This window comes from Hyaena hyaena, unplaced genomic scaffold (genome assembly GCF_003009895.1).
Source record: "Hyaena hyaena isolate Hyena2069 unplaced genomic scaffold, ASM300989v1 scaffold_676, whole genome shotgun sequence".
NCBI lineage: Eukaryota > Metazoa > Chordata > Mammalia > Carnivora > Hyaenidae > Hyaena > Hyaena hyaena.
This window is the reverse complement of record NW_024081310.1, coordinates 836422-974020: the sequence shown is the minus strand read 5'-3', so window position 1 is coordinate 974020 and position 137599 is coordinate 836422. Positions and strand designations below refer to the sequence as shown.

General features: G+C 54.4%; 3 protein-coding genes and 1 long non-coding RNA gene across 10 annotated transcripts in view; 2 read left to right on the top strand and 2 right to left on the bottom strand.

Annotated features, from left to right (window-relative positions):
• CCDC197 (coiled-coil domain containing 197) overlaps nucleotides 1-9322 on the bottom strand; it is a 13037-nt gene extending 3715 nt beyond the window's left edge. The window contains 8 exon segments of the mRNA XM_039217289.1: nucleotides 652-719; nucleotides 1525-1640; nucleotides 3304-3422; nucleotides 3977-4058; nucleotides 4116-4308; nucleotides 5694-5724; nucleotides 5727-5773; nucleotides 9285-9322. Coding sequence (XP_039073220.1) covers nucleotides 652-719; nucleotides 1525-1640; nucleotides 3304-3422; nucleotides 3977-4058; nucleotides 4116-4308; nucleotides 5694-5724; nucleotides 5727-5773; nucleotides 9285-9322 — 694 coding nt within the window.
• An 8199-nt stretch (nucleotides 9323-17521) lies between these two features.
• Nucleotides 17522-23051, top strand: LOC120220223. 2 transcript variants are annotated; one of them, XR_005525498.1, is made up of 4 exons: nucleotides 17522-17590; nucleotides 20739-20799; nucleotides 22569-22650; nucleotides 22818-23051. It is a non-coding gene; the product is annotated as an uncharacterized LOC120220223 (long non-coding RNA). The 2 variants fall into 2 exon arrangements; XR_005525499.1 differs by lacking the exon at nucleotides 17522-17590 and adding an exon at nucleotides 17657-17760.
• A 3527-nt stretch (nucleotides 23052-26578) lies between these two features.
• Nucleotides 26579-70659, top strand: ASB2 (ankyrin repeat and SOCS box containing 2). 3 transcript variants are annotated; one of them, XM_039217273.1, is made up of 10 exons: nucleotides 26579-26635; nucleotides 40029-40307; nucleotides 47875-47964; nucleotides 51158-51324; nucleotides 52092-52247; nucleotides 54597-54842; nucleotides 57720-57891; nucleotides 66114-66678; nucleotides 67588-67741; nucleotides 70229-70659. In XM_039217273.1, exons 2-10 carry the CDS (start codon nucleotides 40102-40104, stop codon nucleotides 70363-70365), a joined length of 1893 nt encoding a protein of 630 aa, XP_039073204.1. In that variant the 5' UTR covers nucleotides 26579-26635; nucleotides 40029-40101; the 3' UTR covers nucleotides 70366-70659. The 3 variants fall into 3 exon arrangements, with proteins under 3 accessions (XP_039073204.1, XP_039073205.1, XP_039073206.1); XM_039217274.1 differs by lacking the exon at nucleotides 26579-26635 and adding an exon at nucleotides 39542-39588; XM_039217275.1 differs by lacking the exons at nucleotides 26579-26635; nucleotides 40029-40307; nucleotides 47875-47964 and adding an exon at nucleotides 49013-49244.
• A 4283-nt stretch (nucleotides 70660-74942) lies between these two features.
• On the bottom strand, nucleotides 74943-83434 carry FAM181A (family with sequence similarity 181 member A). 4 transcript variants are annotated; one of them, XM_039217285.1, is made up of 2 exons: nucleotides 83349-83434; nucleotides 74943-76313 (listed from the first exon to the last, which is right to left on the bottom strand). In XM_039217285.1, the coding sequence occupies exon 2, from the start codon at nucleotides 76224-76226 to the stop codon at nucleotides 75348-75350; it is 879 nt and encodes a 292-aa protein (XP_039073216.1). In that variant the 5' UTR covers nucleotides 76227-76313; nucleotides 83349-83434; the 3' UTR covers nucleotides 74943-75347. The 4 variants fall into 4 exon arrangements, with proteins under 4 accessions (XP_039073216.1, XP_039073214.1, XP_039073213.1 ...); XM_039217283.1 differs by having other exon boundaries at nucleotides 83330-83384; XM_039217282.1 differs by lacking the exon at nucleotides 83349-83434 and adding an exon at nucleotides 77008-77383.
• Between the last annotated feature and the right edge of the window lie 54165 nt (nucleotides 83435-137599).

Sequence of the window (137599 nt, the reverse complement as noted above, 5' to 3'; positions counted from 1 at the left end):
GGGGGAGGGGAGGAGGAGGGGAGGAGGGGGAGGAAGGGGAGGAGGAGAGGAGAGGGAGGAGGGGAGGATGGGAAGGAGGAGGAGGAAAGGGAGACGGAGGGGGGAGGGGGAGGAGGAAGGGGAGAAGGAGGGAGAGAAGGAAGGGGAGGAGAGGGAGGAAGGGGAGGAGGAGGAGGAGGTCCCGGTCCTCTCCCAGCACCCCCTCCACAGCTCACTCAGGCCAGAGAAGCCACCTTCTCATCCTGGTCTGTGCTCTCCTCCCAAAGGGCCTTGGGTGAGTCCCTCCCACCTCAGGCCCTAAGCACCCTCCCCTTCCAGGGGGGACACTGAACTAACTTCTAAGCTGGTCCTCCGGGCCGAGAGCCCCGTGGCCCACACCTGGAGCGGGGGCTGGGGAGGGGCGTGGGGGAAGCCGGAGCCCCTCCCTCCGTGCAGCACCGGAGTCCTGGACTTCAGGTCTTCGGGGCTGTGCTCGGCGGTGACAGCCTTGCTTCCCACCTTGAAGAGAAAGACCCAGAAGGGGCTCTATAAACAGTGGCCAAGCCCCTCCCCCTCGAAGCCCCTTGGCTGGAGGTCAGCGACCCCGGTAGATCCCAACCCTCGTGTCTTCCAAATTAGGATCCATGGGGCCTGAGAAGGCTCTGACCTCACCGACCACACTGTCCAGGTGGAATGTGGCCCAGGCCTCGGCCCTGGCGTCTTCCCAGCAGCCCAGGAGGCTGAAAGGGCACAGGCTCTGATTTTAGGGAGGACCCAGGGGCCAGAGGGTAACTAGTGCCCATCCCAAAGGCCAGTAAGGCAGAGCTCGAGAGCTTCAGCCCAGAAACCCTGGCCCCTGGTCACAGATTTTGTCCGCGGCTTGCTCTTTCTGAATAATCACTTTTCTCATGTGTGAAACAGATATGGGTTAGAATCAAGCAGCATTTAGGGGGCCCTGTCCCAGGGTGGGCCCTCTGCTGAGCACCACCTGTCTACTATCAGACAGTCGTAAGAATTACTGAAGATCGTGGGCGCCTGGGTGGCTCAGTCAGGTGAGCATCTGACTTCGGCTCAGGTCATGATCTCCCGGTTCACCGGTTTGAGCCCCACGTTGGGCTCTGTGCTGACAGCTCAGAGCCTGGGGCCTGCTTCGGATTCTGTGTCGCCCTCTCTCTGCCCCCTCCCCCAACTCTGTCTCTCTCTCAAAAAAAAAAAAAAAAAAGAATTACTGAAGATCGTGCATGATAACCAGTCACGTAGAGCCATCGTTCTACTATTAACTACAGCATTATAGAAGGACCGGTGAGCGCCCAGCAGACGCCAAGCGCTGGGACTGGCCTGGGGACCCCAGCTCTGGTCCTTCGTAGCTCGGTCCTTACCTATCTGTGCCCTCAGTTTTCCCATCTGTAAAGTAACCTCTGCCCCCTTTTAGAGAAGCCGGGGTGGTAAGCAAGGGTGTGTGGGTGAGGTAAGCAGGGGTGTGTGGTGGGGGGGGGTGAGGCTTATTGAGGAGACAGCAGTCCCCAGCCCTGCCCCCACCGCCACCTCACATTACAGCTGTCCGTGTCCTTCTGGTAGGTGACCTGGTGGTCCAACTGCCACCGCCCTTCCTGCTTGCGGTGACACCTCTTTCGCCGCTGACACAGCCGAATGGAGAGGCTCTGCGGTGGGAGGAGGGGGAAGTTCTGGGCGGTCTGGCTGTTCAGGGCACCAGGAAACGCCCAGAAGAGCAAGCCCGGGCTGACTGGGGTTTGAATGCTCACGTCCTCCCATGACCAGACCCAAGAGTCTGGGCCCTTCTTGGCTCAGGGGCTTCTAGGAGGGCACCGCGGAGCAAGGCGGGGAGGAGGGGGAGCCTTCCGAGGCCCAGCCTGCTCTGCACGCAGCATGCCGGCCACACCCCGCCCGCCCCGCCGCAAGGCCCCATGGGATGCGGGTTCGGACTTGGACCTACACAGGTGTCCTCACTTCTCTGGGTCTCAGTTTCGTCCTCCGGAAAGTGGGAAGAAAGCACAACTCGGTCTAAGAGGCAAAATTGAAGGTGGCATCGCAAAACTCAGCTTATGCTTAATTAATTAAAATAGATTAATTAAAGTAAATAACATTTTAATTCGGTTGTTTTTTAAAAATAAAGTTAAGCGGGGGCGGGGGGGCACCTGAGTGGCTCAGTCGGTTAAGCGTCCGACTTCGGCTCAGGTCACGATCTCACCGTTTGTGGGTTCAAGCCCCACGTCGGGCTCTGTGCTAACAGCTAGCTCAGAGCCTGGAGCCTGCTTCAGATTCTGTGTCTCCCTCTCTCTCTGACCCTCCCCTGCTCACGCTGTCTCTCTCTCTCTCATAAATAAGTAAAAACACTTAAAAAATTAAAAAATAATAATAAAAAAATAAAAATTAAGGGGCGCCTGGGTGGCCCAGTCGGTTAAGCATCTGACTTTGGATCAGGTCATGATCTCATAGTCTGGGAGTGTGAGCCCTGCTCATGCTTTGTCTCTCTCTCCTTCAAAAAAATAAGGAAGCATAGGGGTGCCTGGGCAGCTCAGTTGGTTAAGTATCGACTTGGGCTCAGGTCATGATCTTGTGGTCTGTGAGTTCCAGCTCTGCATGGAGCTCTGTGCTGACAGCTCAGAGCCTGGAGCCTGCTTTGGATTCTGTGTCTCCCTCTCTCTCTCTGCCCCACCCCTGCTTGCACTCTGTCTCTCTTGCTCTCAAAAATAAAACATTAAAAAATAAAAAAATAAAAACAAAATTAAAAATCAGTTTATAAAAAAAAATCCAGGTTCAAGGCTCAGTCAGTTAAGCATCCAACTTGGCTCAGGTCATGATCTCACAGTGTATGAGTTTGAGCCTTTCACTGAACAGTCTGGAGCCTGTTTCAGATTCTGTATTTCCCTCTCTCTCTGCCCCTCCCTTGCTCTCTCTCTCTCTCTCTCTCAATAATAAACGAACATTAAAAACATTTTTTTAATTTATTTTATTAAAAATTTTTTAAATTTTCATTTATTTTTGAGAGAGAGAGACAGAGACAGAGTGTGAGCAGAGGAGGGGCAGAGAGAGAGGGAGACACAGAATCGGAAGCAGGCTCCAGGCTCTGAGCTGTTGGCACAGAGCACGCCGCGGGGCTGGAACTCACGAACCGCAAGATCATGACCTGAACCTAGATCAGACACTCAACCAACTGACCCACCCAGGCACCCCTAAAATTTTTTTTAATCCATGATGAACAAAATATTAAAATTCTAAATAAAGATGGGATCCAACCTGGCACTTGAACGCTCATCCTCACTCACCTCCCCTTGTCTCAGCGCTAGGGATGAAAGCACTTACCTTCGGGGGTGCCGGGGTGAGACTTGAAACGAGGTACAGCAGGTACTGCCGGCTGCCTATAAAGGGTCCGCTTCTCCAGCGGCCAAGGTGCAAAATGGTGTAGGTTTTCAGTGCTGCCACTAGGGGGCGGAGACTCGCCGTAAACAGCAGGCAAATGGTCTTGCGCAAGAATCACCCCAAGCTCAGCCCTCCTCTCCTCTCCTCTCCTCTCCTGGTCTCCTTCCTTCCCCTCTGAGTCCCCAGGCCCCGGCTTCAGCCGCAAATTCATCTCGCCATGACTTTGCCTGGGGCAGTTTCTTCCGGAATGGCCAGCCCTCCCAGCAGCAGTTCGATGTATTATAAGATGCACCAGAAAGGAGACACAGGTGACTTCTTGGGGCACTAACTTTGGCCACGGTTTGTGTCTGGCACCTCAGGTCAACCTACTAGCCAGTTTGCGTCAGCATTTGACAGGTAAAGAAACTGAGGCTCAGAGAGGGAGCACACTAGCTCAGGGTCACGCAGCTAGTAGAAGCTGAACTGGAATCTGAACCCAGTCTGTTTGAATCTAGAATTCATGGCTTTTCTACCACCAAGAACACCTTTAGGCATAAGTGAAGCTTCAGGGGTGGCCCAGGGGGCAGGGCAGGGAGGGAAAGGGAGACAGAACAAGGCTCTGGAGAGGCAGCCTCACCCAGACCCTCCCAGCAGCTCGCTGCTGCTTCAAGACTTCCTTGGAGGTGTAGAGGGGACCCCTGTGTCCCCAGCTCCAAAGGCTAAAAGGCCAAGGGCCGGGCTGCAGAGAGCTCTTATGGGGGTAAGAGCCCTATGACGGTCCTGTAGAGAGACTCCAGACTCTGGTGGGCGACCTGGTTCACCTTGGCGAAGGCCTCCAGATGCTTCTGGGTGTCCTGGTTGATGGCGAGGAGTGTCCCATAGTGCTCCACCATGGTCTCCATGAGGGCCTCCTCTGGCTCTGATGCTAATGAGGCAGGTGGGACTTCTGCTGTGGCCCTGACATTCCAGCTGGAGCCCCAGAGCTGACAGGTGCCTGACAATCCACGCAGGGCTCACCCCCAGATGGCGGGACTGGTCCAGCCCCTGTCAGGCCTCGTCACCCACCTCCTGCCCCTTCAAGAGAAGCATCAACATTAGAAGGGCCCCCTAGCGGCCATGGACCCAGATTCTGGATTCTGGCTGCCCAGAGAGACAGGAGAGTGTCCCCAAGGAAAAAGTGCTGACTGGGGGAGCCCACAAGAAGGGGATAGGAAGTGTTGGTGTCCTGAATGACAGGGTCCCCAGCCTTGGTGGGAACTCATCCCGGGTGGGGGTGAGCGGGGTTGAATTGCTGAATTAGGAAGACTCCAAACTAGAGGCCGCTTTAGAAACAGCTCTGGGTGCCGGGTCTGGTCAAGCCCCGTGCTGACCCGGAGCCCTCGCCCGTCCTTGGCTTGGTGCTCAAAGCTCTTCGGTGCTACTCAACTTTCCAGTCCTGTCTCCCAGCAACTCCCAGCAGCCAGGCCCTGGTGCTCCGGCATACCAGAACTCACCATCCCCAAACCCAGCAGGTGGGGCTGTGGCTCCAGCCTATGTTTGTGCTGTTCCCTCTGCCTGCCATGCTGTTCCCCTTCATTGACCTCATTTGAGCCCAAGGAGAGGCCACCTCCTCCAAGAAGCCTTCCCTGACCTCCAGGGCAGAGTTTTTGGTGGGGGGCAGGGGATGGTCTCACAGCTCCACAGTTCTTAGTTCAGTGACTCTGAAGTCAGACCAGAATCTGAGACGGAGCCCCAATATTTCTTGGCTGGGCATTTGGGGCAAGTTCCTTAATGTCTCTGAGCCTGGGTAACAGTTCTCAGAAGCTCATGCAGGGAGGTCAAAAAGAGTTATTAAACAGCTTAGCACAGAGTAAATAGTTAATAGATGGTAATAATTATTTTTGTTATCGTAATGTTGAGATAATGACGATGATAAAAATACCTGTTTGTCCCCCTTCCCTTTCCTAACAAGCTCTGGCACTGACGGCAGTGGGCTCTGCTTCGAATCAGGATAAAATAGAACGCAAAGCTCATATCTGGTTTCTGTGTCATTTTAGTTGGTAATAGCAAAACAACAAACAAAGGCGAAGACACATGGAATAGTAGCGATAATAGCTAACATTTACTGAGTGTTAGCTGAATGCCGGGGCTTCTGAAGGCCATGCTCCAGGCTCACAAAGGGTGAGTTCATCCGTTCTGCATAACCCAGGCCCTCGAGAACCTGCCGCAGGCTTGCTCAGCCCCTGTGCCCTTTGGAACCCCTGTGGCATTGACCTTTGTGAGTCCTCCTGCTGGAGGTGAGTTCAAGGCTCACACCCACCGTGTCCTGGCCCCAAGGCTGAGAGGCAGCCACAGAGAGGAAGCCCCATACATACCCCTTAGGGATCATCTCAAGGACCTTAGTCAATCTTCAAAAAGCCTGTGTTTCTCCACCGCTTGCTTCAGCTTCCTCCGCCTGCAGGGACAGGTCAGTGATAGTAAGAGCCTGACACAAGAACACTGTTTGGAGGCTCCCAGGGGGTGACCAAGAGGTCCAGGCTCTCCCTGGATCTCCTGCTCAGACCTGCACTGGCGAGTCCCCCCCACCCCCATACCCCCATCAGCGGGCCGCTGACTTAAACCTCTGCACCCTGTTTCCTGATGAGCTGAGCCACACCAGTTCAAATTGCTGCTGCGGTCAGGCATGGGGGAGAGTGAAGTCGTCTGTCTGGTGGGGGGTGGGGGGGTCTACAGAGCCTCTCCTCTCCTAGACGTAGCCTGAGTCCCCCCCCCCCCACTAGTTGGCGACCTGGCCAGGAGCTTCACCTCTGTCCTGGGGCAGCCCGTCTGTAAAGACGGTAGTGAGAGCCCCTCCCTGGGACCGGAGAATCAGAGCCAGCCTGAGGGTCGGGGAGGGGAGGAGGGCTGGACGAAGCTCTCCAGGGTTGACCACGTCTGAGGTGGTTCTTGAGGATAAAAATGAGCCAGGAGACATAAGGTGGGAAGAGTATGCCTGGCAGAAGGAACAGCCAGGACGAAGGTTCAGAGGCAGGAAGTAGCATCCTCGGCCTGCGAGAACTATAGGCAGATCCTTAAAAGCAGAAGGTGAAGGTCAGCATAGGAGCGGTGTGGCTGTGGTGGGAGGAGCCAGAGTGTAGATGCCAGGCTCTCTGTTGCCTGTGACAGAAACTAAGAGTCTGCTCTGGGCAAAGAGGGCGTCAGTGGAAGGTGTGAGGGGGGCTGCAGCTTCAGCAGAAGAGTTAATACCCAGGCTCGGAGAGTCCAGGGGCCAAGGGCAGCCCTGGAGATCCAGGTGCAGGGGATCAGGGGGGATCCCCCCTAACGGACTCTCCCCTACCCCTTGCCATCAGCCCCCCTCCATCCCCAAGAATCAAGGTCCTTAGAGAGGGTGCCCAATTGACTGAGGCTGGTCATGTGCCCACCCCTTGGCTTGACTGACAGTCACATCGTAGGAGCTGCCCTGGGGGCTGGAAGTTTCCCAGGGCAAATCCTAGGTCTTTGGCCAGAGCCCTGGAAATGAATGCTTAGCAGGCGCTCAGTACCCAGAGGCTCAGGGCAGCCCAGGGAGTTTGGGCTCTATCCAGAAGACAACAGGCGGTTGGCGGGTCCCTGCAGAAGGAGTGGCATGGTCAGATGGGCGTTTGGGGTGTGCACTCGGGGCTCAGAGCAGCCGTGGGGCAGGGAGGCTGGCAGTTCCAGCGTCTCACATTTGTCAGGATGCTTCTAAGTGCTTTCCAGGCAGGCCTTAACGTCACGTGATGTGCCATGAGGTCAGAGCTGTTCTTTCACCATGGGGAAACTGAGGCACAGAGAGAAACTTGTGCAACACCTCACTGTTGGGAGTTGAGCTATTAATCTAGGAAGCTGGGGCTCCAGAAAGTCTGGGAGGTTGAATTGCTGGGACTTGGAAACTGACCCAGGGGGGGCCCCACAAGCTGGGACACAGGGTGGGGGAGACCCTGTTAGCACCTATGGGCATTGAAGCCTCCCCAGACCTCACCTTTCTCCAGGCTCAGAAACCCATGGATCCTATCTCCCTGTCCCTTGGGGTCCTGACCCACTTGACCCAATATGGCCACAGGCAGGGGGTTGTGGGGGCAGGGGGACAATTTGCTTCCCAGTGAGGATTATATTTTGGCCTCAAGGGTCCTGTACCCACACAAGTCTGGGAGACACACTGGGGCTGCTCTGGAAATATTTCTCCCTGTTGGGCCCTAAAGAGCGATTCTGCCATAATTATCAGGCATTGGCAACTGTTACAGATTTACCTCTGCCCGGAGCCTTGCCTGGAGTCTCACTTCTATGTCTCAAAAAGATCCTCAAATGTAGTGGACCTGTGATTCCATTTTGCAGAGGAGAAAACTGAGGCAAAGGAACTTGCCAAGGCACGTGGCTGATAGCCGTAGCAGGGTAGACGACTTAGTTTGTGGAGCCCAGTGCGACCTGAAAATGCTGGGCTCCTTACGTAAAAAATTAAGAATTTTGGACTCGGGTCATGATCTCGAGGTGTGTGAGCTCGAGCCCCATATGGGGCTCTGTGCTGTCAGCGCGGGGCCTGCTTCGGATCCTGTCTCCCTCTCTCTGCTGCTCCCCGGCTCACGTGCACTCTCTCTCACTTAATCAAAAATAAACATTAAAACAACTTTTTTAAATAAATAAATAAGAACTTCAAGGCAGCACTGGTAGAACACAAACCAAATATGGGCTCTTCTGAGCGCAGGCTCTGTGCATAGGTCCCCACTCAGGGATCTGGACTCACGACTAGAGATTCCAGAACCTGTTATTTAACTCTACCCCACTCCCTTCCACACTCCACCTACTCTCCCCCCTCTCCCCTCCGGCCCCCCCCCCAGCCTCTTCTGGGTTCTGGCTCTTCCTCTCCTCTTCCCCACCCCTACCCACACCCAGCAGGCTGCAGCCCCCAGCCTTCAGGGAGTAGGGGAAGAAGTGAGGAACTTTTGAGGAGGAAAGGAGCCCAAGTCCAAGAAAAGCTAGAGCTGCCAAGGGGGCACAGCTGGCGGCGAGGGGCCAGGTCCCAGGCCCCCTAGACCCCCTCCATCTCCTGGGCTGTGCGGGAGGAAAATCCAAGAGCAGGCTGTCTGTTCCAGACAGCTGCGAACCTTGGGGCCTGGGGGGTGCGTTTCAAGGGCAGAGACACAATTAAATGGCAATAGAATCTCACCCCCATTTAAGTCTTCATGAGGACTCCTGGGGCTTGAATTTGACCCCAGGGCTTGAATCTCCCAGAACAGCAAAAGGGACAGTTAGATCAGGGCTCCTGCGCAGATTTTCAACCCTGCCTGCCCTGTAGCCCCAAATGTCCCCAAGCCCGAGGGCCAGCCCTTCCCCAGCCACGGGTGGTGCTCAGGATCCAGAGTGAGGCTGTGGAGACACGCAGGGCTACCACCCGTGTGACCTCAGGGAAAGTCACAACCTCTCTGAGCCTCAGGTCTGAAGTGTAAGCTGGAGATAATAACAGAGATGAGGGGGCTTGGGGCAGCTGAGGACAAAGGGCAAGCTAGCACCCCACCCCCACCCCCAGGTGGGACGTGTGGGATATTCCTTCTCAAGGACAAAGGAAAGGCAAGGAAACAAAATGGGCAACGGAGAGAGAGCGCAGTCGTACAGGACGTGGGTCTCCATCAGTTTGCACATACCTTAGTCAATTACAAGAAAAAGACAATCTTATCAAATAGCCTTACCCCAGAAACCTGGTGACTCACCACATCACCCCTCCATCGTGATGTGGGGAACAAAGGCACGAAGGAAATGGCAGGTAAACCTGGCTTGACAAATAGCAAGGCCTCCAGTCTCTTGGGAGTCCCTGTTAGCATATCCAAGGCCCTCTGAGACCGCTCACCTGACTTTACCTCCCCACCTCCATAGTGTTTAAGGAGCCACTCTTCACAATCCCAGCGCAGCTCTTTCTGCCCACGGGTCCTGTCCCCGTGCTTTAATAAAATCACCTTTTTACACCAAAGACGTTGGCAAAGACCCCCACCATCACCCGAAAACCTAGAACTAAATGACATAATCCACACTGACATCATCTCATATATGTCAAAAAAATCCTGTGTGTGTGTGCACGTGTGTGTGTGTGCACGTGTGTGCGTGCACGCACGCGTAGGAGAGTCTCGGAGGATTTGAATGAAAGTTTTAGGCCTTACTTTAGGGGCAGAGAGCAGGAGAAACTTTTCTACAACCATAACTCTGAGAACAGCATGCAGTGCAGTGCCTGGCACATAGTAGGTGTTGTCAGACTTGGTTTTTGTTTTTAAAATTATTTATTTTGAGAGAGAGAGAGAGAGAAAGAAAGTGTGAGCAGGGGAGGGGCAGAGAGAGAGAGAGAATCCCAAGCAAGCGTCACACCGTCAGAGCAGAGCCCAATATGGGCTTGAACCCGTGAACCGTGAGATCATGACCTGAGCTGAAGTCTGACGCTTAACTGACTGAGGCACCCAGGTGCCCCGATCAGCCTTAGTTTTGATTCCTGTCGCTCCCTTTTCACTCCCTCCAGGTGACAATGGTCATGATCCCCTAGTACAGGACCCTTTCCTAAGAGCCTTGGTGCTGGGGCTGGCTGGCAAAGGTGGCTTCAGGGAAGGGGTGGAGTGTTGCGAAGCCTGGGAGCGGGTGTAGGGGGTGGGCGAGTGCAAGGAGGACAAGCATGGCAGCTAGGGACGTCATTAACTGTATTCTCTCCGTCCCCAGCAAGACTCCATAGAAACACTGCGATGTAAGGGACAGAATGGGTTTAGGGGCCCACAGACTTGGGCTCAAATCACGCCTCCATGTCCCAGGTGTGACTGGCCACGTCCTCTCCCTTGCTCTGAGCTTCAGCAACCATCATCCTGTCAGCAAGGCTTCCTGGTCCCGCCTCCAAAATCGCTGGAATCCATCCACCGGGACACCTTGCTCCAAACCCAACATAATTACCGCCCCCCACCCCCCACCCTGCCATCTCCACCCAGCAGAGGGCTCTCCTTCAAAAGCAAACCTAACCTCCCCCTCTCTCTGCCTAAAACTAGTGCTGATGCAGGTAAACCTTTAACCGCTGGTCGCCCAGGAGGCAGAGCCAGGATTTGTGGCGCTTGCCCGTTTCCACGGCGCATATGCTGTCCCATGGCTGATTCCCAGCCGCTAATGGCTTACCGACCTGCTTGCACAAGTCCTGAAGACTGAACAGGTGGCTCTTCACGAGTTGCTGTGAATTGGCTGTGGGACTCCACTGCTTTCAGATCCTCCCGTAGTTACAAATGAAATCCAAACCCTGGCTGATCAGATTCTAAATGGACCCCTGTGGCCATTCCTTCTACATTGGTCTTGTTCTTCCCCCCTGACCCACCCCAGGGCCTTTGCACCTACAGTTCCCTCTGCTCAGAGCATTGTTCTCCTAGCTCTTCATAATGCTTTCTCCTTTTTGCCTTTCAGGTCTAGCTCAGATGCCACTGTCTCAGAGTGACTTTCCCTGACTATGTCGACCAACCCAGACCCCGCTTACCTTTGGTCTCACCTCACTGTTGTTGAGCTCGATTTTGGTACTCTCATGATGCTGGATTGTCTCCCTGGAGTGTGATCTCCATGAGGGCCAGGGCTGGTACGAAACTGTCCCCGCTAGAGTCTCAGTGTCTAGGAGAATAGTGCTGGACACACAGCAGGTGCTCAGGAGATGTGCGGCGCAAGCGGAGCTTTGGGGAGACACAGCTACACCGCCCCGCTAGCCCTCTGCAGAACCATCAAGGAGTCGCTTAACGTCTTTCATCCTCAGTTTCCTCATCTGCAAATGGGGACAGCAGTGCCTATGCGATGCAGCTACCACAATCTAAAGACGATTAAGTGTAAGGCGCTCAGTACAGTGTCTGTTATTAGCAGAGCCTCAGAAAATGAGAATGGCTTCTCCACTTGCATATATTCAATGACAGGCAGCTCATTCCCTCCCAAGGTGGGCTTGTCCACCTCTGGACCATGCTGACTGCTAACGTCTGCCCTTCCTTATGCAGCGTGTAGGCATATCTCCTCTTGTGTTCTTCCTGTGGTCCCAGCTCAACTGCTGGCTCTCAGAGTCTCTTGCTATTTCCACCACTTTATTAACATTGGAGCCCAGATTGATTGAGCCTGTTTCAGCACAGCAGGAACACCAAAGGCAGATGTGATGTCTGGCCTTGACTTCACTGAACCACTCAGTTTCTTCCTCTGTAAGATGGGGTTAACGATAGTAGCTACCTTGTTAAATACTCAGGGGCACTAAATTAGCTGGTAAACACATAGACTTAGCCCCTGGCACATAGAACGTGCACCCACACCAGCCACTACTATTCCTAGTACTCTGCCTGGGGCCTGGCGTCTCCCAGATCCAGCCCTGCTACTTTCGGGTCCGCAGCCATTTCTAATGAAGGCCAGGCCCCCCTCTTGAATGCTCTCCGCACAAGCTGGGAAAAGGGCCAGCCTTTTTCGCCCTTTGCATGTAGCCGTCAGAGCTGACCTTCCCTGTGAACTTGGCACTTTCCAAAGTCCCCCGCCCAGGGCACTACCTGACCCTGGGCAGTCACTCCATTTGCTGAGCCTGGAGGTCAAAGCCCTAAGCCTCTGGGACATGAGCTGTCTTGTGGGGTGGGGGGGACTGAGTGTCCCAAGCTGGGGTAGCTTCTGCCAGCAACCTGGGTGGCCTGGACCCAGCCCTCTTTTTAGTATTGTTTTTTAAAGGGAGTCTTGGTAGTCATAAAAATGCTGGTGGGCTAACGAATGAGACCAAGCAGGGGCGGCAGCAAAGGAGGAGGAGGAGGGCCAGAACAGGGCATCCTGAGAGCAAGGGGGGAGGGGGCGGGGCTGGAGGGGGGACCAGATCTGCCCTGGCCCCACAGCCCCGTGCGGAGACTGTGATGATGATGGGCAGACCCTCCTGCGACGTTGCAGGTGTAACTGAAGCTCGGATCAGTGGCCCTGACACAAGGGAGACCCCTCGAGGGTCCGATCGAATCACAGGAGCCCTGGAAAGCTTCTCTGGCTGGTAGAGCAAGTGAGATCCCGATCCTGAGAGATTTGCCATGGGAGAGGGATTCAAGGTGAGGGAGGTTCTCACTGGCTGAGGTGGAGGGGTCATGGAGCAAAGACTCGGGGCCCATAAGAGCCCCTGGCTGAGAGGTCACGAGAAAATGAGGACCTCAGGCCTGCGGCTGCAAGGAACTGACTCCACCAGCAACCCGAACAAGTCTGGAAGCAGATTCTTCTCCAGAGGCTCCAGAGAAGAACTTGGGCCTTGATTTCAGCCGTAGGAGACTCAGAGAACCCAGACTTCTGAACTACGGAGTGTCCAGGCTGGGGCAGGAAACACCATAAGAGACAGGCTAAGAATTTGGGGCTAGATTGTGGGGGTATTAGGGAACTCCTAGGCATGAGGAGCAAGGTCAATGTGTGTTTCAATGCCATCATTTGACCTTGCAATTCTAAGTATCCTGAAGCCAGGAGAGTGTTTCCAGATGGAATCCCTAGGGCTTTCCAGGAGGGCTACCCTTGAACCCAGCTGGGCATGCTGGGGGGCACCAGTAGCTTCTGGACACACAGAGGCTGCTGTCTGAGCAGCATTTTCCCTGGAGGGGGCGCTGTGGGGCCAGGCAGCTGCCACCTGGGCTCTGAAAGACATTTCCGGGACTGCGTGTCCTGGTGTATCACCAAATGCAGCCTGCAATTCTCGGACAGTCTGTGCCTCTTGTCCTGGGTCCTGAGGCTGCCAACCCCACTGACCTGGGAACAGGGTGGCTGGGCCTTGGCCAAGGTCAGAGGGCCAGCTGGCCCTCTTTGAGGACGGATAGTGTGACTCAGTGTCTCTGGCCAGAGGATGGGGCTTGAACTCAGAGTGGGTGCCGTTTACCCACGTGCTCATTCAGACTCCTGCTGTCCTTGGTCAATTGCCGCCTCTCCCGCGGGTTTCACAGTTGACAAAATCTTTTTCTGCAGCAAGATTTCACAGAGGTGCAGGCACATGGGACCCCAAACTCAGAAAGGCTTAGTTTCTTGCTCTGCTATTGCTGCCCTTGACACTCTTGATGATCTCTGAACAAGGGGCTTGCGTTTCCATTTTGCACCGGATCCTGAAGCATACACAGGCATCCTGCTCTCTGCCCACGCCAGACAGTCAGCAGAGGGACAATGTGCACGCCCATTTTACAGGTGGACCCGCGGGCGCCTCCAGCATTGGGACCTGGCTGGAATGAACACCCTCCAGGAGCGGGCATAGGGTCTGGTGAGACGCTTCATGAATACTGTTGCAAAGGAACAGAACTTGCCCTCCCAGGATGGATTGGGAGTACTCTCTGCTTTGCAGACCCCCACCCACCTGTTTTCCGGAAGAATGGCCATGGCACGGAGCTGTAAGCGCCTGGGAGCCCCAGAAGGCTGGGCTGCCTGTGCTCTCAGCTGTATCCTCAGGGCCCAGGATGGTCAAGGCCACATGCGCACCCAGTGAGTGTCATTAAGTGAACAGAGAATGGACTGGGCTTAGAAGAAATGACATACTTGCCCAAAGTCTCAAGCCAGGAAGCGGCAGACATGGGCTCCAGATTGGGTCAGTGGACTCCGAGTCAGGTGCTCACCCCATAGCCACACAGCTGCCTCCAGGCTCTCTGACCTGGCTTCTGGGAGCCCTCGGACCAGGGCGCAGGTGATGGACATAAATGAAGGTTGGGAGCTGACCCCTGCCCTGTCCCTTGAAGGGGCCATTTGATAAGAAATTGAGTGTCCTTTGCATACTTGCTGCATGTAGCAGACACTGTGGGTGCCCCTCCCGGGCCCCCCACCCTGACGACCCGGTTCACGCCTTCAGGCTTCCGTCTGCTACCACCTGCCTCTCTCACTCAAGCATCCTTTGCCACATTAGAGGCCATATAAGTGCCAGAGAATTCTCAGCCTCCCAGGAGCAGCCCTCAATCACTGACTGATGTCCCCCTCCTGTGACAGGACGACGCTGAGGCTCTGGTCCCACACTGGCTTCTACAGTTCCCAGCTGGCTTCAGCTTCGGCTGCCCCCAGTGTGACTGGCCCGAAAACACGCCCTCTCTTAGTTGACTTCTCTCTTGTGTTTCACCTCCCTACCCCTCTGCCATGTTTTGTGGGTCCCTTCCTACAAACATGGTGTAAACTCAACTTCTTGCCTGCTCCCCAGGGGACTCAAACGAAGGCTCACAGCCTCGTTTCTTGGGAGCTACCTTCCCCTGGGGCCTCCTGGCAACCCCTCCTGGGTGTTGTCACTCATGTCATTTCCGGGGGCAAGAAAGGGTGGCCGGGGCTGCTGGCTGCCACAGAGCCTGTTTCTCCTTCTTCCTGGGAGCGGAGCCAGAAAGCATTTCCCAGCCTGTGTGAAGCCACAAGTGGCCAGAGGCCCAACCGCTAGCCAATATAACGTGAGGAGTATCCACCACCGCCAGGCCCAACTGATAGAATGTTCTGTGTGTCACCTCTCATGCTCTCTCTGCTTGCACCTCAGCGCACAACGACCATGGTGGCCTCCGAAGGCACGAACGATGGCGGAGCCCCCCACGGAGCCCCCTGGATCACCTCTGGGCAGAGGGCCATTTGCGCAAGAAGAATAGCAGCTGTGTGTGGGTTTTCAAGAGCGAGGAACACACTATTGTGTTTGAGCCATTGTATGTTTTGGGATTTGTTACGGCAGCAAATATTTACCAATTCAGAGGACAAGGGGCTGGGCCTCGGGAGGTGGGCAGACCTCAAATCAGTGCTGATTACTTGCTGTCTGAGTGCCAGGAGCAGTCCCCAATCTCCCCGCAGCCCATCCCGTAGGAATCACCGTCCCATGCTATGGATGAGGAAACTGAGGCCCAGAATCACATAGCTGGGTAGTGATTGCAAGGGCGTTCAATCGGCCTCCAAACCCAGTTTACAGTTCACAGAAGGACCCCAGATCTTCCTAATGCCCTCTCTCCCCAAATGTCCTTCTCCTGGTTGCCAGCCCCCTCAAGGCTCTGCTGTGACCTCAAAGTTGCTGCGAATTTGGCCACATTGCTGCCAACGGCCAGGACCTGCTCATGGGAGCAAAGGGCTGCAATGCCTCTGTCTGTCCTCCTGGGGGCACTTTAGGGGCTGAAGCCAGCAAGTGGGGAGATGTCTGGGTCACTGTCATCTTTAGGCTGTATTCTGGTCCCCAGGGGAGACTCCCACTGTCTCAACTTGAGAAAGAAGCAGCCCCTCGTTCCGTCTCTACGTGGCAGGGCATAAGGGTTCCAAGCCCACCTATCCAGGTGGGGGCAAGGTCAAGAGCACTGAGACAGAGGGAGGCACCCGGAGTCTAAGCTGACAGGTGCTGCAGCCTTGGAGGGTGGAGTGCCCGTCAGCGCCGTGCTGTAAAGCAGGGGAGAAGCTGGAGAAATAAATACCCTCCCCCTTTCTTTTTGTCCCGTCCGCCTGAGCTCCCAGTGGCTGCACCCAGTCAGGAGCCAGAGGGCAAGGACGCTTGGGCAACGCTCTGTCAGCCTGCTGGGCACAGAGGAAACTAGAGTTTCTTAATCTCCATCGGGCTCTGTCCCCTGATGATGCTTAAAATTCTTTTTTTAATGGTTTATTTATTTCTGAGAGAGAGAGAGACAGCATGAGCAGGGGAGGGTCAGTGAGAGAGGGAGACACAGACTCTGAAGCAGGCTCCAGGCTCTGAGCTGGCAGTCAGCACAGAGCCCGACGCGGGGCTCGAACCCATGAACCACGAGATCGTGATCTGAGCTGAAGTCGGACGCCTAACCGACTGAGCCACCCAGGCACAACCCCCCTCCCCTACGGATGATACTTAAAAGAGGACACTCCTTGCTAAGACAGACAGGGACGTAGTCACAGATACCGCACACGGGTCCCCCATCCTCCATCAGGAAGCAAGAGGCTCAGAGTGGAGGCCATGCATGTGTGGCCAGATGTCCACGGGGCTGTCTCTCACCCTCATGGCCTGGCTGTGATTGGCTCCAAGCTCATCAGGTTCTCTAGACTCTTCCACGGATTCCTGGGGCCCAAGCTCTGCGCCCGTCCAAGCCTCCCGCTATCTCCACCCAGACCTGCCCCTGTCCCGGCAGACTCGCTGCCTGTAGCAGCCACCGTCCAGGAGCCCAGGCTGTCCACACCGCCAGCTCCCTCTGCACTCCTCCCTGGGCCCAAATTCTTCACTCTGTCGCCCTGAAGAGGTGGGAGTCAAGTCCACTCCACACTTTCATCGAAGTATTTCTCAACAGAGACAGCTGTCTCCCCTCCCCCAGCCCATCTCTCTCTCTGTCTCCCTCTCCCTCTCTCCTTCCTCGGCCCCCCACCCCATCCTGATCCCCTGCGCCTTGTACTAGGCTGTAGAAATGAAAGAAAAGATAGTAATTCTGAACTGCTTAAAAACCTCCCCGTGCTGCTCTTGCGCATGAGGATGAACCGAGAAGCCAGCACCTGCGAGCTAGGCGTGGGGGCCCCTCGCAGACACCCGGTGGGCCGACACCCTGATCTCGGTCTTCCCGGCCTCCAGAACTCCGGAGCCTGTGGCAACCCCACAGCAAACACACGGGTGGCCGCAGGGCAGCTGGTCCTGGGCTGATACGGACGCCAGCACAAAGGGCTGTCCTTTGTAGACGCCCCCCAACCACACTCCCCCTCTCAGCCCCACACAGTCCGAGCCCTTAGCAGGACCCTCACAAAGCTCGCAGTGTGCCCCTCCCACAGCCTGCACTCCGACCACGCCCGTCTCCTGGGCTGGCCAAGCTGGCCCAGCCTTCGGGCCCTTGCCTCGTGCTGCACCCTCCGCCTGGGGCGCCCTCACCCACCTGTGCACCAGACAAGCCTCATCTGCCACGACTCAGGGCATCTCCTTTGTTGGAAGGCCTCCCCCCTCCTCCCTGCTCCTTCCCTCCCCTCCTCATCCTCCCTGAACCCACCCCTCTCTCTCCCCCACTCCTTCCACCCCCATCTGCCCTCCTCCTTCAACCCCCCTCTGCCCCACCCCTCCTCTCAGTCTTCTTCCCTGAACCCACCCCTCCTCACTAACCCCATCCCTTCTTCTACCCCTCCTCCTGCACCCAACCCTCCTTCTACCCCCTTATTTGCTCCACCCCTCCTCCCTGAGCCCACCCCTCCTCCCTGAACTCACCCCTCCTTCCACCTCCCCTCTCTGCCCCTCCTCCTTGTCCCCACCCCTCCCTCTCCCCCTCCCCCCTGCCCCTGGTCCCCCTCCCTCTCTTTGAGGCTGCGCCCCCTGACAGGTAGCGCTGGTACATCTCAACAGCTGACACTGCTTTGGCTCTCGGTAGGGCTCCTGGTGTTTCATTTGTGTCTTGAGGACAGAAATAGTAATAGTTACATTTATTGAGCACTTGCCTCAGGCAGCCACGGCCCCAGACTGTGTTGGCGTGTGACTCGGGTCAGCCTTAAAGCCGCCCCGCGAGGAAGGTGCCAGTAATGACTCCCGACGGACAGGTAGAAGGGCCTGCGTGGAGAAGGGGGGGTGAGCTGCCCTTCTGTACAAGGCTCTCGGGGGCTACGGAGCACCAGCCACTCAGCCCCACACCCTGCGCCGCAGAAACCCGCCTGACGGCCCGAGGGAATGGGCATCCCGAGCCCAAGAGGGTCCAAGGGCAGGCACGTGCAGGCAGGGGGAGCTAGGGTGGGGGCACCGAGGAGGAGGGGGGCGAGGAAGGTGTGCAGGGCTCCTCGCCGAGGCCTCAGAGGCCCCAGCAAGACCACCGGGCAGCATGGCCTCTTTACTTTCTCCCAGGGTCCCCCCCCCTCCCCCGGAGGGGGCAGCCCTCAGGCAGCTGGGCACCGGGCTGCCCGGAGTCAGAAAGCAGGCCACCGGGCCCTGTAGCCTGCGGATGATCTTTGGGCCCCAGTCATCTCTCTCCGGGGACGCGTCACACAACAGACACCTGATCCTGTCGCCTGGGCCAGGCGCCGCTGTTAAATATAGGTCCAGGGTCCCTGAGGGGAGGGCGAGGACTGAGGGGCCAGCTGGCCGCAGAAGGGGCCACAGACGGGCCTTGCAGCAACAGAGAAGCCAGCCCCCGTCCCAGGAGCACAGGCTGCAGGGCCTTCCAGCGCCCGGCGTCCGCCCCCTGGGCAGAGCGCTGGCTGTGGCGCGCGTGGGTGCGTGCCCGGGTCACACGCTCTCTGGGGCCAGGCCAGGAGCTATGACAGTGCAGTTTGGAGCCGTTGCTGGCTGGCGTCTGGGGCACCCGGAAAACTGGGAAGTAAAAGGGAGAAAGAGAAAGAACAGCGAAAGAGAAAGGAATTTTAAAAATCTGAACCCTCTACTAACTGAACTTGGAAATGTATCTTCAAGTCTCTGATCCTTCACCTCCTCAGCTGTGGAAAAAGGATGGTCACATCTTTCCCCCAGAATGGTGCGAGACATCACATGCCCTCCTTCCCCGTGTCCGGCTCACACCAGGGGTCCCTGGGGGCTTCAAGGGGACCAGCCTGCCTGGGCCATGTACTAGACTGTGGATGTGCATGGGTGTGAGGGGGAGAGCGTCTTTGACCACGTTAACTGAGTTCTGGCCAGCAGCCATTATTTTGAAATGACATGAGATGAGAGGTTGAATCCCATGATTCAGAGACTCCTCCAAAATCATTCATATCCCATTTTTTATTTCTGTTTTGAAAGTACATAGGTAGGCTTGATTTGAATTCCAACTGATTTATGAGTAGCGTTCTTGATCTCAGAGAACAAAGATATATGAGTTCACTGACTTATAACTGCTCATTCTGGTTTCACACTCAGTGTTTGGAAGGTTCTGTATTCCTAACAGGGCCTTTTCTCCATTTAGGGCACCAGAGAGGGGAACGATTTGTATAGTCACACAGAACTTTCCAGAAGGGCCAAGACCTAGCACCCTGGTGGCTAGGTCCAGGCTCTTTTCAATGTGTCAGGTGCCTTTCACCCCATTTGTACACACCAAGAAAGACACGGAGAGCCGTGTTTTTAGGAAACAAGAGACTTCAACATTTATTTAGTATTTTTATAAAACCAGCTCATTCGCCAACTTGCGGATTAAATGCACCTCTTGTCTTCACTTGAAGAATGTGAGCTCTGTGTGGGTGGTGTGCCTGCGTGAGGGCGTGTGTCCACATGCACCGGCCGCCAGCAGGATCCTGGCCCTGGAAGGGCTGACGCCCACCTAGGGTCCCCCCTTTCCTGCTAAATGGAGAAACCCCAGTCTTCATGATGATCACCGAGGCCCTTCCTTTTGCTTTGCTCAAACTACGACTGCATTTCCCGCTGCAGTGACCTTCAGGGCTGGTTTATGAGCTTGTTCAATGAGTCGTTCCTATGATAGTCAAGGGCATTTGATATCCAAACACCTGGCCCTCTTGGTGGCAGCTATTCCTGAAATCCAGAGCCACCCTCAAGGAGCCAAGAAGAGACCCCTGCCCTTCCCCTCATCCGCTCAGAGCAGATCCGATTCTCTCCACACCGGCCCTTGTCCCACGCCAAGCCAGGCTTCTCACAGCACTGTGGACATATGGACTGTTAAATCTATACCGGGGAGGCTGTTCCGTGCTCTGTAGGAGGTTTAGAAGTATCCCTGGCCTCTATGCACTGGATGTCAGTAGCAACCCCTCTTTGGTTGTGGCTACCAAAAAAGTCTTCAGGAATTGTCAAACGTCCCCAGGGAGAAAATTGTCCTTAGTTAAGAACCACTGTTTCCAGCCCAGCCCCATGCCCTCCATCTCTATCAGGAAGTCTAAGCTACTAACAACCACGAACACTGTAAGTCTCTATTCTAAGGAAGATAAGTACACTTTCTTATGAGATAGGGGTACTATCATTTTTCTTTCATTTTATATATCAGGAAGCCAAGGCTCAGAGAGGTTGAGTAAGTTGTCCAAGGTCACCCAGCTAGCAAGTGGTGGTGGGGCTGGCAGGGGACTCCAGAATCTGGGCTTTCAGCCACTGGGCTCTGCAGGGAGATTACAAGTGATCCTGTGCTGGAAGTGGCCCCAGCCTGACCTTCTGGAGGGGGAACAATGAGGCACGATGACATTGATATTGACACCCAAACTGCCTATACATGAAGCCTCCGGCTGCTCACTGGGGCTCGCGGTCTATCGTAAGCCACATCCTCCCCGACCTGAGGATTTCTGGGAGTCTGCAGGGGGTAGCAGGCATCTTAAATGTGCTCCTGAGGAAGTCATGCCTGTCCCCTGGGCTCCTCGTCTTCCTCTGGTGTGGCGGGATCCTTGTCACTTTGGCCAACAACTTGGGTGTCAGGATGTGCAGCACGATGTGACAATCAGCCGCGAAGTTCACACTGGAAGCTCGGGAGGGAGCTGCGGAGAAGCAGAGGAGTTTCTGGAAGCTGCGGGCTCTACATTCCCTCAGAAAAAGGATGCTGGGGCAGGTGAACCCCTCGGAACTTCCAGTTCCAACATTCTTTTCCCTTCTGCTCTTTCAGTTCTGTGTGGGACCAAGGCGAGTGGGGGGAGGTGTCACCATCATGAAGTTCACCATGCCAGGTCCACCCCCTGACCCCCTCCCCCACCCCGTCCACCCCACCCTGGCCCTGCCCCATCCTACCCAGAACCCAGGCCCTCCTCATCGGGGCAGGCACGGGGCCGTCCCCAGAGCTGCGGGGCTGGCTGGCACCTCTGTGACGTCACATCACTGGCCACTTTGGGTTCCCCAAGGAGCAAGACCGAGGTGAAAGCCAAAGCCTGGGAGCAGTCCCCGGCCCTTCAGTGGCCAAATTGGTAACAGGCTCGGGGCAGCCACCGTGCTCCCTGTGACCTCCGTCTCCACACTGGCGGGGCCGGGGACTGTGGGCCAGAGGCACCCGCCTTCCCCTTTTCACCAGAGTTCCGGGAGGAATGGGTCGCAGCTTGGCCCTAGCTCTGCATAGAGGGCGAGGGGCCAGCCAGGAGCTGCCATGTCCAGTGTCGGGCACGGCCGATGGCTCGTCCCCGGGAAGGGAGATGGTGGAAGGGTCTGGATGCCGGGCTTGCTGGGAGAGGCCTTTCTCACCTGCCAAATGGGAATAGAAAGCAACCGGCCCTGCTATGGACACATTTTTGTTCATGGAAAACCTGTTCCCAGCAGCTAACCTGGGTTGAGATTTGTTTTTTCTGAGTTCCCCAGGCATAGTAAGTCAGGTGACTTACTGTTCCTCCCCTTACATACATGTGGGGCATTGGAGAGCACAGAGCCGGACCAGGAAGCCCCTTGCTGGTTCCTAGGGGCCCTCATTCTGTGGGCGTCACCCCACATGTAGGATACTGATAGACCATGAAGCCAGCCTTCCCCTTTCTCCCATCTGAAGGCTGAGGGCTATGCCCCAACTCTGTTCTAGAAATGAGAAGATTGTCTGTCTTCTCTCCCTGGAGTTTGTCTTACCTGCCCGCCCCCCACTTACCAAGCTGAGAGGGCTTGGATTATTCTAGAGGAAAATACTGTCAGCCACACACCAGAGGACACGTGCCCATTTTAAAGAAAGGAAGAGAGGTTGGGATTTGTCTCTGCCTTCTCCCAGACCCCCTCCTTCCCCCCCACAGATGTGCCTTCCTCCCCCTCAGGACTTGGCCTTTGGGAGCCCCCCCCCCCCCCCCCCCCCCCCCCCCCCCCCCCCCCCCCCCCCCCCCCCCCCCCCCCCCCCCCCNCGCCCCACCTAACCCCCATGCCCTCGGCCCTCTGTCCACCGGATCAGACTCTTGTCTGTTCTTCAGCTCTTGAAACCAGAATAAACGGATATCAAGGGGCAGCCAGGGCCGAGGGCCAGGACACCAGGGCCACAGGGGTGCTTATGTCAGCGGGTGATGTTCCACCGCTGGGTCAGAGCCATCTCAGGACTCGGCACTGACCCACATCCCAGCTCCCTCCTCCCTGCTCAGCTGGCTCTTCCTCCCCCCTTCCCCCCACTCTCTCCTCCCTGGAAGAGGCATCACTGTCATAGGAAAATGTGCTGCTGTTGGCATCCTCTCTGGGTCCTATAGGTGTGGGACTCTGTGAACTGCCTCCACATCGTATGTGCGTGCACACACACACACACACACACACACACAGTTTTACTTACAGGAATTCAGACTAAAATAAGCAAGAAGGGAAGCCTGGAAGGGAGAAGCCAGGTGTGGGGTGTGCAGGGGTGTGGGGGACAGTGGGGGGGTGGCTGAGGCTGGCGGACTGGGCTACAGCCCTCCCCAGTTCAGACCTAGGAGCTGTGTGGCTTGACTGGTAGCACATACACACAGCAGCTCCTTAATGAGCACTTACCATGTCCCCGGCTCTGTTGTAGGCACTGACACATAGCAGGGAACAGGAAGACTATTCTGGATAGGAGAGATGGGCAATGAACAAATGACATCAATATGTAATTGGTAAGGGAGGGGTAAGTGTTACAGAGAAAAAGCAAGCAGGGTAAGGGACTGGAGAGGGAGGGAGGGAAGGTTCTATCTAGGATCAGAAAATAGAACCTCCCTGATGCCACGCGTGAGCCTTGGGGGCTTTTCCTCGGTGGCCATGTCCTTCCTCTGCTTCCCCGCAGGTCGACCAGTTGTTTGCTTTCTGCCTCAGTGTCTAGCTGTCCCTCTTCACCCACTTCTGTCTCCATGAAAATGCTCCCTGGAGGGCTTTCCACGGAACACTCTCGGGGGTCTTACACAAAGGCAGAGACCCTAGAAGGGTTGCAGAGACCACTGAGGCCAGGGTTTCTCCAATGCCCAATGTAATTTGTCATCCGGGACACGCCAATTAAAACTTCAACAAGATACCACTAAAACCTATCAGAATGGTGAATATGAGAAAAGATGCGGCACCTGGGATTCTTTTATCTTTTTTTTAATGTTTATTTTTGAAAGAGAGACAGAGAGTGAGTGGGGGAGGGGCAGAGAGAGAGAGAGAGAGAGAGAGAAATAGGGAGACACTGAATCTGAACCAGTCTCTGGGCTCCGACCGGTCAGCACAGAGCCTGACGCGGGGCTCGAACTCCTGAACCGTGAGATCAAGACCTGAGCTGAAGTTAGATGCTCAACTGACTGAGCCGCCCAGGCGCCCTGCAACTGGGATTCTTGTCCACTGCTGTCAGGAATGCAAATTGGTACAACTTTGGAAAACTGGTCACTTTACTAAAGTTGAACGTATGCCCACCCTGTGGCCCAGCGACTCCCATCTGAGGGGCACACCCTACAAAAATGGAGACACACTTGCCCCAAAAGACGTGTACTGGAATGTCCGTAGCTATACTGTTCATCATTGTCCCAAAGTGCCCAGAAGTCCCCCACCAGTAGAACAGATAAGCTGTGAAGTAGTCAGCTCGGAACACAGCACGGCCGTGGGTCCACCCATCATGTGGGTGAATCTAACATGATCCTATTGACTGAAAGAAGACACGGGGATGAGGCTGTTCGTATGACATTCTAAACGACGTTTACTGTTAGGGGTCAGGAGAGTGGTCACCCATCCGTGGCAGGAGGAGGTGGGTGGTAGTGTAGAGAACGGGGGCAGAGAGGGCTGCAGAACTGGGGAGGGCTGCTAAGCTCCCTTTTTTTTTTTTTTGATGTTTTATTTATTTCTGAGAGAGAGAGAGAGAAACAGTGTGAGCAGGGGAGGGTCAGAGAGAGAGGGAGACACAGAATCTGAAGCAGGCTCCAGGCTCTGAGCTAGCTGTCAGCACAGAGTCCGACGTGGGGCTCGAACCCACGAACCGCGAGATCATGACCTGAGCCGAAGTCGGATGCTTAACTGACTGAACCACCCAGGTGCCCCTGCTAAGCTCCCTTTGATGCAGCTGCTGAGTGTCTTCTGTTTGTGAAGTTCGATGGGGCTGTGCACGTATGTGCGCTTTTTGTGTGTATATAATACGTTAACAAAAAGTTTTAAAAAGTGCTGTTCAGGCCTTGACTCAGATGAATTCAAGAAGAATCTCTGGGGTAGAGTCAGGCACAGGTAAGGTTCATAGGGCTCTCTTGTGCGGCTCCAGGTGGGAGCTGCTGAGTTAGCCCAGCCCGTTCGTGTGATGTCAAAGGACAGGCCAGGCTGTCTTTGTCTTGGGCTTTGCAGACCTTTTCTGCAGCGTCAAGCCTCCCAGCTAGGATGAGCAAGGACCACGGTAAGAAAAAAAATTTAAGAAAAAGCGGTGTTCACCAATTTACTTCCATAGCCTTGTGGGTGGTGTGCCTTGTTTTGCACTAACATTGGATTCTGTGTTGCGTGGCAGGTGGAGCTGTGGCTAAAACCACTGCCTTTTGTATCAGGAAGTTCTGGTTCAGAGCTAAACCATCACTTGTCCGTTGTGGGCTTGTGAACAGGTCCCCCAACCTCTCTGAGCCTCAGTTTCCTCCTCTGTGACATGGGGGTGATGACAGCGCCTGTTAGGAAGGCTGTGTGAGCACACTGATAAGATGTCACTTATTAGCGGAGGGGCGCCTGGCCAGCCCCTCCCCCCGCTGTCCACCTCCAACGAATTTTCCGTTCCCTGTGACTCTTTGCCTATAATTTAGCTCTTGCTTTTCAAAAGCTGCGTGATGGCATAAAGCGATAGGATTTGGAAAGTGAGTTTCCCCAGCGGTCTTGGCTATATGAGGTTTGTCTGGATGGAGAGGGAGAGGCAAGGCAGGTCACCTGAGAAGGGACCCTGTGCTGGTCCATGGCCCCTCCCCCTCCCAGGCCAAATCTGGGAAGGGGGTCTGGATAGATGGAAAGTAATGGGACCCGTGCCACACCCCTGGGGGGAGCCCACGGAAGCTGCAGGACCCCAGGGATGCACTCCATGAAAAATCCACTAGAACTTCTTAATGCAGAGGAAGATCCCCAAACAGTAGAGAACTGGATGCGCCCTCACTGCCCTTCTCTCACACCCCTGCTGAGAGGCACAGGGGTCTGGGAGGGGCTGAGTGTGCACTAACCCTGAAGAGCCACCAACCTCAGGCCCCACCTGAGGCGGGGACAGTCCCAGCCAGGGGGATGCATGACTTCCCAGGTGCCAGGGCGAGTTTCTGGGGGACTGACTGTGTCCTTTAGCCCTTGGGGCGCCAGAAGCTCACCCAGAACCCAGGGCACCCTGCATTCCCTGAGATTCATTTCCAGGTGGAATTATTCCAAGAGGCTCTAAAGGCATCCTGAAGTTCTCCTGAGTCTGACTTGATTAAGAAATCATGTTACGGGGTCATAAGTCCGAAATCCTCGGAGGTGAAAGGGCCTTCGAAACTGAAACACAGAAGAATATTCAGAACAGACCAAGCGACATTTCCAGCCCCCTCCCCCACTCCAGCCTGTGGGGGTGGAAGCAAGCATCTGGCAACGGGCCAGGAGCATCCTGGATGTACGCGGCCGTGGGTGATGTCTTTGCCACCTGAGACCGACATTTGGTGCCACTGGGTCTGTCCCGGACACAGGGACTCTCTTCCCGGGCCACGGCGGAAGGGTTCCCACCACTGTGTGCCTGCTCGGGCTCGCCCACATGCGTGTTGGCTTGTTCCCTTGCCCTCTGCAGCCCAGCCGCACCCCACGGCATCCCGGCATCCCGCAGCTGGACCCCCGAACTACCCTGTGGCGTGCTCAGCCGTGTCCGCCAAGGCCCCTTACCCCAAACGCAAATGCGCTCTGCCTCCCTGCCTTCCCTCTGTCCGCCCTTCTCCTTGCCCTCTTCCCCGCCTCCCTGTCTCGCCCCCTCCCCCTCTCTCTCTCCTCCCCCTCTGTCCTGAGTCCCTGCTGCCTCCGTTTCATCCCCTGATTATCCCAGTGTTCCTCTCCCTTTGATTCCCTGTTTTCCCCAATGATCTCTTCTCCTTTCTTTTCTTCTCTCACTTATGCACCTCTGCCTTCCTCTCCATCATCTCTTTGCACTTCCCTGCCTTCTCACGTCCCCCAGCGTCCCCGGCTCCTCCTCCTCTTTATCTCCCTGCTCGCTCGCTCCCGTTTCCCCACCCTTTTTCCCCTTCTCTCTGGCTCTCTCCTCTCTCCCTCCTGGGGAGTTCCAGAAACATACCCATATATGGCCTCCATGTCAAGGATCACAAACGACGACGTCACATGAGGGCCAGCGCTCGGAGATGCTCTCCGCCGCGAGGTCCGTAATTGATGCACCACCGTGGAGGGACCGAGGGCGGCATGGCCGCCTCCCCGGTGCGATCTTCAAACAGGAAACCCGAGCTGCACAACATCTTATAGTTTGGCTTGCCATCCCTGGTCATGCGGTGGGCCCGAAATAAACTCCCTGCTTCAAAGGAAAGTGTTTCAGAACTGCCTGGGCAGAGCTCAGGGCCAGGGCAAGAGGAAAACTCAGGGAGGGTGTTCTGAATTAAGACCCTCGAGAAAACCCTCTCTAGTGCCCCCGATTTGGGCCCCTGTTTCAGAGCCTAACAGGTAATGCATGCTTTCAACGTTCTTACACAGACCTCGAGGAAGGGTGCTTGGCTGGGACTTAACCACTGCGCTGTTTAGTCGTGATTTTTATCATCAGACCACTTGCCTGCGTCTCTCTCTCTCTCTGCCATCACTTGTGTCATAAGGCATGCTGGTGACTTTCACTTTGGACTTGGGGGACGTGGAATCAGCTGTGTGCAAGCACTTGTGCATTCTTCTGGGGCATGCAGCTCACAATATCACTCTGCTGTGCGCTTCTGGACATGGACGTGACACGGGGTTATCCGTGTTGCTATTGTGGGCTGTGTAGGCCTTGGGCAGTATCTGTGGGGCGCAAGTGACTTTCAGAAAGGCTTTTAGGTCAGGTGAATAGATAGCTATTTTTATGCATGGGGGCATCAACGGCCCATGACATTTATGGAGGGACTCTGGATGCACAGTTTTGTGGGGCGACAGCAGCCAGGTGTGGCTAGCTGTACCTCCAGCTGTGTGTGTGTGTGTGTGTGTGTGTGTGTGTGTGTGTGTGTGTTTGTAAGCATGAGGACATATGCAGGGAAGAGACAGCTTTTGAAAGATGGGTGGATGTCACCAGGCCGGACAGGCAGAGGGACCTCCAGGTGGGGGGCAGCTGGGGCAAAGGCAGAGAAGTCAGGGTGGGTCTGAGGTGTCGGGAAGTGCCGACAAAGGTTCATGAACGTGAGAAGTACAGCAAAGGTTCATGAACGTGAGAAGTAGGGGCACCCCTGGCGTGGTGGGGAGGGAAGGCAGAGGGAGATGCAGATCCCACCCGTCTGGACAAGAAGACGGAACATTTTCTGATCGTGTTTGAGCAAAGGGGGTATAGGTGGGCTCTGACTTCAGGTAACTCCTCAGGAAGCCAGGGGGATGGGCTGGAATGAGGAAGAAGAGGGGCAGCGCTCCTTAGGGAGGACAGGTAAATGACGGAGAGCGCGCAGGGCAGAGGCCAACCCCCTGCACAGGAGAGCAGGGCTCTCCTCCCATAAGGGAAAACCATGGGGGTGAGGCAGGGGTGGAGAGAGCTCCCAGGGCCCCGGGCAGAGCCTTCTGGGGCCAGAAGAGCAGCCCCAGCCCCGGCCTCGGCAGCGGAGGCCTGGGGCAGATGCACCAGTCACTTCCAAAACAGTTGGATGGGTCTGGACAGCTGGTGGCAGGCCTGTTTACAGCTCAGCCTCCTCTGGGAGCTGGCGGTGACCCCCACCTGGCGCTGCTCTCTTTTGCATCATCCATTCTTGCACAAAAAGGTCAGGCCCTGAGTGCCCCGGATCCCCCCCACCCCCACCCCCGCCCCGTGACCTTACAATGAAAAGCATCACAATCAATATCCATGAGCATTCATCAAGCACTTCCTGGGAATCAGGCACTGGCCCAGTGCTTGAGGTGATTTCTCTTATCGACGCTTCTCAAAGGCATCCTGAGTTAGAGGTGATCATTACTCCCATTTTCCAGATGTGGAAACTGAGGTTCTGAGAGGTTAAGGGCCTTGCCTAGGGCCAGACAGCTAGGAGGTGTTGGAGTTGGGGATCAAATCCTGGCCTCTTGGCCTCCAGGGTTCACATTCAAAGCCACGGCCTCCCTGGGGCCTGGTGCAACGGTAAACAGACCCGCCCCTGGCACAGTCAAGGCATCATAAGGTCCCTGTATATTGTGGACAGGCTAGATCCAAGAGAGTTTTCCCGAAGGAGACACAAAAATATCTCTGGACCCGCCCAACCTCCTGAGCTGCAGAGGGTCAGACTGCCCAGAGGGGGTGGCCGGGCACCGGACTGCTTTGTATTTTTACTTTTTATCCTTAGCACCTTCTTTCTGACTAATTAATGCCCAGGAATATAAATGAAGTCATTAAAAGCTTTGCAGCTGAGGGAAAGGTTTTGGGGAAGTGGGGGTGATGTAAAAGTTAATGGACTCCTAGCTTGCCTGATTTTTTAAAGAAAGGAACACAAAAGGGAGGGGTGGAAAAAGACAAGAAAATCAGGCCAACAGAGAGAAGAAGAAAAAGATTTAAATAAAGGCGGTGGGGGTGGGGAGCAGAAAGACAGAAAGGAGAAAGGCTTTGGTCAGACCCTGATTGGAAGATTTCCAGCCAACCCTGCGGTTGGGTCTGGGTGAGGAGGGAGCCTGGGTGGGCCCTCCTGCCCCGCTGAGCCTTCCCAGTGTGCAGACTGGGGTTTCCAGAGCCCCCCAGCCATCCAGGGGCCAAGGTGAGGGCTCATGTTCTCCTGGGGCCCAGAACAAGCTGGGCAAGGCAGCACTTGGGCTGCAGAAGGGGCAGCAGCGGTGGACATTGGGGTCTCAGAGCTGGACCAGAAGCCCTGCTCCCCCCCCCCCCAGGGCTGCTGGCTCAGATGGCAAAGCCTGACATTTGCCGAGTCCTGGGCAGAAACTGGGCTGGGGCCTGAAATCAGCACCCAGACCTGTATGCGTTGAGCCCCCCTGATGAGTCTGGCTGTAGTAGAAGGACAGAGAGAGGGGCCAGGAGGGGTGTGAAGGGGGCTGGTGTGCTGGGGCCAGCCCCCTGCAGGTCAGCAGGTGAGGGAAGAGCCCTCCGTTTGGGAAACTGAGGCAAAGGTGACCGAAAGGCCCAGAGATTCAAGCTTGGGGCCCAAAGGAATAAAATGGAAGCTTGACACTCATTGATCCTTCTCCAGGCTGGTGCTCACGGCACTGCCTCAGCTTGTGGACCTGCGAGCCTGTGTGGAATTAACACTTTTCCTTGGAAAACAGATGGTTTTCCACCCACAAACAAACAAAAAAAGATTTTTTTTCCATTGTTTTTCCTACTTCCCTCACTCCTCACCCTCTTCCCTTTTGCTTTGGGTGGCTTCCTCAAGATACATCATTAAATAAATAAACCACCAATATTTGCTGTCAGAGACCCACGCAGATTCAGGTCAGCAAGGGGTGGGATGGCAAGGCGAGAACAGAGCTTGAACAGGTTCAAATCCCTTGTCACCACCTCCTGCCTGGGTGACCGTGGGCCAGTCCCGACCCCCTATCTGAGCCTCAGCTTCCCCTCCATGCAATGGGGGGAGAGCCTGTATTGTGCGGGTGGGGTTTGGGCGGAGAGGCCTGCTGCCCTGAGCGGTCCCCCTTGGTCACTTCCAGCAATCCTGGCCCAACGTTGGAAGCCGGAAAGTCCTGGGCTGAGGGGAGCCAGGAGCTTGCAAACTGCATCAAAGCGTCTGGGATTAGCAGAGCTGGGAGGGACTTCTTAGAATCTTTAAGAGTCTGGACAAAAGGCTCAGACTCCCAGCAGCTGTGAGGCGCTGGAGCCAGCAGCCAGAGGCTTGTCAACACGGCCCCACCGCAGAAACCTACACTGGGGCTTTGACCTGAGCCCCTCTTGGGGCCCCGGAGCAAAGTGGCCTGGAATCCACTCCCCATCTCCTCAGGGCTGCGGAAACTTCCAGAGTAAGTGACCCCTGGCTGCTGCCCTGAATATTCAGTGTCAGAGGCTCTGGGGGGCGGGGGGGGGGGGGGGAGAGGGGTGGGCAGGCCAGTTCTCAACCCACTGTGCCAGTTGCAACCCAGGCCTCAGTCTTCCCATCTGCACTATGGGAAGAGTCCTACCCCACCCCCACCAGGTACCAAGAAGGTCAGATGGTGCAGTGGACCCACAAGCACCAGCTATTTTTAGGATTTAGGTTTGAAAGGTACACAGGAAAGGGAGAGAACATGTTTTTTTATTTTTATTTTTATTTTTTTAATTTTTATTTATTTCTAGGCGAGAGAGAGAGAGACAGCGTGAGCAGGGGAGGGTCAAAGAGAGAGGGAGACACAGACTCTGAAATAGGCCCCAGGCTCTGAGCTGGCAGTCAGCACAGAGGCCGACGCGGGGCTCGAACCCACGAACCGCGAGATCATGACCTAAGCGAAAGTCGGATGCTTAACCGACTAAGCCACCCAGGCGCCCCAGGGAGAGAACATGTTAATGATTATGGCCACGAGCCCTCAAGCTGGAAGTGTCTCTGGATTTTCTAGAACACCTTCCCAGCCTGAGGGAACGGCAGATCGGAGACAAACGTTTTGACAGAAACTTACTGGGCATTGCATGGAGTGGGGTCAAGGACGCTGGGGGCCAAGTCCCCACTTCCTCCCGCGGGCCCAGGCTGTCAGGATCGCCCTGGGCCGAGGCTCATACGATCTTTGCCAAGAACCTGAAACTTTTGCAAGTGGCAGATGGGTATAGAGTATGTCCTATATATATTGTATACGCTTGTAAGATACGTGCGTGCGTATCCCCATATACACATACACACATAGACCTTCTGATTTCATACACACAGTCTTCAGTGCGGCCTTTCCTCAAACCCCACAGAAGAGCCGGGTGCTGCTGGTAGTTACGGGGGAGAGGGCCATGGATAAGTCAGAAGCCCTAGGCTTTAGTCTCTTCCTTGTCGGTTCCTCCCTGATGCGCCTCTCTTTCCTCATCTGTAGAATGGGAACAAGCATACTCTTATCACAGATTTATCACGTGGCTCAAACTCACAGCGCGTGCGAGACCATAAATTAGCTGCAGGGGAAGGCATTACGGTGTGGGTTCACAAACACACGTTGTGCTCTGCGGCGACAGAGGGGTCTGAACGACAGTGAGCTGAACCGAAGGGTGCACACGCCCCTCCCATACCTGAGAGCCCCAGGTGGACCCTAACTGAGGAATGCTTATGTGGCACATGGCAGGTATCACCTATAGGCTGATGACATACGTAAAGGCAAACCCGAGATTGACAGAGCGGAACCGGTTATACCTCCTTCCCGAAGCGCCCAGGACAGCAGGTGGCGTGAGCAGGAAGGGAGGAAGGGTCAGGAGGGACCCTCCTCTGCAAAGCGGAGGATTTGCAATGAGGGGACAGAATCCAGCCTGGGTGCCGACCCCATTACTGGCTCGGCTGCCCAGCCAGCGGCCGCAGCCACGGCTCTACCTCCCGACCACAGAGTGTCAAGAGAAGCCTGGCTCACTGTCGCTCTCTCTCTTTTTAAATGGAGGACAGTGTGGGAGAATCCAAGCCCCTCAGAAGGAGCCTCCTTGGAAACTGCCAAGTGGGAACGAGGTCCAAGCAGACATGGTCCCGGCAGGCATGAGTCAGAGCAGAGAATTGTAGCATCTTGGGAGCCACCGAATGACAGTAGACGATTTTCATGGGCCACTGGCTGCGTGCGGGGTGCCGTTCTCCACGTGTTTTATGTTACCTCATTGCATCTGACGACACTTCCAGGGGCTGTATCTCCATTTTACAGACGGGCCAAGTGAGGCCTGGAGTGGGGGGGAATAACTGGCTCCCCATCTTACAGCCCGTAGGTAGCAGAGCCAGGGCTGAACCCAGGCAGTCAGTGGGTGCCACCTGCCGGGCACAGTAATCTTGTTACCAGGTATGCTTCCAAGGTTTGACTCATTCATTTGTTCATTCATTCATCCAGCATTTAATAAACAACTACAGTGCATCTGGCCTTGGGGTATGTCCTGGGGTCATGACACAAATGTGATACAGTCATACTATTTGGAAGTTTCTGGATTCTATGGGGAGACAGGCCCAGAGCAGGCCACTAGAGCAATGGAGGCAGCATAGGATGCCTCAGACATCAGATCAGGGAGGCTTCCTGGTGGAGGAGATGCTTGAACTGCATCCGGAAGGATGACTGGCCACGTGTCAGGCAGGGAAGGGCCGGGAAGGTGGATAGGCCGGGCTCCGTGTGCAAACAGCTGAGCTCTGGAAGTGGCTTGTCCAGCCTCACACTCCTGATCCAGGTCTCTGGCTGAAGGCACGTGCTGGCTGGTGGCTGCTAGCACCCCTCCTCGCCCCATGCCCTTCCAACCATGCCCTTACCACCAATCTTCCAATGAGACACTGAGGGAGCCACACCTCCCACCGCAGCTCTCAACAGCCCCACCATATACTCAGGAGCCTGGCCCGACCACCCCTGCCCAGGCAGCCCCTGGCGGCCAGCAAGCCGGGATCTGTGGGAGGGAAGGGACTGAGGGCAAGAAGGACCATGTCGCAAATGCCATTGTTTCATCCTCAGCACGGCCCATGTCTGTGTGCCCATTTCACAGATGTAGATGTAGATGTAGAACCAGCTTAGAGGAACACTGACTAGGGATGGACCGGGTGCTGCTCCATGTGTTAAGTCAAGGAACCTTCAGGGTCGCTGTTGTCCCATTTTACAGATGTCACCTGGAGGGAAGCCTTCCCTGGAGCCAGCATTTGGGGCGTTGCAGAGGGGGCAAGAGAGGGGCCCCCAGACGTCTCAGGGGTGGCCCCGATCTCTCCTTTCCAAGCTGGTCTTGGACAGGCGCCCTTGAACTCCCCTCCCTCTGCAGGCCCCTTGCTTCCCTGGGTAAAACCGCTGGCCTCCTGCTTTCTCTGGGAAAGGGCTATTTTTTATCCTAGGCCGCCTCCCAAAGGGTCCCTGGGGACTGCTGGCCTCTCTCCAGGACTCAGGCCTAGAAGGTGGCCCAGCCCTGGGCAGAGGCCTTGGAAAACAAGCTTGGCAGCATGCAGGGGAGGGAAACTGAGGACAACAGGGAGACAGGGCGTCTCCCAGGATCCGTGTCCCTCCTTCTGTACAGGACACAGGCTCTCTTACTGTGTCCATTTTACAGATGGAGAGTTCGAGATTCTAAGTGATGGCACAGCTAATCACTGGCAAGGTCATGACTTGAATCTGGTCAAGCTGACCCTCACAGGCTGCTTTATAACTGCCCTTCCTTCTGAGACTGAGCAGCACCCCCCCCCCGACCCCCTGCATCCAGGAGATGGACCCCAGTGTCTCCGGCAGGCGTCCTGAGCCTGTAACTGCATAGGCCCAGGGCCGCAGAGTCCCTGCTGAGGCAGCCTGCTGTCGCATCCTAATGGCCAGGCCCAGAGCTAACTAAGCCTGTGCACCCCGGGGCCCTGGATTCTACCACCAACCCCTTAATGGCACCTACTCGTGTCTCCATTTTCACATGAGGAAACTAAAGACACCTGACTTACCCAGGGACCCTCAAGTCCTGAGGATCCCAGTGGGAAAAGCAAGACATGCCTGGACTCACAATGGGGTGTGGGGGCGTTTGCCCTCCCTCTCCGGAGCAGAGACCCTCTCCCTCGGAGTCCCTTCAAGGTCATCCCCAACCTCGCGTGTCTGTGGGCACCTTCTGCTGGGTAGGTCAAGGGCCTGATGTGGGCTCCCTGCACAGGTGCGGGTCAAGTGTCCGGGCTGGGCAAGGATGGGAGTGTCACCCCTGGCTGCTCAGAGCCCATGCGAGTGCCAGTGACTTGGATGGCATTCCTGGAATTCCCAGAAGGAACCCTGGGACTCCAAATCCCAACTTTTCCGGCTCTCTGTCCTGCTTTGTGTGAACCTTTCCCTTCTCCCCCCCCCCCCCCCCCCCCCCCCCCCCCCCCCCCCCCCCCCCCCCGAACCTTCACTGCCTCCTCTGTAAAATGGGAGCAATCACATGGAGGCATCAAGTCCTTTCAGAAGGAGTGGAGGTATAGAAGAATTAACGTCAAGCCAATGGAAGACGGTCCTTCTTTCTAGAGCTGTCGTCAGGGCAATGCCGTGAAATAAAGGGACAAGTCGCTGGATGCCACCAGACCCGTTGGGGAGGGAGTCTGGAGCTGGCTGTAGAGGACTGACAGGTCCAGGTCATGGTTAACCCGCTTCTCCCACAGGCGTGCGGTCAGGAAAGGGGCACAGTAGCCACAGTAGCCGGGTGCTGTCCAAACGCCTCTGATTGGCTCAGGCCAGGCTGCGGGGCTAATAACTGCCTTGAGGTGAGGGGCGGGAGGGCTTCCTGTCAACTGCTTGCTGTGCCTCCTGCCCAGATACTGCCCTGTACAAGTACCCGCTTCTAGAACACGGTGAAGTGGGTGGTCTCGTTCCCCTTATTACTGATAAAGGAACTAATGCCCAGCAAGGGGAAGTGATTTAAACAAGGTCACACAGCTAGTAAGTTGCAAATTGAAACTAGACCTGGGGCTTCTGACATCCGGATCTGAGATCTTTCCACTACCCCCAGGTTCCTTATTTCCCCATGACAAATGTTAAGCTCTTTGCATATGGTAGACCTGTTAAGGTGGCCATAGGGGACCCTTGGGGACAGGGAGCTTGGGGTTTGATAGCACAAAGACAAACCAAATGTCTCACTGAGTTGTAGACGCTAAAGAACTTGAACAGCGCTTGGAACCCCAAAGCTCTCTTTTTTGCAATGGGAAACTGAGACCCAGAGAGGGTCAGAGACTTGGCCACAGTCACACAGCACTCGAGTACCAACTTGGATACTAGAACCCAGGTCTCTGTCTCTCTCCAGTGTTCTTCCCCCTTGTCACCTGGCCTGGAGCAGATGCCCTCAGATGGGGGCACAATAATGCCAGTCCGGGCTCTGGACACCAGCACTTCCAGTCAGTGTAGCACCAAAAGCCCTGATTCCTGCCTTGTGCCAGGTCGGGGTGGGGCAAAGCCTGACCCTGGCCCTGGAGAAGCTGAGGCAGAGCCCATTCTCCACCCTCCTGAAGGTGACCTGGGCCCACCCAGACCTCAGGCACAGGGAAGTAGGGAAGGAACCTGGGTCAGCTGGTCTGGGGACCGCCTGGTTGTACAGCGCTCCTGGTGGAGCGGATGGGGGGGGGGGGGAGGTGGCAAAGGATCAGAGGACCAGCTCTAGGCCATCCTGACATTTAACAGATGGAAAAATCAAAGGCCTGAGAGAGGAAGAGAGGTGCTCACAGTTATTATGTGAATCTAAGTCTCTTGACTATTGGCTAATAGTCTTTGGCTATTTTTAGAATACATAAAACTAATGGTGAAGCTGCTGCAAAAAATTAACACCCCAAGCACCAGGCACAAAATGATTCTGCGGTCGCAGTGTCCCCTCCCTTAGTGTGGAAAACCAACATGGCCACCTGCCATGTTGATCTAGAAAAGGGTTCTCAGCCCTGGCTACACAATAAAACTGTCAGGGAAGCCTTGGACATTGCAGTGCTTGGGCCCCAGCCCTGGAGGCTTTGGGTCCATCAGTCTCAGGTGAGACCAGAGCCTGGGCATGTTTTCAAGACTCTTGACCAGACCTGAGAAGCGTACATTAAGATGATTTTGACTGCATATAACAGAAAACCCAGCTAACATTTGCTTAAAGCAGAAGGGTCTTCAGTCTTCACCTAATGAACCAGGGAGGGCGGACCAGCATTGGTTCAGGAGATCAACAATATCATGAAGGACCCAGAAGACCTAACATTCACTCTGTCATCTCATTGTACCGGCACAGTTCTCTTGGTTACAAGATGGCTGCTGCTGCTCTAAGCATCAAGTCTTCCAAGCACAGAGCAGGGGTGTGGGTGAGGAGTAATTTTCTTCACTGCTGTCTCTTGTATTAGGAAGATGAAAGTTCTTTCTAGGAGGCCCCTGCTGAATCTTCTTTATGTGTCTTTGGACAAAGCTAGGCTATATATATCCACCCTAAACTAGTCACTGGCCAGTAGAGTGAGATGCTTCCAACTGGCTTGGAATAATCATGATTCACGCATGGGAAAGGGCACCCTGTTGCCTGAAGAAAGCCAGGTTCTGTCAGAGAAGATGGGGGAACTGGCTGTTGGGTAGGTGGTAAACTTTAACCAGTCATTCTCTTCCCACGGCCTTGGAAAGAGGACCCAAGGTCAGGTCCACACAGGAACTACTGACCACAGCTCAGAGGGAGAAGTTGCAGCAGCAGAACACTTCTTGGAAGAAACTAGGCAGGCATCCTGGAAGAGGAGGCACTCACTCTGGGCCTTAAGGAATGAGAAGGGATTCTGAGAGTGCAGAAAGGAGGAACATGAGTCGGCACAGCCCAAGCAAGGGCACTGGGGTGGGAGCCGCAGGTGGGCTGGGGGAAAGGTGTGTCTTTGCCTTACCTGAAAGGTCACGTGTACAGAGGTTAGGGGGTGAAGGGAGAGTAAGAGCTAGACTCAAAGGGCTGGAAGTCCCAGGCAACAGGTGCAGGTAGAGGAGGGACTTGGTGAGGTCTGGTGTGCGGAGCATCCAAGGGGATGGTGGGTGGGTAAGGCTGGGACACCACCATGAAGGTCACTGCCAAGGCAGACAGGAAGAGATCCAGGTCTGAGCCAGCCAGGATGGTGAAGAGAGGCAGACTGAGGGGAGTGATAATCAGCAAGACTGGGGCAAGTCACAGTCATTGTTCCCAAATGCCTGTGTGCCAATAATCGGCTGTCTTCTGACCCGCAGCCTCCTCTAACTGTGTTTGGGAAGCCCAGACATGCTTCATAATAACTTTGCTAGTGCTGCATGGAGCAATAGTTGTGACCCTCAGGGCTGTTACCAGAATTGGAAAGGTATTTATCAAGGGCTCTCAGCCCTGGGTCAGCTCCCACTCATTGCCCCACCCCTGTGGACACCACGGTGTCCCACCACTACCCCGACTTTATTCTTTATTCTTTATTTTTTCTCCAAAGTTGTGGTTTCCGGTTACCTGTGGAGCATTACAATAGAGGTGTCATGCCTGGGCCACACTTCCAGAGATTCTGACTTCATTGGTCTGAGACAGGGCCCTAGCACCCATACTCTTAAAAACCTCTTTTATATACTTTTAAATGATTTTATTTTTTATTCTTTTTTATTTTTTTAATTTGAATTTAATTTAATTTTTTAATGTTTATTATTATGGAGACAGAGAGAAACACAGCATGAGTGGGGGAGGGGCAGAGAGAGAGGAAGACACAGAATCTGAAACGGGCTCCAGGCTCCGAGCTGTCAGCACAGAGCCCAACGCGGGGCTCAAACCCACGAACCAAGAGGTCATGACCTGAGCCAAAGTTGGACACTCAACTGACTGAGCCACACAGGTGCCCCTATTCTTTTTTAAAATTGATATTATTCTCTTCCAATAGGCTCCAAGCCCAACATGGGGCTTGAACTCATCACCCCGAGATCAAGAGTCACAAGCTCTAGACTGACTTGAGCTAGCCAGGCACCCCTACTTTTTAAGCAGATGTGTTACTGCTTAGTATAATGATCTCACAGAGGAGTGTAAAGATCACACCTGAGAGGCACCTGGGTGGCTCAGTAGGTTAAGAGTCTGACTTCAGCTCAGGTCATGATCTCACGGTTCATGGGTTTGAGCCCCACACAGGGCTCTGTGCTGACAGCTTGGAGCCTGAAGTCTGCTTTGGATTCTGTGTCTCCCCTTGTCTTTCTCTACTGCTCTGTCTCTCAAAGATAAATAAACATTAAAAAAATAAAATAAAAAAAAAAGATCACACTTGAACAGGCTCCTTACAAAGAGAACCAACGAGCCATGTAACCACTTGGATCAAGAAATACAGTGTGGCTGGCTCCTCAGAAGTCTGGCCGATGTCTCTTCCCAGTTAGTAACCACCAAATGTTACCATTGTGACTCCTGTCACCACAGTTCAGTCTGCCTGTGTTGGAACTTGATATAAATTGAATCATGTATACATGCTCTTTACTATCTGACTTCTTTCGCTTGTTGTGGTTTGTAGGATTCGGTCCATCGTGTGTCGTGGTGGTTTGTTTCTGTCGCTGGTACATCACGCAAATACACCACAGTGCGGTAACCCATTCAACGTTCAACCCATTCAAATGTCGATGGACGTTTGGGTAGTTTCCACTCAGTTTTCTTATGACTAGCACTGCTATGAATATTTCTGAACTTGTTTTATGGTGAATACATGTACATGGTTCTCTTGACCATAGAGCTAGGGCTGAAATTTGGGAGGCCATAGGATATGTTTGTTCAGCTTTAGCAAATGCCATCAGTTTCCAAAGTGGTTTTACCATTTGATATTCCTGCCAATGGTGGTGGGTGATTGGTTGCTCCACATGCCCCACACCTGCCGCCCAACACTTGCTATTGCTCATCTTTTCTCCTTGGGCCATTCTGTTGGGTAGACAGTGGTATTGCATTAGGGTCTTAATTTGAATGTCCTCCCAAACGCTTAGGAAGTCCAGCATCCTTACATTTGGTTATTGGCCACTTGGCTCTCCTTGGGCATCAGTTAGCTAGAGCCACAAGGATGCTGTGTAACAAAGCACCCCAAACAAGCACTTATTCTCGTGCTCTGGGTCTTCAGGTCACTGCAGATGGGCTGATATAGGCTTCAGGTTGCAAGCTGTTCTGGGAGGGCCTCCTCTGTGTGGGTTGGGCTCATGCTGCCCCAGGAAGGTTCACTCCGGGGCTCAGCGAACAGTGGCTTCAGTGTGGAGCTCTCCTGGCCGTGTGGAAGGTCAAGCCCCACCGCACACACACGTGCCAAGCAGCTGCTTTCTCACGTCCACCGACATTCACTAGGCAGAGCAAGTCACAGGGCCGAGCCCAATCTCAATATGGAAGGGAGCAGGGATACCCTGCCCCCAAGAAGAGGGGAGTGAATATTTGCTAAACACACCAAAATATAGCACTGGTACTTTGGGTACTTTTTAAGTGGCCTCATGGGTTCTAATGTTCTGCTGAGGCTGATAACTACTGACTTACAGTCACACCACACGTCAGCCAGTCCAAACAAAAAGGAGGCTTAGTTGATTTGACTTCATTTCCAAAAACCAGTTGATTCAGCCAAAGTCCATTTCTCCTTGAGGCAATTTCTTTCAAGAAGAGAGTCCTTGGAATTAACACGGCAAATTATTTTAATGATTGATTTTAACTAGATCATGCAGACTGAAGCGGCAGGCCCCTGTCTGATTTACCTCTAACATTCTCAGCCCTGGCACAGCACAGAGACAAGGAGACATGCCGGAATGGGGTGTTGTTGGAAGGAAGAAACATAAACATTGTTATGTAATCTCCGTGACGGCAGGGATTTTTGTCCGTTGGCATCATTGTTATATCACCAGTGCTTAGAGGAGCGCCTGACACAGAGTAGGTGCTCAATAAGCAATCGGTCAGTCAGTGAAGCATGCACACGTGTGTAGACAGGCTGTCTGGAGTGGAAAAATGAATGGTGGGTGAGCAGATGGTTGGTTGGATAGAGATGTAAGAGCGGTGAATGGGAGGGTGGGTGTATAAATGGACAGGTAGGTGGACAGATAGATCAGGGGATGGATCACGATTGGATGGATGGATGATTAGGCGGTTGGATAAATGGACGGATGTAGATGGGTAAACGAGTGGGTAGGTGGACAGATGGAAGCATGGGAGAATGAATAAATGAGCCAATGGGTGAATGATTGGATAGATGGCCAGACAGGTGGGTGTATGGATGAGCAGATGACTGGATGAAGAGATGGAGAGCTGAATGGACATTTGGGTGGATCATATGACAAAATGAATAGATAAAAAATGATCGTGAGCTTGCCAGAGGAAAGCACAGCCTTCCCTGTTGGTAAATATAACTCTCTTGCAAAGCTGTCAGTGACCAGGATGGTTTTGGGCCCCTCACAGGGCTTTCTGACTTGCTGCTTCCTCGTCCCCACGGAGTGCCTCTTCTGGAGGCCGAGGCGAGAGGCAGAAGAGCATGACCATGGAGATCAGCGCTCGAGGCAGACAGCGCACCATTGGGAATGAGGAATACAGCCTGTACAGCAGCCTGAGCGAGGATGAGCTGGTCCAGATGGCCATTGAGCAGAGCCTGGCTGACAAGACCCGCGGCCCGACCACCGCTGAGGCCACTGTGTCCACCCGTGTCAACCGCCAACCTGCCCATTTCTACCCATGGACCAGGTGAGCAAGGAGAAGCCGGCTAGTTTACCTGTGAGGTGCAGATCCCAAACGCTGCTAATCCAAGACCAAAGTCTTGGTGTGTAGGGTGCATTTTTACAGCGTAATAACTTACATTTGTTATCGAAACTTACCAAGCTTTGACAGTGCCTGCAGTAGGCGCTATAGTCATTTCGCCTCGTTTAACCCTCTTAAAGCCCTTCCAGGAGGCTCTATGCTATATTCCCATTTTATAAATGAGGACACGGAAGCTCAGGGCTGGTAACTAGTCCCAGGTTGCGCAGCTAGTAGATGGTGTTGTACAGACTGGAATGATCTGGTCCCAAAGATCCAGGCTTGGCTTCGTACCACTGGCTTTCTGTCTGGATGCGGTGAAGCTGAGGCTCTAAGTCCAAGCAGACCTCACAGTCTTATCGATGCGGTCATCCTGGGAAAACATGTCTGACAAGCAAGTGACATTTGCCCAGCAAAGCTACCCACTCCTCCTTGCTCTGGCTCCCCTGTCTCAGCGTGACCTCAATGGCAGGACCGCGTAGGGCAGCACCCTGTCGCGCCCACAGAAATATGACGCGAGCCACAGCTGAAGTCCCACATATGCAATTCTGAATCTCCTAAGAGCCACACTAAAAACATAAAGGCAAACAGGTGAAATTAATTTAGGTGGAAAATATTATCATTTCCACGCGTCATCAATAGAAAAATTATGAATGAGACATTTACGTTCTCTTTGTCACACACCACGTCTTTGGCGTCCAGTGTGTATTTCGCCCTCACTGAACGTCTCAGTTTGGGCCGGCCGCATCACCCAGCTCACCAGCCACACGTGCATGGTGGCTACCTTACTGGCAGCGCAGATCCAGAAGGTTCCTTCTTTGCTGGAGGGGGGAGCCAGAGAGGTAATCAAGCATTGGGTCTTAAAATGCTTTTAGAAAGGATACCTATATTTAAAAATGTTTCTGTTCATCACTGAGTCTAAGTCAAGTACATATTTGGGGGTAGGTGCCTGGGGGATGGGAATTGCTGGACTGATTGTGTTGTGCAGCCTTAGGACATGGGCCTCAAATCTCATTGTCTCCAGGGGCGCCTGGCGGGCTCAGTCAGTGGAGCATGCAGCTCTCAGGGTCGTGAGTTCGAGCCGCTGGTTGGACATGGAGTCTCTACTTAAAAAATCAATCTCATTGTCTCCAGCAGCCAGCGGACTTTCTGTGTGGCCTTGGGCAAGTCCCTTAAGCTCTCGTAGCAACAGTAGACAGACCATCTCCAATATCCAGTCCCGAGTGACAGGGATGAAGGCAGTTGGTGTCCTGGTGATAGCCACCAAGTGCTCCCCAATGTGACTTTGGCCCTGGCTGAGGCTGGACCTCCTCTGCCAGGCAGATTGGGCAAGACTCAGGCTGCCCTACACGGAGGAGGCCCTTCTAAAGGGGAAGACAGGAAGCCTCCTTGGGCGGCGGGAAGGAATAGGAGGCTCCAGGTTCCTGAGCTGCACCCTAGGGTGTCCCGTCCTGGAACTCAGCCTGAGAAACAGAAGTGAGGACCCAGAGCCAAGGACTCTTCATGGCCGGTGCTCTGGGAGGTCCTGCTTCCTGTTCCGGCTGCTTCAGCCTCAGTCAGACCACAAGTTCCTCTTTCTCAGGAGGGAATCAGATAGAGAGAAGAACATCTCCCGGGGTATCTGCAGCTTTCTCCCCAGTGTGGGAGGCCCCCACCCCTGGCCTCCTGGGGACACTTACCAACATTAGAACGGAGTGGGCTCATGGGGTCTGGGCCCTGACCTCCTCCTTCCTCTGGTGGGCAAGGAAGGACAGACCCACCGTGGGACTCAAACACTTACGCAGCCTCCTGAGAAAAAAGCTCTTGCAGAGGAAGGGAAATGGCTTACCCAGGGTCACACAGCCACCCCCTAAGTTCCAGGCACAAGTAACATAGGAGAAGGAATTCAACCTGCACCTTCACACTCCTGATATGAGCGGAAACCTCGTGGATTCAGTTCTGCCCTTTCATCTCTGGAAGACGGGCAGGCTTGGGTGGGTCCTGCTGGGGAAGCTGGTCCCTCCTCCCCTAGATGCACCCTGAGTGCTTCCCCCACGCCCCGCACACCGCCTTTCAGCTAATCCTTACAAAAGCTGCCCACAGTGGGCATTTCTGGGCCCGTTTTTATAAGCACGTGCCAGGACCAGGAACGGAATCAACATCTGTCCCGCTCTGGCGTTCAGACGCCTAAGCAGCTGTGCGGATCCCGCCAAAGACCTCTTTCTGTTCCTCTCCTTCATCCACTTTGTTTTATTTTTTTAATGTTTTTTTAATGTTTTTTATTTATTTCTAGGAGAGAGAGAGAGAGACAGCGTGAGCAGGGGAGGGTCAGAGAGAGAGGGAGTCACAGACTCTGAAACAGGCTCCAGGCTCTGAGCTGGCAGTCAGCACAGAGCCCGACGCGGGGCTCGAACCCATGAACCGCGAGATCATGACCTAAGCGAAAGTCGGACGCTTAACCGACTAAGCCACCCAGGCGCCCCTCCTTCCTCCACTTTGAAGTGGGGTTTGGGTCTTATTACAGCCGCTTCCTACCCACAGACATTCGGGGTCCCCATCGTCAAGAGACCCACCAGCTTGTGCCCACATTCCCAGACATGGCGTTTCAGGAAGTACAGGACCCAGTAGAATCCTTTGTCACTTTTATTCCCAACTAGCATAGTGGCCATCTGAAGCCCAGAGCAGGGGTCGGAACGGGACATCACACACGTCCCAGGGGCTCCACATGGCTGGCTCCTTCTCGGTTGAATGTCACCTCCTCAGCAATCCCTGCCTGATCCTTCCAGGTCAAGTAGGTCGTCCCCTTACTCCCTTAGCTGTTTTCCCCCTCACGCTGACTACGACTTACAGTTTCTATGTGCTTGTTTCGGCTGCGGGGGCAGGGGCCTCACTCATCTTCCTTCCTGTGAAGTCTCCTTGCCAACACTTGAGCAGACACCAAATGACTGTGAGAGAATATTGAGTGAATAAAGGCATGTATAGAAAGGCGGCAGAGTAGAGTGGAAAGAAAGTGGGTTTGGAAGTTCAAATCTTCCTCTGTTACATACTGGCTGTGTGATCCTAGGCAAGTTACTTAACCTTTCTGAGCCCCAACAGTCCCATCCTTAAAATGGCAATACCAAAAGCTTGCCTAGCACAACATGCAGTGTTCTTACGAAAAGCAAGTAAAACGGCACCTTCCTCACACCCCATGGCTTGAATTGACCTCCCCCCACCTGCCCCCTGAGTACCCCAAGTGCCCACATCGTGACCACCTCTGTTTCATGGACAAGCTTTCGTGTCACTATAGGAAGGCATTATCCGGCCTCCCAAGAGTGTCCCCAACTATACTATATGACCTCTTTGGGGACAGGGAGCAGATATTGGCCCCACTTTGGTATCTTCAGTGCCTGACAAAGGGCCTGGATTGTCGTAGGTGCCCAAGAAATGTTTTTAGGCAAATAAGTGCATTTCGAAACCAATAAAAGTCTTTATAAATATAATTTATTGTTATCATCTTGTGAGGAAAATGGTGACTGTGGACATAAAGGTCAACTGAGCCTTTGGGATCCTAGAAATGAAAGCCGGATCCGCATCCAGGAGACCATATAACATCCCCTCTTAAAGCCATTTTTTCCAATTTCTTTCTCTCCCACCATGATGTGTAGGGATGAAGTCGGAAGCGTGCATAGGGATCATCACCCCCCTCAGGGCTCCCTGAAAGGGAGATTCAAGTTCCCATCCCCTGGATAAGTAGGGTTCATGCAGCCATGAACCAGAGAGTCCAAGGTTATGATGATGGACAAGCCCAGAGTGGGCCCAGGAACCTGGGTCTTCCCAGTGTTTAAGCTTCTGCATTTTTAAGGTTACATTTCTGAGATGACAACAGAGGAAAGCATGAAGTAGGAACTTGTTTGGGTTGATGTGTGTGCACACAGCGGCAAAGAATTCACATTAAGCCACCCATCCCTACTGTGCTCTTAGGATGCACCAGCCGCCTTCCCAGACATGAATCAGGGCTCGTCCCTCCCTGTCCCAAGTTTGCAGTCTAACAAGAGTCCCAGATGTACACAATGACCCAGCAGAAAGGGTACAGCAAAGAGGCTTGCCTCAGTTTCAGAGGGACACAGAGAGGGTCGATTCACTTAGTCAAGCAGGTGGGTTTTGCAGGATGAATAGGAGTTTGCTAGTCAGGCTGGAGGAAGCAAACCTCTTTGAACCTCAGTTTCCTCATTTACAAAAAGGCAGCCAATTACATCTCCTTCACAAAGCAGACCAGAGGATGAAATGAGGTGTTTTGTGCCATGTACCTGTCACAAGGCTTGGCCCACAGCAAGCACTCAACAAACCTCGGCTGTGGAGGGGAAGCAGAAGTTGCTGCAGCTTGGAATTCATGTTCTCCTCTACATGTGGCCCCTCGCTGGCTGGCCTGGAAAGAATGGATTGGCCAGGGTGTGGGTGGCTGATTCCAGAGGCCTGCGGGAAGGAGGATGGAGGTGGCCATACACGTGAGCTCTTCGTCTCTTTACCCAGGAGGGTAGAGGGCAGCCCCTCCAGGAATCTGAGGTCCCGCCATGGCACCACGAAACACCAAGATGGCCAGTTTGGACATCTCCCCTCTGGTTCTGTTTCCTGCATTTAAATTTCTCAAGTATCTGCTGTGTGCCTGGCATGGGACTCATGACCCTGGTATTGACATAGGCTTAACGTGAGGACCGGAGGAAGGGGTGACCATAGGATCCTGGCCCCCCCCCCCACGACCTGCTTGGCCACCGGTGTTCAGCCTGGTCCCGCCCAGTTTAACACCCTCCCTGGGGCTGTCAGCTCTCTGAGAAGTTAGGGGGCCTTGTCATTGCAGCTGGGTTCCCCGCTCTCCTTGACCCTGACCCGTGTCTGAAGTAGGGCCCCGCTGGACTCCAGGACTGTTGGTGATGGCGATGCCCTCCTGACCCCCACCCCCACCCCCACCCCGAGCTGCCGCCTACGTGAAGGACAGGGACCCTACCTGGGCCTCTTCCAGGGCATGACCCGCGCCCACATCCCGCCAGGTTCCTCTTACCTCTGATGACTAAACCCGGGGTGGTTTTCTCTGCCGGGAATTCCCCCGCTCGGGGCTGAGGGGAAGTGGGGGCCGCAGCCTCGGCAGGACTGGCGCCCCATCTAGCGCGAGGCTCGGCCCTCGGCTGCTCTGAGCGCTTGCCCTGCCGGCCCCTTAAAGCCAAGTTAAGGACCCACCACGGGGCTCCCGGAGCAGCCCCTGCTCCTTATCCTGTCCCCACCCCAGTCCCCGTCCCGGGAGGCTCTGTGGTGGTCTGTGTCCTTGCCCCCCTCCTCCCCCATACACACTGGCTTCCGGGCATCGGGCATCATGAGGATCAGCAAATTTGCATCCCAGGCCCCAGCGCAGGGTTTGGGACGGAGCAGGGACTGGGGAACCCTGGTGGCGAGGGACTCGGTCTGTCTGCTTCCTCCTCTGTGAAGCCTCCCTCCAGCTGCTGGGGAGGATGGAAGTGAAGCGATGCTCTGCATAGTTGTGAGGGACATCTCGGTCACCATGGCTGTCTCCCCCACCAGCCTCGCCGTCCTGTCTTGCTGGTGTTATTTTGCCATCAGAGATGGTCCTGGTTTTAGGGGGGCGTGGCGGGTTTTTATTGGCACTCATCATCTTGCTAAAAACATCCCAGCGACGGGAGGCCATACACGCGTGGTCAGGACCCCAGGACCCCGTGTGGACAGAGACCAAGGGCTTTGTCAGGACCACACGGTTGGGGGACTGTGAGCTGGGCCTGGCCCCAGGCCTCAGTCCACCCCGCCCAGCTCGCTCCGCTTTCCGGGTGGTGGAAAGGGGCCTTGGCGGGGCCAGGCTTTGCACCCCCCTCTTCCCAGGATGTGGTCTCTTAGATCTGTTTCCCCGTGAGTTCATTTCAGCAAGGGCTCCGCAGCTACAGAAGCAGGGAGGAAACCCCCGTCCAGTCGTGCCTCCACATCATGCAAATGAGGAAACTGAGGCACAAAGAGGGGCGGGGGCTTGCTCAAAGTCGCAGGGCCTGTCAGAGCCGAGGCTTTAGAGCCGGATAGAGGATGAAGAGGCAGGAAGACCCCGGGGCCCCGGAGGAGGCAGCGGCATCAGACGCTCTGCAGACACACATGAGTCTGCTTCTGCTCTGCTCAGCTGCCTGCGAGCCCAGGGCAGTGACCCACCTGCCGGAGCCTCAGTTTCCCCGTCTGTAAAGGGCAGGGACATTGGCGTCCGCTCTGGAGGACGAATGGATGGGCGCACACAGGTGGCACTCAGGCTCGTGGTGCTCAGGAAAGGTGAGTAGGGACACGCAGAGGAGCACGCAGGAAAGCAGTGACAATGAGGACGAAGGTGACCGGCCTGGCGGTCCCCCCACCCAGAGACGGTGAAGCAAAGGAGGCAGGCTTCCTTGCCTTCCTTCTGGCCACATCCCCCTTCCACCATGACCCGGCCGCGCTGGGGGCATCCACAAATCTGCGGGTTCTGGCCTGTCTTGGAAGAGCCTGGGCCTCCTCAGGGTCACAGTTCCAGCCTTTGCAAGCACCACGGGGTGCTGGTCACATGTAGTAATGTCCTCAGTCCCACAGGCCACCGCTGAGGGGCGCAGGGGAAACAGGCCAGGCCTCCTGGGGTGTCCATGGCACAGGACACCCTGATCAATTGGCTATGCGGAGTGGCCACCATACCTCCCTTCACCCCTCCCATCTTCACCACAGCCTGAGGGTGTGGGGAAACTGAGGCTCAGAGAAGTGCAATCATGATCAAATTAGTGGTGGATGCATGCTGAGGACCCCTGTGCCGGACCCCAGCTGAGCTCACTCACTCCAGCCTCACGGCTTTCCGACACTGGGCAATGCACGAAACTAAAGCCCAGAAAAGTTCAACCTGTCTGAGGCCACATGGCCAGGAAGTGGCAGAGCCTAGATTTGAACCCACGTCAGTCTGACTCCAAGCCCTGGTCCCCCGGTGGCTTTTTTGCTGTAACTTCTGTACTGTGTGTTCCTGGGACAACAGGACCCTCTAATGAGGACCCGGCCAGGCGGATGTGGGAGTCCACACCTGGTTTGGCTCCCCAGCCACACTCCCCTGTCCCCCCGACAACCTACAGGAACCTCTTGCCCGTCCCTGTCGGGACCCAGCCTGGCCAGCTTGAGACTGAGCCCCTTCCACCCAGGGACCTGCTGCTGACGCTTCTCACATCCTCTCGGGTGAAGAATGTCACCTTGCTTCGTCTCTGCCTCCTGTGTGGTTGGCTGGGGAGGGGGCCGTGGGGGTGGGGATGAGGTTAACCTCATTGTTGTCTTATATGGTCATTTAAATCTCCCAGGGCTTCCTCCGAGGGCCAAAAATAATCTGGAGACACAGCAGCTGTGTCCAGCACACAGAGAGGACCCGGCCATCTGCTTTGGTTCAGAGCCCTGTGTCTGTCTGTCTTTCCCGCCTTGCTATCCCTCCATCCTGGACCCTGCCTCCGGCCATGACCCGCTTCTCTTATGCAGAGTATTTTTCCCTCTTCCATTCCTGCCCCGCACCCTCCAGGTCGACTGTGCCTCCCGAGAAGCCGCCCGCCTCGGGCCCCATGGGCCTGTTCCAAGGGGTCATGCAGAAATACAGGAACTCCCAGCTGGCGTAAGTGACCCCCAGCCCCCGAGATCGTGCAAGTTCACCCTTCCAACTAGGGCTAGTGGGGGTGGGGGGTGGGGTGGGGAAGCGGACCCCAGGAAGGGAGCCACCCTGGAGGGACCTCCCGGGCATACCACTCCCAGGCGTGTCCCCCTGAGACCCAGCTGCTCCCGCTGAGCTGGGCTCAGCAGTCACAGACTCAGTTCAAGGCTGTCAGCTGGGCCGTGCTTGTGATTAACCCCGCAATGCCCTCCACGTGGGCACCCGGGGGATGGAGCAGCCCCATGGGAGACAGCCCTAAGGCCCCCCCACCCCAAAAGCGCAGAGAGGCTCCGCGCTGAAGCTGATGAGTCAGCCACGCCTTCTATTTATCTCAGTTTCCCCCCTCCATGCGTCACCGTGGGCATATCTGAGTATATCTTCAAGGCTCACGCCCATGGTTTTTGTTTTGCTTTGTTGCCTTTGTTTGCTCAGTGCCAGGTGGTAAAATCTAGAAATAATGTGAGCTGCAGGAGGGGCTCTGTATGCCTGGCACCAGGGTGCTGGGTTAGGTGCGTCCTTGGAAGAGAGATCCGTGCTTCCCCTTCTCTGCTCCCCTGTATTGACCCCAGAAGCAGCTAAAAGCAAAAGAGGGGTGCCATCACAGGAACCCCTATTTCCTTGCTCTAATTATGTTGCAGAGAGGGGAGGATGCAACTGGCCAGTGTTTTCGTCTCTTCCTAGCTTTTTTCAAACCCGGCCACCCCACTTCTTGGTTCTGTGGGTGGAATTCTGATGGTCTGGAAAAGGGGGACCCAGACTTTGGTCTCCGCACTGCTGCCCCTTCCTGGGTGGGTGCCTGTGAGTCTCTGTCCCTCTCTGAATGTCCCTTCTCTGTGAGAGAAGGTTGGAGAGGACAGAGTGGCCTCCAGGGTCCTGTCTAGCTCCTCTGTCTCTGATGGTCTGACACCCCCAGCCGCTTCCCCCCCTCCTCCGGGCGGGGCTTTGGCTGAACTCCTAGAGCCTCGGTCAGCATGTGCACCCGAGAGCTTCGGGGCACCAAGCCGAGAGCCAAGCCGGGCGGCAGGTCCTGGGGGTGCTCTCCTGAGACCGCGGACCCCGTCCACGAGAACGGCCAGCCCTCCTCTCTTCCACTTCAGCTGGGGTCCCACGGGAGACCTTCCAGGGGAGCCAGATACATACCCCACTGGGGCTTCTCCTGACGCCACCAGGGTCTGCTCTGGCCGCTCGTAAGGACTCACCAAGGTGGTAGTGACGGCGGTGATGGGGACTTCGGGGCTTATCTGGTCAGTTACCCATTGTGCTCGTGGCTCTGTAATTAACCAGCAACTGTGCTCTGAAGCTATTAATAACCGGAGAGGCTGAGAGTCAGGAGGAAGTGCCGCTCACATCGGGGGAAGCAGCTGGGAGGGTAAAGGGACCGGCTCCACAGACCCTCAGGGCCTACCCTGCCCCTGACGCGGGTGAGCCTGCCTCCAGTCTCACCTCCTCCATCTGGGAAATGGGAGCACTTGTGCAGACCATTCCCCAGGAGTGGGTCTGGACTCACAGTGGTCCTGGTCCTCACTGACTCGAGGATGGAGGGAAGGGAGCTCAGTGAATAAAAGAATGAATGAAGTAGCAAAGAAGTTTTCATTCATATTAGCCCTGAAATCTTTCAGACATTCAGAAGTTTAAAACTGGAAAGGTTTAAATGTATTAGTCCTTCAAGTATGTAAGTCTTTCAGCAGCTAAAATTTCTAGGGGTGAGGGGGAAGGATGAAGAACAAGGAAGGGAAGGGGGAAGACCCCAGAAAGATGCTCACTGTAAAGAGCCCCCCCCCCCGCCCCGGAGGGACTCTGGTCTCAGGGCTGCCTGACTTGCGAACTGGCCCCAAAGGTGCTTGGTAAATGCTAGAATATTGCACTAAAATCACTCCCATGGGGTGAGCTGTCCATCCCTCTGGGGCTGGCACTGTATGCCCGGATCCTCTTGGTAGAAGTGGTCTAGGTGTAACATGAAATGCAGCCCTGCAAGCCTCAGGGACAGAGGGGGTCCCTGGCTTTCTTTTGGCCACCAAGGAGCTCTGTCTAAGAGACCCTCGCTTTCCACCTGTGGAAGCAAATGAACCTGCGTCGTCTCGGCCCGTTTCTCGCAGACTTTCTTGTAGACTTGGAGATACAGGCGTGGAAGGGCCCCAGGTCCCGGGCTGCTTGCAGGGGGGCCAAACACGGGCCAGCTCCACCAGAGCCCCCACACTTACTTGCATAGGCCGGTGTGTCTTCCAAATGCTCAAAGGAGGCTATTGCAAAGAATGTTTTGATACATTATTTGCAAGATACAAATAAAATTCCCTCAAAAATCTAGCAAGATGCTAATGGGGAGAGGCCATCTTTTTGGAAACAGAAAGAAATAGAAGGGATGAAGGGTTGAGATAATTGTTGGGGTTCCTGGGTTCTGAGTTTTCCTTTCTTTCTTCCTTCCTTCCTTCCTTCCTTCCTTCCTTCCTTCCTTCCTTCCTTCCTTCCTTCCTTCCTTCCTTCCTTCCTTCTTTTCCCCTCTTCCTTCCTCTCCTTCCTTTCCTCCCTCCCTTTCTCTCTCTCCCCTTTCTTTCTTTCTTTCTTTCTTTCTTTCTTTCTTTCTTTCTTTCTTTCTTTCTTTCTTTCTTTCTTTCTTCTGTACTTAATGAGTACCTGTTATGGACCAGACACTGAGCTGGGCGCTGAGAATGAAATCATCAAAATGAGAGAAATAAAGGCACCGTCCCTGCCTTCTGGGGACTCCCAGTCCAGCGGGGGAGACAGACAGCATCAAATAACTGTTCATGTAAAGGCCGGTGGTTACTCAAGGGCTTATGACCGGAGGAGGGAGAGGCTGATTTGGGCCTGTAGGCTGAGGTTGACAGGCTTGAGGAAGCTCTGATGGATAGCTGGTGAACGGATAAGCTGGAGGCGCCAAGGTCAAGACCAAGATCGGGGCCGAGTTCCAGGGCGCGCCCATGTGGTTTAGGAAGGATTATTCTCCTCATTGAGGAGGACACTGCCTGTAGGGGGTGAGCACCTGTTCCAGACCAGTGGGGGCAAGCCGGACCGAAAGGTCCCACAGCCAGCACTGCCCGTGGCCGCCGGCAGCCCTGCCTTCCCTCTGGGAAAAAGGCTGCCCCTCCCCTCCTCTGCCCAGTCTGGGTCCTGAGGAGTGACCCGCCCCTTGCTGTCACAGGCCTGTGGACCCCGTGCTGAAGGCCATCAAGGAAGGTGACGAGGAGGCCTTGAAGGCCATGATCAAGGCGGGGAAGAATCTCGCCGAGCCCAACAAAGACGGCTGGCTGCCGCTGCACGAGGCGGCCTACTACGGCCAGCTGACCTGCCTCAAGGTCCTGCAGCAAGGTGAGTGGGGACAGGACTCGGGGCGAGGGCTCCTTCCTTTCCAGGGCTTCAACAGCCTTGGGCGGAGGCGGGGGAGGGTGCAAGGCAAGATTCTTACCCCTGTTGCAGCGTTAAAGTCACCAAGCAGGGAGAAAAAGTGGCTTGTCCCCACCCGGCTTGCTGCCACGCTCCGGGCCTTTCAGGACAGGAGAGCCTAATTCCTAGAATAGGAGTGGGGAAGGGCTGACTTTTGGGAGAGCCGCTGCCAGCTTGTTCCAGAATGTTCCAGGGGCTGATGTGGTGTGGAAAATATTGCAGCTGTGTCTATGCCCCCGCCAGGGCTGGCCCCCACAGCTGTGGGAACCTGGGCAAATCATGCCTCCTCTCAGAGCCTTGTTTTCTCCCCAAGCTACATGTGGGTAGGTAACACATGGGGATAGGGGGTAGCTCTGTTCTAGAAGCAGCATGAGCCCCAGACAGCCCGCCACACTCTAGGGCAGAGCCGGTTATACAGCCATGGCTGGTGGGAAGGACAGGGTCATTCAGAGAGGGAGGGGTTCAACCAAGGAAAGCTTCCCAGAGGAGGTGGCCTCTGAGCTGAGATAATATGTCTGGGAAGCAGAAACAGCCCCATGAAAGCCACGGAGTCCAGGGTGAAGAGGATAGATGTTGTATTTAGGTGGGTGCCACACAGGTCTGTCATTGGACCTGGGCAGAAATCCGGGCCACCTTTGTGGGGGGGAGGTGGGCGCACTTCCCCCTCCATGAACTCCCTGTCTCCTCCTTAGCATACCCTGCAGTCATCGACCAGCGCACCCTGCAGGAGGAAACGGCCCTTTACCTGGCGACTTGCAGGGGACACCTGGACTGCCTCCAATTCCTCCTCCAGGCTGGGGCCGAGCCTGACATCTCCAACAAGTCCCGAGAGACCCCGCTCTACAAAGGTGAGCCCCCCGCAGTGGGCTTCCCTGGGGAAGGTCCAGAGGGGAGGTGGGCAATCTGGAGCATTGCTCCCAAAGTGTGTACGTCCCTCCCTAGCCCCCTTCTCCCAGCCAGGGGGCTTCTGTGAAGGGCCGATGTCTAACTTGTAACTGAACTCGGGCCATACTACCCAGGCCCTCCTGTGGGCCAGGCACACCGAGGAGCGCCGAGGGCCCAGAAACAAAAAGATACTGTCTGTGCCCAGGCGCTCTCCCGGCCCGGTGGGCAGAGACACACAGACAAGGAAACAGCCGCCTAGTGGCAACGACGAGCTTGGCATGATGCACCTGGGAGCATCAGGGGGAGCTCTGAGGGGTGGGGAGCACCCACAAAAGGGGGTGCCTGAGCTGAGCCTGAACGGAGGGCTGTTTCCAGCTGGACAAGCAGAGGGAACAGCATAGGCAGAGGCAAAGAGGTATGAAAGCAAATGCGTACCTCTGGGACGTTTAAAACAAACTAGAGACTTAGCCGAGCTCATTTAATACATCATCCAGGGACACTGGAGCCTCTAGCAAGCACCCAGAGTCAAAATCTGAACAATCCTAATAGCTGGTATTTACCAGTGTTTACTCCGTGCCGGGCACTGTTCTTTAATTTAACTCTACTACCTCTCTACAGATGAGACAGGCATTACACGGGAGGTATCCCCATTTTATAGATGGGGACCTAAGGCACAGAGACATGAAATAAGGCACCCAGGATTTCACATATTCTAGCAAGGGGCCGACCTGGGATTTGAACGCAGGGAGCAGGTTGCCAGCACCACACCCTGAGCTTGACATCATAAAGCATCCAGTACACGCCTACAGGCTTGAGTGATCAGCCTCGGCTCTTGCAAATACAAATATGATCGGGCCTTTACACTTGGAAAAATGACAGAGATCCTCACTTTCCCCTGCAACTGCTATCCAGCACATGGAATATCCCCATGGGAGGCAGGGACCTGGCAGCTGGTAACTGGGTCCATTGTAGACCCAGAACAGAAGTGATTCCAGAAGCTACGTCTGCCTGGGCACCTACCTGAGCCATCACCTAGAGGCCAAGCTGCCCAGAGAGAGCTTCCCTGAGGAAGCTCAGCTGAGGCTTGGGCCCTGGTGCTAAGTGCACTTCTCCCACGTGCCAAATACTTTGCTAGAATGTTCCACGTACTCCCTCACCCAGGGCTCTTACAAGGTCCTCTCAGGAAAGTTTATTATCTCTGGTTTACAGGGGAGAATACCAAAGCTTTGAGAGGTGGGGAGCTTTGCCTGGGGTCCCGTTTGAAACTCTACCCAGGCAGCCCCCTTTCCATTCTTACCCTCACCCCTGCCTGAAGAAGTGGTTAGTTTAGACAGGAACCCAGCAGCTAGACAGGAACCCAGCAGCCTCCCTAGTGATAACCCTGGACCAGAGCCAACGGTGCATTTAGGTTCTAGAGAACAATGAGGCTGGGGGCGCCTGGTGGCTCAGTCCATTAGGCGTCCAACTTCCGCTCAGGTCATGATTTTGCAGTTCGTGGGTTGGAACCCCGCATCGGGCTCTGTGCTGACAGCTCGGAGCCTGGGGCCTGCTTCGGATTCTGTGTCTCTCTATGCCCCTCCCCTGCTCATGCTCTGTCTCTGTCTCTCTCTCAAAAAAATGAACATTAAACATTAAAAAAGTAGAAGCAATGAGGCATAAGAGGGAGGTGTGGGCAGAGTGAGAAGACAAGCTGTATGCAGAAGACACATTTTACCTCAGTTTCAGTGTGTAGCCTCTGAGGAAGGGTTTTGAGCAGGAATAAGGCACTGCTGGCTTCCCCACCTCTTCTGGCTCTGACAATGTAGAGGACTGTAGCAGGGAGCACTGGAGAGGGAGAGGAGTTAGGGACACCCTGGAACATTCCATGGGACAGAGACTCTGGGCCTGATGGCCTGAGTTGGAATCCCTGTTCTGCCACTCTCTGTGTGCCCTTGGGCAAGTCGCTTCACGTCTCTGTGCCTCATTTTCCTCCTCTGTGGGGAGCCTCTGTTGGGCTCCTGGCGCTACATCCTCTAAAGGTGATTGGGTATAAGTATATTAGATGGCCACGTGAAGTGCTTCGAACAGAGTGCGTGCCACAGAATCCACGCCACAAACACCAGCAAATATGGCCGCTGTCAGTAGTGCTACTATTTTAGGTGCGTGTCCGGGGTCAAAGGCAGGCACCGATCAGTACAGACTCAGAGGCTGTTTGTTGAATGAACGTCGGATGAGTGAATGGGTGAATGGACAAATCAATGAATGAAGTCTTGGCCGGCCGGCTCCAGCCAGCGCCCCGCTGACCACCTTGCTTCTTTCTGCCTGGGGTGCAGCCTGCGAGCGCAAGAACGTGGGGGCCGTGAGGATGCTGGTGGAGTACAACGCAGACACCAACCACCGCTGCAACCGGGGCTGGACGGCCCTGCATGAGTCCGTTTCTCGCAACGACCTGGAGGTCATGGAGATCCTGGTGAGCAGGGGCGCCAAGGTGGAATCCAAGAACGCCTACGGCATCACCCCCTTGTTCGTGGCCGCCCAGAGTGGGCAGCTGGAGGCCCTGAGGTTCCTGGCCAAGTACGGTGAGTGCTAAGGGCCCCTGGGTCACGTGGCCGCCAAGGGGCGGAGCTGGGGTAGAATGCAGGGGTAGAATGTTCTGGGTGCCCTATGTTGAGAAGGATTCTGAGGCTGTGTCTAAGCTCGGTGGGGAGTGAGGCACGAGCCGGGGGCGGGAGGAACGGTACACGGGCCACAAAGGCCATCTCTTATCTGGCCCAACATCCCCATTTGACGAATGAGGAATCAGAGGCCCAGGAAGGGAAGTGACTTATTTACAGTCACGTAGCAAACTGGCGATGGAACGAGCCAGACTCTTGGTCTCCTGACACTTCAACCACTTCTCGTTCCACCCTTGTCACACTTCAAGGCCAGAGGGAACCTCAGACAACATGTAGGTCACCTCCTCAGTGTACACGTGATGAAACCGAGGACCAGGATGGGAAAGTGATTTGTCTAAGGTCACACCGCAAATGGGTGGAGGAGCTGGGATTTGAACCCGGGTCTTGGCACTCTCTGCCTTTGAAAAATCATAGTCACCTTAACGGGAGAAAATAAAATGATATTGCCTGCATCATGAGCAGAAGACCCCGAGACAATGGCAGACACGCTTCCGGCTGAAGAGCCTTGTTTTTTTTGTTCTCTCCCCCCACTCCCCGCCGCCCCGAAAACACCTTCGATTTCTTTTCTCTCTCTCCGTGGGAGGTGAACCTCCCTCCCCCCCAACTGAGAGGCCAGGAGAAAGCCAGACCCTCGTGCTGAGTTGAAGTCCCACTGTGTTAAGCATGAACACGGGGTGGGCTGATGGGTTTTCTCTGCAGCGTACACGGTGGGGAGTGTCCTGATCCCGTTCAGTAGATAAGGAGACTGGGGCTCAGAGAGGTTAAATGACTGCTCACATCAGAGCCTGGATTCCAACCACATGCATTTGCCTCCAAACTGCACGCCTCTTGCCCTTGGCCATGCTACCCCAGGCCTCGAGAATTACCATCGTGGGACTTGGCTTGGATAAACATCCACTAACTCAGCACGCGCCTAAGCAGTTGAGAAAACAAACCCAGGGCACTTCCTTGCCGCCAGGGACAGATCTGGACGGACCCGCTTGAGAACAAAGGGGCGCAGGCAAGGTCCTGGGAGCCCAGGCAAGGAGGCTGGGCAAAGGGCGGGGTGCTCAGCCGCCAAGGGGGGCCGGCCAGCTCTGAACATCTGTCCAGCCCTCCCGCCGACAGTCTGAGTCAGGGTCTTGCTCCCTTTGTGGGCCGAGTCCATTTTCAAGGCCAAATATTTTCCTTGTGAGAGCTGGCGGCTTTGCCGGCGGGGTCCAGGCTTCCCGAGAGCCTGACTTCAAGAGCGTAGAGCTGTTCCCTGCCTTTCCCTCAGGGTGAGGGGCAGAACCAGACTCTGGGCCCCGGTCCTTCCATCCTGGAGAACCGGAGCTTTGCTGAGCACCTTCTCTGTGCCCTGCACCATGCAGGGAGATTGTCTTAGTTTGTTTGGGCCACTGCAACAGAACACCATAGACTGGGGGGCTTACAGGCCCCAGGTGGTTATTTCTCACAGTCCCAGAGACTGGGAAGTTCAAGATCAAGGTGCGGGCAGATTCGGGGTCTGGTGAGAGCCTATTCCTGGTTCGTAGACAGCCACCTTCTCACTGGGTCTTCATGTGGTGGAAGGAGCAAGGCAGCTCTTGGGGGTCCCCTTTGTAAGAGGACTAACTAACCCCACTCATGACAACTCTACCCTCATCACCTGGGCACCTCACAAAGGCCCCTTCTCCTAACACAATTGCTCTGGATCCAGTTTCCACTGGGAATTCTGAGGGGACACAAACGCCCAGTCCATAGCAGATATTGATGTATTTTTATCTTCTCAAAGTAACCCTGACTAGTAGGTCCTCTTCATCTTGGTCAACAGATGGGAAGAGCGTGGCCCCTGAGGGCTGCCCGAGGCCACGGGGCTTGCAAGCCATGAAACAGAAACCCCAGCTAGTTCTCATCTCTCATAAAAGCCGGTGCTCTTTCCACTAGGCCAGAAAGCAGTTATTGAAACTGAAAATTACCAGAAAGCCTGAGATAAGCAGAATGCCCCGGCAGACCAGAGCTGTGGTTAACAGATGCTTCTGAGTTCAGCCCTTACTGACATTTCCCTCCTGCCTCAGCTCTATTTCCTTCCAGAATAAGGAGGGACTGGTGAAGAGACTGTGCCTCGTTTTGCAGAGAAACCCATAGGTCTCTCCATTACCAGCAGGAGATGGGGAAGATGTAGGAGGTGAGGCTGATGGGTTTTGTCCCTGAGTCCTCACCTCTAAGCACGCTGTAGCGCCCTCTTCAGAGGGGACGGGAAGCAATCCCTCTCTCACTCCTTGCTGTGGAGGGCACAGAAGAACAAATCCCAATTACTAAAGTTCTTGGGGTCTTTCTTTATTAGGGGGGCTCTGCACACTCTTAGAGCTGCGAGGCTTCCTCAGAACAGGGCCTGGATCCTTTCACATGGAGCGAAGGGGAAAGAGCATGGCCTCTGCCTTCAGACCATCTGCGGGGGGCTTCTGCTGTCAGACCCCCTGGGTTCAGGTTTCGGCCCTGCACTTGTGAGCCGGGTGGTCTGGGGCCAGCTGCGTAGCTCCTCTGTGCTTCAGGGTCCCTGTCTGCAATACGCAGATGAGAGTCGTGACAGATTGCATGGATTCAAAGAGAGAGAGAGCTCCCGTAAACCATGGTGCCTGGCACGTAGTAGGTGCTCAGGAAACGCCGGCATCATCGAGGCAGCGGTTTGCTTCTAAGGGCGCCCCCTCTCCAGCGTCACCATTGCAGAAAGAAGAGTCATTGTTACATGATCCAACACGCCACGGTGGTGGGCACAGTGCTTGACAGTGACGGCTCCTTGACGTGCCTCTCCTTGGCCAGGCGCCGACATCAACACGCAGGCCAGCGACAACGCGTCCGCCCTCTACGAGGCTTGCAAGAATGAGCACGTGGATGTGGTGGAGTTCCTGCTGTCGCAGGGCGCAGACGCCAACAAAGCCAACAAGGACGGCATGCTCCCGCTGCACATCGCCTCCAGGAAGGGCAACTACAGGTCAGCCTGGGCCCTGGGGGGCGCGGGGAGGGTCAGCGTGGACAGGAGGAGGCTAGCCGGCAGCTGGCCAGCTCGAGCGTGTCACGTGATTCGCTTACTTCGCTCTCTAACTCCTGTTAACAATCCTTTCACCGAGCCTTTGGAGGTAGAGACTATGACCTTCATTTCGCCACCTGAGGGAGCTAAGACACAGAGAGGTCGAGGGACTTGCCCAAGGTCATACACTGTGCAGATGGTGAGAACTGACCTGCTACGAATGTCGCCATCCCCAGGAATGGCACTCAGCGGGGCCAGATTCGAATCTGGTGGGGGTGCAAACATCACCTCTGAGGGGGCGCCTGGTTGGCTCAGTCAGTAGCGCATCCGATGCTTGATCTTAGGGTCATGAGTTCAAGCCCCATGCTGGGCATGGAGCCTACTTAAATAATAAATAAATAAAAAAGATAACCTCTCAGGCCGTTAGCAAGCATGTAGGGGATACATACAATAATCCGAATAGTACCAAATTTACAATAACACGAATAGTGCCAATGATAGTAGCTAGGCTTTATTGAGCGCTTACTCTATGCTGGGCACGTTGAGCAGGACGGGAGAAGCTTAAGTTCTCAGGGAGTGATCTCGTGGGAGGGAAGACATACACACACACACACACACACACACACACACACACACACAGGAACTCACAACAAAATGAGAGCGTGAAGGGCTGGACTCCAGGGCAGAGTCCTAGGGGAGAGGCACTAACGGGGGCAGAGGCCGAGGTGCCCTAGAGCCGGCTTGAACCTGCTCACGGGAGCCAACTGTGCGCACGGGCAGCCTGAAATTGGCCATGGTAGGAGAATTTACACCACGGAAGTTGGCGGATGCAACATATCAGGGGCCCCCTTTGCTCCCCAAGGGCCAGTTGTTAAATGTGCACTGGCACCACCACTAGCTGCTGGGGTCATGGAAGCCTCTCCGAGGAGGCAGAAGCCCCCCACTGTTCTGGAAGGACACCAGGGCTCAGCAGTTCCCACTCAACTAGTGCTTTCCCAACTCTGACCACTCACCCACTTTCTCCCTGATCGTAGGCATCTCTGCTCTCATTGCTGAGTATTTTCTTCCGAAGACATTGGTACTTAAAATGAATCTGTCTTCAAAAAGAAACAGCCATCACACTACTAAATTGCTAAAATCTCCAATTTACAATTGATTAAAAAAAAAAAAGCTTTTTACATAAAATTCCATCCTGTGTAGCCCGGATGACACACTTTGGGAAACACAGCCTGCCGGCAGGCAGAGAAAAAAGAGGAAAACACAGATTGTGCACATTGGCAGGGGTAGGCGGGTGGCGGGGGGTCCTGGCTGTGTTTGCTAAGGCAGAGAGAAAGGGGGTGAGAGTGACATCCCAGAGAATGAAACGGAGACGAAGAGACAGACCCCCACAGCCCCAGGCCCTGTCTGCAGGCCATCTGCATATGTGGCCAACCAAAGATGCCCTCTCCACCCCATACCCCTGACCCCCCTCCCATGGATACATGCGCAGAGGAGACCCTACCTTCTCTGGACCACAGAGCAGGCTGCAAGGCACAGAGGTCTGGGTTCAAATTCCTGCTGAAGCCATTGGGCATGTTGCTTAACCTTTCTGAACCTCAGAAATGGGCGAGAGTTACAGATGTCTCATGGGGTTGTAGTTAGGGCCAGCGAAATGGATGTACGCGGCTATGGAATGGAAATGAAACACCCAGCAGAGTGCCAGGTACACAGCAGATACCCAGTAAGTCTGTGCTCACTCTCTCCCAGGTAGGAGGAACCATCATTTTTTAGTTAAACCAAGAGATGGAAGTAGGCACCAAATCAGGCAGTGGTGAATGGGCATGACATGCCATTTCTTTTCTGGCCCAGAAATAAACATGGCTTATCTTGGAGGGAGAGATCCAAAGAACACAAGAGAGGGAAGGGGCTGGACTCTCTGGGCCCACAGGATCCCCATACTGGCCTGTACAGCACAGTCACTCTGGGCCATTTGTTAAATGACACATCCCAGAACCACTAAACCAGAATCTTCAGGGGAGAGGGTGGGGGGCTAAGCTCTACCTTTGAAAAGCTTCCTGAGCCAACCAGATACAGCCCATCTACACCTTCGGGGGGAATCAATGATGTAATACAACCCCTGATGTTGCAGAGGAGAGAGATGGGAAGTGGTTTGCCAGAGAGTGGCTGAGCGGGGACTGTCCCTTGGCATCCTTTAGTCACACCCGGATGCCTCAAGGGAACCGGATGTTGGCAGTCTGACCCCAGCTGGAGGAGAGGTTGAAAGAGCAAGGGTGTGCCTAAGGATGACGAGGGAACACAGCCGGTCCTCTCCGGAACCTCTTATAGGTACGGTTCGTGCACCCCCTGCCCCCAAATCTGCTTTGGATTCATGACTCTCGAAGCGATTTCCCTGGTTACCCACCCTCCATTCCCCGGCCCCATTTTCCTCTGCTCCCCAAGACTGAGAGGCGCCAGGCCACTTTTGAGGGCTGTTCAACAAAGGTTTCTTTCTTTTTTTTTTTTTTTAATATTTTTAAAAATTTATTTCTAGGAGAGAGAGAGAGAGAGAGAGACAGCGTGAGCAGGGGAGGGTCAGAGAGAGAGGGAGTCACAGACTGAAACAGGCTCCAGGCTCCAGGCTCCAAGCTGGCAGTCCGCACAGAGCCCGACGTGGGGCTCGAACCCATGAACCGCGAGATCATGACCTAAGCGAAAGTCAGACGCTTAACCGACTAAGCCATCCAGGCGCCCCTCAACAAAGGTTTCAAGCCGTGTTCCCAGAAGCTTCCACCACCTGGCAGGGTTCATGGCCCATCAAGCCCTGGGCACTTCGCCCCTTGGGCTTGTGGCATTAGCGCCCCCTCCACGCTGACCTCCCATAGGCCGCTCAGGGATTTGATGCGACCGCACTCAACCACCAGCCAAATCGCCCTGCCCACCTGCAGTGTGGCAAGCAGTGCCCGGCAGCTGGTCTCCGTGGTCCCCAGATGGTGCTGTCCCTACAGCACATTCAACCAGAGGCTGTGATATTCAGGCATGGCTTTAGCTTATATTTCATCTCCAGTTTAGCAGAGGCACCTTAGGAGATTAAAGTTCAGCACCAACGATAGATTTTTTAAAAAATTTTTAAATATTTTTATTTGTTTAGTTTTGAGAGAGAGAGAGACAGAGCATGAGCGGGAAAGGGACAGAGAGAGGGAGACACAAAGTCTGAAGCTTTGAGCTGTCGGCACAGAGCCCGACTCGGTGTTCGAACTCACAGACGGTGAGATCATGACCTGAGCCAAAGTCGCACGCTTAACTGACTGAGCCACCCAGGTGCCCCACCAATGACAGATTTTTTAAGAAATGGTTTGTGTTAGACAAGACCAGATGCCCCATGCATCTTTTAAGCTGAATTTAAAATAGTAATGAGACCAGAGATTCTCAGACTTGGCTACACACTGGCACACACACACACCCTCACCAAAGGGCTCTAAAAACCCTGATGTCTGGGCCTCACTCACCCTCAGAGAGTCTGATTTGAGCAGCCTGCGCTGGGGCTTCAGGGTTTCTAAAAGCTGCCGGGATGATTTCACTGTGCGCTGTGGGTCAGAGTCATTCTCTTAGCGTCCGTTTTGCGTCTGGCATTTAACAGAGACTTGCCTGTTGGGCCTCACATCTGATGCCCTGTTTTCAACTATTCTTTGTCTTTTACTTCTAATTTATATTACCTTTGCAAGCCACTTAAAACTTTTGGGGGGAGGAGGGAAAATAGAGAACATTTAACACATTAAATTAAAATGCAGATTATAAGGCACATTCACGAGCAAGTTAGTATCCCCACTAATTAAAAGGGAATCTGGGGCCCAGAGCTCAGGCCTCACAGAACAACTGATGGGACCTTTACCGGCCCCCTTCTGTCACTGGAAACCAGTTTACTGCCTGCGTCTTCTGGAGGAAAATGATGAAGCTTTGCGTCCGAGTTTCTCCAGGCGGGGTACGTGGATCACCTGCTCTATTCCTGGGTGCATCCCTAGATCTGCTGGATCAGGCCCTGGATGACAGGGCCAAGTCCTCTGCATTGCGGAGATACCCTGAGCTGCTCCGAGCCCTGAGGAAGAGCTGGGGTTTGCAGCCTCGGCAAACTTTCATTCTCCGAAGGCCCAGAGACCCCGCCGCTCCCTTCCACGCAGCAGGGCACTTGATGCTGCTGGGTTCTGGCTCTTCCTCCTTCATGGAGGAGCTGCTCCCCTGCTCCAGCTCCTAGCACCTCAGGGACAAGCTGTACACATCCTTCTAGAAGGATCCCTCGTGGGCAATAGTCCCACTGTGCCCTTGGGAATGCCCAAAGGCAGATTCCCCACTGGCGGACTCTTTTCTGGCTCCAGTATGAGCATTGCCTGGGCTCAGAGAGGAGGTAATCTCTCCCCACCAAAATACACACATACACACACACACACACACACACACACAGCAGGATCATGACAGCGCAGCCCCATGGTTTTGGCACCTAAGCTGTCTGTGGGTGACTGGTTCCCTGCGAAGGTCTAGTCCCCAGTCAAATGACACCCAACGCTGACGAAGGTCATGCCATCGTGACCTCAAGACCCGGGATGCCCGAGCGTTGGGCGTGCAGGGGAAGCGCACGGCAGTCGGTCACCATGGCAGTCAGGACACCAACGGCCACCATTTATGGGGTCCCTGCTACTTGAGTGATCTCATTTTATCCTGAAGAGCAGCCCCAGGGAAAGGTATCATTAAACTGTGTTTTGTAACCTGGGCACAGCGATCCCATCTCGCTGGGTTAAGATGAGTAAATGAGGTCAAATCCTGAGCTCACACGGTCATTTCCAGGATAAATGAGGTGAATGAGGGAAAGTACATTGAATGGTGCCCAGCACAGAGCAGATGCTGAGCAATATTATTTAGGAGGGTAGAGTGCTCCCAACAATTGACAGGGGCTCCATCAAGGGTAGCTGTCATCATCACTGTCATCATCACTCTTGTGATTAATTTCCTGTCTGTTACAGATGTGGTTCAGAGAGGTTGAGTTACAGGCCCCAGATGGCCCAGCACTGACAGCACTGATGGGGTAATCCAGGTCCACAGCCCCCTGCGGGACCCCACACTGCCAGGGGCAGCTTGCTTTGACTCGAAGCTCTCTGCTCTGTTCCCTGTCACTGGGCTAAAATTCAGGCAGGACACCGGAGTCAGAGCAATAGCCTTGAGGAAACTAGAATCCTGGGTGGGGACCGAGGGCCTGGAGGAAAGGCAGCGCGGCTGGCTGGGACAGAGAAAGTTGGATTCATTTCCTGGTGGGTCCCAGAAACAAGGCAGGGGGGCAGTTATGGTGACTGGTGTCCAAGGTCACCTTCCCAGCTGCTGCTCTAGGCCTTCTTGAAATAGCCCTGAGGTGGGTCTGGTCTGGTCTCAGGGCTTAAAGCTGGTAGGTGTGGCTCTTGCCCCGGGAAAGGGGGTGGGGGACAAGGAACCTGGCCTCCAAGACACCAAGGTTTCTAGCGGGCAGAGGGCAGCTTTGTTCTTCCTCATGAGGTTTGCTTTGAGCGCTGTGGCCCCAGGACCTGTCCATGTGAGAAGCAGAGAGGCTCCAGACCTTCTAGTGGGGTCACCCCTGTATCCTCCAGCCCTCTGTCCCACAACACGGGCTGGGGGAAAGAAGTGACGATTTGTGGCAGGGCCACCAACCGGCTACGCTCTGGGGCTGGGGGAGCCGGGCTTCATGGCAAGGCCCGGCCCTGGGAATTCTGGACCCCCACATTCTGCCCTGGCTTTGCCCTCTGCCTCCAATCCAATCTCACTCTCTTCCTCACCCCATGCCTGGGGCCTCAGTTTCACCCCCTGTAACATGGGATGGGGGGGACAGGCTGATCTCCTGTCCCGCAAAGTCCTACAGAAGCATACTTTGATTTTACTGTGTTATTAAGATGACGCTTCTGGGACTGTAGGCGACGTCTGGTTATGTTCCCACATTCCTGCCACTTTTCCCTGGTTGGGCAGGGATTGCTGGAGGCCAGCTGTGCCCTGGCCGGGGATGCCCGCCCCATCTGGCCAGCGGCCCCAGGGCAGTGTCTCTCGCTGTTCTCTCCCGGGCTCCGGCACGCCATGGATGTCAGGGAGCATTTGTTGGCGATGGCTGTGGTCCAAGGCGAGGCCCCAGCCCTGCCTTTGACCAGCACCTCTACAGAGTGGGGTCAGGCCTCCTGCGCCTGCACAAATAGAAATTAGGAGGCAATTAGCCCCCCTGGGTGTGTGAATTTCCTTTTGAGGTTTTAGAGGCAGATTTCAGGCAAACACGGCGTCACTAACAATAATACTACTTTCCAAGGAGATCCTAGCAGGAGATCACTGGCAGAAGATTTCCAGGAAGCCCAAAGCCAGCATGCCAGGAGGCAGAGATGCATGGGAACGGGCCGGGCAGCACCTGCTTGCCCCACCATGGCCACCTCCTTGGTGGCCACAGGGGGCCAAGAGGTCACCTGTCAGCAAAGACTGGATGGATTAGGGTCCGTGGCAGAAGCCTTTTCTTGCAGGTGGCGGTGGTGTAGGGGAAGAGAGTAAAAAAAGGGGTCAAGAGCCCTCAGGATTGCTTTACTACCTTTGATGAGTTGCTTCCTCTCTGAATCACATCTGTCAAAAGGAAGATCACAGACCAGCTACCCCACAGGGCTGCAAGGAAGGTAAAACGGGCAAGGTTAATGCATTGTGATGCCAAACTCTGTGACATATTGGCTGTCACCTTGGCGGCTACACAAGACATATAGCAAGCAGTGCCCCAGAGCGTGGTCTGGGGACTCAGGCTGCCTAGGTTCAGATCCTGGCTCCATCACTTACTGGCTGTGTGTCCTTGGGCAAGTCACATACCCTCTCTGGGCTTCTGTTTCCTCATCTGTAAACTAAGATAGCACAAATGCTAGCTCATCGGGCTACGGGGAAGATATAATAGATTAATGCAGGGCCTGATTCAGGAGAGAGCAGAGCCAGGGCTCACAGGAATCTCCAGCCTCGGCAGTACCTGACCGACCCTCCCCAGGCTGCAGGCGAGGCAGAGAGCTTGGGAGAGACTCGAGTTAGGCTTCAGGGAAAGAGGTGTTGAGACTCACAGGAGAGGGGAAGGGACTTTGTGGCCACCGAGGGCAGACTGGCCTAGAGCAGGATGGTGGGGGCCAAATACATTCATCCCCGCGTGTCCCCCAGGACCTGGCTGCTCCACAGAGATGCAGGATGGCTCAGCCCTGGGGTAGGAAGAGGGTACGTTTCCTGGTTTGCCTCTCCCGATGTATGACCTGAACAAGCCCGTCAGCCTCTCTGAGCCTCCATCTTTCTCATCCGCAAAATAGGAATGATGAGATGGACTTTGTGGGTTGTTGAAAAGATTAAACCAAAATGTGTTTGTAAATCATTTAGCTGTCTCCCCCCACACAGGGAGCTCTCGGATATGACTGTCACTGTCCCCTCCCCACCCCCACCCCCCAGGCAGGGCAGGTGCCACACTCTTAGCTCCGAATTTCACCACGGGCTCCACTGCCTCCTGCATTAGGTCTGTGGGCCTTCCAGTCAGTTCCGTCAGGGAATGAGCTGGGAATGGGGAACATTCCTCACCCTGACATAAGTCAGCAGGAAATTCTTTTTTTAAAAAAATTTTAAAAAATGTTTAATTTTTGAGAGAGATAGCATGAGCAGGGAAGGGTCAGAGAGAGAGGGAGACACAGAATCTGAAACAGGCTGCAGGCTCTGAGCTGTCAGCACAGAGCCTGACGCGGGGGTCGAACCCACAAACCGTGAGATCATGACCTGAGCCAAAGTCGGACACTTAACCGACTGAGCCACCCAGGCACCCCAAAGTCAGCAGGAAATTCTTGAAGCCACAGTCCAGTCGGGCTGAGGGTTTTTAGAACTAGGACTTTGGAGGCTATGGGTTCTGAGAGTGAAGCCCAGCCCCACCCCTTCCCGGTTCTGTGACTTTGGGAAGGTGGTGGAAGCTCTCTGAGCCTCGGTTTCCCCGATCTGTAAAGCGGGGAGACCCATCCTCCCCCCAGAGCGGTCATTGGGAGACTGGCTGGCTCCCCGGCGCCCCCTGCTGGTGGGCCACACGGCCTCCCCGCACGGTAGTCCTGAGCGGCCCGGCCTGGACCCTCAGCGCCCCCTGCTGGCGGGGCCGCCCCGTGACCCCGGCTTTGCCCGCCCCGCCCCGCCCCGCCCCGCAGGATCGTGCAGATGCTGCTGCCGGTGACCAGCCGCACGCGCGTGCGCCGTAGCGGCATCAGCCCGCTGCACCTGGCGGCCGAGCGCAACCACGACGAGGTGCTCGAGGCGCTGCTGGGCGCGCGCTTCGACGTGAACGCGCCGCTGGCGCCGGAACGCGCGCGCCTCTACGAGGACCGCCGCACCTCGGCGCTCTACTTCGCCGTGGTCAACAACAACGTGTACGCCACCGAGCTGCTGCTGCTCGCGGGCGCCGACCCCAACCGCGACGTCATCAGCCCCCTGCTCGTGGCCATCCGCCACGGCTGCCTGCGCACCATGCAGCTGCTGCTGGACCACGGCGCCGACATCGACGCCTACATCGCCACGCACCCCACCGCCTTCCCCGCCACCATCATGTTCGCCATGAAGTACCTGTCGCTGCTCAAGTTCCTCATGGACCTCGGCTGCGACGGCGAGCCCTGCTTCTCGTGCCTGTACGGCAACGGCCCGCACCCGCCCGCGCCGCCGCCCTCCAGCCGCTTCAGCGACGCGCCCGCCGCGGAGAAGGAGCCCGGCGTGGTGCAGGTAGGCAGCGGCGGCCGCGCGCGCCCCTCGGAGCCCGGCTGGCAGCGTGGCCCGCGCACCCCGCCGGCAGTGGACCCCCGTGCTTTAGAGGCAGCGGGGCCCAGTGGCTCACAGGAACAGTTCCATCCTGTGTCTGCTCCCTGGCCTTGGGGGGTTTAAGGAAACCACGGTGGAAGGGGGATGCGTGAGACGGAGGGGTCCATCCCGCCGCCTGGCATAGGATGCTGAATGACCCGGCTGGGGATGGAGGTGAGAGCAGAGTGGCTAAGAGCAGAGGAGGTTGCAAAGAGGCACCCGGAGGCAGGACCTGTCCGTGGTGGTGACTTAAAAAGCCAGAACTTGGGGGCACCTGGGTGGCTCAGTCGGTTAAGCGACCGACTTCGGCTCAGGTCATGATCTCACGGGTCGTGGGTTCGAGCCCGGCGTCGGGCTCTGTGCTGACAGCTCAGAGCCTGCAGCCTGTTTCAGATTCTGTGTCTCCCTCTTTCTCTGCTCCTCCCCAACTCGTGCTCTAGCTCTCTCTGTCTCAACAATTAAAAAAAAAAAAAAAAAAAAAAGCCAGAACTTGAAATGAAGAGGAGGCGAGAAACACCCTTCTCTTAGAGATCAGTGTAGCGGTTCATGGGAATCGTTTCCGGTCCACTCGCTATGTGCAAAGAAGGTTATGTTTATATTACCTTAATTCTCGTAAAAAATAACCCCGAGTTGTCAGGCTTAGAGAAGTGATGTCGCAGCTGCCTGCCTCTCACTTTTGGCCGCTGAGGCTGTGTTGATGAAGAGGGGCATGCCCAGCGACCGGCGTCCATACACTCCTGCCTGCCCCGGCCTGGGGGCCCCGGACAGATGTGCCCACAGAGGCCCTGCCTTGGGTCCTGGGCGCGCTGGCAGCCGTGTGTGATTGTCTTCCAGTTCTGTGAGATCCTGTCTGCCCCGGAGATGAGCCGCTGGGCAGGGCCCATCATTGACATCCTCCTGGACTATGTAGGCAACGTGCATCTCTGCTCGCGGCTGAAGGAGCACATCGACAGCTTCGAGGACTGGGCCGTCATCAAGGAGAAGGCAGGTAGGGGCCGCGGCCGCTGCTACTGGCGGGTCACCCTGCCCTACGCAGGCCGGGGACTCGGGGCTTGTGACTGTTACCGACATTTAATGAGCATCCGCTCCCTGCCGAGCTCTGTGCTGCATGTCACACAGAGGATCTCCATGACTCTGTTCCGTGAACAGAAGGCTGGCCCTCAGAGAGAGGATGTCATCTCAGCCAGGGCCTCCCGGCTAGCTGGTGGCGGAGCTGGGATTCAAACCTAAGTTTGACCAAACTCAGCGTCTCTCTGCCAAATCTAGCAGGTTTTAAGCAGTTCTAGCTCACCAGGCGTCCTGGGACTTGTGAGCCGCTGAGGCAGGGAGGCGGGGTGGAGGGGAGGGGTGGTCCCCCGCATTTCAGACGATAAAGTGCATTCAAGGCGCCTGGGCGTTTGGTTAGAAATGCAGATTTTGACTCAGCAGGTCTGGGGCAGGGCTGCGCTTCAGCGTGCTCCCAGGTGGCCCCCATGCTGTTGGTCCACGGGCCACGTCTGGAGCGACACTGTGGCCTGTCCACTGACCGTCCAGGTGCCTCACGCCCCAGTGCCCGACTTCTCTCTTGCCGCCTTCCTCCTGGATCCCCGGGCCCCCGTGAACGCAAATGCACTGTAGGATTTTTCATTTGCACAAATGCCTGGGAAGCACTTGAATTGGACCCTTGATGGGGTTATCGGAGCAGCGACAGGAGACGGTGGTAGTGACTTACTTGCCCACTCATCAGGGCACAGCGCTAATGCTCTCTAAACATTCACTGACTTTGTGAATAATTGGGGGCTATCGCAGTGGTCCTCAGCCTCTCGAGGACTGTGGAGCAGTCCACGCTGAGATGTTGGCCCCACCCTGCCCAGTCCCCCTCGGCCCTCCCTAGAGAAGGGTGATCCCTCATGAGGCCTAGTCCCAGGGACAAATGTGCAGAACCCTTCGGTGTGCCATAAACATTAACAGCTAGAACAAATTGTTCGTAACCAGTGTCTATTTGGGTAACTTTATTTTATTTTTTAATGTTTTATTTATTTCTGAGAGAAAGACAGGCAACGTGAGTGGGCGAGGGTCAGAGGGAGAGGGATATACAGAATCTGAAACAGGCTCCAGGCTCTGAGCTGTCAGCACAGAGCCCGATGCGGGGCTCGAACCCACGAACCGTGAGATCATGACCTGAGCCGAAGTCGGACGCTTAACCGACTGAGCCACTCAGGCACCCCAATCTGGGTAACTCTAAAGCCCACGTTCCATCTATAGGACGCGCCCCGCAAGCTTTTTCATTTGATGCTGTGCTGTGGACATTATTATACTGAACAGAGGGCAGACAGAGGCCCTAAGAGGCGGCGGGAGCCCCAGGGTCTTCGAAGGCTGCCAGGCCAGCGGCCCAGCCCTGGTGGCCCTGACCTCTGCTCACCGGTGGCCTTGAGGCTTCCTCCCCACACGCTCAGTCTTCATGCAGTGGAGGAAGGGACTGAGCTTCCCAGAGGGGAGGCTCTGTCCTAAGTGACACCAGGCAGCCAGAAATGGATCTGGATGGCATTTCACCACCGGGCGTCTCTGCCGTTGTTCCCACGTCCCCTCCGCGTCCCGATCGTCCCCGGCCGGCCACGGCCTGCTTGGCTCCGCGTTGCTGTTTCCCCGGCTCGGGATGCCCCTGCCGCCCTCCTTCACCTGCCCATCTGTCAAGGCCCCGCTCAGATGGCACCGTCTGGTGTGCAAGCCTTCCCTGTAGTGCTGGGCCGGCCTCTCTGCGTCTCTGGCCGGGACCACGGGGCCAGGCGGCGAAGGGGTCAGCATGTGTTTCTTGAACGAATGAGTGGCATTCTCCGATTCAACACACACCTTACCTGTGCCCGACCCTGCGCCCAGAACTGAAATAAATTGCCCTATTACTGGACACATCAATCCCTGGGCCTCCCTCCCCCCTCAGCTGAGAAACCTCCACTGTGTGAGGTATCCCAGGAGGACTCCCAGGAGGCAGCAGCCGAGTGGGATTTGGGCACATGTGGGGAGGTGCCCTGTCCCTGCCCCCACCCTGGCCTCTCTGCACCCCCAGAGCTCAGAGCCTAATGCCATGCACGGGGGCACTTGAGAGGTCGAACTCCCTGACTCCTTGCTAAGGCTGTGCAGGGGGGAGGGGTGGGCTGTGTATACAGAGGAAGGAGCTCAAGACTGAGGGGGAGGGCGGATCCGGTTCCAGGTGCCTCCTCCGGGAAGTCCTCACCTGTGAAACGGGTTTGTTCCCACCCTCGCTACTGCCTTGGGCTGTTGCAGATCAAGGAGAGGCGACTAGGGCGAAGCGCTTTGCCAGATCTTTTCAGTAGGCAGGGGCGGAGCCTGGCAGGAAGGTCCCAGCAGCTGCCCCTGCTCCCCCCCCCGCCATCCATCGTAGCGCCTGGGTGTCTCCCACCTGCCAGCGCGCACAGATGCAAACTCCTTGCTGCTTGCAGACAACCATTGGCGCGTCTCTCTCTCCCCTTTGCCCCAGAACTTCCGAGACCTCTGGCTCACCTGTGCCGGCTGCAAGTGAGGAAGGCGGTCGGGAAGCAGCGCATCAAACTGCTGGACGCGTTGCCGCTCCCAGGCAGGCTGATTCGGTACCTGAAATACGAGAACATGCAGTGACCAAGAGCGCGTGGAGGAGAGGCTCTGCGGACTGTTTCACTAAGCCTCAGGACGGCAGGGTCCCCAAATCCCAGGGGGCCTGGTGACAGAACGGGCCTGTGGGCTGGCCTCCCTGTCAGCTGGGGCAGCTGCTGTCACCTCACCAGGTCTCTGGGCCAGAGCTTTGCCCGGACCGGAGAAACACAGTGCGTCAAGTAGGAGGAAAACCCCGTGCTTGTTTTCAAATGGATGAGTAGAGCCCCAGACCTTCTCTGCCGATGGGAATGGCAGAGCCCCATTCCTGGCGCTGGGCGAGGGGGCAGGGCAGAAGCGGGGTGGGGGGGCGGGGAAGGTGGGAGCCGGCAGGGCAGCTCCGGGGCCCCCCTCGGCCCCCCACCCCGACGGGGTGGGGGTGGGGAGGCAGTGGCTGGAGCGCTTTCAGGTAAGAGTCTGCCTTTCCAAGACAAGCTTGCCGCAGGGCCATCCCGGTCCCCTCTTTGCTCTGCACAACTCTCCACTTGACTTCGGAGCTTTCTCCCCAGAGGTGTGGTCTGGCGGGGGTGGGTGGGAGACCCAGTTCAAGTACAATAAATGTTGCACAGATGACATCTTACCCAGCAAAGTCCCTTTCACCCGACCCCGCCTTCCCGCAGGGCCTGGGTCTTCAGCGCTGCTCTTGGCCCAGAGTAGGGGTGGGGCAGGTGCTGGGACAGGGCGTGCAGACCCTGGAACGTGTCACCTTTGGGCTTCCAAAAGCCACAGGAGAGCTGGCACCTCAAGGAGAGTGGCGGCTTTCTGTTCTGTGAGCGGAGCGGCCTGGGGTTGGTTTTTCTGTCCTGCTTCAATCACCATGGAAACGGGAGCCCCTTCGCAAGCAGGGCTCCGTGTCTACAAGTCTCCTGACACCTGGGATTGCCTCGCACACACACGTTTCCTGGCAGCCTGTCTTCGCGTCCTGCTCACCCCTGTTTTGCCATAAAAACTGAGATACTAGGAAGGAAGAGAAATTAAATATGGGCCACCGTGAGTGAAGGTGCTGGGGCGATGGCCACCGTCAGCCCCTTGCAAGGGCACCAAGCCCGAACCATGAAGCCCTGTCCCCTCTGTTGTCCCCCTGGGTCCTGGTGTGGCTCCGTGGGGGCGAGCCAGGCATTTTCAGGAGCTGCCAGCCCATTTCCAGAAGAGCATGGTCGTAGCACCTTCTTGGGCTGAGCTCCTGCGCGAAGACCAGCATGGCCTGTGGCCGTGGCTTCTGTTCAAAAGCGTGATTAAAGCCACGGGAGTCCAGGCTAGTTTGCGGTGACACCGGAGCGGGTGACCTTGCCTAGAGCTTGCACCACCGCCACCCTGGATCTGGAAGAGTCAAATGTAGTTTCTGGCCTTTGCAAAGTGAACCCCTGGGCCGCTGGGGGAGAGCAGGGATCAGGGCCGGCTCTGCCCCCCGGCTGCCCCTCTGGGGGCCTCTGGTTCCCCATCGTCGTGGTCCCGGCGGCCTTGCCAACCCTGCATCCTGGCTTTCCACAGGGCCGGGAAGTCCCAGTGTCTTCCGGAACACGGAAAGTCTGCCAAGCAGCACTTTCCAGCCACGGCCGGAGGGGGCTCCGTGCGTCTTGCCCATGCCTTCCCAGTCCTCACGGGAAACCAGGGAGGCACTTGCCCAGGCACACGAGTGCGTCCTCAGAGACTGGAGATGTCCCACCCGGGGGCCAGAGAGGGAGGGGGATACCTTGACTGAAAATTGCCTATGCCCACCTGGCAGCCAGAGGGAGAGCCCTTCGTCTCTGGTGGGAGTCGAGAATGAGCGGCAGCAGAAAGGTGTTTGGGTACATTTTGGGGTGGGCCCTGGCATCAGGCCAGCTCTGTACACTAGAGCATTTTCAGGTTACCCTACATCCTGGAGATTCTTCCTCACAGGCGGTGGCCACACGCACTGGGGTCCCTGGTGGGGACTCTGGTCTGAGGGCGGTGCCCCCTGGAGGAGGTAAGGTTGTGGGGAAGGAGGGCTCAGCCTCAGCGTCAGCACGGGCTCCACTGACTAGAGGACTGGTTGGGGGGGTGGTTACCCGGGACTGGGATGCACCACAGCCGCGCTGGGTTCTTAGGACACGAATGCTGGAATGCTCTTCTATACTTGTTGGTCACAGGCGCTGGTCAGGGCCCCTCCTCCCCAGGTGTCTTTCCCAGCCTTGGCCTTCTTGGGTCCCGCCCCCCCCAAACCCCAGAAGCTTAAGGGTTAAGGCCTGGGCTGGTGCCTGTGCCCGAGGGTCCGTTCTGATTGGCTGGTGCTCAGGCCAGTGCTTGGTTGTTCCTTTTCCAGGACCCCACTGCCCCAGGGAGGACTTTGAAGCCATAGCCCCTCTGCACAGCCCTCCTCCCCGCCCCCCATCCTTGGGCCTCAGAGATGTCGCAACAGCATCACCAAACCTAAAACTCTTGAAAGTGGTTCTGTTCCATTTCATGGGCATAGCACGTGTGACATTAGTGCGGAAGATGAGAGGCCAGGAGGGGAGCTCCTGGGTTTCACTTTGAACAAGACGACTCACTTTTTAGTCAGGGAATCCTGTGCTGTGGCTATTTTTATTTATTTCTTAATTTTATTTTTTTAAATGTTTTTATTTTTTGAGAGAGAGACAGAGCGTGAGCTGGGGAGGGGCAGAGAGAGAGGGAGACACATACTCTGAAGCAGGCTCCAGGCTCTGAGCTGTCAGCAGAGCCCGACGCAGGGCCTGAACCCACAAGCTGTGAGATCATGACCTGACCTGAAGTCGGACGTTTAACCCACTGAGCCACCTGGGCGCCCCTATTTTTATTTTTTTAACCACAGCTTTCCAAGATGTGTTTTTCCCCGACTTGCTTCTGCTGGGGGAGTCATGGTGCGCGCGTTTCTGTCCAGCCGTGAGTTTCTGCTTCCAGACTAAGGCTCCCTATGCTTGCATTCATGCATCGCTAGGGTGTCCCCTGGGGCAGGGAGCCAGAGAGGGGCTCTGGCAGCATTCTGAAAAAGCATGCCTCCCAGGGCTCTGGTCTTCCCTGGGGGAGGGGATGGGGGGGGGGAACAGCTGGATGACCCAGATGTCTGATAAGGACATTTTGGCCCAGAGAGGTTAAGTAACTTGCCGAAGGTCACGGAGCCAGTAGGTGGTAAAGCCTGGATTAGAGCCTTTAACACCCTGCTGTGCAGTGTGGAGGGGCTGAGCCTCATTGGAATAGGTCTGGAAGGGCCTTCATAATCTGCAGGGGGACAGGAGGCAGAGGGGGATCAGACCAGAGCGGCCTGCGTTGAGTGTCCTGAGGCCTTTCCCTGTGTTCTACATGATGGCTCAGAACAAGTCTGCCCATGTCACATGGCTTCTGTGGCTCTCAAGTCCTCTAAGACCATCAGACCAGAAACTACCCGAAAGCCACTGGCTTTTCCAGTGAGCAAGCTGCCCTCCCATATGGATGCTCTGGTCCAGGGGAACCTAGAGTGAAACAGAGTAGGCAGGGCCCTTCACAATCGCTAATCCTGGAGCCTTGTGTTAGAAAGGATTCAGGGTCATATCTGGCCCCCAGGGGAGAGTCTGTGACTACTTGAGGACACTTGCCTTGGGTGCAGAAATGGCAGGTATACCTGTTTGCTATCGCCGACCTAGTCCCGGACTTTACAGAGGGGGGAAACTGAGGCACAGAGGGAAATGAACTTTCCACATCCCGCTGCTGGTTAGGGGACTGTAGTCCCCAGCCAGGGCTGGCCCTGCACCTGTCCCAGTGGTGAGGGCTGTGCTTTGATGGGGTCTGTGCGCTCTCAGCCATGGAGCCACTGCATGCACAGAGCGAACCCTGGGCCACCATGGGGGTGCACGCCTCTCCAGCGGCTTTGCCACTTGGGCACCATCAGAGCAGAACCCAGAGCTGCTGCCTGCTGCCAGCATCCTGATCTGTGCATTGTCACAGGCAGGCACCTGGTATGTGCCAGGCACTGAGCCAGGCCCAGGAAGAGGGCCATTCGCAGGTTACACAGGAATCTGACTTAGCTAGAGTTTTTTTGTTTGTTTGTTTGTTTTTGGCTTGTCCACAAGGGGCCAAGCTCCAGTGTGTCCCGATTTTCCCTCTGGCCAGGGTCGGGCACGATTGCATTGGCTCAGCCTCTGCTCTGAGGCCATAATCAGAACGGAAAGCATAGCAGAGGGGGACCATGCTCATCCCACCCCTCAACGCTGCAGGTGGGTCCAGGAGGCCCCGGGGAGGAAGGGTCCGGCACCACATCCCATTGCATAGCCAGCCATCCAGCCCCACCTCCTCCGGGACTGGCGTCCTCATCCTCTAGAACACTTCGGACCACCTGGAGATCCCGGCCTCCCCCACCCTCTCTTCTTGGACCTGGGCAAGCAGAGCATCCTTTCCCAGTGACTCCTCCCCAACCCTCCAGGTTGAGATACCGTAGAGGTCTTTGGGCCACCCCTGGCCTCCCCCACGGCCAGTGGCCTTCATAAACTGCCCTCTGCCTGGGCCCAGCCAGCATTTCTTAACCTGGGGACCATTCAACTTCGTGACATCTGAGGTGTGGAAACTGCAAAAGAAATGTCTTTATTCTTTTAACTTTCTTAATATTTACAAAACCGAAAAAAAAAAAAAAGAAACCAACAACCCAAAAAAGGAACAGAACTGAGATTGGCTCACATAGTGGGTGGCAGGTGAACAGATGTGTAGCTCTGGCTTCTGGAGGGGCTGGAGGCCAAGGCAGAGCCCCACCACCCAAGACCGGCACAGGACAGTGGATGCTCGCTCCGGCTCCGGTCTGGCTGGAGAGGGGCCGGCGGAGCTCCCAAGGCCCCAAGGGCTGACTTGGCACCTCTGGGAGAAGGCCCTGGCCCGATCCTGTCCTCCCCTCTCACCCACGCACACAAAGGGAAGGTTCCCAAGAGGCCACACCACTGCCCAGCTCACTCCTCACACCGAGAGCTCCCGGGGGCCCCCCACACCCCTACTGGCCAGGGGTGGGAGCCGAGGGCCTCCCAGCCCGGCTAGAGGTAGCCAAAGACATTGAAGATGGGTGGGGGCACAGCCGGCTTGGTGGGGATGGGCTTCAGAACCACGGGTCTGTACACTTTCTGGCCCGGGCCATCCACATCCTTGCAGAAGTGGGCCAGCTCCCCCGGGGAAGCCGGGCTTTTCCTCCATAGGCTCAGCCCGGGGACCGGGCTCTGGGTCAAGGCCCCTGGAGGGCCTGGGTAGACCGGCTGTCCATGGTACTGGAAAGGGCAGCAGCTCCAGGCATTGACACGGCCCACCAGGGAGACTTCAGACATCTTGAGTGGCTCCTTTTCGGCCGGTGCCCTTGGGGACGCAGGCACTGGGGCCGTCTCGGGATCCAAGGGCTCCAAACCTTTGCAGTGTTTCTTACCCTCATAGGGAGGTCCCTCCCGGGGGCCCAGCCCCACCTCCAGGCCCAGGGGGTAGCTGTGGGTGGGCCGAGGCTCTTCCCAGAAGGAAGCGGGCAGCTGTCTTTTCCTCATGGGCACCTGGCCAGGCCTGGCAGCTTCTGGATTCGGCCCCTGTAAGGTCTGCTCCTTAGAGAGACATTCCTCCCTGTACGGGTTCCCCAGAGCCTTCTCCTTGCAGCCCCCACCCCCGCCGGGACTGGAATCATGGCCAGACTCGAGGGGCAGCCTCCCTGGCCGGTCCTCGGGTCCCCGCTTCAGGTGAGGCTCGGCCCCTCTGCCGGGGAGGCCCCGAGGAAGCCGGGAGTACTTCTGGGAGAAGCGTTTGAGCTGCTTCTGCAGGTACTTGCGGTGGTCCACTGAGCGGCGGCAGGGTGCGGACTTGTCCAGGGCCGCCTTGATGTCACTGGAGGCCAGGTTCACAAAGTTCAGCAGCATCTTCACGTCACTGTCGGATGCCATCACCAGGAGACCACGGCATGGGGCTTTCCATGAAGAGGGTGGGCTCTGCTGGTGTCTGGCAGCTCCAGAGGAGGGCACGGAGCTGACCTGGGGGGACACACAGGCCGTCGGGAGTCTCTCCGAGCACCCGCACCCAGCCCCCCACCCCTCAGTGGTCCGGGCCCCAGTACCCCTCAGCCCGCAACACAGTCCCAGACCCGGGGCTGTCGGCATCTGTGAGGGAAGAGGCGGACACATCCGGTCTTCTCAAGTCCATGGCCCTCTGCTGCGGCGGAGGCTCAGAGAGGTTGGGCGACTTGCCCAAGGCGGCCCAGCTACAAGTGGCATTGCTGGGGCTGGAGCGCAAGGCTCCACGTGCCCAGCCCACCGTGTCTCCCACACACCACGCTGCCAACGTGCACGACTTGCCAGCAAGGTTTTTATTTTCTGGGCTGAGGCAACTGCTCTACTTTAAAGCAAGGCCAAGCCCCTTCTCTCCCCTGCGGTGGTGCCCTCCCCCGCCCCCCCCACCCCGCCCCCAGGCCTGCTAGCATCCACCCCCCTCTTCGGCGCCCACGCTCCACCCCCAGCGCTCACGCAGGACGGGCAGGACCCCCGTCTGGCACTCGAGCCTGGGCCTGCCTGGCGGGCTGATCTCAGACTGTGGGCAGCAGGGCTCCCCCGTAGAAGCATCTGCAGCAATTTCATGCCTCCTGGGCCACCACCCGAGGCCCTTCGCCCCTCCCCCAGGCCCCAGCCTGCCCCACGCCCCCACCCAGGCGGCGGGGGCCTCCACACTGACCGAGGGTGCGGGCCGGCCCCGGGCCCCCCGCCGACGTGGCCTGGCAGGGTCCCCGCGGCAGACCTGGGCCAGGCCCGGCGTGGCCGGCGAGCTCCGCGCGTCCGGCGAGAAGCAGTCGTGCAGCCCTCGAGTGGGCTGGATGGAGGACGAGTCCCCGGAGCTGGGGGGCCCCTCAGGCCAATCAGGAGCGCCTCTCCAGATACAAAGCATCCCAATCAGGCGGCAGCGCCCCGTTCCCACATTCTTTGCCGTCACAAATTGTCACCATGGGGACCATCACAAAAAAGACAGCTCGCAAATGCAATCATTTCCCGGTAAATTTCTACCCTTCAGCCCCTCCTCCCCTTGACCTCGGTTCCCTGGTTTCTTGAGGGGGCAGTGTGTGTGTGTGTGTGTGTGTGTGCGTGTGCGTGCGTGCGTGTGTGCGTGCGTGTTTAAAAAGTCCAGGGTTGAGGAGGGGCTGGGCCCAGAAGAGATGGGCCCGCACACCTCCCCCAGAGACTCCCGGCCCACAGCTGCCATGCTCCAGTGCAGACAGACAATCAGACGGGGTAAGCCGGGGCGGGCTGCCTTCCCCTCTGTCCTTGAGCGTTGAGTGTCTCTCCCTCTCTCCCTCGTTTTCTCTCTCTCCCTCTCTGGTCCCCTCTCCTGCTGTCTCTGTCTGTCTCTGTCTCCCTCTTCCCAGGCCCCTCCCCGAGGCACCGGGCACCGGCCAGCCTGGGAGGGCAGGCGGCACACTGATGTCGGGAAAGGTAGCCTGGGAAGGACTCCCTAACGAGGTGCTGGGATATCCATGGGAAGGGAGCCGGAGCTCTCTGGAATCTTGTCTTTATGTTTGCTTCCTCAATTGAGCTGCACAAAGCCTGAATTGCCCATTCAGCGCGGCCGGACAAAAGGCTGGCGTTGCACGGTCCCCTCGCATTTGTAGTCAAACAGTTAGGGACTTAAATCGAGTCGTCATGATGGAGAAAGAGGTGGACAAAGCCCATAGAATTGCCATCAGCAAACATTTTCCTGTGTCATATTAGCCAGTCTCCATGGCTCCCCCTGGCCTGGGGACAATGGCACAAGTTTGCACACTTGGCTACTGTCACCGTGCCGACGCCGGCGGGGCCGCAAGCGGCCGCTGCGAGCGAGCAGGGGAGCCCAGGGCCCAGGGCCGGCCGCTGGCCCCGCCCACTGACGGCCCGAGGGAAGGAGAGGCTGCGGCCGAGGGAGGCCGCAGGGGAAGGCTGCCGGGTGCAGCCTCCGTGCCAGCCAGCCGACCTGGGCTGGCTCTGCGCCGCCTGCCTTTCTCTGCTCAGCCTCCTTTCCCCTCCTCGCCTTCCTCTTCCTCTCCTCGCGCCACCCCCCACCTCCTCTTCCAGCTTCTCCTCCTGTCCTCCGGGCAGCTGAAGGGCTGGGCTGGCGGTCTACACCCCAGCCACACCTCTGTACCAGCATCTCTGAGGTCCCCTTGCTCGGCCCCCAGGGGACTCACCCAGGAGGACGGCCCCACCCCCTCCTGCTGGCCAATAGACTGCTGCTGCACACAGTGGCCTGGCTTCCAGCCACCTGCCTCTCTGGCCTGAGGGTCCCTACAGGCCAAATGAAGGGTTTGGAGGAGAGGGCCCTGCGCCCACAAGCTGTACCTTAATTTAGGTAGAGAGGATCCGGTGCAGGATTCTCCATGCCCCGCCCCCTGCTGAGGATGCTGGGGAGCAGGGGCGGACACGGAGGTGTCTCTGGACGGGAGCATCCCTACTGCCCGCCATCCCCTGCCCTGGACTGCGGCCCCTCTCAGCAGTGGCGTGACGGCTAAATTACTGTTGCTTTAAGCGCTGAGATTTGAGGGTTGTCTCAGCGCTGCCTGACCGGTGCAGGCAGGAAACATCCTTTTTGCTCCAAACCACCCGTTACACAAGGCTGCCCCGAGGTCACCAGGTGGGACTCCCAGCTGCCCCCTGCTTGGGGGCCAGGACACACAGCTGGGCTAGTGTTCGAATCCCTCCATAACCCAGCGCTGGCCCGCTCAGCCCCCTTCTGCATCCTCCTCTGCTGGGACGCTGGCCTCAGACCAGCCCACCCCATTGCCACTGTAGCCTCCTGCTCGCTGGGTCTGCTCGAGCGGTAGCCCACCTGGCTTGGCTTGCTGGTGACATCATCCCCTCAACTGCTCCGCCAATAGCAAAGCCCCAGGGTCAGCGAACTTTGTGGGGTCTGAGTCTATATCTTAAAAACTCATTCCTTAGTGCTCTTAATATGGGCTTTTCTTCTAGTGTGTTCTTCCCACTTACTGAAGAGAGAGGAAGGAAGGGAGGAAAGAAGGGATGGAGAGAGGGATGAAGGAAGAAAAGGAGGGAGGGAGGAAGGAAGAGGGCGAAGGAACGGGAAGGAAGCAAGGAAGGGGGAGGAAGAGAGGAAGGGAGAAAAGGAAGGAAGGAAGGGGAAGAAAAGAGGGAGAAGAGAGGGAGGGAGAGGAGGCGGGAAGAAACTGATACTTGGTGGGCACCTCATACGTGCCAAGAGCTGCAATCAATGATCACACTTGAAGGCCCGCCTGACCCGCGACAGCTCACCGAGGCGGCCGCTGCTGCCGTTTACACACGAGGGATGTGAGACTGAGCTGCTTTCTCAAGGCCTCACAGCCAATAACTGGCAAACCTGAACTTGAAGCCAGGCGGGTCTCCTTGCGAAGCCCATGTCGGTCCCACCGTGCGCTGAGTCCCTGAGCTCCCACCCAGCACCAGGCTCCGATTATGCGCTGCTGGGTTTGAAAGCGTCGAAAGCCAGATTTTGAAGGTCAGGCCTGGGTTCGTCTCTTCTGTGCTTCTGTCGGAATGAGACTCTTGACGTCTGCCTCAGGAGTATAGAAGCCACAGCTCTGGGACGTCGGTTGAGGGGAGAGGTGGCAGCCGTGGCTTGAAGGATGGTGGCCTGAGATCCAGATCCGGGGTCCTATCGAGACCCAGCCACACCCAGGCCTCCGGCCGGGCCTCTGGGGGCCTGTGGCCTCTGGGACGTCTCCTGCGGGGTTTCCCGGCAGGTCACATGGACGGGTGGAAGGTGTCAGTAATAATGAGCATGTCTTATTTCTAGAAAGACTTCCTTCCACAGGAGCTCGCTCATCTGGCCCTGCGTCCGTACAGGCAGGGAGTGTTGTCCACGCGTACATTCGGCGCCCCTGCCAAAGGCAAGCTGCCCAGCTCAGAACTGCTTAGTCAGCTTTCCTCTCGGCAAGCTTCAAGGCCCAGCTCAGACATCGCCTCCTCCAAGAAGTCTTCCACCGACTCCCAGGATTAACAATGACACCCTCTCCCATCCCTATGTCTATAGATTCAAAACGAAGTTTAACCTCCTTGGCTTAACCCAGAAAACCTTTGGTAATCTGAATGTTTCATGAATCAAATATTTTCCCATCCCACTGAATAGAAGTTATCCTGTGGATTGGAAACAACCACTTCCTCTATTTGTTTGTTTGTTTGTTTTTTGCCCCACCCACCCACCCACCTCCACTTGAATGAGCTCCATGAGGGCAGGGTACAACCTCTCCTTCGTCTCCATGTTTATTTTCGTAGACACAGAGAACGGCCTTCGCACGAGCAGGACTTGATGAAGGAGCCTGGTGATGGCTATGGTTGTACTTGACAATGAATTCTCTGGGCCCCTTCTGGACTGTGGGTACCTTGAGAACAGGAAGCACCATTTCATAACTGCATCGCCCTGCACCAGCCGGGGGCACCGAAGGATCTGTTGAAGGCACGTGAGCGGTGCCGACTTGAACTTGAGAGTTCCTTCCCCATCATCCGACACGGCTGCAGGTCCCTGACTTTCCAGCTGCGCTAATCCCTCTTCAAGGTTATTTGCACGGCTCGGGGTCAGGGACTCCCAGGTTCGAGTAACTCCATTCAGCACCTACCGTGTGCAGGGACCCCAGGGCACGGTGGAGAAGGGCTTCCGTGGCTTGCTCCCCTGTCCCCAGTGCAGCTTGCTGGAGAGGAGATCAACTCTGTTCTGACAACTAAACAGCCGTCTTCTGTCCACCCATCACGGGGACAAACACCTAACTGTCCCTGGTTTCCACTACCAGCAGCCACCCATCCAGAGTCTCTGCACGACATCTGACAGAACCCACTTCTAGGATTTAGCCAACACAGGCGCAGATTGTAACCAGAAGTGAGAGGGGGCAGGTGACGATGACATGAGCCCACCCAGCCAGAGGGGGCGCCCCGCGGGCAGTGGCCTTTCAAACTGCGTTTACACAGAGAAGCCCGTTAAACAGACCCTTGCGGGAGTCTAGTAGCTGAGATAGTGACAGGGACGTGCTAGGAGCGCAGGTTTCTTGTACACATGCAAATCCAGTATTTTCCGCTTATTTTTCCAACGGCAGATTCAGACCGGGAGGCTGTTTTGATGACCCAGAACTTCAAAACCGGGGGTTGTGGGTTATGGTCTAGTATCAGCCATATATGGGTCTCGTTGCAGGAACTCTAAACATCGTGACATAGATACGTGGCTAAAATGGTAATTTTTTAAAAGTCCACCTTGCTATCTCAGGATAGTCATCAAATGAAAACGATTTCCTTCCCCCTCCCCCACCGAGAAGCTTTATTATCTAGTCCCCTGAGCGGTTAACCAGTTAACCTCCCAGGCTAACCCGTCGCCAGCCCAGTGTGTGAGCTGGTGAGTTACAACCCGTTTGAGTGTGTTTGTCAGTACGGTTTTTAGCACGTAATATTTTAAATTGCCAAAAGGAAATTTTAAAGGAAATTTTACGTTTCCATGCCTCTGTAGAAAGTTCAGCTCCACATGAAGAAGAGAGGCCTGGACAGGGGAGATGATTCGCCCCAGGTCAGGCGGTTCTGCACCCTGACCCCTGGTCACAGTGGCGCAGGGCTCAGAGCTCAGCCGGAGCCAGCACTCGCCACCGGACCAAGGTATATGATGCATAGCAAGCCATTTGCTCAACTGAGGCACAAATCTGAAACTGAGGCACAGACCATCATGGAAACGTGCCCAAGGTCGCCTTCTGGTCAGTAAATGGCAGAGCAGGGATTGGGATGCCAGCAGGCAGCTGGGTCCAGTCTCTTGGTTGGTGACCATCGCGTGGTACTGCTCCCTGCTGACAACTATTAACCAACGAGCAAGCCCCGCCCCCCCCACCTCCCCGCTCCCTCCCAGGGGCTTTGCTAACCCAGAGAGCCAGGCACGCCCCTCCCGCCCCTGGTGAGTGAGGTCTGACCACCTCAACTCCGGAAACACACAAACGCCACTTCAGAGGCGCAGCGGCAGGGCCAGCACCTCGCGGACGTTTGACAGACATCACAAGATGATTTATGTAACCCCCTTATATAATGGGAGTATTTCTCTCAAAGACTGGCCTGAGGCAGGCTGTCAGCTGTAATCAGAACAGACAGGCCTTTCCACTTCCTTGGAACGAAAGGCATTGGGCTGAAATAAATCCCTTTGGCTGCCAGGCCGGGGGCATCCTGCCCTGGTGACCTCCCCTCAGGACTGAGGCTGAGCGCCAGCGTGGCGGTGCCCTCAGGGCAGCCGGAGACCCTGTGATGCCCTGAAGAAGTCCCAGCCCCCTCGCCGGTCCCTGTGCCCCTGGCCACGGCCCAGCTGCAGTGACACAGACAAGTGTCGTGTGACCATCTTTAAGGTGGAGCTAAAAGGAGCTTGCTGGCAGAGTGGAAAATGAGGATTAAGAGAGATCATCTGCAGGGCGCCGGGGTGGCTCAGTTGGTTAAGCATCCGACTTCAGCTCAGGTCATGATCTCACAGTTTGTGAGTTTGAATCCCACACTGGACTTGCTGTCAGCAGAGAGCCCGCTTCGGATCCTCTGTCCCCATCTATCTGCCTCTCCCCTGCATTGGGGCACCTGGATGGTGCGGTTAGCGTCCGACTTTGGCTCAGGTCATGATCTCACCGTTCGTGAGTTCGAGCCCCGTGTCAGCCTCTTGCTGACAAGCTCCGAGCCCGGAGCCTGCTTCAGGTTCTGTGTCTCCTCTCTCTCTCTGTTCTCCCCCACTCATGCTCTCTCTCTCTCTCTCTCTCAAAAATGAATAAATATTAAAAATTAAAAAAAACAAACAAACATTTAACAAAGAGAGAGAGATCGTCTGTGGCCAGGACCGGCACGGTGCCTGGCTCAGAGTCCGTGCCCTTCCCCCAGCTCTTCCCATCTGGGCTGGGTCCACGGCTGCCCAGGGAAGCCCAGCCTGGGCACGGCTCACCCATAAAGAGGGGCCGGTGTGACAGGAATAAGATGACAGCCGTGCTTTTGTGCCCCTGTCGGGCGATCCCCAGGGACCACCGCCCCCCACTGACCCCAGGTACCGTGCCCCGTGTCTGTCACCTTGACCGTATCTTTGGCAGCCTCTCTGGTGCGTCTCTTCACCCAACCGAGCGCAGGGCCAGGAATGAAAAGTCCGTTTAATCTCAACTGCCAATTCCGATTTGATTGGTGATGGCTGGCAGGTGCCCCATGGAAAGATTCCAAGGGCCCCGCAGGGCTCGGCAGTTAGAATGCCATCATCGGCTAGTCATGTCTTCCGTGGGCATGAGGGAGACGGCCTGGCTGGGTGCCAGGGTTCCCTGCCTCCAGCTCCCGGTCACAGGCTGCCAAGCCAGGGCGTGCAATGTTTGGCGTTCTGGTAACCCAGCCCTTGGGATTTTAAACAAGGAAACAGAGTCCCAGAGGACAGTGACTTTTCCAAGTCCTCAAGTGTTCCCACTTCCCAGAGCAGAGCTCACGGACTCAATTCAACACACGGAGACCAGAGTGGGGAGGCATTTTGGAGACTAGAGGCAGCGAGATGTTTAGGACAGTGGAGAGGGGAGGTCGACACAGGGAGGGGCCAGATAAAGTTAGGAAGAAAAGCAGAATCCCCCACGTGCATGCAGTAGGCACATAATAAATGCTTGTTGAACAAATGAATGAACAAAGCACAGCATGGAGCAAAATGACTGGTCGGCTTCTGAGTGATGCTGGGGGCTCCCGTAGCCAGTCATATAGCATCCTGGTCACAGCTGTCCCTTGGCAGTTCTGCATAAACAATGCACCCTTTCGTCAGAGAGGAACCCTTGCCTCTCTGGGATTTCCTAAGAGAGGGGCGACAGGGGCCCCACTGCCCTTAAATACCATGATGCACTGAGAGCTTTATAGCTGCTATCTCAGATATAATACAATCATCAGTGACAAACCAATGACTGAATAAATAAAACTTCCCATATGACAGATTAGGAAACTGAGGCTGCAAGTGGTAGAAAAGCTCTCTTCTGACTGCTGAGCAAAGTGGCAGAGGACCTGGGGTTTGGACTCGGTGTCTACCCCACAGCACCCCTCAGAGGAGGTAGGGGATCTTCTCCCTCCTGGCTTGTGGCCTCTGGCTTCACAGCCCAGGCCTCTGCCTACTACCTGTGCCACCTGCCCCCATGTGGTAAGATACAGGGGGCTCCCTTTTGTCATCTAACTTTTATTTCCTGACCTCCGACCATAATAACTCTGTCTGTAGCCTAGATCCAACCCAAACTACACACTGTAAAAATTCTCTGAATAAAGTCTGGGAGAGAGAGAGAGAGAGATTTGCATAATCAGTAATTCCCAGGCTCCCCTGTGTGGTCCTGCTCAGATAAGAAGAGTTACCACAGTGAATCCAGGAGCCCCCTCACCTCCTCTGGGGTAGCACCTCTGACAAGGTAGTGCAGGCCAACGCTGTCAAACGTCACGCCCGTAAGGTGGCCTTCCGTGCCTGGCACATGGTCGCTACTCCTGGGAACACGTTTCTCACCTGAAAGCAGAGGTAATGCACGTATCTTAAGAGTCAGGCAATTACGTGGGGTGCCTGGGTGGCTTAGTCGGTTAAGCATCTGACTTTCGCTTAGGTCATGATCTTGCGGTTCGTGGGTTCAAGCCCCGCATCAGGCTCTGTGTTGACTGCCAGCTCAGAGCCTGGAGCCTGTTTCAGTCTGTGACTCCCTCTCTCTCTGACCCTCCCCTGCTCACGCTCTCTCTCTCTCTCTCTCTCCCCCCTAGAAAAAAAAAAAAAAAGAGTCAGGCAATTACGTTCCAGCCCTGCTTCTGCTAATCTGGGCAAATAATTTCACCTCTCTGGACCTCACTTTTCTCATCTGTAAGATGGGGGTGATTCTACTCAGGCTGCTAGCTTGCTGGGACCGTGGAGAAAGAGTTGGGTCCTACCCGGCTATAAGACATACCAAGGCGTGGTGGAGGGGGAGAGAGAACCCCAAATAGTGCCCAAGGGCTTGACCGCATCTAGCTCAAGTTCAAAGACATCTGTGAGTGACAGTTCCCATCAGACCCTGAATGAGAACCACCTGTGCTGGATGATAAGGTGAAGGAAACAGGGCCCCAGCTCCACAGATCCCTTCCCACAGGCTAAAGGATGCGGTGGGTGGCTTTCTCTCTGTCAGGATGGAGTGGAGGGGATTCTAGGGGGAGAGAGTGTAGGTAGAGGAGGGAGGTAAGAGGCATGAGACGTGGGCTGGACTGTGCAGAGCCCTCCCGGGGGCCAGAGATGCCAACTTCTCCGGCAGCTCCCCACTAATCCTGCCCAGAGTGGGAAGTGAGGCAGCAGATGCGGGCTCACTATGTCCCGGTGAAGCCTGGCATTGGGTCCTCGGCCACAGCTCCAGGGTCGGTGTGCCTCTTCTCCCTGCTCTGCACTTGCAGCCCGGAAAACTCGATGGGTCTCACGAGCTTTCAGTCCCAGTTGTGAGCTGATCACTCCCTGTGTCTGTCTCCAGCCTGGACCTCTCAGACCCTAAACTCCAGAGTCCTAGCCAGCAGCTCCCTCGCCCTCTCCCCAAGATCTTCAAGATTCTCGAGCTTTCTGCACCCAAAGCTGAGCTCCAGGTTTTCTCCCCAGGCTTCTCCATCCCAACTAACGGCGGCTGTCTCCTTCCAAGCACTCACGCCAGACCTCAGAGCCGTCCCTGATGCCACTGTCGTACCCATCCGTCAGCTCACCCCCCGGGCTCTCCTTGCAAACCGTACCAACAATCCCACCCCTCGTCACTAGTCCTCTGCTCTACCCTGGACCCGTCTCCCACCATCACTCACCTCACCTGGACCCTTTCAGAGCCTCCTAACTGGGCCCTCTGTCCCCCTCCCCACACGCGGAGAAGTTTTACCAACCTTTGTCCTAGATATTTGCCCTGGATATAATGTTAATTTAAATATTAATTACAGTGCCCAGGAAATCACAGTGAACATTGGAGAGTCACTCTTTCTTCCTCCGCCTTCAATTCTGCCAAATGGTCATCTCATGTGGAGGGAATATCCAAAGTCTGTTCCCTCTCCCACCCCCAAAAGAGCACAAACCTTCGATGTGGGGCCGCCCTCTGGCGCCCCCTGTGAGCACGTGGAGCAGTACAGGGACGCGTGGACGCTCTCAGAGACCAGCAAGCACTGGCCAGAGCTTTATATACTTGGAAGAGACACAGACGGGCTCAGCTCACCCTCCAAGCCCTCCGACCTTACTATAGGGCTCCTCTGAGTAGCCTGTTCCACAGAGGAGGAAACTGAGGCGCGCAGTGATTTGTTCGGGTTCATTCAGCCAGGAACCGGCTGACCCGACACCTGGACACCAGGCCCGTCTGAGTTGGGAGGCCCCTCGCTGCTTCTTATCAGAAACGTGCCAGCCCAGGAAACAAGTGAGAGCGTCCGTTATGAACTTCTCAGACACACCCAAATCAGCCTGCAAGAGCCCCATCACCTCAGCCAGACCCTGAAACGTAGGTGTGCCAGGTAAACTGAGGCAGCTTGGGGCCCTGGATAAGAGCTGAGTTCCCGGTTAGGCAGTTGGCCCGGAGAACTTTGTTTCGATGGCTGGTTGAGTGACGGCCTAATTTCTTCCCCTGCAAAGAGTGCATTTTGTACGTATCTGGGGTCACTCTCCGCCTGTACGCCCTGTCGCCCGGTCAACGGAATCTCCTTCCTGCCTTGGTCCCTGTGAGGACCCGAATGGCCCCTGTGGGTGTCCAGCAGACACCGTGAACCACAGCAGAGGTGGCGGGGGTCTTGTAGACCCTGAGAAACACCAGGGAGTCAGACGAGGGGGCTTTGAAGTGACTGACCTGGCTTCACGTCTCTGTTGTGACGCCTACCAGCTGAGTGACCAAGCATAGGTCACTTAACCTCTCTGAGCTTCAGTTTCCTCCCGTGTCACCAGAGGGACCGCATTACCAGGTCAGCACAGACGGCCAAATTCCTGGAGGAGGCCCAGTTAACAGGTGGGAGTGCTTCCCATCCCCCCCCCCTGACCCTGGCCCCAGACTCACCTGTGGTCGGCATTTCCATTTGTGAGAGCAATTCCCTTATTCTCACATGAGGAAACCAGAGTGAGCGGTGTAGTGGCTTGCCCAAGTAACCTGGTGAATCAGTGCTATGGTTGGGACTAAAATCCTAACTCCCCAGACCAGGGCTCCCACTTCCTCTTTCAATCATGCCCTTGGCTAAGAGGAAAAGGCTGAATTCTCCTCTGAGCGCTCAGCCTTGGCCTCAAATGGCCACAAGAGGGCGCTGCGGGAATTCCTCAGGGTCTCCTGTAATTCCCAGGGAAGGACCCTCTCTGGCCGGTTGTCTCAACCTTCATGGCCTCCCAGGGCCGGCAGCCCGGGGCTCCTGCCCCTCGAGAACTCTGACCAAAGTCCTCTTCCACACCCCAGCACCTTGAAGGTATTCCGGAGCGCCTGCTCATTCTTCTCCCCTATCTCTACCCTCCACACCACCACCCCATTCTGGGATTATCTATTGCCCTTGACCTGAGTAGATGTGGGATCCTTGTAAATGCCATGTTGTTTTTGTCAAGCAGGTGGTTCACACTGGTCTTCGGGATCCACCCACACTCCCATCCATCTATCCACAGAATCTGCTCAGCCCCTGCCTGGTGGGAGGAGGGCGGGGTGGGGCCGTCAGACACGTCCCCTGACTCATGGAGGGCATGGTCCAATGTGGGGACGGAGTTTGTGATAACACATGATGCACCATAGTAGGTTAGCGGGAAGCAAGCAGAAGGGCTTAAGGGTAGGAGCCTCAGGGTTGGCTTCCGGAGGGTGTTGCCCGTGGGAAGCACGGGACTTGGCCAAAGAAGGCTTACATTTCCAAAGAAGAGCCCTCCACCACCAATGCTGGACAGTCTTCTCATCTGTAAATGGGAACAATAATACCTGCTCTTCCATTCCCTCGTAGAATGGAAGAACAAGCTCTGGTGTGAATAAAAATGGAAGCAGGCTGGTCACTGAAATGCCACGCGGACCTGCGGGATGTATATTTCAGCACCGGTATTTTCGTCTCCTCAAAGTGTTGGTTGGCCTTTGGCCGTATCCAGTGAGCTTGCACTTCACATTCTCCCACGTGCACGGTCCCTCACTTGATCTGCTTGCAGATGCATTCGCCACTCAGGCTCCTGGGTCACTAACGTGAGTCCCCAGGGGGCTCCCACTGCTGACCTTGCCAGGGCCTTCCTCCTCTCTTCCTTGTCTTGCTTTTCCATGAGTCATTTTCAGGTTCTTGTATAAGGCCTGTTAGAATCAAAGGCAGGAGGAAGACAAGCCAGGCAATGCCGGAGACCGTCTTGGAGCTCCTAGAAGATTAAAGTCCGCAAAAGTGACCCAGGCAGCTATGGGCACATTGCCTCCTGCTCCCAGGGGGTGCTGGCTGAGAAGAGCTCTGAGTCTGGGGTGAAGAGCACTGTGTACATTGGCATTGCCCAGCCCCCCCTTTCCGTCTTGTCAGACAACACAAATGACAAGCTATTTCCAAGTTTCACTCTCTAAACAGGGGCCTTCTGGTCTGGGGTGAGAGTGGAGTAAGAGGTAAGCCCCCTGCACGCTCCGGCAGCCCCCCCTCCACAGCCTCAGAGGAGGCGTCTAGACATCACAGCGTGCACATTCACGTTCCAGAAGCTGTGGTCCTTGCAGGAAGCAACACTTGGTTTTGTCTTCCCTCTTTGCCTCGCTGTGCGTAACCAGGTTTGTCATTAATTCTCTGGTTCTCCTAAACACACACTTCCTCCAGGCAGCATTCTCTGTGAGCAGGCTGGAGCTGCTGCTTCCTGAAGACAAGCCAGCTTCGGAAGCCTCTGGGGGGGAAGCAGGGGGGGCTCTGGTTACTCCTGGAGCCCCACTGTCCCCAGGGCCTTGGCTCTGGGTCGAGGATCAAGGGCTCAGCAGGGGGGTGGGGGGAGGGGCTTACCCTCCCTGGCCAAGGAGAAGCTGGGCAGCTCATCTGTAGGTTCATGCCCCTACCACGCTCCCTTTCCAGACTCCTTTCCTCTGCTGGCTGCCCTAAGTACCCATTTTAGCCTGATTCCAGTTGGACTTGAAGACTGAGATGATCTGGGGGTGGTGGTGTCCGAATTGTCTAGTAACCCTCAGTGCTGTCAAGGATGTGGAGAGATAGATACACGTAAGCATTGTTGGTATGAGTGTAAATTAGTATCACCTCTTTGGAGGGCAGGGTGGCAGTATCTCTTAAAATATGCAATAGGTCTGCCCTTAGACTCAGCCATTCCACTTCCAAGAGTCAATTCTACAGGAATATGTGGATTCACAAAGAGATACACAAAGAGTTGTGTCCGAGGATGTTTGGGGAACTGTTGTTTACAGCTGCAACAAACAAGCAAAAGCAAAGACAAAAAGACAAAGACTTGAAATGTACACAGGACTGTAGCTCAGAATGTTTCGTAGCCGCCGATAGAATGTCCTGAGGCTGCAGGCGCTGACTTAGCAGGAAGGACCTCAAGGTGGATGGTTTCATGAAAAAAAAAATTAAAATTCAGAGTTAGGTGTAGAGTATGACCCTATTTATGTAAAAAAAAAAAAAAAAAAGAGGGCACCTGGGTGGCTCAGTTGGTTAAGCGTCCGGCTTCGGCTCAGGTCATGATCTCACAGTTTGTGAGTTCCAGCCCCGTGTCGGGCTCACTGCTGTCATTCTGTCAGCACAGAGCCCACTTCAGATCCTCTGTCCCCTTCTCTCTCGGTCCTTCTCCGGCTCGCACTCTCTCTTTCTCAAAAAATACATACAACATTTTTTTTTAAATGTCAAAATTTTAAAAAATTAAAATTAAAGAAAAGAAAGAAGAAAAGGTAAAGTAAAAGGGAACGTGTGGGGAAAGTGTGGGAGTGAGACCCCCCAAATTGATAACAGTGATGATTTATGAAAGGGTGTAGGATGGGAGAGGTTTGAAGGGGGGTTCATTATTTAGTTTGTAAACTTCCATTTCAAAACTGTTTTTTCAATGAGCACCTATGTATGTATCGTCATTTTGTCTCACATGTTTATATTTGGTTTTGCTCAGCATAGTCCTGCTCAGAACCTCTGAAGTAGGTTGACAGTATAATCATTCACAGCAAACGGGTCCCACATGAGCCTCGGCTCTGCAGAGCTCCAAGCGGGGTCCCGAGGACAGGAGGCCCCGTCTCTACAGAGAAAGGCACATGATGGGAAAATAACCTTACAGCACGACAGAAGCTGTGACGGGCTTTTCACAGGGACAGAAGGAACAGGAGGCAGGTATGGTCCGTTTCCCTGAAACGGAGTGAAATCAATGGAGGCTTCTTGGAGGAAGTGGTACTTAGTAGTCTTAGAGATGATTGAGGTGTATAAGATGCATGGGTGGGAGAAGAGTGGGGGAGTCTCGTGGTGAAAAACATTGCAGGAGAGGAGATGTGAACGTCAAGTGCGTTTCAGGGGTCGCAGTGGGAAGATGATGGGATGAGAAGGGGCAGGGCAAGGCAGAGACAGGGCTGACCTCTCCAGGGATGGTCACTCTGGTGTGCAGGGACTCAGCCAGCTGCCAGCAGGGGGCGCTGAACCTCTTCGAACCGCCTCTGCGTTCCCAAGGCTGGGGGTCCGTCTGGGTCTTTGGTGTTCTATGGTTGTCTGCTCCCTCCTCTCTCTCCCTCAGAGGCCAGGGAGGACCCTTCCTACAGCGAGCCAACAAGATCACATGTCCTGCCCCGATGCCATTTCTGTCCCCAGCCCATCCATGGCCTCAGGTCCCCTTGAGAAGCAAGTTAAACAAAGAGCAAGTTCAGCTGACCCAGACCTGCCTTGGACCTCAATGTTTTCAAGCGTTTTAGGCAGAAAGAGGGGCTTGTCGCTACGGGAGGGTGGGGGTGGGGGGCACTTGACAGGTAGAAACACAGCCAACACTCGGTCCCTACTGGCATGGGGTCGGGGTCGGGGGAGCTTCTCCTTAGTAAAATCTCGGGTGCACACGGGTGTCTGGGACATCAGTACCACGACGGTGACAGGGATGCTTCTTCTGGACCCAGCATGTCTTAGGGAAGATTCTTCCTGCTTCCTCCTCCCATAGATAAGGAGACTGAGGTGCAGAGATGGTCAGGGCGCAGGGTCCCTAGGCAGTTGAGGGCAGAGCCCTTCCTCTGGGGAGCAGGGCATGGGCTCGGCTCAGAGCTCGGAGCTGGCCCGCGTCGCGGCCCATGTAGGACACGCAAGTGGGTGCTGAGTCCGTATTAAGCGGTGGTTTACTAACAGGAGCTTGAACCCCCGGAGCACGTACCGTGCGCCCTGGCATCCGCGGCTACGCGTGGAGGGTGGGCAGCTTGAGGGTCAGCGGAGCGCTCCTGATGCCCAGACAAGTCTAGTGCCATCTGATGCCCTCAGGGTCTGGGCCAGCAGGGGCGGTTCTCCGGAGGCGCCCCCTGGTGGAGGAGAGTCGGCATCCCCTCCCCCTTTCCTCCCAAATGGACAGCCCCCAGGGCAGAGTTTTCACTGCTACCTGCCTCCAGCTGGGCCTGTGTAGGGATTCCAAGTTCAAGGGTAGACAAGGGGTAGAGGTCATTCTGCAAGAGACGTCATTAATCTGCAACATACTGGGGCCTCTAGCAGGGTGTCAGCCCCAAAGGGGGAGAGACAGGAGGCTTGGCCCAATGGGGGTTGAAAGGGTGGGCTCGAGGTGGGGAAGGAGGGAGCTAGCAGCCCCCCTGGGCAGGGAGGACCACTGATAAGTGGGGTGACCCACCTGCGGGAGAGCCGGCACCCAGGACAAGCATGCGGGAGGGGAGGTAAGGCAGGCAGGGAGCCTGGGCCCCATGTTCCCGCCTGCAAGCCCTTCCTCCTGGGAGGAGCCCACCGCGGCTCAGGGTCCTGGAGATGCAGGGGCAGCGGAGCCCACCTCCCCTCAGAGACCTGCAGGCACCCCCTTTACAGCAGCTCCAGAGAAGATGTTGCCTGGGACGCCAGAGGTGAAAGCCAAGGGCAGCCTGTCCGCCTGCAGCCTGCTAGCTCTGCTCAGCCACCCAAGCAGGGGTCGCTTGTGAGCTGGGGACACACCACAGGGGCTGGGGCTGCAGGGCATGTCTGTCATGTGTTAGGACTCGCAGCAGCTATTTTCAGCCTCTTGACCAAGGACGTTTGGCTTTCCTGAGTCATCCCTAATTTGGTGAGGAGCCTGACGCTGGCAGGGGGGACATCACCACGAGCAAAGATGCATGAGAAAGGAAGGTGGCACAAGTCCACTTCTGGGTGGATCGTTCACGGCACACGCGGTCCGTAGGTTGACCCTCAGATCCCAGACCCTGGGCCCGCCCCACCTCTGGAGCCCCCCTCGGCCCCCATGACCAGGGAGAGTGACACACACATTCTCCCCAGCTCTGTTACCCCCCCAAGATGCAAGAGAACAAAGAGCAAAAAGTGATTCTCACATCCTTCTCTGCTCCAGCCTCCTGGGTCACCTCCCTGGAGGCGGCCTCCATCTCCAGCGCCTGGTGGGTCCTTCCAGAGACGGTCCAGGCCACTCCGGGCTGCTGGGTGTAGACATAGTCAGCAACTCGTTTCCTGGTGTATACAGTTGTCCGCAGATGGTAGTATACTCCGTCTGACCGCTGGACCATGGGATCAGCCCACGTCAGTGTGTAAATGAGCTCCTCATTTTTTTTTTAATCAGTTGCATAAAGTCAGGCCCTTAACTGGTATCCCCCAATTCTGGTCTCCCCCACCTGAAGCCAGAGTTATGTTTCCAAAGCACTTGCTCTGTCGTAACTGCCCCTAAGGAACCCTGCTCGTTGGAAGGTGTATCATCAGTTAATTGTAGCTATGAGTACTTAAAGCACCAGAGTTTGTGAATGATTTCATTTTTTTTTTTTTCAGAAGGAACGACAGCAGTTGTAATGTTATTGCTCTAATAAGCCCAGAAAAGGGTAAGAATCTTTCGGATGCATGGAATAGAAATAGTGCCAGACTCTCTTAAATGAAAGGGGAGGTTTATTGGCTCTTGGAAGCTGAGAGTGGAGAGGAGAGTGACCTGGAGGGATGGCTGGCACCAGAGTCCAGATGACATCATCGGGACCAGGTTGGTCTTTAATTCTTCCACATCATCCCTTCTCGGGGCTTAAGCCCCAGGATTGACTTGTGGCAGGATGGGAACCAGTTCTATCCCCATCTCGTCTCGACTTTCAGGTCTAGGAAGTAAGAATGAGAATCTCTTTCCCAGAAGTCTAAGGGACAGTCTTCTTTTGTCTCTGTAACAGCTCGGCAAGGCTATACTACAATGGTGAATAGACTCCAAAAGTATGTTATATTATAGTGTGTTATACATATTACATTATATCATGTTATATTATATATGTTACGTGATATGATTGTGTTATATAAACTGTAAAGCTGTATTTCACTTTCGTGTCCTATCCATGGTGGTCTCTGTCATGTAGACATTGTCTTCTTCTCCCTCCTCCCCCGTTCTCTCCCCCTCTTCCTTCTCCTTCTTTGTCTTCTTCTTCTATATACCCTTTAAAAATATAAAAACCATTCTGGGGCACCTAGGTGGCTCAGTCAGTTCATCATCTGACTCTTGGTTTTGGCTCAGGTCATGATCTCTTGGCTCATGGGATCAAGCCCCGCGTCAGGCTCTGCGCCAACAGCATGAAGCCTACTTGAGATTGTCTCTCTCCCTCTCTCTTTGCCCCTCCCCCACTCATGCTGGATCTTTCTCAAAAAGAAAAACAGTAAAAGAATTTTTAAAGATATATAAAAATCATTCTTAGCTGTGGGTCAGGCAAAAACACTGTCCCACAGACCACACTTGGCCCTCAGGCCTTAGCCGGCTGCCCCTGCCCCAGGCAGTGGAAGGGAAAAGAAAAACCAGTAGCTGATACTCCTACTTCCAAGCCTCAGCCTAGCAGCCACAGGCATCTCTTCACCTCATGCTCGTTACGCAGCCCCAGTCATGTGGCCACACCCAGCCTAGCATCTGTGCAAGAAGGGCAGGAGCCTGGCTTCTAGTCTCACTGGCTTTCAGAAGGTCACATGATTGTTATTTAATGAATTGGCGGGTGTATCGGTTAGTTTTTGCTGCATAACAAAACTGTCTTAGTTTCCCTAGGGCCACTGTAACAAGGCACCCCCAACTGGGTGGTTTAAAACCACAGAAATGTACTCTCTCACCATCCTGGAGGCCAGACGTCTGACATCAAGGTGCCAGCAAGGCCACCCTCCCTGTGAAAGTGCTAGATGATAGTCCTTCCCGCCCCTTGCTTCTGGGGGTGCCTTAGCTTGTGGCCACACTACATGGCCTTCTCCCTGTGCCTCCTCCATGTTTCTGTCTCCAGAGCTCCCTCTCCTTTCTCTTAAGGACATCAGTCATTGGATTTAAAGCCCTTGCTCAGCGGGTATGACCTCTTAACGTGACTACATCCACGAAGACTCAACTTCCGACAGGGTCACATTTTCAAATACAGAGGGTTAGAACATCAACATACCTTCCTGAGAGACACAATTCAACCCATTACGCAGCCCACTCAGCCTTCCCACTCCAGAATTCCCACGCTCTCCATGCCCCACGTTCCGTGTCCACGCGGGCGGCGTCCCTGACTGCTGCAGGTGCACGGCGCCACTTCGGTCTCAGTGACCCAGTCTACTGGCTGTACCTGCTCCCAGGCAGCGAGTACTCTGTCCCTGCAGGTGTGAGAACCAGACTGGGCTTGACAGTCACTCAACTGAAGGAACTCAACTCGCATTTATTAACAAACTGAGGCTACTGGCCCAAGAACTGAGACGGTTGTAGCCCCCAGGGGCGATAAACAAAAAAGAAATGGTCTCAAAATGTGGTAGGTGCAATTGTAGAGAGGAAAAGCACCCCGGGCTAAAGGAAGCCAGAAGCGGGGGAGAGAGAAAGGTGGTGGGGAAGGCTTTCTGGGGGGGGGGGGTAGACCAAATGCATTAGATGGGGCAGCTCAGAGGCGGGTCTGGGCCGCGCAGACACAGATGGACACGTTCATCATGGGGTGGGGGTGGGGGGTCAGTAACAAAGGCCCAGGGAGTGGACAGGCCCTGAGAGAAGGCAGGTGGGGGAGGGCAGGGATGCGAGGGGGAGGGAAGGGCGAATGGAGAGAGCCACAGGAGGAGCTGAAGGAACAGAGTTCAAGACAGAGAACAAGACAAACAGAGAGTGACAGGTCCAGCACAATGGAAATAAAGCACATGTGATGCCGTGGGTTTCTAGTGAATTCAGAAACGCATGTAAATACATTTGGAAGGGACTCAGGGAACACACGCCGAACTGTCAACAGTTGGGGGTGGAGAGCACTGGAGTAAAAGGTGTGGATGAAGGGGATTCTACTTGTAGCTGGAATGTTCTGATTTTTTTTTTTTAAGGAGAGGGGCACTGGGTGACTCAGTTGGTTAGGCATCCAGCTTTAGCTCAGGTCATGATCTCACCCTTTGTGAGTTCAAGCCCCGCGTTGGGCTCTGTGCTGACAGCTCAGAGCCTGGAGCCTGCTTTGGATTCTGTGTCTCCCTCTCTCTCTGCCCATCCCCGCTCATGCTCTACTTCTCTAAAAAATAAACATTTAAAAAATGTTAAAGGAGAAATATATGTATATACTATGTCTTTCACTTCTTTGACATCCACAGAGCAAAAAGATGGAGAGCGAATATGCCAAATGCTGGCAGAGGCCAATTCTGGGAAGCGAGGCTAGCTGGTGGTAGTCATTTAACCTTTGTTCCTAAAATGAGCATGTATCTATCATTTTTTTATAAAAAAGGAGTGGCTTTTCTTAAAAAAAAAAAAAAAACGTCTGAAAGCGAAAATGCTGAAAGTCACATACTAACAGCGGTTATGTCATGTCATTTTCTTGTTATCCTGATTTCCCTGAATTAAAATGAGGCAAAGGATGGGGGTCAGAGCAGAGGACGCCAGCAGCTGGGAGAACGCCCAGCCTGGACAGCCCAGTCTCCCTTGCTTCCCCAGGGGCTTGACCTTGCATGGTTTTGGTAAAGGGGAGGAGAAGGGGGAGCAGTGGATGGAGGAGATGAGGAAAAAAAGGAGAGAGAGGGAGGGAGAGAGAGAAAGGAGTGCCTTGCCAGAGTGCCCCATCTCCATGGCTGGGGAAGGGCAGGCCTGGGCTTGGCCCCTGAGGCAGTCTTTTTTTTGTTGTTTATTTATTTTTTACAGAGAGAGAGCGCGAGCTCAAGCAGGGGAGGGGCAGAGAGAGCACAGGATCTGAAGCAGGCTCCAGGCTCCGAGCTGTCAGCACAGAGCCCGACGTGGGGCTTGAACCCACGAACTGTGAGATCATGACCTGAGCCAAAGAAGTCGGGATGCTTAACCAACTGAGCCCCCGGGGCGCCCCCGGAGGCAGAGTCTTATTGAGAATAAATCATCTTCTTCCCAGGCTGTACAGGGTGCAGCGTTTTCCTGCTCGGGGCTTTTAGAGAGAGGAAGAAAATGTCCATCTTGTTCCATATGTGCATCTCACTCCAGGGAATTCTCTGGAATGGAGAAAGAACACAAGTGGCATTTGTTCACAGTGAAGACCAGAAGAAGAAAAGCCCCGTCCACTGGGAAGTATCTGCATCGGGGTGAAGGGCCCTCTCCCGCGGCCGGGCGCCTGTTATTAATACAGACGTAATGACATTAGGCCGCCTGGTGAAGTCGGCAGCGCTGGCCCCGCCACCCGTCATCCTGCTCTTACAGTCTCATCTTTCAATTATGCTTTAATTCGAACATCTTCGAAAAAGAGGCCAAGAGGAGAACGAAGCAGGTTTTAGCCTGGGTTTTTTTTTTTTTTTTTGGTCCCTTCCCCACGAAGTGGACGGAGCACATCGCTCCCCAAATCCTGACACTCGGTCTTGAAAAAGAATTATGTGAGCCCGGTCAGCAAGCCACCAGTTGTCCCTAGTAATCACACAGAAGGCCGTCAGAGCTGAGAGGATTCCCCAGAGATCTCATCCAGCCTCTTCACTGACAAGCGGGGAAACTGAGGCCCAAAGGAGCCCTAACTTGCTTGGAGCCAAGTCGGACCCAGTTCACAGACTCGAGATTTCTAAACCTGAATCAGACGGAGCAAACACCTCAGATGGATGTTGGTGGCTCCGTGGAGCCATCCCGTCGCCATAGTAAGCGGAGGGGCCTTTGCTACTCAGATGGGGGATCTCCTGGGGCTGGTGCGGGTCAGGCCGCTCACCTCATCCTAAGTACCTGCCTGCAGTTCCCAGCGCCGCCACCAGGTGGCCCCGGGCATTACAACCACAGCTTCCCGCGTTCCAACAGCCTGGCTCCACTCCCAGGGGCAGTAAGTGCCCAGTGCTCGGTGTTCCTCACCCTCCTCCTTCATTGTAAATCTCATCAGCTGGACACTGAAAGTGAGGTCGTAATGTCCTGGGAGGTGCAGGAGCGCAGGGGCTGGGGGAGAGGCCCGCAGGTCTCCTGAGCATGTCTTCTCCTATCTTTGAGCCTGTGAACAGGTGGGTAACTAGTCACCTGCTGCATAGACTTATTATGACGATAATGGATGCACAGCCCCGTGGGAAGGGCTGTCCAGAAGTTTCCACACGCCAGACTGCGAGTCAGATTCCCCAGGGGAGCTTGTTAATAAGCACGACCCAGGGGGCCACCCTTTGAAGGTCAGATGCAGAAGGTTCCCAGCCGGTAAATCTGCAGCGGGGCCCCTCCCTCCCCGCAGGCAAGTGGGTGTGTGACTGTGTCTGCGTTCTCAACACAGGACACTGGCGAGGGGAGGTGTCCTGACCCTGCGCCCAGGCCCAGAGCTGTCCCCGCAGCACCTGCCCCACGGGGGATCGCAGTCTGGCAGGAGGCGGCCGTGGAAACTGCTGCAGTCCTGCCTGGAGAGCCGTGACCTTGCAGTGGGACGTGGCAGTCTGTGAGGTGCACAGCACGGCGACGCTCCCAGCCGCCGCCCGGAGCCTGGCGCTCGCCGGTGACTAACTCTGCAAACGAAAGCAGATTTCAAATCTGCTTAGAGGAATGACTTGAAATCAGTCTCATCTAGGATTTCTAGAATGTTCTGGGGGTACAGTTAGCACAGCCATGCAGACAGGCGGGTCCAACCCATGGGCATGTGTCCTGCTGAGGCTGTCCTGAGACGTAGAAAAGACAGATTCTTTGCGCTCTGGGGGTCTAGGGAATAGCTCTTGGAGGAGACGATATTTGAGCTGGGTCTTTGACCCTCCAGGAAGGGAGGGCGTATGAGAAAAGGGCCAGAGGACTGCAAAGGGCCGAGAAAACTACAGATATTTGAATAGGGCCAGAGAGAGCGGTGGGCGGTGGGTGATGGGGCAGGACTGTTCTGGAAGCCTTGTGGCTTGGTCATGAGAGCTCCGGGTGGCCCCTGGGGCGGGTGGACCTGAGCTGCGGCCCAGGGGAAGGGCTGGCAAGAGGGGCCGGGGAAACGGCAGCTGTCAGCTCTCAGGGACCGGTCCCTCTGCAGTGGCGGGCGGGATGGATGGAAGAGGAGCCGGTGAGGAGGCGCCTCGGAGCCGGGGGTGCAGAGACCTGCTCTGGTGTGAGCGAAACCAGGGGCAGCTTCGCTGAGACTCCCAGGGCCACGGGGGGTCAGCAGAGCAGGCAGCGCAGCATGATTGGGACCAGCTCACTGCCTGACCGTGGACGAGTCCCTTCTTCTCTCTCAGCCTTAGTTTCTTTATGTAGTGAGAAGGGGTGGGTGAGGTGACCTTGAAAGGCCCTTCCAGTGTGGACCTTCCAGAGATGTCTAACTAGGGTGTATCTTCATTCCTTAAGGAAAACCTCAGTTCACAAGAAAGATGAGGACATCTCTACTGCATATGAGTCATTTCTGGACACGCCCTTCACACTGTCTGGAGATTCTTTTCATGTGATTCTAGCAAGGGCTGCTGCGTACAGTTGCACAGGCTACACACTACACAATTCCAGGCACTGCTGTCTCTTTAGGCTAGACTATGATAGAGCCGTGGACATGCATATGCAGAGCACCTGGAATGCCTAGTTCTGGAAGCCTGGAAACTGTCCCCTAATGTGACTGAAGACAATCAGAAATCAGGAAGCTGAGGGCCTGAGTTCTAGGCTGACTTGCCGTGTTACATGGCAAAACTGTCCCTTCTCTGGGCCTCTGTCCCTTTCTCTGTGAAGTAACTGGGACAAGCGGCCTCCAAGGCCTTGTCCAGTGATGGTCTTCCCACTGCTGGAACCACTCACCTCTGAGGAGCGTGCAGCAGCTCCCCCCATGGCTGATCCAAAAGTTATGACCACTGCCAAGGTCAGACTTCAACACTGAAAGGGCCACACGGCCTCTCCTAGACCATCTCTGCCAATCCTGGGAGCTGAGACTTTTCCGGGGGCCTACGTGCTGCAGAGCAGAGCCTCCACTGGGCTCAGTCCAACCCACAAGCTCCCAGACCCCGAAGGACTCATTCCATGTATCATCTGCTTTCTCCTGGCCACGGCCATAACCATGACCTACGGCTTCCCGGCTGCCTCGGCCGCCAGGCCAGCATTGAGTGTCCAGACTGAACGGTTGCTCACTCCAGCACCTGACAGCTGGGCGGCTCTTGCTCAAACTATCATTATCTCTTTTAAATTATGAGGAAAACAGCTGGATTTGCTGCTGAGGGAAGCAAACAGGACATTCATCCTGGGGACTCCAGCCCACGGACGGGGTTGATAAGATTCATTGCTTTGCAAGAACTCGGCCCGTTACAGAGCATAATTAACATAATGAATAGCATTTCCTCCACAACTCACAATCAATGAAGCTCTTTTCACACTCATTAAGTCATTCAACAAACATGGAGGGCCTGCTCTGAGCTAGCTCCTGGGGGCCGTAGACCCGAACCAGCTCTAGGTGTTGCTCAGAATTGCTCACTGCCTGCCTGGCTCACAGCTCATTCGATTCTTGCGATCACCTTGTGAGATAGGAATTATGCTCTCCCCTCATTTTGCAAAGTGGAATACAGGACAGGAAGATTAGGGGACTTATCTAAGTTCCCATAGCTAATGGCCAAGCTAAGCCCTGGATGCAGGCAACAGACTCCAAGGCCCAGACTCTTTGTCCCCTCCCAGGTGCCATGGCCTGGAGCCAACATTTCCCCTTTCCTTCAGTTTCCTTGTCTGTTACAGAGAGAGGGAGCCCAGCTCTGACGCGCACAGATCCTTTGATTCCCTGTCTAGAGCAGATTTGGCAAACAAGAGAGTTAGCTTCAGAAATCAAGTTGGCAGATCTAGATCTCTAAATCAGAGGAGACTCTGCTTGACAAGCCAATTGGGCAAGCAGTTGTTCGGGCCAAGTCTGAAATACGCACAACTCACCCTTATAAGCTATAAACACACCGCGATGCGAGTTCATGCTGTCCATCATTGGGCCTGTGAGTTGATGTCTGCAGTTTCTGAGCCAAGTTTCAGCCCCAAAGCAGACGATCATTTCTCCCGCAGAGTCCCATGTTGTAAATCAGGTGCTGGGCAGGGAGAGGGGAGTGAGCTGGCTGGACCTGACCACGCTGAGGCTGGAGTGGGGGGCAGCCACAGATCGTGAAGGATTAGGGAGCCTCCACATCAACCAGGGAGCTCAAGATGCACCCCATCCACAGGGTCAGCTGTTCTTGCCCAGGGGGCCTTGGTGCGCAGCACTGCTGTTAGAAGCAGGGGCGGTGGGGGAGGAGTGGCCCACTGGAATGCCGACCCTACTGTTTGTGAGATGCTTGCCAATAGCCCCCCTCCCAGAGCCATCGCCACTCTCCACGCTCTTTTGTATCCCGGGAGGGTGATCATCGCTTCTCAGTGGTTTCTCACAATGGGAGGCACGTGCGAGAATGGGGGTACCGGAGAGTGAGGGTGGGTGTTCATGCCTCTGGCTCTTGCCCTGTCAAAGATGGCAAGGGCAGCCAGGCTGCTGTCTCTACCCAGGTTCTCATAACCTCTCACACTCCTTGCCCTTCAGGCCAAGAGGTGGCAACAGCTCCCAGGTGTTACCAGCCCTACACTGTCCCTTGTTGATTTCCCTGCCTATGACTTTGTAAATGTCCCCTGTCTCAAACTTGTGATTTCTCCCAGGAAGCTGACAATGCAGCCATTACTATATGTCATAGATTCTAGAAATATCAACCTTGAGCTGCACTACTATTTCTCTTTCCCACTCAGAATACGTCTCTGCCTTGGAGCGCCCAGATGACTCAGTCTGTTGAGGGTCTGACTCTTGGTTTTTGGCTCAGGCCATGATCTCGAGATTCGGGAGTTTGAGCCCCATATTGGACTCTGCACTGACGGTGCAGAGCCTGCTTGGGATTCTCTCTTCCCTCTCTCTCTGCCCCTCCCCCACTCGCACTCACACACTCTCTCAAAATAAATAAACATTAAAAAAAAAAATTCTCTGCCATAACAGTGATATAAATGAGACCCTTATACGGTGATACTTCCTTGTCACTTTAAACTTCTTACTTCCATATTTATTTAAAAAACTATTGTAGGTCTGTTTAGACCTAGAGGGTTTTTACAAAAATAATGCATCCCACTTGTGTGCACATTAAAATGAAAATATAAGCAAAATAAGTCAATCAAAGTTTTCCCAACACTTCTTCACACTCAGAGCCCCGTCTTGCCTTGCAGTAATCACATCCATGTTTGTTCACATTGTCCCGGCTCTTGGCCATCAACAGCCTACAATGCAGCATTTCTTAAAGAAATGTCTCACTGTTGCCTCCGGGTGTTTTCCTAAGCCACTGCCCACACTCTGCAAATTCTTGTGGGCAAGCATGGGCAATGCCAAGTCTACAATGACTGTCAGACATCAGCATCAACTGTAAAGTGCACCCCCACTTGGAGAGGGTAAAATGTATGTGTCAGAATTGATGAAATATGAGTTTTAATTACATTGACCTTGGGTAAGCCAGTTTGCCTCTCTGGGCCTCCGTGGTTTCATTTGTAACCAGGTACATTTGCCAGGAGACGCAGGGCAAAAACAAAACAAAAACAAACATGAGGTACATTTGCCCCACTTGCGATCCCAATCCAGATTGCAGCAAGTTATCTTGTGGATATCAACAAACTGGTTCTAAAGTTTATCCAGGGGGTGGGGGGTGGGGGTGGGGGCGGCAGGCTGGGTGGCTGGCTCAGTTGGTTGAGCATCTGACTTCGGCTCAGGTCACGATCTCACCATTCATGGGTTCAAGCCCTGCATCGGGCTCTGTGCTGACAGCTCAGAGCCTGGAGCCTGCTTCGGATTCTATGTCTCCTTCTCTCTCTGCCCCTTCACAGTCTGTCTCTCTCTCAAAAATAAACATTAAAAAAAAAAAAAAGAAAAGTATGACCTTAAAAAAAATAAAATAAAAAATAATGTTTATTTGGAAAGATGAAAGACCAAGAATAGTGCATGCAACACGGGAAGAGGGAGTGTGAGGACTGACACTATCCAACATCAAGACTTACTATCAGCCTGCAGCAGTCAGGACAGCATGGCACTGGCGGAAAAACAGACACATAGATCAAAGGAACAGAATGAAGACCCCAGAAATACACCCGCACATAAAGTCAACTGCTGTTTTTGCTCAAAGGAGCAAAAGCAATACAATGGAGAAAGGTAAGCCTCTTCCTTAACAAATGGGCCCAGGGCAACTGGACAGCCACATGGGAAAAAAGAAAGGTCTACACACTGACCTTACACCTTTCATAGAAACTAACTCAAAATGGGGTGCTTGGGTGGGTCAGTTGGTCAAGTATATGACTTTTGGTTTTCTGCTCAGGTCATGATCTCACAGTTTGTGAGTTCCAACCCCGCATTGGGCTCTGCACTAAAAGCGTGGAGCCTGCTTGGGATTCTCTCTCGCCTCTCTCTGCCCCTCCCCTGCTCTCTCTCTCTCACTCTCTCTCAAAAAAAAATAAACTTAAAAAAAAAACTAACTCAAAATGGATCATGGACTTCAAATAAAACACAAAACTATAAAACTTCTAGAAGGTAACATAGGTGACCTTGGGTTTGGCCATGACTTTTTAAATCCAACACCAAAAGCACAATCCATGAAAGAAAAACTGTTAAGTTGGGCTTCATCAAAATTAAAAATGGCTTTGTGAAAAAGCAGTTAAGAGAATGAAAACACAAGGGGGCGCCTGGGTGGCTTAGTCGGTTAAGCGTCCGACTTTCGCTTGGGTCATGGTCTCGCGGTTCGTGGGTTCGAGCCCCACGTCGGGCTCTGTGCTGACTGCCAGCTCAGAGCCTGAAGCCTGTTTCAGCCTGTGACTCCCTCTGGTGTTTAGGCCAGTGAAACTAGTTCCTATGATACTGTGATGGTGGATACGTGGCATTATACACTGGTCATACCCATAGAATGTACAACATACTGAACCCCAATACCAACTACAGACTCCAGTTAATAGTAATGTATCAAAACTGGCCCATCAATCTCAGCAAACACACCACACCAGTGCAAGATGGTAACAGTGGGGGGCATGGTGTGTGGGAGGGGGGCACCTGGGAAACCTCTGTAGCATCTCCTCAATTTTCTGTAGCCCTGAAACTACTCTAAAAAATGAAGCCCATTTAAAAAAACAAGAAAGCGCATCTGTGTCTCCCTCCTTGGGCTGCTGTGAAGTTTGAAAGAGATGACTACGGACAGGCACGTGGTACAGGAGCCGACACGGAAAAGGGAGCCAACCCCTGTCAACTGCTGAGGGGGTTGTAGCGGTTTCTGGATGGGCTGGGCTGGATGGATTCTGTCCCACACAAAGGGCATGGCTAAGCACCCTGGGGCGTACAGAGTCTCCATAGACGGGATCTGAACTTCAAAGAGCGCTCGGTTTGGTAAGAGGGTAAGAGCTGGACACAACTTATATTAGGCGAAAGAGGCAGGGGTCCTAAGGGAATGGACCAAGAGTGAAGAAGCAGAAAATGGGGGGCTGAACCAGATCAGGGAGCGCTAGCTCCAACACCGCAGAAGGGGCCCTTGCTTCCACGGGCATGGCATTCTAGAATGTGGTTCCCCATGGATAGAATCCGATAGGAAGTGTGTGAGTTTTTTAATGGGAAAGATTAAAAAATTTTTTTATGTTTAATTTTTTTATATTTGAGAGAGAGAGAGAGACAGGGCACAAGTGGGGGAGGGGCAGAGAGACGGAGACAGAATCTGAAGCTCCAGGCTCTGAGCTGTTTGTTAGCACAGAGCCTGACACGGGGCTCTAACTCACGAACTGCAGAATCATGACCTGAGCTGAAGTCGGATGCTCAACCGGCTGAGCCACCCAGGTGCCTAATGGAATAAACATTTTAAGTGATGAGCATATTATGTCATAGCCTAATTAGCAGTGGTTTATTTCTTTATTTTGGTAGCGCCTACCATGATTTACTTTGTGGAGACATAGAATCTGAAGCAGGTTCCAGGCTCCAAGCTGTCAGCCCAGAGCCCAAAGCAGGGCCCGAACTCAGCAGCAGTGAGCTCATGACCTGAGCCGAAATCAGACGCTCAACCAACTGAGCCACGCAGGTGCCCCGGGAAAGATTTTTTTTTTTTTTTAAATAAAATGGAGGAATGAGCTATGCCAAGCACCTGGAATGAGGTGCCCCCTCCTTGGTACCCAAGTTTTAGATCCACCAGACAAAGGTGCTGGAGACCTTGCACAGGGCTCCCCCTTCCACCCATCTTCCTCTCAGCACACCGGTGGTGCAGGGGTGATGTTCATTCACCCTCTGTGGTTCTTCTCCGTTCCAGACCGCACTGCAGGCGCCGGGTCCCTTCTGCTTTCCGCTCTGGGAGCTGCGGATCATAGCCTCCTGGATGCAAGCTCCTACCTTTAGTTCCTTCCTTCCAAGAAGGATTTGAGGCCTCGCAGTGATTGGAAGGAAGGGAGTAAGTAAGTGAGGAACAGGAATAAGTTGGACAGTTAGAAGGAAGGAGGAAGGTGGACATTAAGGTTCCTCGCTGGTGGCCGCGTCAGTGGAGCAGGCACCTGAAGACGTCAACCCAGAAACAACAGCGCTCTGGGACTTCGAGGCGCCCTCTGGTTCCGTGTGGGAGAGGAGACTGGTGTCTTTCCCTCTGAAGTAGCATCTTGGTACCGCTGTCCACTCTCTGCCAACCGCACCCCGTCCATGCCCTAGGAGTGCGACTCTGTCCTGTTCGTGTGACCTGCTTCCAACACGCTGTGGTGAAAGTGACAGTGTCAGCTCTGACCCTAGACCTTGAGGCCCTGGGCACTTGGGCTTTGTCTCGGGCCAGTGTCAGCACCGCCAGGCCTGCATTGCGGCAGAGATGAGCCAGGCCCAGCCTCGCCTCCAGAAATCAGCCAAGATGGCTCACATCTACAGAGGGACCAACCAACACATGCATAGATGGGGCAGAAATAAAAGTGACTATTTTAAGCTTCTAAAATTGGCTCCTTTTTCTTTCTTTCTTTCTTTTTTTAATATTTTTTTATTTATTTCTAGGAGAGAGAGAGACAGCGTGAGCAGGGGAGGGTCAGAGAGAGGGAGTCACAGACTCTGAAACAGGCTCCAGGCTCTGAGCTGGCAGTCAGCACAGAGCCCGACGCGGGGCTCGAACCCACGAACCGCGAGATCATGACCTAAGCGAAAGTCAGATGCTTAACTGACTAAGCCACCCAGGCGCCCCAACTATGTAATATTTCTTTACTCAGTTAATTGATTTGGAAATCTTAATTTAACATACATGGTNTTTCTATGGCTATCGCTAACTAATTCAGGTATATTTTCTTTCTCTAATATTAGCCTATAGGTTTTCTTTGCATAGTTATGACTATATATATTTGAGTATATAACTGGGTAGCCAACAATTTTTCATTTAGTTTTATCTCCTAAGCATGTCTCCATGTAACTACATGCTTTTTAAAAATAACCATCATTTTAGGGGCGCCTGGGTGGCTTAGTCGGTTAAGCGTCCGACTTTCGCTTAGGTCATGATCTCGCGGTTCGTGGGTTCGAGCCCCGCGTCGGGCTCTGTGCTGACTGCCAGCTCAGAGCCTGGAGTCTGTTTCAGTCTGATTCCCTCTCTCTCTGACCCTCCCCTGCTCATGCTGTCTCTCTCTCTCTCTCCTAGAAATAAATAAAATAAATAAATAAATAAAAATAACCATCATTTTAATAGTTATTTAATAATAAATTATTATTTATCTTTAACAAATAAACTTTACCACTAGGGGTTGGCAAACCAGGGCCTGAGGGACAAATCCAGCCTACCACTGGTTTTTGTTAATAAAGTTTTATTGGAACACAGCCTTGCTTATTAATTTATACATTGTCTATGGCTGCTTTCAAACTCCAACAGCCGATTGAGTAGTTGCAAAGGAGACCATATGGCTCAATAAGCTAAAAATATTTACTATCTGGGCCTTTACAGAAAACATTTACCAACCCCTGTTTTAAATATGCTTTTGCCAAATTCTCTTCAAAACGACTGTCACGGAAAAGCATCAATCTTTCTACATTGAGGACAGCACTCAGCGTTTGTTTTCGTTTCAATCCTTGCACGTGGTAAAGATGAGAAACACAATATCTTGTTTTGATTTGGATGTCTTGGATTACTAGGAAGCCTGAGCACTTTTTCCATGTTTTATTTACTTCCTGAATCATTTCTTCTGCGAATTCCTTATTTCTCATTTATCTACCGGAGGATTTCTTTTTTCTTTAGGTGTTTGTTTACCAGTGCATGTAAGCTCTTCATGTAATTAAAACAATAATGTTAAAAAACCCAAAGATCAGCTATTAGCCAATAAATAAATAAATGAACAAACAGACAAATAAAATATCGATCCACTTCCGTCCTATGTGTCATTAATCCTGAACACCTTTGCGGGGGCATTTCTCTGTCATTTAGTCGCGTGACTTTGTGCAATTCCCTCAGGTTCCGGAGTTTCCTCATCTACAAGCAAAAACAGTGATTTTGTTCATGAGGTTCTTCTGGAAACTTAGTGAAAGCTGCAAACCATTGGAGAAGAGAGAGGTATTGTTGTCATTACTACCCAGGCTCAGAACCCAGCAGAAGTTGAAGCATCAGATGTGTTCTTAAGTCATGTTCATGGACCCTAATGCCACAGTCAGGACTCTGTCAGTTACGGGCCAGAGAAAGCCCACCTCAAACAGGCTTAAGCCAAGTAGGAAAGCCGTTGGCTCAGGTCACTGTCAAGTTCAGGGTTGCAGGTACAGCCAGATCCAGGAGTCCAACCAATGTCATCAGGACTTGCCGCCTTTCTCTCCAACTCTTGTGTCTGCAATCTTCTGATCTGCCTATTTATCGGGAAGGCACTCTCTGCGGATGCCCGCAGGTCCTGGCTTACACTCTGCGGGCCCAGCGACCCCAGCACAAAGAGCAGACTTCTTATTCGGTGCTTCTAGGAAAAGTTCCAAGGCCCGGCTCCAGACCAGCCGAGGTCACGTGTTCTTCCCGAGCCAATCACCGTGACCAGGGTGGGGCACCGGCTGATCGGCTCTGGTCTGGTGGATGGAATGGCTGCCTGAGAGGGGGTGAGGGTTGGTCCCCAGAGGAAAATGAGGCGCTGTTGCCAAAGAGAGCATGAGCATGGACAGGCACAAACCAGACATCTCTGCAGGAGCCTGGGGGCCCACAGCGGGGGTGGGTAGGGCGGGCATGGAGGGACAAAGCTTCAGGCAGACGACCTTCCTGTTTATCTGTTTGGTAGTTTGAGCCTGGGGAGCAGCTGCCGCTGCTAAGTGAGTTTGGACATTCTTGATGTCCACAAAGGGAGCGGATCCTGAGAAGGGGCTGAGGATGTGTCCCAGCCGCAAGGAGAACCTGAGGACTTGAGCACTCCTAGAATGAGTATTCAGTAGGCATCTACTCTGGGCAGGACCAGGGATTGCAGCAGGGATGAGTCGAAGACCTGTCCCTGGAGGGTCACATTCAAATTGGCAACCCGAAAGTAAGGCAGCACTGTACGGGGTCATATTGTAGTCACATAGGAAATGGCACAGGAGAATGTGATAGAGCAATAGAGTTAGGGGACACTTTGGCTAGGATGGCCAGGGAGGGCCTCTCTGGGGAAGTGACATTTGAGCTGAGAGCCTTGAGAAGGAAGCCCAGGAAAGGAGCACCTGGCAGAAGGAATTGCATGTGCAAAGGCCCCAACACGGGCCGGTGTTTTGTGTATTTGAGGAAGAGACGGCATCAGCTTTGGAGCGCAGTAAGGAAGGGGGGAGAGTGGAATGGATGGCCTGAGGGTAATGAGTTCTCCGTCCACAGAGGTATGCAACCAGGGAACAGTGACAGAACTGGCTAGAAAGCTGGGAGTGGATGACTCTGTGAGATCAGCAGAGGAAATACAGAACCAAACACGATAATAATGCTTAACAAAGTTTGCGGAGGCAAAGGACCACTTAAAACATTTTAGCAGCAGCCTGCTGTGATCAGAGCAATCTCTGGAAATGATTTATTTACATATAAAAATGAGACATTTCTCAACAGCCTCGAGACAGCCCCTGGGGCGAGGCTTTCATTGGACAGCGGCTCCCCCGTGTCCGGGAGACTCAGCCCTGGTCGCCTCCAGGCTCGGCAGGGGGCTGATTGCCTCTCTGAGGGGAGGCGGCCACTGCTCCCGCCCTGCCAGCATTCGGGAGAGTTCCTTCTCCAAAATAAACCTCACCTAAGCATTTAAATGTGCGGCTGAGAATGAAGTACAGTCAACAGTTTTCTTCCAAGAATGCAAATGAATCCCTGAGTGGCCAGGGAGAGGCGGAATGCCCTGGCCCAGAAGCATTTATTTTTTTTAAAGGCATGAGTAGCACGCAGCGAATTCCATCCCCTCGAGCCAGAACTGGGGAAACTGAGGCCGGGGCATCAGTTCAAGTTCACAGAACCAGGAAAGGGCAGAGTGGGCTGGAACGTGGCTGCCAGATGCTGTCCACCCTGCAGAGAACTGCCCCCCTTCCCATCGGGGCTCTGTTCCTGCGCACTGAGCGTGCTCCCCGATGTAGGTCAGTAGCCCCTGAAGGACAGGTAATGCGCTCATTCTGTGGAAGGGACTGGCTCCGGAAACTTCCGCTGGGTCTGTACTGGGCACAGGTTACTCGGGGTAAGAGGGCCGGTGCTCTCAGCTGCCCCGGCAGCGGCATCTGCTGGGACACCTTCTCCATGGTGCGGTCTGGCCTGGGTCCCTCCCAAGGCTCCTCCTGGACCCGCAGGGGAATGACTGCATCCTCGACCTGGTACTGATCAGCCTGGGAACACAACTGGGCACAAGAGATAGAGGGGGTCGGCTTCCTTCTCTCTGCAGAAGCAAACTGCCTGGCTCCTCGTTCCCTGGAGAATTGTAACTCACTTTAAACAAGAACGGGGATGGCTTTGTGGCTGCCTCCCCAGTCTGGCAGTTTAGCACCACCTGACTTCCAATTAGCATCATCATCTCCCCCCTCCCCCCACACCCTCATCCCACACCTGCCTTCTTCCAGGTGCAAAAAGTTTGCTCAAGGGCAACACACAGTTTTGCACATTCGTGAGCCCATTGATTGACCGTACATTTAGCACCACCTATTCCGAGCCTGGTTCCTCTACTGATAATAGTTACCAGGCGTGGCCGGGCAGGGAGGTGGGGGCAGGCAGAGGAGGAGGCCAGGCTCTGGGAGGCTCAGTAACAAGTGCAAGTCCATGTGCCCTAAGAGCCCTGGGGATGAGGTTTAACCTGAGGCTGATTTCAAAGCCTGAGCTGTGAATGGTGAGAGCCTCACCACGATGGCAGCAAGGGCATTGCTCTGGGGCTTAAAAGAGATGATCTGTGAAAAGCAGCCGGTGAGCGTCAGTGACCCCCAACAGATGTCAGCTCCCCCTGTTACAGGAGGTGCAGGTGAGGGGGAGCTGAGTCACACAGGTGATGTCCCTCCAAGAGCGGGCTTATAGACTGACGTGGACGCGACGGCATGGCCCTGTGGACTCCAGCCATAAGAGACGTATCATGCCTTTGGGAATTAGAGGAAGGGCGGATCCTGCCAGCAGAGGGAATCCAGGAAGGCTGCCTGGAGAAGGGGGCTTAGGCTGGCCTGGAAGGATGGGAGAATTTCAGGGGGAATAATTCCTGACACATCCTAACCTGCAGAGGAAGAATTCCGGGGCTGGCATGCTGGCTTCCAGCCTTTGCCCTTTCAGTGGACGGAGGCTGCCACCCTGGTGGCCCTGGGGTCAGTCCGCCAGGCTTTGCTGTTCCTTCCCCAGATGGCGCCAGGGCCCTCCTGGGGCAGGACCTGGCTGTGTGGGCCTGAGGACACGCAGGACATAGCGCTAGGTCTCTGCTCTTTCCTCGGCCGCCCTTTAGTGATTCGCCTCTTCTGTGCCTCTGTGCCATTGACCGTGAGCCTCCTGAGGGCAAGGACGGGTCTTTCCAGCGGCACAGCGGGGCCTGGCACTCGTCTAGCACTGCGCCCGTGCGTGGTGGCCTTTGCACGGTCACTCCTCCTCCATCCTGCACCCACGCCCCACCCCGAAACACCGAGACCCTGAATCGAAGCCAAAGGGTTCTGTGGTTGGAGCAAGTCCCCCGGCGGCTGTGGGCCTCACCGGGCTCACCTGTAAGACGGAGATAAACAACCCTGTCCCATCTCTCCCCAGGCCCCTTGCAAGCGGCAGGCGCTGTGACTCGCTCAGGTGGGAGCCCCTGTGAAGAGTAAGCGGCCCCCTCAGACTCTGTACCTGCACACACAGGAAATGGTTTTTTTTAAGTGAACTTTAAAATATTAGAATTCGTTGCTTGCTTTTTGCCTAAACAAAGTTTTCTTTTGCCAAGTCCTTTAGGCCATGAACTCTGGAATGAACTATTAGCTAAAAATTGATCATTGATTATCAGTCAAATAGGCTTGATTAAGTATCATCTGCCTTGTGTGGGGGCAGGGGGAGGAGGCCCAGGGAATGCAGCCCTGTTTTGAAAAGCTCACAAATCACGGTGTAATAGAGGTAGCTTTCCTGGGGGGTCAGAGAGGTGGCTGCCACTCAGCCTGAGGGTGGGGAGAGAGACAGACAGAGAGAGAGAGAGAGCAGGAAGGGGCAGAGAGAGGGAGAGAGAGTCCCAAGCAGGCTCTGCGATGTCAGCACAGAGCCCAATGTGGGGCTCAAACTCACGAATTGTGAGATCAAGACCCGAGCTGAAATCAAGAGTGGGATGCTTAACTGACTGAGCCACCCGGGCGCCCCCAGGCCGAGTTTAAAGGAGTTGGAGACACCAGGGAAGAGAAGGCAGAGGGAGAGCGTGAGCCAGGGCCTAGAGGGGTGGGAGAGAGTGGGAGGGGCTCGCAGACCCCTGGGCTTCAGTCCCTCACTTGCCAGGAGACCCTTCCCTTGTAATATTTGTCAGCCAAATAAAAACATAATCATACGAATTTTCTATTCGTGATTGTGTTTCCTTCCTTAAAGCCATTCCCCAGACTATGTTTCTAGCCCCCTGCTTTCCTGGAAGCCTGTGTAGACCCACCCTGTGTAGAAACCTTGTGTCACACCAGACCCCTGGGCTTAGGTGAGAGGCTGAGGTGGTGGTGGTGACAGAGTTTAAGCAGGGAAAAGCCCAGAAGTATCAGGCATCTCGAACTTGGAGTACCTAGAATAAAACCCTGCAGCCACTCTCCAGATCTCTAACCAGCCCCTCCCTGGGCACTAAATGCAACCTCAGGGCTCACCCCAGGCCTCCCTCCTCCCCAAAGTCAAGCACCAGAAAGCCTGGTCTGCTCTGCATTCCAGAATTGCCCGGTCCACCCACCTGAGTGCTCCCCCCCCCCCCCCCCCCCCCCCCCCCCCCCCCCCCCCCCCCCCCCCCCCCCCCCCCCCCCCCCCCCCCCCCCCCCCCCCCCCCCCCCCCCAACCAGGGTCTGAGCCACCTGTGCTTTCCTCCGGAGCTACTGCCATGGCCTCTGCGACACTGCCATTTCCCTTCTTGCCCCCGCCTGAGACTCTGTTATGAATAAACCCTTTGACAAAAAGCCAGAACTCCGCCCAGCCAGCCACGTGGCTCTTCCCCATTCNACTGGCTCTTGGCCACGCCCCTGCAACTGCACTACACCCCTCCCCCCCCCAACCAGGGTCTGAGCCACCTGTGCTTTCCTCCGGAGCTACTGCCATGGCCTCTGCGACACTGCCATTTCCCTTCTTGCCCCCGCCTGAGACTCTGTTATGAATAAACCCTTTGACAAAAAGCCAGAACTCCGCCCAGCCAGCCACGTGGCTCTTCCCCATTCTCACCTGCCTGGGCCCCCCCCCCCCCCCCCCCCCCCCCCCCCCCCCCCCCCCCCCCCCCCCGACCACGGGCCTCCTCCCCCAGGGTCCTGCCGCCTGCCTTCAGGCAGGGGACTTCTCTGCAGACTCATCACCCCCATCTGTACCAGAGACAGAACCATCTCCTCCCCTCCCCTGCCTGTTGTCCTCATGTGAAATAAGGTAATGGTTACAGACTTGTTTGTTCAAAGGCACTTACGGCTGCTACGCACACACACAGGCTCACGCCGGCCCTTTGCCGGCAGCAGCCAGGTGCGTGGCACGATGGTCAAATACACTGCTTCCCTGTTGTTTTCTGCGTTTCTGAGCCCACGATTTGCCAGGCCAGTCCCGGGCTGGGAGGGAGACCCATGATGGGGACCCGGGATGAGGCAGGCAAAGTCCGCTCTTGGGCCCCCGAGGGGGCAGGGTGGAACTTGCAGAGTGGCCGGCTCTAAGTATGTCACAAGGCAGACAGAGCAGGACTTCTGCAGGATTGAGGCCCCACCCCCACCCCCTCCGTGGGTGACGATAAATTACTCGTCTACTCAGCCACCTCCTGTAAGTCACGTCCATCCCAGCTGACCCCATAACTCAGGACATGGGGAGACAGTACAGCATTGGGCGTGGGCTTGCAATGTCCCCACTCCCCACCCCCAAGTCCTCTGCCTGGGGTCCCAAGGAGCCTCTGCACTCTGCCTTCTGGAACCCGTCCTGCCCGCCCCTGTGTCTGTGCCTGCGGGGACTGGACGGTGGCTCGGCTGGAATGCCCTCGTCACTGCCCCCCACCCCAGGCTCCACCTCCTCTTTTGCAAAGCCCGTCCTCAGGGAAGCCATCGCTGGTCCCCGAGCGGGCTGGCCTCCCTCTGGGTTCCCAGGAACATTCTGTCATAAATTATAAATTCTGGGTTTCTTTGTCAACTCATGTCCAGGACAAACACAGGGAAAAGACATTACTCACCTTGGCGTCTCCAACACCAGACTGAGCCTGGCATGTAGTAGGTGTTCAGTGAGCATTTCATGAATGGATGAATGGACGAATGGATGAAGGACGAGGCATCACTGCCAGCCAGCTCTGGTGGGGCTGTCCACATCTTATTATCACCACATCCGTCTAAGGCTAAGAGCTGTTTCCCAGAATCTCCTCTGTCACAGGTCAAATTGTGTCTCCCTCAAACCCATACACTGAAGTCCTAACCTCCTCCAATACCTCAGAAGGTGACCTTCTGTGGGAATCTGGTCCTTATAATTAGTTAAGATGAAGTCATGCTGGACTAGGGTGGGTCCCTAATTCAAAAAGACCAATGTTCCTTATACAAAGGGAATGTTTGGGCACAGACTCGAACACGGGGAGAATGCCCTGTGAAGACAGAGGCAGAGATTGGGGTGAAGCCCCTAGAGCCAAGGCTGCCAGAGGTCGCCAGCAAACCCCCAGCAGCTCAGGGAGGAGCCTGGAACGGGTTCTCCCTCCCAGCCTTAGAAGGAAGCACCCCCCTCCTGCGGACATTGACCTTGGACTTCAGGTCTCCAAGGCTATGGGACATTATGCTTCTGTTGTTTAAGCCACCCAGTCTGGTGCTGTTCCCGCAGCCCAAGGAACCAATGCAGCTTCCGGCAGAGTCTCACCAGTGTCACCAGCTCCCTTGAGAGTGGAAGGTACTGTCATATTCAGGAGGCCGTGAAGGTTGGGGCCAGCCACTCCCTAAGATGGGGGGCTTCTCAGACCACCCGTGAGTGCTGTCTGTGGGGACTCCGGGCACCTAGCCGCCTCCTGCTCTAGGGGCCTCGTACTGAGGTTTGGTGACTGTTTCTCTGAGCCTCCCAACCCCAGCCCCTCACACTCTGCAAACCTCCCCTCCTCCACTGCAGCCTTGTTCCCGTGTCACCTGCGGTGGCTGTTTCCCTGACCAAATGCAGACTGATCCAAACTTCAGAAACGTCCTGACGTGGCCAAATGCTGCCCTCACTCTTTGGGGTGACGCGTTCTTCATCAAAAAGGCAACGAACAGGCCACCAGGAGCTTCACTCACAGTGACAGTCATGGTGACAGGCGCTGTGATGGATGAGTTTTCATCTCTCCGCTCTTACGGTGACCCCCAGTCATGTCCGCCCGAGGGAGCCCTCTCTCCGGGGCGACCCCGTCATTCACCGGGCAGAAGTAGGTGCTGTGTCCCAGAATAACCCCGTGTGCTGCTTACAAAGCCGAAAGGGCTGAGAAACCTTTGCTGGCGATGCGTGGGGACCAGCCACAGATATCGCATAGTCTCCAGGGCGGCATTTGCAACCACCTCCCCTCAGATCCAAAGCCCGCTCCGCCACAGCCCATACTAGGTGTCCTGGAAGAAGATTCCAAGAACCAGGCCATCAGGCATGTCTCCCAGTGAGGAAGGGACAGTGCTGAAGTTCCAACAGGCACTTTGAAGGTCTAGAAACCTTGAAGGAGCCTAATGAATCCCACATAAAGCCCACAGGGGATCCTCAGACAAAAACGTCCACATTTGTCCTCGACCTCTCCTCCGGCACTCCTGGGGGCACTTCCCCCCCACTTGCTGGGCATCTCTGCCCCTGGTGCCCCAGCACTATGTCCCTCCCCTGCCTTCACGCCTTTGCACTCGAGTTTCCTATGGCCTTGTTTAACCAATGGACCAGGAGGCAAATATTATCATTGCCGGCTTTCTGGAGAGGAAACGGAGTCCCAGAAGGGTTAAGCAATGTGCCTGACATCACACAGGGAGCAGGTGGTGAAGCTGAGGGCGGGCCTCTACTTTTGACATCAGAGCAGTGGCTTCCAAGCTTGAAAGAGTAGGAGTTCATACGTACAACGCAGATTCCTGCCCCCACCCCCCCGCCAGGTGGTTCTGATTCAGAGTCTCTGGCTGGGTCTCAGGAACAGATGAGTCTGTTGCTGGTTCACGGCCTACATCGGTGGGGGGGGGGTGTATTAAATGCTCCCACCCACAAAGAAGATCTTTCCTCATCTGCCCACCTTCTCCAAGCAGCTTGCCTTCGGGAATCTCCCTCCACACCCTCCATGGTGCCCTCCAGCTGAGCCCCCTTTGCTGTGATGGTTCAAATCCCAAGCCCTCCACCCACCAGCTCTAAGATACTGGATGAGACATTTAGCCTCTTCTTGTCCTGATTTCCTCATCTGTAAAATGGGGAGCTTGCTGGGACCTGCGTCAGAGCCGTTACGAGTTTGAAATCCGTTCAGATACCGAAAGCGCTTGGAACGATGCCCGTGTGGTAAGCCCTTGGTAGATACTAGCTCTCTTTATTATTACAGCCATTCGTGTGGTTGTTATTACTGTGGAGCTATTTCAAGGGTGTCTGTCTTGTCTACACAATGAGACTCTAAACTTCTGAAGTGTGCAGAGCTTAGCACAGGCTGGGGTATACAGTAGGTGATAAATACTCAGTGAGTGTACAAATTAATCATTTAATGCATAAGTAATCACACCTTGTAATTCATACATGAAGGAACAGATAATGACCATGGTAACAACACTAAATAATAATATTATTGATCCCTTGATGGTCACTTAATACAGATCAGCGTTCCATTTCTCATCGCAGCGAGGAAACTGGGGCACAAACTGGGGCACAAAGAACTTAAGCAATTCGTCCATGCTCTTGAGCTACTGAGTACTTGAGCTGGTATTTCACTCCCACTTTTCCAGCACAAGAACGCACGCTCTTCTTAACCACAACACTGTTGGTTTTCTCTTAGGAAACTGGAAAATGTTGCTAGCTGGAGGTGAGTAGACAAGGTGCTAGAAGTTGCTTGCTAGCCTCTCCAGGGGAGTAACCGAATCTTGTTTAATTTTGTTTCCTTAGTGCCAGGAAAGGAATTCATGTAACAGACACCAAAGAGAATGAGCATTGGGTGTGTTTACATGGATGCATGGGTGCAGGGACGGGTGGGTGCATGGATGGGTGGGGTGCATAGACGGGTGGGGTACATGGATGGCTGAGTGCATGGATGCGTGGGTGCAGGGACAGGTGGGGTGCGGGGATGGGTAGGTGCTTGAATGGTGGGTGCGTGGATGGGTGGGTGCATGGATGGGTGAGTGTGTGCATAGTTGGGGAATGGATGGGTAGGGTGATGAGCCAATGGGTGATGGAGTGGAGAGAGCAGGTGGGTGCATGAGTGAGTGTTCAGTTGGAAGGGTGGCTGAGTGGATGCACACGTGGGCAGATAGGAGTATGGTGAGTGGAAGGATGGGCACGTGGCTGAGTAGGTGGCGTAAGTGAGGGAATGCCTTCTCCCCATTACTCTGCAGAGTGACACCCTTAGAACCCGGAGACAGGGAAATGTGGAAAACAGATGTGCACTTGGAGATGAAAGAAGCTGAAAAATCGTTGCTGGTAGTGCTGTTCCTGGAAGGGAGATGAAGGCGGGAAGACACATTTGGGTTACAGGAAGGGGCGGCCCCTCGTTCAGCGTCTTTAGTCTGTAAGGGCCCGGGGCTCCACACTGAAGGCACTAATTGGATTTCACTAAAGTGAAATAGATTTCCTAGCACTGGAAGAGCTAGTTCATTAATTTCACACATGCTACTGGAGGAAGGCACAGGGAAGGGCAGCCAGCCCCAGTGTACGCGGGCTAAGATCAGAGCTGGGAGAACGCCGCAGTTTGGTGCAGAGCTTGGATTCTGAGCACCTGCTCCGTGCCAGTGCCTGGGCTGGCCATCGGGGGTGCAATGATGAACCAGATACAAGCACTGCCTCCAGTAACTCGGCCTCGGGGGAGGCAGCCACACAGGCAGGGCATGTACACTGACAGGGAAGCGACACAGAATGTCTGACCTGTGCTCCTGCAGGTCCTGGGAGTTGGGTGGGGGTAAGGAGCAGAGAAGGGAGAAGTTGGCACAGATGCCCTAAGGTTCACGGGGCCATGGTTTGCCCAGAGTGGCCAACATCAAAGGAGGAGAGAAACAGGGGTGCTGGGGTGTGTCTAAAATTCCTCAAAAATATTTACTGAACACTCGCTGTGTGCCAGCTCTGATCCCCCTGGACCAGACCGACATGATGCTGGAGGGAAGAGTGGTCTGGGCTGGAACTTGAAACTGGGGACATTTGAACATTATCAAAGGTGGTTGATGCCCAGGTCCGGATGACGTCACCAGGGGAGAGAGGAGGAGGAGCGGGTCATCTTAGTTCTTCCTTCCTCTCAGAGCAAGAATTCCTTGCTGTCAGCATCACTGACAGGCTGCTCCCCAGCCCCTGCTTGCATGCTCCAATGACAGGGAGCTCACTACTAGCCAAGCCAGTCCTGTCTGCCTTTGGAAGTTCTGGTTGTCAGTTAAATTCTTTTGTATGCGGACCAAAGCCTCCCTTCCCTCCTGATTTTACTCCTTTGTTCCAGTTCCGTCTTCTGGAGACCAGCCCATCCAGTCGGCTCCCTCTTTGCCATGATCTGCTGGAACCCACAGATGTGGTTCACCGCATCTTCCTTCTTCTCCAATAGAGGGGCCCCGGGTTTCTCCTGAGGGTACCACTCCTTCCCCACTGCCATCTCCCATCCCAGGAAATGACAAAGTCTTGTCTTAATTTATGGATCATGGCCCCAGAGATCAGAAGAAGAGGGAGCACTTAACAGCAAGAGACTTCCCTTCTGTGTCTTTGTCAAACACACCCAGTTCCTTCTGCCACTCCTCGCCATCTCAGAAGCTGGGTTTTGTCCCTGGGTTGATGGACTGTTTTGTCCCTGGGTTGGCATCTCTGCGCTGGAGGGCATCTGGTGAAACCAGCGGCCGTACGAGGGACCCCCTGCCGTCCACCTCAGCCCTTCCTGGCTGCCCCTATCCGTTTACACAAACTCTTTTATTATTTATTGTTTAAAGTTTATTTATTTTTAAGAGGGAGAGAGAGAGACAGACAGACAGGGAATTAGTGGGGGAGGGGCAGAGAGAGGGAGACGCAGAATCCGAAGGAGGCTCCAGTCTCCGAGCTGTCAGCACAGAGCCTGATGCTGGGCTCGAACCCACGAACCACGAGATCATGACCTCAGCTGAAGTCGGACGCTTAACTGCCTGAGCCACTCGAGTGCCCCTTATGCAAACTCTTTATAACAGCATTGGGCCCAACGGCACTTCCCTCCTTGAATGGATGCTTTGCCTGTCTGCGTTGCGTGTCTGCTCTCAGTCTTCCCTCAGCGGAACATAGCAACTGTCTCCTGCTAGCCGTGACCATGGGGGCTTCATGCCAGCCAGGCCAGCTTCTCCCCTGCTGCCTCTCCCCACACAGTCCTACCCAGCAGGGAAAAGACTCAGGCTGTCCGAGTTCTCTATGAAATCTTGGGTGCAATAGATGACTGTCTCAGCTGGCCTCTGTTGTCTACACCCAGAACATTCCAAAGAGAGATCTGGCCCTTGACAGGCTCCTGAGGGAAGCCCTCTAAGCCCATGGACTATTTATTCTTCCTGCCAGGAGTGTCTTTGGGCCGTGGCAGAGAGTCCGCACAGACAATGGGACTTAGGATGGAGGCTTGGGGCCACGTGATATCCATCTGGAGGAGCCGGATCCTGAGTAAGGTCAGCAGAGGGGCGGTCACCCATGTCTAAGGCTGAGCCGGGCACCATGGCTCAAGTGAGCTCCTCTGACCATCGCGCCCCGTTGCCACATGTATCTGGCACTGTCTGTAAGGCTCTGCGGGGAGAGGCACACGGAAGCCGGTGCCTGGTGTCTCCTGGACCCCACACAGTGCACTTGAACCCCTTGCTGATTTTAATCTGTGTCCGGCCACTGTCACAAACCACGACTGTGAGTACAATAGCTTTCCGAGTCCCGTGAGACCTTCCAGCAAAGCATCAAACCTAAGCAGGTCCTCGGGGCCCTGGAACACACCAGCTATCGCAGAATCTGTCCTGTTTCATTACATGTCCGTGCGCCACTTCCCCACCCCCAGGTCGTGAGCCTGGATCCCAGCAGGTCAGTGTTCACCCCCATTTCCCCCCACCCCCACTGCTCCTGTTCTGTGAGCTGGATACAACCGGCAAGGCTCTAGGCTACCATTTACTTCCCCAGGAAGGGGTGGGGGAGGGTTGGGGGGCAGGACTTTCAAACACAATCATCCCTCTGTAAAGCCTTATCAGTGTTCTATCTGGGACAACAGAGCTGTCTGCAGCTTTTAGGGACCACGCCTTGCTCTTAGGTTCTGGATGGAAATCCACAGTGAGCCAAGCTGTGCAAAGCTCAGCAGAGCCTTAGAAACCCCACTAGGTCCCAGGCCCATCTGCTCGCTGCTGCCTGTGCGGCGGCCCTTCACCTGCCCCCTCTGATCCCTGAGAAAGGCAAGGACCACGGTCCTACTCACATCCCAGGCTACGGGATGACCATGACCATGGCCGGGTCAGCACGGGGGCCCCTGGATGCCCCCAGGAGAAGGACCAGAAGTCTCCTCTGCAGGATGGAAACCAAGAGCTGGATTTTTTGGCAAGAGGTTAAGAAAATAGCAAACAGCCAAGTCTGAGAGCAGAGAAAATCCTATTTGGTGACTTCATAGCTGGGCCTGAGCCTGGCCGGGCTGCACCACTGACCTGCTGGAAAGGACGATTGCCCCCATGATCCATGGCTATGATGAGGCCGTCTCCTCCCTCGTCCTCCCCTGAGCCCTCCCCTGGGTCCCTAATCTGTCCCTGGCTGGCCTGAGAACGTCTTGTCTGCCCAGGGGATGATGGAGGGCTGGGGATAGGGGAGGGGGAAATTCAGGTCCTCTTTTTAAATTTTTCTGGATAAGTGAATGGCTCAGACTCGAAAAAGCAAGACTAGAATCCAAATCTTTGTTTGACGCTCCTTGGTTTGTAAAATACTTTTCTAATGTTTATTTTTGAGAGAGAGAGAGAGAGAGAGACAGAATGTGAGCTGGTAAGAGGCAGAGAGAGCATGACCTGAGTGAAGTCAGACGCTTAACCGACTGGGCCACCCAGGCACCCCGGTAAAACACTTTTCCCACTGTTTTCCAGCCTGAGCCTCATGATGGTCCTGGAAACTTGGCAAGGCAGGAACTACCCGCCTCGCCCCTACCCTTTTCCAGATAAGAAACGGATCAGAGAGATTATAGGCTCGGGGGATTGAGTTCCTCTAGAATCTGGGTGTCTTCATGCAGGTGTCCTGGCGGACCGGGTCCCCACTGTGTTGGCTCTGGGAGGAGGGGGGCTGAGTGGGAAGACTAGTCGTGGTCCACCAGAGAGCGGCTCTGGGCTCCCCTGTCGTCCGGCATTTGCTCACGCTGTCCCCTCTGCTAGGAGCTGTCTCCCTAGCTACCGGTCAAGCTCTTTCTCCTCCTGCAGAGCCCCACCTACACGTCACCCTCTTGACAAAAAATTTAGGATATTTGCAGGCCAGCCAGATATTATGTGACTCCCTGGGCTGTCACAGCTCCTGGAATGGCTTTCTCACCCTGGTTGTTATTCTGGGTTTGCCACACACCTTCCTCATTGGATCCTCAGCCCCTTGGGGACACAGGCTCCGTGTGTCACCCCTGCAGCTCCAGTCCCCCGCACAGGGCCTGTCCCAGAGGACATTAAACTCTTTAATGTTTATTGGCTGAATGAATGAATTGATCCATCAAATCAAGCTACCACCCATGTATTTATTATCCACAAAGCAGGTGTGCCCTTTTTCTTTTCTTATGCATTTATTTTTGCTCAAGAAGCACATGATTATATTTTTGTTGTAAGCAGTTCAAGCCCTACAGAGAAATCCCAGCTCCTCCTACCACCCCCCCCGCCCCCACCCCTACCCATAAGCTATGTCTCCTTCACTCCAGTCTTCCCCTGAAGGGAGCCCAACCCCATCGTCAGAGTGAGAGTGTCTCCTTCCGGACCTCTTGATATGCGCTGACACACGCTTAAAAGTACACACAAAACATAAGGCTTTGCATTTTGTGTATCTTTTTTTAAAAAAACTTTAGTGTTCATTTATTTTTGAGAGAGTAAGAGAGACAGAGCATGAGCAGTGGAGGGATGGAGAGAGAGAGAGACCCAGAATCTGAAGCAGGCTCCAGGCTCTGAGCTGTCAGCACAGAGCCTGACGCGGGGCTCAAACCCACGAACTGTGAGATCATGACCCGAGCCTCAGTCAGAGGCTTAACCAACTCGGCCACCCAGGTGCCCCATTGTGTATCTTTTAACATGAATTATTTCCCACTGTGCCTCTCACTCTGCAACTTGCTTTTACCACAGACTGATGTACCTTGGACCTCAGTCTGTCGTTCTCAGAGAGCTCCCTAGGTCGTTTTAGTTGCTGATCTCTTATTTGTTTATCTAGACTCTTCTTTTTTTAAAGTTTATTTATTTTGAGACAGACAGAGACAGTGTGAGTTGGGGGCGGGGGTAGAGAGAGAGGAGAGAGAGAGAATCTCAAGCAGGCCCTACACTGTTAGCACAGAAACTGCTAGAACTCACGAAACCGCGAGATCATGACCTGAGCCGAAATCAAGGGTCTGACGCTTAAGCAGCTGAGCCACGCAGACTCCCCTAGACTCTTCCTGACGGGCACTAAAGCTTTCCCCCAATTCTTCCTTCTGATAAATGATGTTGTGGTCGGTACCGGTCAGATAGTCTCCTTTCCCAGGTGAGCACCTTCCAGATGCCTCCGGGAGCCCCAGGGAAACTCTGGTCCTTCCTCTAGACGGTGTGCACAGAGGACGGTCAGAATCTTCAAGTGCCTGAGACCAAAGGCATTTAGTCCAATCCCTGCCTGAGGTTTGTCACCAATTATACGCAACTAGGTCACTGCTTCAACAGCGTTCATCTCCTCCCAGGGGAAACTCATTTCACGGTTCGGTGAACAGGGCTCCCGCTCCGACCCGCCTGACTTGGGGGCCTGGGGCCTTGGGGTGCAAGCCTCAGACTCCCCTTCTCTAGATCAGGAGCAGCACCCCTCGCCTCCAGGGCATCTGTGATGGTTAAGTGAGAGGGAGCGGCCCCGGGGCCCGGCACGATGCCAGCTCTTCGCAGGCGCTCAGGACCTGGCTATGGCATCTGCGCCAGCCTTCAGGGACCGGCCACTGTCAGGGCCGCCGGAGCCCCGTCCCTGCTCTACCCCGTGTCCTCAGGCTGCCCTGCGGACCGCAGGTCACAGTAGAGGAACGGTTTTCCGGTGTGTTTGGGAACGCAAACTTGGTGTTTCCTTATGTAAGACAAGACTGGAAATTCACCTGCTGCCAAAGTCGCTGACGGTCAGTGTTCCGGAATCCAAAATAATTTGTCCCGGGGCCAGCTCCCTCTTTGCAGCTCCTCCTGGCACAGAGAGCCGAGGTTAGAAGAAAAGGAGACAGATCAGCAAAGGACCTGCCAGGGGTGAGGTGCAGACTCCCCACCTCAAGCAGGCTCTACACTGTTAGCCCAGCCCCCAATGCGGCTTGGGGCTCAGATGGCCTGGGTGGGGTGAGCCCGCGAAGCCCGAGAGTCCCTGGTGTCAACCGGGTGCTGTCCTGCCCCGAGCCACGCTGCAAAGAAGGCCAGAGCCACCCCTCCGGAGGGGTCTGTAGGGCCACAGCGTGGGCAAAAGGTGGACGGGCATTGGCCGCCTTGAGCTTCACTTGTTTGCTGTGTGATGTTGGGCAAGTCACTCGCCCTCTCTGGCTTCCTCATCCACGAAACGGGAAGAGGGCTGCTCTCTCACTGGGTTGTTGCCCCGGCACATGCGTGAGTTCTTGGTGACATCTCAAGTCTGAAGCGTTGGACACACGTCAGGCCTTTCTGTTAGGACACCCTCACACAGCGGACACAGGTGACGGCTTGCACAAAAGGCCAAGGGAGAAGAAGATGCTGCGGGCTGGGTGGAGCTAAGGAGAGGAGGCCCGGGCCGAGCAAAGGAGAGAGAGGGGGACAGCTGGGGACAAGAAGAAACAGCAGCAAAGTGCTTTCTCAAGTCTGGCTTCACTCTTCTCCCCCTTGTACGTACTTCATATTAGCCCTCGGCCCAAGTGGCCTGGGCTGAGCCCTGGCAGTGGCGGTGGCCGCCAGCAGGGCTCAAGCACATCCTTCCCCCCCCGCCCCCCCCACCTGCAGCAGGCTGGCCCCACGCACGCTGGGCGGCTGTGGCCCTGTGATCCCCTGGCTCCCCTCCTCCTGTGGGGGAAGCGCCCTCACTCAGCCTCACCCTGGCCCACGGAGCTACCACTCACCACCCCCCCCCAGCACCCTGGCTCCTGAGAAAGGCCAAGGAACCCCCATCCACCTGGGACCTCAGGCCAAGGCTGCCCTGGGGCATATCAGAGACAGGAGACAGAGAGAGAGAGAGAAAGAGAGAGAGAGACTGGGAAATAGAAACACACGGAAATACAGAGAGCCTCAATCAGTGACATACGGTGGGGGAGAGGGTTCAGTGGGACCTACAGCCCGGGCTCGCCAACCCGGAGAGACAGCCGCACCAGGGGGAGGGCGAGGACTCAGGAACTTAGGAGGCAGAGACTCAGAGATGCCAAGAGAAAAGCCAGAGAGGGGACTGGAAAGACCGACAGGGAGCGGGGCCGAGAGCGCAGAGCAGACACCTCAGATTGTCCCGCAGGGTGCTGGCAGCTGTTTGGGGGGCAAACGGTTCCGTTGTCAGACACGTCAGGCGGGTAGCACGGGGTGAGACAGAACAAGAAAGGCCGTTTTCTGCAGGTGGCTCTGGGCTTCTGACGCGCTGGTGTAGGTGTGCGTCTCCAAGACCCACTTCAGGTTTCCCAGCTAATGTCACCACCGCAGCCGCCAGAGACCAGCGGAGGAAAACCAGGCACTTTGACACATGCTGACAAAGAGATTCAGAGGCAAACGTGGACACAGACACGGAGGCCTGGAGATGAAGGGAGAGGCAGACAGACAGAAGGACACGGAGAGGCGGACGTAAAGAGGGCTGGGGCACAGAGAGAGACGGAGACACACGGAATGACGGAGAGCTTGACGCACCGGGAGAGGCAGGAAACACAAAGGGCAGGGAGGATTCAGAAAGAGGGGCGGGGCCACATAGACAGTAAGAGAGACACAGAGACCCAAAGAGAGAACCGGGGCTCCTGGGTGGCTCAATCGGCTAAAGTTCCAATCCTAGGTTTCTGCTCAGGTCATGATCTCACGGTTCATGAGTTTGAGCCCTGCATCGGGCTCTGGGCTGACAGTGCAGAGTCTGCTTGGATCTCTCTCTCTCCCTCTCTTTCTGTCCCTCCTGCTCTCTTTCCCTCATTCAAGATAAATAAACTTTAAAAAGAGAGAGAGAGGGGAGCCTGAGTGGCTCAATCGGTTAAGCGTCCGACTTTGGCTCAGGTCATGATCACATGGTTCATGGGTTCGAGCCCCTGCGTCGGGCTCTGTGCTAACAGCTCAGAGCCTGGAGCCTGCTTCAGATTCTGTGTCTCCCTCTCTCTCTGCCCCTCCCCCACTTGTAATCTTCCCTCTGTCTCTCAAAAACAAATGTAAAAATAAGAGAGAGAGAGAGAGAGAGAGAGAGAGAGAGAGAACTGATTGGCAGGGCCACTCTGAACCTAAAGCCAGAAAAGCTCTTGCTGAATGAAGTGTAGAGATCAGCGTTGTCCGCCTCCTCATGCGCTGGGGGACAGGCCCCCCTCCCAGGGACAGCGGAGTCTGCCGAGCCCAGAGGACACCCTCCCGGGGGAGGGACACTTAACCTGCAGCAACACAAAGTCAGTAACCCCTCCAAGCAAGGCCCAAAAAGGATACCCAGCAGCAGCCAAAGGTCAGTGGGGGAGCTCTGTCGTGCGCCTCTCAGCTTCCAGAAAACCGAGGCAATGCGGCACTAGCTGCCAGCACCGCTAAGGCTTGGCTTCCGGAGGGCTGGGCTGACGTTAATCTCCAGGAGGGAACCGAACTGTTCCTAAATGATCTGCCATTAATCGTCGGGTTCTGCAGGAGGCTTCCGGTTGGCAGAGCAGCGAGAGACTTCAGAGCCCCGCACGGGTGTTAAGGCTGGCTTAGCCCAGCGGGCCACCGCGCCTTCTAATCCCTGGGACCCTGCCTGTTCTGACAAAGAGCGGGGCCCAGGGGATTTCTCTGGAAACACTCAGGTCCCGGCCACAGCAGATCTATTTGTATCTTTGTCCCTTTGCTACTGTCTGGATTTGTGCTCCAAGCAAGATGCACCAGAAGTTTCCGAGTCCTTCATTTGTTGACTGGGGGGTGGGGGAGGAGGGTGCCAGCTCGTGGTGGTCACACGGCCGCTCCCTCCTCCTCGCGAGATCTTCCCAAAGCACAGATATGAGTGACTTCTCCCCTCCTCATATGCCTTTCATGGCTCCCACTTGTCACACTACCTCCCTGGTTCACGCAGAATTCTTCAGGGCCCTGACTGCTCCCTTACATACTCTGAGGCCGTCACACAGGATCTTTCTTCTGCACTGGCTTCACATTCTGTGTTATGGGGTGACTTACGTACCTCCCCCTCCCCCCAGAATTCACATGTTCATGTCCTAAATCCCAGTACCTCAGAATGTGGCCTTATTTGAAGAGGAAACTTTATAGACCAATCAAGTTAAAACGAGGTCCTTGCGGAGGGGGCCCCACTGCAATCTGGGCTTATGCAAAGGACAACTTTGGATTCAGAGACACGTACAGAGGGAAGGCAAGTGTGAAGAGACATGGGAAGGACATGGCCTTCTACAAGCCAAGGAGAGAGGCATGGAGGAGACCCCTCCCTCACAGTCCTTAGAAGGAATGGCCAACTCTGCCAACACCTTGAGTTTGAACTTGAGTTTGGACTTCTGGCCTCCAGAACTGTGAGTCAATAAATTATGTTGTTAAGGCTACCAGTCTTTGTCACAACAGCCATAGGAAACTCATACACTCTGCTTGGTGAGCCCTGACCTCGAACTCACAGCTGAGTTGTCCCCTACTCCACACCTCACCCATGACCTGTTCACCCTCAGTGTCTTACCCAACAGACGCTTGACGTAACTATCGGCAGCCCCCATGCAATATTGAGAGGCACGTCTGGGAAGGGCCTGTTGCATTCTGGGGCTTTTTCTTTCCTTCTCTGAGGGAAGAAGAGTCAAACATGGGACTGATTCCCACCCCTCCACTCCAGGGGGGCAGCTCCCTAAGTGACAAGGCGCTGTGGTGTGCCGTAGGAACTTGGATAACGTAGCAAACTCAAAATCAAACTCATGAGCTCCTTCCCTTCCCCACTCTGTCCTATGTCCCTAATCTGGATTAGTGCATGAACAGACCTCCCGTTTCCAATACAAAGAGCCAGAAGTCATCCTCACTCCCCACACCTGATGGGTCATCCGTTTAGTCTTCTGTGTAAGAAATTTCTCATGCCTGTTCTCTTTCCATGGCCACTGGCCAATATCTGACCTCCTTGTCATTACTTCATGCTGGGCTTGTTCCAGAAACTCCTAACTGCCCTTCCTGCCTCCAATCTTTCCCCTCTCCAACCCACATCCCTTCCCCTGTAGGGCAGGTCATATCATTGTCTTGTTTGGAGACCTCAGTGGCTGATGAAATCCATACTCATGAACACCACCCTAGACTCATCTCTCATCCCTTCCCTGCTCTGTTACCACAGTTTCTGAATGTGCCCGGCCTTTTCTTGCCTTTAGGACACTGCACATGACATTTGCTCTGTCTGGGATGCTCTCCCAGCCCCTGACTTTGTGTCTGCCTCTCTTTGTTCGTACCTCTTGTTAGCACTGATATTATATTGTTGTTTATTTATGTGTTTCTCATCCATTAGCCTGGAACCCTCTTGAGATATCAGCCCAGAGTCCAGCTCTATAAACATTTGTCTTGTGATGCCTGGATGGATGGATGCATGGATGCACGGAAGGATGGATAGAAGGATGGACAGATGGATGGATGGATGGATGGATGGATGGATGGATGGGAGGATGGACAGATGGATGGAGGGATGGATGGATGGATGGATGCCTGCATGCATGGATAGATAGATGGACAAGTAATTATTGATCACAGGCCACGTGTTGAGGCTTGTCAGATAATTGCTATGGCTGATCATCAGCCTGCAGATGCAAGGAGTTCGGGGGGGGGGCGGGGAGGGTTGCCGAGAGGACAGCAGCTGGGCTGTAAAATCCACCTCCTGGCTCCGGGGCTGGGTTCAGCTTCTTTCAAATATCAACAGAATAATAAATAGGAGATCTTTTATTAAAATTGTTTTTAATGTTTAGTTATTTTTGAGAGAGACAGAGAGAGCAGGGGCAGACAGAGGGAGACACAGAATCCAAAGCAGGCTCCAGGTCCCAAGCTGTCAGCACAGAGCCCGATGTGGGGCTCAAGCCCACCAACTGCAAGATCATGATCTGAGCTGAACTCAGACCCTTAGCCAACTGAGTTACCCAGGCTCCCCTAGGAGTTCTTAATCTGGGGTCTGTGGGCCCCCAAGTGATGTGTAGATAGAATTTGGGGGAGTCTATGAACTTAGATGAGAAATTATATCATAGGCAACAAGTCTCAGTAATACTATTAGTACTTTGAAACCAAGAAAAAGTGCAGATATTTTTTATATCATATTATAGTTGTCACATATCTTGAAATATGCTTATCACTACTTTGATCATTATTAGATATGGATAGAAATAGATTACTCTTGCCCAGTCTTATCAAAGTGTTGGAAAAGAAGCACATATAAAACTATGATACAAAATTGGCTTTTACATATATTTGGATAAGTTTATTCTAATATCATTGTCTTTTTAAAAAATTCTCTGTATTTTATCATATGCACTTAGCTTACTCAGAGCTTACTCCATAGGATCCCCCATGCTATACTCAGTGGTCCATGCACAGAGGTGGTTAAGAATACCTACATCGTGGCAGAAGTCAAGGGTAGCCCCAGAGGGTATGGGAAGCCCAGGAAGAGAGCAAAGCCTCTGGCTTAGACTGCCCAGGCCTGACCGCCTGTCACCCACGCTCCCCTGAGCCCTGTGCACAGATGTCCACTCTCACCTGGAGAGATGTGGAAACAGAGGCAAGTCCATCATCAAGAACCCCCCTGTTGGGCCAGGCTCCCTCCTTAGCACCCCCATCCCGGCCACCTTCAGGTGGAAATTTTGAGGGATCTGACACTTGAGAGAGAAAGCTTCCCCCTAGGATAATTATCCAAATATCCAAACATCCAAATATCCAAAAGGATAATTCCCAGTTGTTTACATGTGTCTTGGTGCTTCGGGCAAAAGCTTGCCCCAGCTTCCAAGAGAGGGACACATGGACAGAAAGGTGCTTGTTTGGGAGCTGGGCAGGCTGGGAATTAGCACATGCCACAGGGTGCTGGCCCAGGCCCCCATTCTCCCAGCTGTGGGACTTCCTGCTAGTGGCTCCCAGCTGAGCCCCTCCCCTGGAAGGGAGGAAGGAAGGGAGCTGAGCACCCTGAGGCCACTCCTCATCTCATCTCAGGCAGCTGGTCAATGGCAGTCACACGGTGGGGATGCAAAGGTCCAACCCCCTTGCCTTAATCTGAACAACCTCCGAAGCCCCCATGGGACTGACTGGTCGGGGCCTCTACTGGCCCAATTTCTCTGCCCACCCTGCTGGGACGCACTGGAGGGGGGATTACGAAGCCGAGTGTGGCACCGCATTAAAGATGGCGTCCATAATGCACAAGCACAAGCCTGTGACTCAGGAAGGACACAAGGAGCCATGGACACCGGACCATTAATCTGCTGAGGACCACAGGCCCCTTCTCGGTATCATGTCTGCAAATGCATACAATCAAAGGAAGAGAATTACGATTTGGGCTTTGGGTACGGAGCCAACAGATACATTCTAGAGCCTAGGCATCACAAGCGCCGGGAGCCTGATGAATTGCTAGATCAGACACTGGAGGGAGATGCTGGTAGAACTTCACTGTCCCTAGAATCTCTCCTTCCCTTCCCTTTTTTAGTAATAAAATCACCAGTCCCCCCGACGTGGGGAACATGACCACCCTGTTATGGCCTGTATTTGTTTGTTCAGGCTGCCACAACAAAGTAGTGCAGAGTGGGTGGTTTAAGTAACAAAAATGTGTTTCTTCACTGTTCTGAAAGCTGGAAGTCTGAGATCAAGGTGCTCACAGGGTGATTTCCTCTGAGGCCACTCTCCTTGGCTTGTAGAGGACCATCTCCTCCTTGTGTCTTCACATGGTCTTCCCTCTGTGCGTATCTGTGCCCTAATCTTGGCAGTCATATTGGATTAGGGCACACCCATACAACCTCGTTTTAACTTGATCACCTCTTTAAAGACCCTAACTCCAAACATAGCCACCTTCTGAGGTACTGGGGGTTAGGACTTCAATGTCCCTATGTAGGGGGACACAATTCAGCCCCAAACAAGCCTACATCCCCCCAGCTTCCTTGCAGGCCACGGGACTGAGCTCAGCCCTGTGAGCTACGTGCAGAAGTATTATGTAGGGTCTGGGTTGGTTCCCTTACGTGGAGCCATGCACCTGGCCACCTTTGGTTTTCTCCTCCCAGTGGCCGGAGCACCCACCATGGACACAGATGGGGTCACATGTGAGGATAACAGAATTGGACACTGAGGTGGCTCAACTGGTTGAGCGTCTGACTCCTGATTTTGACTCAGGTCATGATCTCACGATTGTGAGATCAAGCTCCACATCGGGCTCCGCGCTGTGTGTGGAGGCTGCTTGAGATTCTCTTTCTCTTTCTCTCTGTCTCTCTCTCTGCCCCTCACCAGGTCACTCTCTTGTTTTCTCAAAAAAAGGAAAGAAAGAAAGAAAGAAAGAAAGAAAGGAAGGAAGGAAGGAAGGAAGGAAGGAAGGAAGGAAGGAAGGAAGGAAGGAAGGAAGGAAGGAAAAGGATAAGCAGAGTTGACCACTAAGTTGGGTCCATAAGTCACTTCATGAGGCACAGCTGTGTGCCCAGCCTAGCCCGTCACTATAATCTCTACAGAGTCTGGGTGGCCTACAACCACTGGCATGTGATTCACTCACATGTCTGCAGGCTGGCTGGGACCCACCTGGGCTCAGCTGGGAGGCTGAGCTTCTCTGTTTGGGTCTGAGTGGGCTCCACTCTCTCATCTTCCTCGGTTAGCTGGCGATTGTTCTTCTGGTGACGAAAAGCAAGAGAACAAGAAGACCAAGCAGAAATATGGAAGCCATCATATAGCCTAGTTTTGCTGGAACCTTTTCCCTTCCACTCACTTGCCATCGGCTAGGACAAGTCAAACCATTGAGCCTTACATGATGGCACGGGGAGTAGCTGACACTGCTAGTGGGGAAAGTGTAAAGACACATGTCAAAGGATGCGAATCCAGAAAGGGGTGAGAAGACGGGCTGTCATTTACCACATCTGCCCCAATTGAGACATTTATGCGAGAAAGAAAGAAATCTCTATCTATGTGAGCCGCTGTCTTTGGGGATTCTTATTACAGTGACTCAGTCTGCATGCTGGCAGCAGACCTGGTGCAGTCAGCATCGGGAAGAGCTGAAGAGTGAGGCTACAGAGACTTCGTCACTGTTTCCAAGAGGCAAGTTGGGGCCAGAAACAGAGGGCCAGCCCGTGAGAGTCGGAAACCAGGGAATGGGGGTAGAACCCAGTCAACTGGGTTTGTTTGTACTCAGAGAGGGAGTGGGAGAGGTGGAGGGGGTAGTCAGCTTTGTTATGGGACCACCAGGAGAAAGGAGAGGTGGGAGAGGGGCCATCATTAATCTCCGCATTTGACAAATATTGATGGAGCACCTACTATGTGTCACAGAACACCTACTATGTGTCGGGTGCTACGCTGGGTGCTATCCCTGCCACTAAAGATGTTGTTACTGCCTCCAAAGCACAGCCACCCTTAAACACCTGCACATTTCACAGAGCAGCTGGGGGAGGGGCTGCCTCAAGCACACCTGAGATGGAGGCTGGAAGGGATTATCGGCTCACCGCCGGTAGGCACACAGAAGAAGTTAAGTTTTATTCACCTTTTGTTTGGGAGTACCTCCGAAGAGTCCCCTGGAAGTTCATGAGGCTATTCTCTGCACTTATGTTTGTCTTCAAAATGCTGTTTCAAAGGAGGCTACAGATTAAAACAAAACCCACTTGTAAGGACACTGTGGCCCCAGGAGGGGTCACATCTCCCCTCTTCTTCCATTATGGACCACACTGCTTGGGGCAGGGTGGTGGGGTGGCTAAGAACATGAGCTTGGGCTTCAGAGCCAAATTGTCTGGGTCCCACTGCCGGCACCACCTCGCGCTGGCTGGGTCACCCGACGCAAGTTAGTCAGCCCCCTTTTATTCTTTTGTGTCCGCATTTCCCGTGGGGCCATGTGAGCATTAAGGGAGTAAACATACGTGATGTGCTTACAATAGTGTCTAGTGCACCGAAGCTGCTGCTGCTCTTACGTCGCCCACCCTGTGAGCCTTTGTCCAGGCTGTACCCACAAAGACTAAGATAGCTCAGCAGGAAGCACCCACAGTGGCCATTTGGCACCCACACGTTTGCTGGAGAAGGGCTGACCCAATAGCACATCCAAGACAGTGGAATCCTGAGTCCGCAGCAGTGGAAGCTGGGAAACACCACAATTTGTACTAATGACCCTCCCCTCCCCCAAACTTCCAAGGCAGGCAGCCATGGATGCTTCAGGAAATGGAGTGAAACGGGACCAAAAAAAGGGCCTTTGCAGAAGGCTGGGGGTTTACTCTCCAAAGAGGATACAACAGAAGACCGCTGGGCTAGGGACACCAGGGACCGTCCAGGGACGGCTTAAGTACACACTGCTTAAGGCAGGCGTGCGCGGCTCCCAGTGCCTCTGCAACTAGCATTTCCTTTCCGGTACGGGATGGAGAATTTGAGGAGACCCAGAGAAAACAGCTTCCAGTATCCAGATGAAATAAATTGACCAATCACAGTGAAGCCTGCCATGGGCAAGCCCCTCCCACCAACCCTAAGCTCCAATCAGCTTGCTAGTTCCCACTCCGAGGTAGGTGTGTCCAGCCAGTGGCCATCGACGTTTGACAGAGGCCAGAACAAACAGAAAGAAGGAAAGTGGGGAAACAAGGACCAGAGGGGAAGAGAACCTTAAAAATCCACACAAACTATTATAAACATCCTCAGAGTGATAAAAGAATGATTATCGTAACCTTTATACCCAACACACAGTATTTAATCTTTACAAAACCCTATGAGGCAGAGATAGTGGGTACACTTGTGTCTCCCCAAAGATACATTCAACCCCTAACTTCTTATTTGGAAATAAGGTCTTTGTAGATGGAACCACGTTAAGATGAGGTCACACAGGAGGACAGTGGGCCCTACTCCATTGACTGGTGTCTTTCTAAGATGAGGGGAATTTGGACTGGAAGACAGGAAGACAGGAAGAACTCCATGTGAGGTAAGTGTCTATAGATTGAAGACAGCAGGCAGCCACCAGGGGTCACCGGGGCCACCAGGGGCCACCAGGGGCGTGGAGCAGAGTCTCTTTCAGCCCTCTGGGAGGAACCAACCTTGATTTCAGACGTCTGGCCTCCAGAAGTGAGAAAATAAATTCCTGTTCATTTAAATCATGCAATGTGCGATACTTTGTTATGTCAGCCTTAGAAAACGAGCATAGCAGGTATTATTGTGTTAATCCCTATTTGATGGATAGAAGAACGAAGACCTCGAGGTGTTAAGCACCTGCTCAGGGTTCTACAGCTGCTAGGCAGGAGCTAGGCTTTGTAATCCAGGCACTCTGCCTCCAAAGCCACTACAAATCCTGAAACAATAATAGGATGCCATTTGCTTAGGAAGAAAGAAAGAAAGAAAGAAAGAAAGAAAGAAAGAAAGAAAGAAAGAAAGAAAGAAGGAAGGAAGGAAGGAAGGAAGGAAGGAAGGAAGGAAGAAAGAAAGAAAGAAAGAAAGAAAGAAAGAAAGAAAGAAAGAAAGAAAGAAAGAAAGAAAGAGAAAGAAAGATCCGGGGACAAAGTCAGAATGCCTGGAAATAAACACATGATGGTCCTCATGAGAATTCAACAGAAGGGTAAGAAGATTAACTGAAGGAGACCTCCCAGCTCTTATTTTTTAAAAGTAATCTCTTCACCCAATATGGACCTCCAACCCCAAGATCAAGAGTCACACGCTATACTGACTGAACCAGCTGGGTGCCAAGATGATCTCCCAGAAAGTGGAGAAAAAGGCAGAGAAATTAAAAGTAAGAAGATGGAAGTTTCAATAACCATATAATAGGAGAGGAAGAAGAGCCAGAGAAAACAGAAGGAGGGGCCGTGGGACAGGAGGAAGTGACAGCCTTGGGGTCTGGGCTGAAAGGGTCTGTTGAGTGCCCAGGACAATGGGCCAGAGTAAACCCACTCCAGGACCCCACGTGTGCTGGTGAAATTTCAAGATGTGGGGGCAGAGAGAAGACGTGAAAAGAGAGAAAAGGATGGAAAATCCAAAATGTCGGTGGAATTCTCAACAGCAGCAAGGGAAGCCAGGAATAGTGAAGGAATGCCTTCAAGATTTTGGAAAATGATTCCCAGTGTAGAACTATGTAGCTGGTGGACTATCAGTTCAGTGTGTTGTCAGTTACACTATCAGGAATGCAAGGTCTCACAGTGTTTACCTCCTGGGCTGGCCAGTCCCCAAGATGGCCCCATGACTGCTGTCTCCTGGTATTCCCCTCCCCACTTCACATCGCATCAGGTTGTGTAAAATAGCAGCAAAATCGATGGAACGTCTCTTCCAAGACTGAGTGATGGAAGACACTGTGGCTTCTGCCTTGCTCTTTCTTTCTTGGTTCGCTAGCCCTGCGGGAAGCAAGCTGCTATGAAATAAGGACACTCAAGCAGCCCTGAGGAGTGGCTCATATGTCAAGGAACTGAGCCAACAAAGAGCTAAGGTCTTCTGTCAACAGCCATGTGAGTGAGCCTTCTCAGCAATGGCTCCTCCACCTCCACAACAGGCCTGCAGATGACTGACTGCCCCTCCGGCTGAGAGCTTTACTGCAACCTTCTGAGGGACTCTGATCCAGAACCACCCAGCTAGGTCACTCCTGGATTCCTGAAATGCAGAACCGGTGTGACATCATGCATAGTTTCTTGAAGCTGCTAAATTTGGGGGTAATTTGCTATCTGTATTATCTTAGATCCAATGAAATACAACGTTTGACTCTTTAGGTGCAAGGTATAAATTTGATTGAAATAAAAATGATGATGACAAAGAAGGAGAGGGAGGAGAAGGAGAGGGAAGGAAGGAAGGAAGGAAGGGAAGAAAGAAGGAAGGAAGGAGGAGAGAGAGAGGAAGGAAGGAAGGGAGGGAGGAGGAAGAAAAAGAAATGCAATGATGAAGTCTGTGTCTGTAATACAGTGGGCCAGCCTGGACCAGGATGGAGTAAAGATGAAACATGACACCAGGGTAACGTAGAAGAATCACAACTCTCTTTTTTACCACTGGACTTTGTTCATACTTCTGTCATTATTAGGGGAATCTCACAATTAGCCACCAAACCGGGACACACTCAAGAGTGATAGCCGGCCACTATGAAGGATCGACTCCAGGACAGGCAGAAGGTGGGATTGTCCCAAGCAACCCGGGACATGTGGTCCCCACTCATCGCGTTCCTCACGCACTAGCAGGACTGTCTAGTTACAGATCTGACTCCCCGCCCTGTGAGCTGTTTGAAGGCGGGAACTGTGCCTCTTGTCTTTGTACTTTCCAATGTCTAGTGCAGTGTCTGGTACACAGTTGGTGCTCAATAAATACTCATGGGATGAAAAACATGACTAGGTCAATGAACTCTGGTTAGGGAATTAGTCATGGACAGGGGCACCTGGTTAGCTCAGTCAGGTATGCATCAGACTCTTGATCTCACCTCAGGTCTTAATCTGAAGGTTGTGAGTTCAAGCCCTGCATTGTACTCTGCGTTGGGCATGAAGCCTACTTAAAAAAAAAAAAAAAAAAGGGGGCGTCTGGTGGCTCAGACGGTTAAGCATCCGACTTCGGCTCAGGTCATGATCTCACGGTTCGTGGGTTCGAGCCCTGCACTGGGCTCTGTGCTGACAGCTCAGAGCCTGGAGCCTGCTTCGGATTCTGTGTCTCCCTCTCTCTGACCCTCCCCTGCTCGCGCTGTCTCTTTCTCTCTCAGAAATAAGTAAAATTAAAAAAAAAAGAATTAGTGGTGGACAATGGAATCATATTCTAGTTGTGACTTCGCATCAGTTATTACTTGTAACTTGCTATGTAATCATGGTCAAGTGAACTCTGTCAAAGCATTATAAATACGGAAATAGTTGGTTCGTGTGGAAGTTCAGTTTTTCACAACTAACTGCCTATGGCTTTCTTTTTCTTTCTTTCTATTTTTAAGTCTGTAATTTAAAAACTTGCTCCAGACCCTGATAAAGCCAGTACTGAGAGGCACACCCTTTGGTAGAAAGAATACCACCTGCAGTTGCCAAAGCCCCATTCCATTATCTAAGCTATGAACACATCTGTTTCTCGTAGCCGGAAGTTCAGAGGTGGGTGTTTCCAGGCTTAGTTAATTCAGTAGCCCAACAACATAATCAATAATCCAGATTCTTCCCACCCCTCTCCTGGGTCATCTTTGGGGCCCAACTTTGACCCTCAAGCTGCTACTCTGGAGACACAGACAGGAAGGTCAGGTAACGGAGCTGAGGACAAACAAGCAAATCTCTGGTTCAGATCATTTTCTGTACTTGGCAGAAGAAGTAGAAACACAGAGAGGTTAAGTAACATGCTCAATGTCTCACAGCAGAGCCAGATCAGTCTTCTCTCCACTGAGTTATGCTATGTCCCATCTCATACCTGTTCTCTCTCCAGTAGCATCCATCTCGCCCCCACTACCCTTGCCTGGGAAGCAGTAACGGAAGCAGGACAGAAATCTCAGCGATATGGAAGACACCACCTTCTCGTATCACATGACCATCAGTTTAATGCTGGCTACTTGAAAGCCCCTCCATACAGTAGCCACTTTCCCTGCGCTGAAAATGTGGTGAACCCAAAAAAGGCCGCGGTAGACATTGACTATGAACCAAATACCAAGCCATATTAGTGAAGTATAGTTCATGTTGTTAGGTGTGATCCTAATACTGAGGTTATGTAGGAAAACATCCCTCACGCCCCTCTTTTCTTGACACGCAAATGGAAGTATTTGTGAGTGACCTAAAGTTCCTAAATTTCTTCAAAATAAAAGGTGGGGGTGGGGTGGGATAAATCTAGCAGGGCAAAATTCTGAGGGCTGTTAAAGGTAAGGGCTGGGCACGTGGTAGGTCACTGGTCTCTGAACTCCTAAGTGTTTGGAGATTTTGTAATAAAAATTTAAAATAAGTGAAAAATAAATTTCCAAGTAAACGACAAAAGAGCCTCCTAGGGAAGCTATCCAAGGTTCTGCAGAGTTAGTGATGGAAACAGAGGCTGCTAAAAATAGCCGAGAGATTTATTTGGTTTCTCCACGTGACATCTTTGATAATTTATCATCGAAGCCCACATTCACTCTGTTTGTTTTCTGGATGCCCTGGATGGAGCTCCGGTTTTAAGAGAGAAGGAAATGTTCCCCCACCCCTCCACGAATAAGTACTCTTTCCAGTCCCGAAGTGGCCTTGGAAGGAAGTGCTTTTCCCTGCCCTCCCTCCCCCACTATGGGCCTCAGTTTCCCCATAGAATGATAAGCATGAGCCTCCCCCCTTGGATTCCTTTATGGGTCTTGCCAGGATCAGAGGAAATGAAGCCTTTGTTTTCTTATTCAAAAGTGAGACATGCTCATTGTAGGGTATTTAGAAACCAAGATAATCAAAACAAAGAAAATGAAAGCCACGCACAATACTGTCCCCTCCCAGCCTAGAGCGAAGGTTATCGTATATTACCTTACCATATGTACGCGTTTGCTGTTGCTGTTGATTTGCAAAAACAGGCTCAAATTATGTAAATGTTTATATTTTAACTTAACACACTGGGAACCTCGTTTCCTATCGTTACAAATTCTTCCACAATATGATTTTACAGTTGAGTCTTCACACTGCTTTCCACTCTGCGACTATACTATAGCTTATTTAACCAGTGTCCTTGTGGGAGTTTCTTAGGGTCGCCACAATAAAGTGCCACCAACGGGCTGCTTAAAACAAAAGACACGTATTTTCTCATGGTTCTGGACACCAGAACCCTGAAATCAAGGGCCGATTCCTTCTCAAAGGGCTCAGAAGGAGACTTGGCTCCACAACGTTTCTCTCTGAGTTTCCAGTGGTTGTCACAATCCTTGGCATCCTTGGCTGGTCATCCCATGGTTGTCCTCCT

Excerpts from the sequence above, each read along its gene's own strand:
- ASB2 (XM_039217273.1), top strand. The coding sequence starts at position 40,102 with ATGACCATGGAGATCAGCGCTCGAGGCAGACAGCGCACCATTGGGAAT. Across the intron at positions 47,965-51,157 it reads TACAGGAACTCCCAGCTGGC|GCCTGTGGACCCCGTGCTGA; the intron begins GTAAGTGACCCC and ends TTGCTGTCACAG. Across the intron at positions 57,892-66,113 it reads TCCAGGAAGGGCAACTACAG|GATCGTGCAGATGCTGCTGC; the intron begins GTCAGCCTGGGC and ends CCCGCCCCGCAG.
- FAM181A (XM_039217282.1), bottom strand. The coding sequence starts at position 77,217 with ATGCTTTGTATCTGGAGAGGCGCTCCTGATTGGCCTGAGGGGCCCCCC. Across the intron at positions 76,314-77,007 it reads GGGGCCGGCCCGCACCCTCG|GTCAGCTCCGTGCCCTCCTC; the intron begins GTCAGTGTGGAG and ends GTGTCCCCCCAG.